We start from the raw sequence: 144,179 nt of genomic DNA on the forward strand, positions 1-144,179 counted from the left end.
TCCCCAAAGAGAAATCTGAGAATCACTTGTCCCTGCAGTGCACAGGGCTTGTTCTAAAACGTGCTTCTGGGGATTCATCCCCAGAGATTCTGATTTATTATCCCTAGGATATGTTCCAAGAATCTGCAATTTTAACCAGTTCCCCAGATGGTTTTTATGCATACTGAATTTGAGAAACACTGAAGTAGATGAACTCTGAAATTCCTTCCAGACTTAATGCTTGAGAAATCCATAGGTTAGTCAAGCATACTCATCATGAACACTGTGACCCTTTACCAGAAATATCAATCTTTGTCTGTGTCTTTCTTTATAGCTATATGTCTACATTATGTCTATCCATCTCCATCCATATCGAACGCTAAGTCTTTACATACGTCTATACCTACATATACGTCTGTACTATAACTCAAGAGAAAGAGCAGGCAAAAGCCTGCTTCAGATGAGGTTACTATTTACATCTACATCTCTGGAAGCTACCAGAGATCCCTCCACTCAAGTATATGATCAAAGGCCCCACCAACTGGCCAAGGTATAAATATGGTGAAATCCCAGCTACCATCTTCCACATCCTCTGGCCACCGAAAAGAGATGACTCTTAACAGGTGCAGGCTTCTGTTAGAGCAGGAGAGATTTCTCAGGAAGGGGGAGAAGTAGGGGAGAAGCATGGTCCTTTACTCAGCCCCTGTGGTTTGGAGAGGAGGAAAAACTGAGGCATGAGGTCAGCACAGCCCTTCAATTACCTCAGTTTCTTTGATGAAGTAGGAGGGAGAGAAATATGCTGTGAGGAGAGGAGTAGAGAAGAATTGAAGGAAATTGTGAAAGGTTGCAATTATTACCAAAGAGGTGAGAAGTCTAACCAAAGTCAGTAGGAAAGTATGAGTTGCTTGAGTCCTGACTGGGGTGAAAGCCTCTGCAATTTTATTATCACTGATCAGCTTGGTTGCCAGGCTATTCATGGCAACATTTAATTCTGTGAAAGCCAGGGAGATTGGATATGTTTTCACATCTTCTTTGGTTTTATATTTTATTCACGATGAATTATCTAGTTATATAATTTGTTCCTATATTTTACTACTTTCTTAATTTCTTTGATCATATATGTATTTATAATAATATCCCTCAGTGTATGCACTGTAAATAATGTCCTTCATTTAATGTATGTTGAAGCATTTTCACTGTGTTTAAGTTTTTATTTTATGTACCCAAATCTACTGAATTTTCTCTTCACATATTTTTCAATAATTATTAAACTTACAAAGTCTACACTGTTGAGGAGACCCAAATATTTCCAAGATTTTTCTATTATGGCTTGCAATTCTTTTATTCCCCTGATGTTTTGCTTCACCCGCTAAGACAAAGGTATCTTAATCTTTATCCTCTTCAGATGGCTAACAAATTGCATAGTCAACTTGCAGTTATTCACAAGTTGGGGAGGCCAGCAAAACACGCTTGTTTATAATACAACGAATAATTCCCCCAATGAGTATAGCAAATTGCTTTTCTTTTTTCTTCCTATAAAGCTTTCATTTCAATAAACTCTTTATCCAAAGTGTCATTTATAATGATAACATTTATCTTTGCAAAAAGATAAGCCTGGTGTTTTTTAGGTGATTCAATTTTATTGGGCCTTAGTCTCCTTACCTATAATGTAAGACATTTGTTTCAGGTGATTCTCAAAGGCTTTCTCAATGTTGAAACTGTGTTCTATGTATGAGCACCGTGATGGTCTGCCAGTGTGCTAACTGGAGATACAAACCAACCTGTATTTCTTAGAAGAGGGGTGCAACATTATAGCCCTCAGGCTATATCTGGCCAGTGACCAGTTTTTATAAGGCCCTTGAGCTAAGTATGGTTTTTGCATTTTTTAAAAGATTATTTATTTGTCAGAGAGGGAGAGAGAGAGAGAGAGAGACAGCACAAGCAGCAGGAGCAGCAGGCAGAGGGAGAAGCAGACTCCCTGCTGAGCAGGGAGCCAGAATGCAGGACTCAATTCCAGGACCCAGGGATCACGACTGGAGCTGAAGGCAGATGCTTAACCGACTGAGCCACCCATGCATCCCTGGTTTTCACATTTTTTAAAAGTTGCTAAACAACAACAAAACAATATCTGGCAGAGGCCCAGAGATCCTATAGGGTCCTCAGAGCTTCAAACAGTTCCTGCATGGTCCTCTGTAAAATCTACTGACCGACTCCTCCGTCAGTGTTGGCAGTCATGTCTTCTGTTATCACAGGCACAACTCCAAAAGTGCCATCAGAGAAGAACATGACGTGTACCATATTTCCTCTTCCTCTGAGCACAAATTCAGAACACATTTCCCAGCCTCCCTCGCAGTCAGGGCTGGCCACTCACTGAGGATTGCAGAATGGAATGTAGGTGGATATGACGCACACCACTTCTACACCTCTGCTGGATCCATCCCCTGCTGGACGTCCCAGTTCAGTAGCTCTCTGTGCACACTCTCCTGTGTACACTAGTTGAATGCAGAGAATTTGGTGGAAGACACTGGCACTTTAGATGGGGGAGCCATGAAGTGGAGGGAACCTGAGTCTCTGACTGACCTGCTGATAGGCTATCCACTAAGAAAGAACAACACACTGAACTTCATCTGAGGAAAACATAAACTTGTGTTGGCAAAGACAGGAGATGCAGGAGTTCATTTCAGCTGTTACTATTCGTCCCAACGAATGCCGTACTTCTCCCACCACAGCTCAGCTAGCACGTTGCTTCTGTCTGCTCTGAGCCAGAAAACCAGAGCACTGATATTGCTAAAAACAAAATCATTATGCTGAGGACTTGTTAGGTTCTCAGTGAAAGGAAAATTCTATGACATCAATTTAAGACAAAGATTTGGGTAGAGCAGAGGCCTTTGTCCACTGGCTGGTTAGGTTAGTTCTTATATTTTCTGAGACACAACTGTTTTTTGTTTGTTTGTTTGTTTGTTTGTTTTTTCTGAGAGAGGAGTTCTCCTCAAGGGAATGGAGTGTCAGACCATCAGCATTAACTGCATTAAGGCTCTGCTTTTCCCACCCAAGTGCTGGGGCTGGATCAGAACGGAATGGCTTCACATGGGCATAAATGAATTTCAACTAACTAATCATTAAGTTGAGTTCTGAAGATATAGGAAGAAGAATTACACTCTTTGGATATTCCTACTGCCTGGGAAAAATCATAGAAATAATCCTAAGAAGTTTCTAAAAGAGAGACCCTCCATGATGACCATTCAGAAAACACTATCTCCAGAATATTTGTATATAACAACAACAAAATTAATGAGTAGACGTCACTCTGAAGACAACTCTCCTGGGGTGGGAGGGGGCAGTTAAGAGCATGACTGAATTTGGGAACCCTGAGTCTGAATTCTTGCTGTGCTCCTTACTTCCTGTATAACCTCTTACAACCTCAATCTCTCTGTTCTGCCATTTCCTCCTTTGTAATAGTTGACAGCACCTGTTTCTTAGAACTGTAGTAAAACTTAAGCGAATGACTCTTTTTAACCTAAAACAGTGCTGGCACTCAGTATGTATTCATTCATTCTAATTCTAACATGATTCAAAATAAAGGCACTAACCCAATATGCAAAATTTTCCATGTCCCTTCTCCTCAGTCATGCACTTCCATAAACACCTTGCTCGTATTTCACTGTTGCCGGTTCTTCCTTTCCAGCCAAATATTGAGAAAAGGGTTAAGTTATAGATACAGTTGCAACAAGGGGACAGGACGTGAAGGGCATTGCGCTTGGATGTAAGGACAGGGAAAAGAGAGGTAAGGTAGGCACAAGGCGAGTGTGGTGAGATTAAGGCTGGCGGCTCTCATCTCTGCACAGCAGCACTTTTCGGAGAGCAGAGCTCTGTGGTTCTAAGAGCGAGACTTAAAGACCAAAAGCAGCTTCCTGTCTTTTTTAGAGGAAAGAAGAAGCTGTCCTTTCTTTTAAAACCACTGTCAACTCGAGATATGTATAAGTCCTCTCTTCTGACTTGGAGAAAAAGAAGCAAAAAAATTCATGATCAGAAGGCAAAGTTCCTTTTGGAGAAAATCTTCAGTTGCTAATACCTATAAAATACATATATACGTATATTTTGCTTCCAAATGATTAAACCCTGCAGTTTAGATTATCTGGAGAATCTGAATATTTGCACATTTTATTTTTTTATCAGTATGCTTGGTTTCCCTTTGTTAAAATTTATAGTTTCTCAGAGCAAAGCATAAAGAACAAGATTCTTATTGAGTGCATTCTGAAAAGCTTGTTTTGTTTTTTTCGAGGAGGAGGAGATACTTCTGTCATAAAGCTTGTAGTCACCTTGTTTGCAATCTCTTAAACAAGTGATAATTTATCATGGAGGAAAATAAATTCACATACCATATGCAATACGAACACACTAGTTTCTGTTATTAATTCAGATTTCTTAGTCCATCCTGCATGTTTTATAGCCTAACATAGTGATATGAAAGGAATTTTATATATTTTAGTTCTGTCCCTCTGCTGGCAGTGGAAGTAAATCCCAAAGTATTTCAGCAGGTGCTATTAATATGCAAATAACAGAGAATACACTATTTCTAATAGACCTCCCAACTGCATGGGAGGCATCGCTGTTGGAGCAAATTAGCTTTCTGTAATTTGCATGCTTTTCACAACCTCCTGGGATTATATTTTAGATCAGAGACAATAAAAGCATATGCAGTTAGCTTAAAATGTAACTAATTTTAGACTTTGAAACAATTTTAACCTAACTTCTTTGTGGTGTTAAACAGCTATTTGCAAAGAAACTTTTATAACAGTCTATAATTTTCATTGCATTGATTTGCCATTAATGGCTCCATCTCTCCATAGTAGGAAAACAAATGTGGAACAGACCAGGTGTATGGGTTTCCCAATTGACTGAAAAGACATGAGAGGGTGGTGAAGGGGAGGCCTGGGAGTATGCATTGTGTGGGCAGTTACAAAGAATAGCATGGATCAAGAGAAAACATGAAATTGGCCCAAATGGCATGATTGGCCAAAATGTTTCCTGTTCTGGCCAGAACAACCGCCAGAAAGATAAAGTCAAATTATTTAGAGTACCATGTAAGTCTCACAATATTTAAATAACTAACTAAATAAAACATAATCTAAAAAAACTAATAAATAATATTGGATTAACTTGATTTTAACTTGATTTTAACTATTCCAATTTATATCTTACAAATAATGTGGTTTTAGAACTATTATCCTATGTCATAGAAATTAGGAAAGTTCCTTGAAAAATATTAATCCAGTCTGGCAACATAAGTGACTGGGAATTTAACATAATTTAGCAGGACTGTTTTCTTGCGGCTCTACCAAAGAGAAGAAAAGAATTGCATCAGCCTGTACATATTTTATTGAGGAAATAAATTATTTTGATCCCTTCCTGGACTGATAAGCCAAGTTTTTAAAATAAAAGTAGTTAGAGGAGTTTTCAGCTTTTTGTTGTCTTAATTCCACACATGAAAATTAAACTGAAGAAATGAAATAATTAGATGTTTAAAGCTAAATGTCGCCTTTGAGTATGTGGTTTTGATTTGGAGCCCAAATTGTCTAATGACTAAATTATTCTGCATTTCCTTTTGTTTCTATAGACACGGCTGCATCGTGGGTTTAAAATATAAATATGTCGTATGAGAAAATGTCATACATGAGAGTTATTGAAGATTTACTGTCTAAATATGTTTCTTAATCACTAGTTGAGTAGTCAATAGCTGACCAGAGATAAAACAATGACTTGAGGAACAGAAGAAACATAAAAGATAACTTTGCCATGCAGAAAGAGTATGATTATGAAATGCTCATTCTAATACTTTTGGTTCCATCACACACAGATTCATAGCTAGTGATATCTTCCTCATGATTCTCGCTGCAATGTGTGAATCAACTTATAATAAATAATCTTGCCATTTGACAGACTGGATCCATCAAGTAAAAAACAATTAATTTACATATGATAAATTCAGCTAAGTCAATAATCAGGCATATGAACATACATACATATGGAGGGAGTAGCAGTTTTGTTTATCCGTGCATTCAGGTTTTAAAGATATTAATTTTTACTCAATGGTCATATTTTGAAAATTAATCTTATATGTCAAATGGAAAGAGAATCCATGTATGGTACACACAAGTAAAGCTAGAAACTAGGGGAAAAAACTTCTTTAAACATGAAAAATGATATTGAGAGCAATGATAATTTTGTAACAAAATTAAGATCATCAAATTCCAAGTAAATATAAAAGATATAAAATTAGTATAAATAATTTTGTATGTGTCACAAATTTATATAATTACTCTGAATTTATCGCACAGCTTATATTTGTATACCGTTTCTTCTTCGATATCTTTACTTCTATACCATTACCCCCTTAGGACGTTGTCCTCGGTATGTCTTATTTCTCTTTTTTCTTTAATAATAGAACCCAATGCATGGTTTTCTTTTTATTTCTCTGTTGACAATTCCCAAGCAATGTCTTCAGTTTTTAAGATTCTGTTTTCCTCTTAAACTGACTTCAGTCCATCCTACACATCCTTCAAAGTCCAGTTCAAATACAGGCTCTACCATGAAGTCTTCAGTGATGCTGCTGGCTCCAACCCACTTCACTTTTCTCAGAAGCCCCACTGTCCTCAAATGAGTCTCATCTTAAAAATACGGCGCTTCCTCAGTTTTTAGATTACGTGGGAAATGCCTTATTTTCTCTGCCTAAACCATATGCTTGCTGAGAGAGAGGTTTGTTATTGCCCACTGAAACCAAGTCCTTAAGTACAGCAGGGGCTCTAGAAATAGTTAATGCTTATTAATAAAATTTCTACGAGCATTCATTTATTCTCTTATATACTCTTAGACATGGGAAAAACTGTACCTTTTATACCTCCCTGTCCCCACACTTTTTAAAACAGATATTTACTCTTTTTGGAGTAATGAACTCTGATGAACCCAGACCACATTTTCAGACTAAACCAGTTTTGACTACTTTTATGTGACCTCAGGTACATCATTTATCTCTGGTGGGTCTGCCTCTCTATTTGTAAAATATCAAAAGCCTGCTTTCTCAACTGCTCTGAGCTTCTGTGAGGATTACCCAATGCAACGTGCTCTGCAGGAACATGTTCTGGGGTCAGGTTTTTATAAACAAAGACTGGCAGTTCTCGATCTTCTAGTTCTTGCCAGCGTGGCTTCGAGCCTTGCAGTATCTGAGCATTGTGCAGGGCCCTGGCTCCTCTCCACCGGGACAACATCTAAATGTCCTCATCCTTAGTTATGGCTGGCACCTCCATGAAAAAGCCCTTTATCATCCCTCCTTTTCTCATGGAAGGGGTGTTTGGGCATGATCTCCTTACCAGCTGACTTCAAGTCAAGGAGAACTTTTTTTGGCAGCTGATGTGAAACAAATTCTGCTTGAATGTATTTAGGGCCTCAAGTCACAGACCTGTGTTTATTTTTATTGAAAGAGCACAGAGCAGGGAGACTTGGCCCCACAGCCTTTGAGTGGTACACAATAGCTCTGGGTCCAGCAGCAGATAGAAAGTTGTTCCAAGTATTACAACCAGAGAACACGAGAAGATTATTAGTTTTGATTCTGGACAACGAAAGGTTGCTCTTCTAGGTATACCACACAAATATAAGACAGAGATTTCTTTTCCAAAAGAATGCTATATTTGTTATTCATAAAGGTATCCTGAGCACTCCCCAGCTTAAATAATCAAAACAGTTTTGCCCTTCTCTAGAAATCATGGACTCTATCACAACCCTTCCATGCACCACCCTTTAATACCAGAACTTCTCTCTGGTGGATGACATCTTGAGCAATGGTACTGCTGAATAAAGGTTTTGTTAGCAAATTCCCCATATCACATTTTTAAATAGATAGTATTTTTATCAAGATACTGCTCCATACCATTATAATCTTATGGTCAAGGCTTTTCTTTTCTTTTCTTTGCCTTTCTTTTCTCTTTTTTAAGTATTTTTTTTAATTTTTAATTTTAATTCCAGTATAGTTAACTTACATTGCTATAATAGTTTCAGGTGTACAAATGGTGATTCAACAACTCTATATATAATTACTCAGTGTTCATCATGAGAAGCCTAGTCTTCAATCCTCACCACCTATTTCATCCATCGCCCCCATCCACCTCCTCTCGGGGAACCATCAGTTTGTTCTCCATGGTTAAGAGTCTGTTTCTTGGTTTCTCTCTCTCTTTTTCCTTTGTCCATTTGTTTTCTTTCTTAAATTCCACATATGAGTGAAGTCATATGGTATTTTTCTTTCTCTGACTGACTCCATCTATGTCATTGCAGATGGCAAGATTTCGTTCTCTTTTACAGCTGAATAATATTCTCTTGTGTATATATACCATCTCTTCTTTATCCACTTGGGTTGCTTCCATAATTTGGATATTGTAAATAATGCTGCAATAGACACAGGGGTGCATATATCCTTTCAAATTAGTGTTTTGTATTTTTTTGCACCCAGTAGTATGATTACCAGATCATAGGATAGTTCTTTTTAATTTTTTGAGAAACCTCCATAATGTTTTCCACAGTGGCTGCACCAGTTTGCATTCCCATCAACAGTGCATGAGGGTTCCTTTATCTTCATATCCTTGCCAACACCTGTTGTTTCTTGTGTTGTTGATTTTAGCCATTCTGACAGGTGTGAGGTGATATCCCACTGTGGTTTTGATTTGCATTTTCCTGATGATGAGTGATGTTGGGCATCTTTTCATGTGTCTGTTGGCCATCTGTATGTCTTCTTTGGAGAAATGTCTGTTCATGTCTTCTGCCCATCTTTAATTGGATTAATTGGTTGTTTTTTGTTTATTTGTTTTGAGTTTGTCGTTTTGTTTTGATGTTGAGTTGCATAAGATTTTTTATATATTTTGGATACTAACCTTAAATTGGATATGTCATTTGAAATAGTCTCCCATTCAGTAGCTTGTCTTTTAGTTTTATTGATTGTTCCTTTCACTTTGTAGAAGATTTTTATTTTGATTTAGTCCCAATAGTTTACTTTTGCTTTCATTTTCCTTACCTTAGGAGACATACCTAGAAAAATGTTGCTGATCCAATGTCAGAGTAATTACTGCCTGTGATCTCTTCAAAGATTTTTAGGGTTTTAGGTCTCACATTTAGGTCTTTAATCCATTTTGCGTTTATTTTTGTGTATGGTGTAAGAAAGTGGTTCAGTTTTGTTCTTTGGCATGTAGCTGTCCAGTTTCCCCAAAATCATTTGTTGAAGAGACTTTTTCCCATTTAACATTCTTACCTTTTTTGTCAAAGATCAACTGACAACATAATTGTGGGTTTGTTTTTGAGCTTTCTATCCTGTTCTATTGATCTATGTGTCCATTTTTGTGTTAATCCCATACTGTTTTGAATACTACAGCTTTGAGTATAACTTGAAATCTGGATTGTGATACCTTCAGCTTTGCTTTTCTCTTTCAAGATTGTTTTTGCTATTCAGGGTCTTCTGTAGTTCTATACAGATTTTAGGATTATTTGTTCTAGTTCTAGAGCAAACAGTTTTCTCATTCTAGTCAAAATTGTTGTTGGGATTTTGATAGGGATGCCATTAAATTGGTTGATTGCTTTGGGTTATATGCAAATTTCAATATTTGTTCTTCCCTTTCATGAGGGAATTTCTTCCCATTTGTCTTGTCTTCAATCTCATTCATCAACGTTTTATAGTTTACAGAGTACAAGTCTTTCAACTCCTTGGTTAAGTTTATTCCTAGGTATTTTATTATTTTTAGTATAATTGTAAATGGGATCGCTTTCTTAATTTCTCTTTCTGTTGCTTCACTATTAGTGTATAGGAATGCAATGGATTTCCATACATGGATTTCCCCATACCTTTTTTCCTCATGTATCTTCATGGTCTAAATTTGACACCTCTGATTAATATTAGAAACCCTTTTGTCACAAGAAATGAGTCCTCATACATTAACTTTCCTCAAATCCTGTCCATGAATGGATCATTTTTTATTTTCCATGAAAAGGACTACAATTTGCATGTGTTGAACATCATTTGTGAGGCAGCCAGTATGCTAGCAGCCTTACACTGTCTCCCTTAATCTTCACAACTGTCCATAAAGGTAAATAACATTATGCTCACTTTAAGGATGAGAAAACTGAGTCTCCAATGCACCCAAAGTAAAACTGCTAGATGGTGGAAGAGCCATTATTTATATTCAAGGCAGGGTGATTGCAGTTTCCGCATTCTTTCCCTTGCACAACCAAAAAAGAAAACTTCAGTACACATAAATAAACATAACGACACACACATATGTATACCTACACACACAAAATACTTGTTGCTGAGGCTTCATTACACCTAAAGCATTTTTTAGTGATTAGACAAAAATCAGTCATTTTAGTAATGGGTAGATGAACTAGGTACTACCCAAACAGTACATTTGTTACATTGTTAAGTAGTATTTTAAAATGCCATATGCACAGATTCATATATAGACATATTTACAAGTCTTGCATGTATACAAGAAGACTTGATAAGCTAGAATAACTCTTTCTTCAAGGTAGTCTGATGATTTAACCTAACTCTTTTAGAACTGCAAATGACACTGACCCAACAACAGCATATGTTGCTTGGAGGACACAATGACAAATGCTCAACGGGCATCCCGTGTTTTAGCTAGAAGAGGGTTGAGCAGATATTTAGAATGGAGGTGGATGAGAGGCAGTTACCATCCACAAAAGAAGGTGAAGACCCAGATTCTGGATATGGGGACTTGGTCTAGAGCAGGACTAGCAGCCATTTTGATCTGAAGCTCAGCCTCTGACGGACTGTCCCAGGGGACCCAATTAGCTCTAAACACAGCAGGTGTTTCCACAGTCTGCAATAGGACCTAGCCTATAGATGGTCAAATGCTCACAGTTTCAAAGATTAGAGGGCTTAAGAGGCAAGGAGCTACCCAAGACACCCCAATCCCCCTTTCTCCTAACTGTTTCTCAATCTTCTTTTTAAGCTTTTGGGAGCATGATTACTCTTCAGCAGACCATGGTAAATGTGCCTGGGAAAAAAATGAAATTAAACTAGTGCTTCAGGAATTCTCTCATAATGCAATCTGAACCAGTCCTTATTAATGAGGCCAAAGTATTTCCCATCCAACTGAAGTCCTGCAATTATTTAAATGTGTAAGTGAAACCATTCCTTATACCTTCATTCACAGTCCATTTAAGTCAGAAACTGGGTTTACTTGGTTTACTAACTGGGCATTAAGCACTACTTGAGCAGTTTAAGAACTATCAACAGTTGCAATGGCCCATAATAAATATATGTACAATTATTTCTGTACAGATTGTCCTTCATATTTGAAAATGACATTGCCAATACAGTTACCAATCACATGCCTACTCTTCCTGCACAGCTAGTATTTTAGTGCATATTTGCATGAGGATTTTCCATTTATAGGGCACTCACATTATCTCACTTATTTATCAATATAATCTAATATATTATTATTATGAATATATTCTTAAGGAAATAGAATTCAATGATGTTGGATAACCCAAGAGGGATAAAAACAGGAATTGAAAGACCAAAGTCCTTAGCATACTGTGTCCCTATAGATCATAAATAAGCATGATTTTTCTTTCACAGTTGCTATAAAAAATTCTGTGTTGCCTGTCATACTTGCATACTGGTCACATGAAATACAAAGCCCATTTATGAGGAAGAATAGTTAGTTAGTCAAAACAGATAGCTATATCTTATCTTCTATCAGTAATTCCTTCATTTGGGGTATTTAAATTATTTACTTGGGGCATTCAAATTAGTTATAGTTTGGAAATAGAATTTTACAACAAAGTATCTCAAAATAATATTCTCCAAGACTCAGATTTTATTTAGAATTTTTAGTTACAAATGCAATCATAAATTTAATTTTTAAATATACATCATCCAGTAGACATATATTGACAGATTTTTTTTCACTTCTCTCTATATTAGAAATAGGCAGTTTCATGTAAGTATCTTCTTAAAGGTTGAGAAGAAGGTTGGAAACTACAATATAATTTCATACTTTGAAGCCTATGTATTCAAAGTCTTGTTTTGTAGATTTTCACTGTATGAGATAAAGCTCATGAAAATTACTTCGTTATGTCATTTTGGACAGAGAAGGAAAAAGGTTTTTATTGATTTCATTCTTTTTAAATCACTCTGCCTTGAAAATATCCCTTGAAGGATTTCTCAGAATAATTAATATGGACAAGGAGTAGTATCTGACTAGATGTTCCTAATGCATCCTCTCCCTAAATCACAACAAAGTATCCATAAAGGTCCACAAAAAGATGAAAATTTCACAAAAACTTCAATGACAGTGACAATGAAGCTACTGCCAAAAATTGGAAAAATGTCATATGTTCTACAGAATCTATGTAATTGAATAAAATGGCACAATGAGTGGTTATGCATATGTTAGTAAAACAAGATATCCTACTGGCCTGAAAGAAAGGAAATACTTTCTTTCTCCATCATTGCCTGGCTTTGAACCACTGATGTTTCATATCCCTGCCTCAGGAAAACTTTGCTGCATGGATGTTACGGACTAAAGGTTTGTTGCCCCCCACCCCCACCCCACCCATCCATATGTTGAAACTGTATGCCCGGATGTGATGGTGTTAGGAGATGGAGACTTTGGGAGTAATTGTAATCAGGCATTGAAAGTGGAACCATTATAAATGGGATTAATGCCTTTATCGGAAGAGACAAAAGGGAAATAATCTCTTTCTTGGCCATGTGATGACACAGTGAGAAGGTGGCCATCTACAAACCAGGAAGAAGAGTCTCACCAGAATGCAACCACATTGACTCTCTTGGACTTTCAGTCTTCAAGGCTGTGAGAAATAAACATTTGTTGTTAAGCCACCCAGTCTATGGTATTTATTATGCAGACTAAGCGAAACAGAGAGAGAGAACGCACAGGCAGGGAGAGTGACAGAGGGAGAGGGAAAAGCAGGCTCCTGCTGAGCGGGTTATCAGACACAGGGCTCTACCCCAGGACCCTGGGATCATGACCAGAGCTGAAGGGAGATGCTTAACTGACTGAACCTCCCAGGCACCCCTAGATATTTTACTTTAACACTTAAATTACTTAAATTACTGTTTAAATACTTAAATTACTGTTTCTCTTCTTCCATCTTAACTTTCCTCTTATCATTCAGACACTGAAATCCCCAGAAAATACAAGGTTAGGAAATATGCCGATGCTAATGGGAATGTACTTCATCTTTGATATATAACCACAATAAATTTAATGCTGAGGAAGGGAGCACTGACAGGAGGATAGCTATTGGTGGGACATGCTGATAATTGTAGGTTGTTTGAACTTAACTGGTTCAGTGTCAGTGAATCATGCAGAAAATGCTGGAGATAATCTTAACTCAATCCAGAAGAGATGTGCTTAAAAATCTGCTGAGCAGAACTGAATTGAGAATAGAATCTTAATGATACTTCAAATATATACTTAGTGATACTAAGTATAAGTGGTGCCCAAGCAAGCCATACATAACAACTTGCTAGAAAAATACTGAGTGTGCCAATATTACTTTCAATTCAGAATCAGTGGAAAATGTTAGAATAGTATTTGGCATTCAAATAGTATGCAAAAAATATGTGATTCGTGTCAATTAGGCAAACAAAGGGTCATAAAAAAATCATGCTGAGTTATAAAGAAAACATGTTAGTTACAACATGAAATGGGCAATGTAGGGAAGATAAGTAAACTAAAATTAACAATAGTAAAAGTAAAGTCTGAACTGTGGAAAATAAAGAGCAAACTGAATTAGTATGTAAGCATGAAGGGATGAAGAGGACAAACTTTAAAAGTTCTTCAAAAATAATAAAGAAATAAAAAATCATGAGAGAAGTTTGGAAAAAAAGACATCAGAAATGTGGAAAATAGTATTTTAAGATGGACTAGGAAAAAATATGACAGATATAATATCTGAGATATAAAAGGAAAAATATTATAACTAAAGTTAGAAATAGAACTTAAAAACATCTGCAAACGTCCAATCAAAAAAAAAAAAAAAACAAGTCACTACAGGTAAACACAATTAAATCTGGCCTGAGAATTCTTCACATCAGTGAATAACAACATCAGACCATATAATATTCTATAGAAATCTTTGGGGAAACATTTATGAATGAAATGTGGACACTTAAAGTTTACATTAATTTGTGAATAAAAGAGTCATTCTCTGATATGTTTGGAAGGATAAATTTAGCATCCATTTTCTTCTTGAAAGAAAAATTAAAGACTTATTGGAGACCTATTCCAGGAAACTGAAAGATAAATCAAAATTATAAAGGGAAATAGGATATTGGATAATATTTTTTAGATGTTATGATTCTGAATACTAAAGTCAGGGTTGCAATCAATATGTGCTAAAAATTATTTTGTATTACCAAACACAAGATATAATGCAGAAGCCAGAAATATTTTTGAGAGACAAAAATATAATGTAAAAGGTATCAATTGACATTAATCTGGATCTAAAATTTTCAAAAAAACATAAATTCTAAGAGAGAATTAAAAGTAAATTGTACTAATTTCCTCAGGTTATTGGTAGTGTCACAAGACACTGCTTTAATCTTTTTAAATCACTTATTTAACTACCAAAATACATTCTCACTGAGAAAAATACATAAAAAATAGGAAACTGTTTGTAACTCAAGTCACAAATTCCCCACTTAAACACTCTGTCACCAAAAAATGTATCCCAAAAAATGGTTTGGTTTCTATCTTTTCAGAACTGTATATAAGAACATGCATACATATACAAACACACATACAAATACATGTATATATGTATACACAGAGCATGTATAGACTATATATATGTATGTATATGTAAAGCATGTATATCTATAATTATGTCATTATCTTATATAGTACTTTTATTTTACATATAAAGTAGATAATTATTTTGTATATTATTTTTATAGAGTCCTATCTTAATATACTGCTTTGCAAGTTGTTGCTTTTTTTCACTTGAAAAATTGTGATGGGCATTATTCTTCTAAACTATTGAGATGACACCAAAATAAAAAGCTTTTGCACACTGAAGGAAACCATCAACAATACAAAAGGCAACCTACTGAATGGAAGAAGATATCTGCAAATGATATGTCCAAGAAGTAGTTAATATCCAAAAAATATAAAGAAAATATATATACAGCTGAACACCAAAAATATTAAAATGGGCAGAAGACATGAACAGACATTTCTCCAAAGAAGACATACAGATGGCCAATAGACACATGAAAAGATGCTCAACATCATTAATCATCAGGGAAATGCAAATCAAGACCACAATAAGGTATTGCCTCATACCTGTTAGAATGGCAAAACTCAAAAAGACAAGAAATAACAAGTGTTGGCAAAGACCTGGAGTAAAAGGAACCCTTGTACAGTCTTGGTGGGAATGTAAATTGGTGAAGCCACTACAGAAAACAGTATGAAGGCATCTCAAAGTTAAAAATAGAAAACCCTATAATCCAGTAATTCCACTACTGAGAATACCCAAAGCAAATGAAACCACTACTGTGAAGATATATACACCCCTCTGTTTACCGCAGCTTTATTTACAATAGCCAAGATATGGAAGCAATGCAAGTATACACTGAATAAAGAAGATATGGAGTATATATATTCCACTGTATTCATTTTATAATAATAGTGTGATAAATATTTCTAAGCATACATCCTTGCATACCTGTTTTAATATTTTTGGAAAATACGCTTCTACAAGTACAATATTTGTTTTAGTGAATCTGCACATTTTCCATTTTAAACAACATTCATCCCTTTCTTGAAGAATCTAGGCTTTAGTCTCAAAACAAAGAGTATCCCATCTGGTAACCTGCTTCTGCTGCCTGAACAAGGAACTTCTAAAGCCACAAGGCGCGCATCCCGATGCATTTTTACCCACATATGTATCATGTCTTGGGAGCTTTTAATGAAATTTTGTATTCACGAGTCTGAGAGAGTAAATATTTAGTTTTGTTGAGGAAGTCACTGCTATTGCCAGTAGTGATCACTTTAGCACTTTAGATATTTATTTATAAACATCAACAAAATAGACAAGAACAACTGTACTTTGGGGAAAATAAAAATAAAATAAATTAAAAAAAAAACAAGAAACACTAGAATTAAGACTCTGAATCATGAGAGGAGAAAATATCCTAAGAAAACAGATGTAATGTAGGAAATAGAAGACAATTTTAAATTAGTTAAATTTGTATCTCCAGAAAGATTCAGTGATTTATCACAAACAGAAAGCAACTATATACTGATAGGAATAAAAAAGGCAAGACAACCCAAGTGCTTAGAAATTAAAAACAGTTACTAACCTTAAAAATAATGACTGTGGTAACTGAACAGTTGAACTAATAGTACTTAAAAGTGAAATAATAATGTGGATTTGGACTGCAAGGAACAATAACAGACAGATAAATCAATACAAGTTATAGTTAACTCTAAATAGTATTTGATGTCAGAGTTGTCAAATGCTAGTTTAAAGTAAACAAAGGCACAACATGAAATCAGTTTCATGACCTTCGAGGAAAAGATCTTTTAAGTAATTTTCACAGACGTGGGTGAAGATGAGAGTGAAAGCAGGGGAAGGGCTTCCCAATTAGTATTGTCTTCGTTGAGTAAAAAAGGATAGAAAAGTTCAATAAAATCTGCCAAGAGCTTAAAAGAGAGGGTGGTCTAATTTTGTCTTTGTCAGTTAAGGGATGAATACATAAAGTGTGCCCATTTTAAGTGTAAATTTTTTCCAAAAATTGAGAACTATGAACACCTGTGAAACCACCACCACCATTACGATAAAGAGTATTTCTCTCACCAAAATATGCTCCTTTTGCCCCTTCCCAGTCAATCTCACGCACCTAGCACACTCAACTACTGGCCTACTTTCTGTCATTAGAAATTAGGTATCTTTTTTTTTTTTTTAAAGATTTTTATTATTTATTTGACAGAGAGAGATCACAAGTAGGCAGAGAGGCAGGCAGAGAGAGAGGAAGGGAAGCAGGCTCCCTCCTGAGTAGAGACCCCAATGCGGGGCTTGATCCCAGGACCCTAAGATCATGACCTGAGCCGAAGGCAGAGGCTTTAACCCACTGAGCCACCCAGGTGCCCCAGGTATCTTTTCTATAGTTCCTTATACATGGAATCAGGAATCATAGAGCATGTACTCTTTCATGTCTGGCTTCTTTTGCTAAATGTATATTTTTAATTCATCCATGTTGTTGCATCTATCAGTAATGTGTTCTTACTTATTTCTGACTTGTACTCCAATGCACAGACAGATCACAGTTTGTTAATCCATTCTCTGTTGATGGACATTTGAGGTGATTTCTATCTAGGGCTATGAGTGTAACTGCTGGATTATGTATCAGATGTATGTTTCCCAGTCATTGTTTGCCTGGCCTCATACTATACATGTGCAGATGAGTCTTCAGCCAAGGACTTAAAGGAACCCCAAGCCATGTTGAGACTCTCCCACTTATTTTGTTGCATAGTTCCCTTCTTTCCAGTTCTTTTCCTCTCACATTCTAGCTAACTTCATCTTCCTGAATGCCAATCTGTCTCCTCAAGTAAATGAGACCCCTGGGCACTGTCAGGAATTTCCTTCCCTGTGCCCCACTGGGAATTGGCTCTGGGCAGAAAGCTGGGGCAACCTTCAGGCTGAACTCATTTGTTTATCTTCTCCCTGGGATCACAGTCCCACTCTGCTCATTTGCCAGTATCTGAAAACAGTGACTTCACATGCTTTGTCAAGTTTTTTGTTTACTAGAGGAAGTTAAACTTGGACTTTATTAATTTCCTAAGGCAGGAAATCAGAAGTTGATATTGATTAACTTTTAGTTGAATAGAGAATGTAACTGTTCATAAATTTAGAAAAATAATTTTAATATAGAATATTTCCATAGAATACAGAAATATAGAAAATAGAAACATAGAAAGTAGAACCTAGAAAAAATAAAAGAAAAAAGAAACAGTATAAAAATTACAAATGCAACAAACAAAATACATAATACAAAAGTAGCAATCACAATAAATGTGGAATGAATTTAAATTATCTGGGACAAGATATAATACTTAAATTGTCTTTAAAAAAACAACTGCATGTTCTTTATAAGATATGATAGATATAATTAAAATATTAATTATAATGTTTTATTTATTTTATATATGCATATATGTGAATATAATTAAAATAGTAGTTAAATATTTGGGAATAAATAGTGAGATGGCTCACATTTTATTTTGCTACATAGACAATATAGTTCAATGTTATTTAAAAAATTAACATTCAATTGAATAATAGTCAAGGTAAAACTGAATAATACTGGAAAAGATAAAAAGAAAACAAAACACAACTCTCATAGGAAAATAAGTAAAGGAAAAATACTTATTAAATTAAAAAATATTAAAAACTACAGGAAGAATATCAGACATCCCAATTATCATAATAAATGTAAATGGATAAAACTCAAAACATCTCTGACACTAATAAAAGGCCATGATATATACTACCTACTTCTAAAAAAGTCACCGTAATTAGAAAGTATAAAATGATTATTGGATAAAGATGTATCAGGCAAATTTGAAATTTTATTTATTTTTCTATTTTTAGAAGAGTTTATATATTTGACAGAGAGCACAGGCAAGAAAGAGCTTAAGCAAGAGAGAGCATGAGCAAGGGGAGGAGCAAAGGGAGAGGGAGAAAGCAGGGAGTCTGATTCAGGGCTCCATCCCAGGACCCTGAGATCATGACCTGAGCAGAAGGCAAACACTTAACCAACTGAGCCACCCAGGTGCCCCTATCTAGTAATTTTAAATGGCAGTATTAATATCAGAAATATAAAATTATGGAAAAAATCAGGACGATCATGATGATTTGTGTTGAGAAAAGACATTCAGTGTCATGTTGAAGGTCAATTCACAAGAATCCATCATACCCTTTTCTTCTCAACGTCACATTCATGATGTCACATATGTAACTTGAAATTGGCTATGATAGCTTAGAATCTGGCTAATATTTCAAGTCAGACCTCACCTGCCTGCCTTCCCACAGAGACTTGGCTGTTAAACATTTACTAGTACACGACTGAACATAATCCAAAGTGAAAATATAACAGTAATGGCTCTGTAAGGCCCAATAGCATAACTTAGAAATGTAGAGCACAAACTTATTAGAAATTCAAAGAGAAAATGACAGAAACTCAATATTTGTGGGAGAGATTAATATATCTCCGTCAGCCTTTGATGACTCAAGTAAGCACACATAAAGTACAATGAAATAGGTGATTTGGGTTATAGAATTAATAAATCACTTATTTCATCATATTGATGTGGATTATAAATAGCAAAGAATACATTTTTCTTTGTTGCATATACAAAACATTTTAAAAGTATAGAAAGTCAGACAAAATCTCAGAAATTGCCAAACACTTAAATAATGATATACACAGTCCTGGGCCTCAACACAACCAATTAGAAATAACAGAAAGTTAACTACTGAGATTGCCCAATGAAATCTCTTCCATCTCCCAAATACACAAACCATTTTAAATAACTAAGGTAAATTTGGAATCAGTAATTTAATTGAACATAATTTCAAAAATAACAAAAATATGACCATTGCCTTAAAAGTATTAAAACTATAAATTCATATCTTCTGACTCAGTCATAAGCTAGTCAGAAAAAGGCAAAATGATACATTGCAAAAATCAACAAATTATCTAATTTCTATACTATATATTTCTAAGTTATTAATATGAGGAGATAACTTTTTTTGACTGGGAGAGCCACATGAAATCAAAATACATAACATACAGTATGTAACTTCTGGTAAATTTATGAATTTATGAATTTTATAAATTCTGATAAATTTATAAAAATGAGAATAAAAATTAGACATATGATAAAAGGGATACTTCCAGCTAACAGGTCTCTTAAGTAGGAAAGCACTATTCATATTGATCTCCAATAAATATGGTGATTTTAGAAATAGTTAATGACAGCTAACATATTTTGAGTGCTTATCTAGTGCCAGACAGTGTGCTAAGACCTTTAAATCTATTAAACTGTTGAATTCTTGACAAAAGTATATGCTAAGGAGGGTAGTTCATCCATAAGGAAACTCAGACACTGAAATGTTAAGTAATTCACCTGAGGTGAAACAGCTGGTAGTGGCAGCTCTGGAACTAGAAGAGAAACCTGGCCCCACAGTCCCTACTGTTAAACTCCCAAGGCACTACCCCCAAGAAGATTTTAGGGGAACCTAAGCTAAACAGGAAGTAGGAGAAAAAAGCCAATTGCCTAGAAAAATGTGAAATCATTATGTATTACCTGTGAGAAAGATTTTTTAAATCACACAAAGTTTACAAATGATATTTTCTCAAACTTTCAAGACACCACTATCATATGATCAGGAATTAAACCAGCAACCAGAGGGAAAAAAACGGTACTATATTAGGAGTATTAGGGAGAGAGGAGACAGGGAGGAAGGGAAGAAGGAAAAGAGGGAGGTAGAGAGGAAGAAGAAGATAAGATCTGTTCTCCCAAAAAACAATAATTTCACTAGAACAAAAGACAAATGTAACCAAAATCAGGATTTTCTCATTGGTGCTTATGTTTTATAACTATATAGTTATAATTATACAACTATTATTAATTATCCTTCAGGGTAGAAAACATGAATTTAAATTTGAAAATTGCTTAACTAGTAACTACTTTCTAATTAAGTAATTATTTTAATAACTGAATTTATAAATTGTTATTTTCCTTAGGAAGGCAACTGGTATTATAGCAAAAAGGAGTACATACAGCTTTAACACAAGTAAGAATATCTACCTGAAACATAGTACTTGTGAGTAAATTCCAAGAAGGATCATCAAAAAGTTTAGTTAGAAAAAAAAAAAAAAGTCTTGACCACTACTGCTATTATTATATAGGCTTTCTGAACATTATAGGCAATGCAAAAGGATTAGAAACAGGAATTAGAAGTGTAATCAATGGTAGGAAACAAAATTATGTTTCTGTTATTCACGGATGTCATTTTATGACATAGAAAAACAAATAAAACCAACTGAAAATTTATTATGTAAGCAAACAGCAAGATAAAAGATACACATAGGAAGGTCCTCTCCCTCCCCATAATACCAATAATCACTTGGAAGAGATGGTAAGAATTTTTTTTCCACAGAGACAAATATGTTTGTATGTATGTATGCATTTAAATGTGTGTGTATGTATGTTTGTCTGTGTATCCAGAAATAATACTTCTACAAAATTCTTTTTCCCACGCCTTTTAGACACTTACTTTGTTTTTCTTTAGAGTTCCTAATATATTACATGATTATAAGACACATAATCTCCCCTCCCCCGACAGAATAAAAGACTGCTAAGAGCTGGGTACTGCTTTTCCACTGCTGATCTTAGTGGCTGCAGATAATGAACAGTCAATAAATAATTGTGATGGTAGTTGTTGTAGGAAGGGGAAACCCTGACAGATGAAAAGGGAATTGTTCATCATCATCCTAGCTGAATATTGCAAAGATGTCAATCTAGTATATTTAAAGAAAAATTTATTTGAGTCCTAATGGATATGTAGTTTTATGAACCAATAAAAAATATTTTACACCACAATTAGAAAAAGAAACAGAAAGGAATCCCTAAGAATATTCTGGAAGAGAGAGATCTGAGACTTGCCCTAGAAGATTTTAAGGTAATGTTTTCATTTGTGCCAAAATTAGCAGATGATCAATGGAACCTAACAACCAGCTCTAAAACTGATCCTAGTTAAAAGGAAGAGTTTGACCAATGAAGGGAAACAACACAGAAAAGTAAGTGAAAAATTGCTCATTAGATATATGGGATTAGGAAAAAAATGTATATTAGCAAAAATACGTATATTAAAATATATCTATGTATACTGAATAATTAAACATAATAAGGATTACCACACAACATAAGAAGAAAAGCTGAAAGACTAGAGCACTTAACTACTTGTAGAGTAGGAGAGTGCTTTCCACACATTCAAAAAGGCAGAAACATTGTACCAAAAATACATAAAAATTTTAAAAAGATTTTATTTATTTATGTGAGGGAGAGAATGCACACACATAAGTAGGGGAGGGACAGAGGAAGAAGCAGACCCCACACATGAGCGGGGAGCCCGCTGGGGCTGGATCCCAGGACTCTGGAATCAGGACCTGAGCTGAAGGCAGATGTTTAACCAACTGAGCCATCCAGGTGCCCCCCAAAATACATAAATATTAAGTAATTTTTAAAGTAATTTATTTTTATTTTATTATTTATTTATTTGTTTATTTATGGTAATTTATTTTCACCAAATATTAAAGAAGAGTTACTATGCTCAATATTTTAAAAACTCTTTCCAATTAATAAAATAAGAATTATAACTTCAATAGAAATATGAACCAACAATAAAAGTAAATAACTCGCACACATAAAAAATTCAAATATCCAATAAATACATGGAAAAATGCTCAGCAATGACATGCTACTTTTCATCTTCCAAGAAGTAAATGATTTTTAGAATTACTGATACTCAGTGAAGACAAGGATGTGGTGTGCAGGAAGTGGACAGTAGTGTGCTTATAAAGGTTTTACAACTAGCTCTCTTAATGAAGTTTTTACATAAAAACTGGTTGATATTTACATTTAATATTAATAAGTAAAGCAAAAGTAAAAAAAAGAAAAAGGACAAAAAGTCTAAATGCCACTTATTTTTCAATAAAATAATTTCTTTGCTATATAAGGTAATTGATTTCTTGAGTAACAGAAGAATTATTTTCTCAATGTTTAACACTATTCATTACATAAACACTACAGACATGACATATTTTTAAAGTAAACCTGTATTATTCATATTTTCTCTAATGCTTCAGTCAGTCTTGAAAAGCAACAGAACAGTAATTCAGGCCCTGGTTTGCAATGTTTGTTGCATATAGGTGGTGAAATAACCAGTTTGATATCAATCTTTGAATGTGGAGCTGCCAAAATAGACAGGAGCACATCAATACCCATAGTATTTCCACCAAACAGATACAATACATACAAATATTGGAAAGGTGATGAGCTCTTACCATATTAAGGGGAAAACTATACATTATATATAAATTTGAGAAAATTATATATGGTTTGATCTGAATTTTGTAAAATCTGTTGCATGTATGAGTGCATGCATTTGTTTATGCGTATTTTCAGGTATGTGTAAATGTTCACATTTGTTTTATCTAGGTAGTACACTATAGATGAATTGTATTACGTTATTTCTATTTTTCCATTATTTTCCAAATTTTCTACAATTAGCACATATTTTTCTTTCTTTAATTAAAGTATAATAATGAATAGCAGAAAAGGAAACTAGGAAAATAGTCTAATTTACAACTGTAACAAAAATAATGAAATATCTAGGAATAAGCTTAACCAAGGAGGTGAAAGACCTGTACTCTGAAAACTGTAAAGTACTGATGAAAGAAACAAAATGACACAAACCAGGGAAAGATAGATAGTCTATGCTCACAGGTTGGAAGAACCAATATTGTTAAATTGTCCATACTAACTAAATCAATCTACAGTTTTAATGCAATCCCTATCAAAATACCCATAGCATTTTTCACAGAACAAGAAGAGATAATCCCAACTTTATATGGAACCACAAAACAGATCCCCAATAGTGAAAACAATCTTGAGAAAGAAGAACAAAGTTGGAGGTCTCACAATCCCAGACCTCAAGTACTACAAAGCCATAGTGATCAAAAGAGTATGGTACTAGCATAAATACAGATGCACTAGGCTAGAGATCCCCAAAGCAAACCCACACTTTTATGGCCAATTCATCAGTGACAAATGACTCAAGAACTGACAGTGGGGAAAAGATAGCTAAATGGTACTGGAAAAACTGGACAGCTACCTGAAACAGAATTACTTTCTTTTATCATACACAAAAATAAACTCAAAGTGGATGAAAGACCTAAATGTGAAACCTGAAGCCACAAAACCCATAGAAGAAAACATATGCAGCAATTTCTTTGACACGGGCTGTAGAAACATTTTTCTAGATACATCTCTGTAGGCCAGGAAGACAAAAGCAAAAATAAACTAATGGGACTACACTATAATTAGCACATACTCTTCAATCATATATTTTTTGCAGCTCTTCCAGTGGAATCAAAAAAGAACTTGTTCTCATTAGAAAATATTCTGCTTCACATCTTCCAGGATTTTAGAAAGAGGGGCAAAAGGAAGGTACAAAAAAGTAAGATGTTGCTCAGAAGACCAATTCCTCTGGAATTTGTACCCTGTAACTTAATTTTACACGCCCTAAACAGATTACAAGTTCAATTTTAATAGCATTCCATGTCCAGCAGAGGCTCTAAATTCTTCAAGCCATGTTCTTAGACCCCCTATCAAATTAGAAATGTTCTCAAACTGCCAAATTGAGGTTCTTTCTTCAATAAACCAAAGACTGCCTACCACATCATTATCCCCAGGAATGATGCAGTATGTATTTGAAATGTGTATTTCTACATACGTTTTCCACAGGCTCATTGTTAAGAATCTAGTGAGCTCCATTTTGATTCATTAAAAGTGCAGTAAAAGAGATGTTCAGAATTATTCCACATAATCCACAGCACTTAAGAAAGCATATATTTTCTTAATACTTTAAATCTAATGCTTACAGTAGTAACTCAAGCCTATCAAGATGTGTTTGCCATAGCACTGTCATTTTGAAATCGTGGTGGTGCTGCTCCTTCATTGTAACTGGCCAACATGGAACTGATTGAGAATAATATTTTTATCGAGTACCTAATATAAAATCTTGTGGTTGTTTGCAGTGCCATAGTGTAGCAGAGCTATTGGTACTTTTATATAAGGTAGAGCTTGAAGTGTGTTTCTTTTTTTTTTTTTTTTTAATTATGTTTTTAAGCTACAAACCAGTCAACCTAGAAAGAAATCACATAAACCTGTAGATGTTTGCATGTGTCTGTTTTTCATATACATAATTATTACATTGTTCATTTTACCAAATGGCAGAACATGGGTTTTGCTATGCTTTTTTTTAAGTGAGAGTAGACTTAAGTATTTTTAAAATAGGTAACTACTTCATTTCTCCACATGCACTTAAATTTCTAGACTTATTATTATTATTATACTAGTATACTTTCAAAATTGTTGGAAACAGGGGTGCATGGGTGGCTCAGTGGGTTAAAGCCTCTGCCTTTGGCTCAGGTCATGATCCCAGGGTCCTGGGACAGAGCCCTGCATCAGGCTCTCTGCTCAGCAGGGAGCCTGCTTCCTCCTCTCTCTCTTTCTCTGCCTGCCTCTCTGCCTACTTGTGATCTTGTCTGTCAAATGAATAAATAAAATCTTTTTTTAAAAATGTTGGAAACACATGATCTTCAAATTCATTTTTACTGACAACTAATTAGTTCCTCTAATATCTGATAATAATTAGGAAGTTGTTAAATATATTGCTGGCATACTTGTTCCTTGTGGGGGGGTCTTATTACAATCAGAATTGTTCATTTTGGAATCACAAGCCAACATCCATTATATTATATTACATTTTCTTTAAAAAAAGCTTATTTTACCAGAGTTGTTCTCTTCTTTCAAAATTCAAATCTACTGAAAACTATCTAAAACTCTTCAGTTATCTGTTTGATCAATATATGTTTTATTTTAATGTTCTCTTCTAAAGATCAGTATATCAGAAAGATTTAGTCAGGAATAACCTACTCTATATTTTTATATTTTAAATTAACTCTGCAAAGATCAGATGATAACAGAATTACGACAGATGAGATTCTATGAAATGATAACTGTGGGGTCAATGTCCCAAGCAGATTAAATTAGGCAAGATCACAAAGGTATAGTAATCAAAACAATATGGTGCTGGCACAAAAAGTAGACACACAGATCAATGGAACAGGATAGAGAACCCAAAAATAAACCCATGGTTATATGATCAATTAATCTATGATATCAAAGGCAAGAGTATACAATGGGGAAAATGACAGTCTTTTAAGTAAATGGTGTTGGGAAATATGGACAGCTACATGCAAAAGAATAAAACTGAACCACTTTCTTATACTATATATAAAAATAAACTCAAAATAGATTAAAGACCTAAGTGTGAGATGAAAACCATAAACTCCTAGAAGAAAACAGAGGCAGTAATTTCTTTGACATCAGCCATAGAAACATTTTTCTAGATGTTTTCTCAGGCAATCTACTGAATGGGGGAAGATATCTGAAAATGGTATATCCACTAAGGTGTTAATAATCTAAAATGTATAAAGAACTTAACAACTTAACACCCCAAAAAATCCAATCTGATTTAAAAGTGGGCAGAGGACTCAAATAGAAAATTTTCTAACGAAGACATACAGATGGCAAATAGTCACATGACAAGACGCTCAACATCACTAATCACCAGGAATATGCAAATCAAAACTATAGTGAATATAACACTATATGTTAACTATACTGGAATTAAAATTAAAAACTAATTTTAAAAAACACACACATTGGGATATCACTTTAAAACAGTCAGAATGTCTACTATCAAAGTACCAAAAAGACAAGAAATTATCTTTTTGTGTGGGTGAAGATGTGGAGTAAAGGGAACCCTTGTATACTACTAATGGGAATATAAATTGGTACATCCACTGTGGATGGAGTTCTTGAAAAAATTAAAAATAGAAATAACATATGATCCAGTTATTCCACTACTGGATATTTACCCAAGGGAAAAAAAAGAACACTAATTTAAAAAGATTATGCAGCTATGTTTATTGCAGCTTACTTACAATAGCCAAGATATGGAAGCTATCTATGTGTCCATCAATAAATGAATAAAGAAGATGTGAGATAGATATAAATATATATATCTATCTAGATATAAACATATATATCTATCTCAAATCTTCTTTATTCATATATATATATTTATATATATAAATATGTATATTCCACTTATATGTGGAATCTAAAAAAACAAACAAAAACTGAACAGATTCTTAAATATGGAGAGCAAACTGGTGGTTGCTAGAGAGGAGGTGGGTGGGAGGATGAGTAAAACAGATAAAGGGGATTAAGAGGTAGAAACTTCCAATTATAGACGGTAACAGAAGGGAGGAGGGCAAGGGGATAGGGTAGCTGGGTGTTGGGCATTAAGGACGGCACATGATATGATTAGCACTGGATGTTATACACAACTACAGTGAACACTGAACACTACATGATGTACTACATGTTGGCTAACTGAACATAATAAAAGTAAATAAATAAATAAACTAGGATAAAAAACCTTCCAGTTATAAAATAAGTAAGTCACAGAGATGAAAATTACAGGTCGGAAATATAATCAGTAATACTGTAATGATGTTGTATGGTCAGAGAGTGACTACACTTATGGTGGTGAGCACCAAGAAAGGTCTAGAACTATCAAACCACTATGTTGCACATCAGCAACTAATATAATGTTGTATGTCAACTACATGTCAATAATAAATTTTTTAAAAAATTAGTCAAGATCATTCTGGTGATGTCTTTCTCCACTAAGGCTCTGATATCCTGTGATGTTAGAGAAAGGCTCTGCCTACTTAAAAAACTAAGTTAATTTTGTCGAAGTTAATAGATTTTTTTTTTTTTAGTCAAGCTTGGTTATTTGGAACTAAATAAGTAAAATAGAATAAAATAGACAAAATGCAAGACTGTGGCCAGAACTAATAGTTATCTTGAAAGTTTAACATTCCCAATGAAAACTATATATACCCAAGCAGCTCTAGAGCTGAATCATCCTGTTAATTCCATACCAATTATTTATTTCATAGCACTTTATAGCGATGAAATGTGTTGACCACTAAATGTATGACCAAAAGTTAATTAAGTAAGTTTTCAAGTTAACAGATGACATAAGAGCCAAAATAAACTGAAAAGGCAGAAAGTTTAATTTAGTTCTGGTCATTTAATTGAGTAACGTCTACGGGCAAGAAATTTGTTTTTTATGGATATTCATTTTTAAACTCCCGGTAAACAGAGAGACATCTAATTTACAAAATGTGAAGTCATCACATTTTAGCTTATACCGTTTTTTGAAGCAGCAGCCTGATTTATTCCATTACTGGCTCAACCAGGTCTGAGATAAAGAAAAAGGTGCGGTATGAAGAGTCTGTGAAACGACCCATATCCCAAGTTTCATGCTGTACCAGACAAGAATGGAAACAAAACAAAGAAAGATTTAGAGAGAAGATGGGGAGTTTGACCAAACATTAAGTCCATGTTTAAGTAAAGGCAAGGAACAAAAAGGAGTAAAAGAAAGTTGTTGTTGTTTTTTTTTTTTAATTTTAAAAAATATTTTTAGAGAGGAGTCAAGATGGTGAAGTAGCAGGCTGAGACGACCTCAGGTAGCAGGAGATCAGCTAGGTAGCTTATCTAAAGATTGCAAACACCCACAAATCCAACAAGAGATCAAAGAGAAGAAGAACAGCAATTCTAGAAACAGAAAATCAACTGCTTTCTGAAAGGTAGGGCTGGTGGAGAAGTGAATTCAAAGCGATGGGAAGATAGACTGCGGGGGGAGGGGCCGGCTCCTGGCAAGCGGCAGAGCAACAGAGCACAAAATCAAGACTTTTAAAAGTCTGTTCCGCTGAGGGACATCACTCCAAAGGCTAAACCAGGGTGAAGCCTATGCGGGGTCAGCGTGGCCTAGGCTGGGGTGAAGCCCACGAGGGGTCAGCGTGGCCCCAGGTCCCACAGGGTCACAGAAGGATCGGGGGTGTCTGAGTGTTGCAGAGCTTGCAGGAATTAGAAGGGGGAAGCTGGCTACAAGACAGAGCTGAGGAGGGAGCTCTCAGCTCAGGGTTACCTTGAACCGGTCGCAGGCTTGGTGAGCTCCGAGCATGGCCAGAGGCCAGGGAGACAGGAGTAATTGGGCACTATTCTCTGAAGGCTGAAAGGAGTGGGGCTCCAAGCTCTTGACTCCACTGGGCCAGAGACTGGGAAGCAGCCATTTTCATTCCCATCCTCCTGAACTCTACAGAAAGCGCTCAGGGAACAAAAGCTCCTGAAAGTGAACCCAAGCTGATTATTCAGCCCGGTCCCTGGTAAAGGCAGTGCAATTCCACCTGGGGCAAAAACACTTGAGAATCACTACAACAGGCCCCTCTCCCAGAAGATAAAAAAGAAATCCAGCCAGGACCAAGTTCACCTATCAAGAAGTGCAGGTCCAATATGAAGGAGAGAGGCAGAATTACAGAGGAGGAGAAAGCAAAGGACGGAACTCATGGCTTTCTCCCCATGATTCTTTAGTCTTGCAGTTAATTTTTTTTTCTTTTTCTTTTCAAATTTTTTTTCTCCTTCTGCTAAATTTTTTTTAACTTTTACCCTTTTCTTTTTTAATGTTTTTTAACTAGTTTATTTAATATATATATATATTTTTTTTCTTTTTTATATTTTTTCTTTATTCTTTTTTTTCATTCTTTTTTTTTTTTGAACCTCTTTCTATCCCCTTTCTCCCCTACCCCCACGATTTAGGATCTCTTCTGATTTGCTTAAAGTGTATTTTCCTTGGGTCCTTGCAACGCTTTTAGTATGTTACTTGCTCCTTCATATACCCTTACCTGGACAAAACGACAAGGGGGAAAATTTACCACAAAAAAAAAGAACAAGAGACAGCACTGAAGCCTAGGGACCTAATCAATACAGACATTGGTGATATGAGATATCTTGAGTTCAGAATGACAATTCTCGAGGTTCTAGCTGGGCTCAAAAAAGGCATGGAAGATATTAGAGAAACCCTCTTGGGAGATATAAAAGCCCCTTCTGGAGAAATAAAAGAACTAAAATCTAACCAAGTTGATATCAAAAAAGATATTAATGAGGTACAATAAAAAATGAAGGCTCTCACTGCTAGGATAAATGAGGCAGAAGAAAGAATTAGCGATATAGAAGACCAAATGACAGAGAATAAAGAAGCTGAGAAAAAGAGGGACAAACAGCTATTGGACCAGGAGAGGAGAATTTGAGAGATAAGTGACACGATAAGACAAAACAACATTAGAATAATTGGGATTCCAGAAGAAGAAGAAAGATGTGCTCGCTTCGGCAGCACATATACTAAAATCAGAAGAAGAAGAAAGAGAGAGGGGAGCAAAAGGTATACTGGAGAGAATTATTGGGGAGAATTTCCCCAATATGGCAAAGGGAACAAGCATCAAAATTCAGGAGGTTCAGAGAATGCCCCTCAAAATCAATAAGAATAGGCCCACACCTCGTCACCTAATAGTAAAATTTACAAGTCTTAGTGACAAAGAGAAAATCCTGAAAGCAGCCCGGGAAAAGAAGTCTGTAACATACAATGGTAAAAATATTAGATTGGCAGCAGACTTATCCACAGAGACCTGGCAGGCCAGAAAGAGCTGGCATGATATATTCAGAGCACTAAACTAGAAAAACATGCAGCCAAGAATACTATATCCAGCTAGGCTATCATTGAAAATAGAAGGAGAGATTAAAAGCTTCCAGGACAAACAAAAACTGAAAGAATTTGCAAACACCAAACCAGCTCTACAGGAAATATTGAAAGGGGTCTTCTAAGCAAAGAGAGAGCCTACAAGTGGTAGATCAGAAAGGAACAGAGACAATATACAGTAACAGTCACCTTACAGACAATACAATGGCACTAAATTCATATCTCTCAATAGTTACCCTGAATGTTAATGGGCTAAATGCCCCAATCAAAAGACACAGGGTATCAAAAAGGATAAAAAAACAAAACCCATCTATATGTTGCCTCAAGAAACTCGTTTTAAGCCCCAAAACACCTCCAGATTTAACGTGAGGGGATGGAAAAGAATTTACCATGCTAATGGACATCAGAAGAAAGCAAGGGTGGCAATCCTTATATCAGATCAATTAGATTTTAAGCCAAAGACTCCTATAAGAGATGAGGAAGGACACTATATCATACTCAAAGGATCTGTCCAACAGGAAGATCTAACAATTTTAAATATCTATGCCCCTAATGTGGGAGCAGCCAACTATATAAACCAATTAATAACAAAATCAAAGAAACACATCAACAATAATACAATAATAGTAGGGGACTTTAACACTCCCTTCACTGAAATGGACAGATCATCCAAGGAAAAGATCAACAAGGAAATAAAGGCCTTATATGACACACTGGACCAGATGACATCACAGATTCACTCAGAACATTCCTTCACAAAGCAACAGAATACACATTCTTCTCTAGTGCACATGGAATATTCTCCAGAATAGATCACATCCTCAGTCCTAAGTCAGGTCTCAACCAGTATCAAAAGATTAGGATCATTCCCTGCATATTTTCAGACCACAAGGCTCTGAAGCTAGAACTCAATCACAAGAGGAAATTTGAAAAACCCAAATACGTAGCAACTAAACAGCACCCTTCTAAAGAATGAATGGGTCAATTTGACCAGGAAATTAAAGAAGAATTGAAAAAATTCATGGAAACAAATGATAATGAAAACGTAACAGTTCAAAATCTGTGAGACACAACAAGGCAGTCCTGAGAGGAAACTATATAGTGGTACAAGCCTTTCTCAAGAAACAAGAAAGGTCTCAAGTACACAACCTAACCCTACACTTAAAGGAGATGGAGAAAGAACAAGAAAGAAACCCTAAGCCCAGCAGGAGAAGAGAAATCATAAATATCAGAGCAGAAATCAATGAAATAGAAACCAAAAAAAACAATAGAACAAATCAATGAAACTAGGAGCTGGTTCTTTGAAAGAATTAATAAAATTGATAAACCCCTGGCCAGACTGATCAAAAAGAAAAGAGAAAGGACCCAAATTAATAAAATCATGAATGAAAGAGGAGAGATCACAACTAACACCAAAGAAATACAAATTATTATAAGAACATACTATGAGCAACTCTACGCCAACAAATTTGACAATCTGGAAGAAATGGATGCATTCCTAGAAACATATAAAATACTACAACTGAACCAGGAAGAAATAGAAAGCCTGAATAGACCCATAACCAGTAAGGAGATTGAAACAGTCATCAAGAATCTCCAAACAAACAAAAGCCCAAGGCCAGATGGCTTCCCGGGGGAATTCTACCAAACATTTAAAGAAGAACTAATTCCTATTCTCCTGAAACTGTTCCAAAAAATAGAAATGGAAGGAAAACTTCCAAACTCATTTTATGAGGCCAGCATCACCTTGATCCCAAAACCAGACAAGGATCCCATCAAAAAAGAGAACTACAGACCAACATCCTTGATGAACACAGATGCGAAAATTCTCACCAAAATACTAGCCAATAGGATTCAACAGTACATTAAAAGGATTATTCACCACGAGCAAGTGGAATTTATTCCAGGGCTGCAAGGTTGGTTCAACATCCACAAATCAATCAATGTGACACAATACATTAATAAAAGAATGGACAAGAACCATATGATCCTCTCAATAGATGCTGAAAAAGCATTTGACAAAGTACAGCATCCCTTCCTGATCAAAACTCTTCAAAGTGTAGGGATAGAGGGCACATACCTCAATATTATCAAAGCCATCTATGGAAAACACACTGCAAATATCATTCTCAATGGAGAAAAACTGAAAGCTTTGCCACTAAGGTCTGGAACACGGCAGGGATGTCCATTACCACCACTGCTATTCAACATAGTACTAGAAATTCTAGCCTCACCAATCAGACAACAAAAGGAAATTAAAGGTATCCAAATTAGCAAAGAAGAAGTCAAATTATCACTCTTCACAGATGATATGATACTATATGTGGAAAACCAAAAAGACTCCACTCCAAAACTGCTAGAACTTGTACAGGAATTCAGTAGAGTGTCAGGATATAAAATCAATGCACAGAAATCAGTTGCATTGCTCTACACCAACAACAAGACAGAAGAAAGAGAAATTAAGAAGTCAATCCCATTTACAATTGCACCCAAAACTATAAAATACCTAGGAATAAACCTAACCAAAGAGGCACAGAATCTATACTCAGAAAACTATAAAGTACTCATGAAAGAAATTGAGGAAGACACAAAGAAATGGAAAAATGTTCCATGCTCCTGGATTGGAAGAATAAATATTGTGAAAATGTCTATGCTACCTAAAGCAATCTACACATTTAATGCAATTCCTATCAAAGTACCATCCATATTTTTCAAAGAAATAGAACAAATAATCCTAAAATTTATATGGAACCAGAAAAGACCTCGAATAGCCAAAGGGATATTGAAAAAGAAAGTCTAAGTTGGTGGCATCACCATTCCAGACTTCAAGCTCTATTACAAAGCTGTCATCATCAAGACAGCATGGTACTGGCAAAAAAACAGACATATAGATCAGTGGAACAGAATAGAGAGCTCAGAAATAGACCCTCAACTCTATGGTCAACTAATCTTCGACAAAGCAGGAAAGAATGTCCAATGGAAAAAAGACAGCCTCTTCAATAAATGGTGTTGGGAAAATTGGACAGCCACACGCAGAAAAATGAAATTGGACCATTTCCTTACACCACACACAAAAATAGACTCAAAATGGATGAAGAACCTCAATGTGTGAAAGGAATCCGTCAAAATCCTTGAGGAGAACACAGGCAGCAACCTCTTCGACCTCAGCCACAGCAACATCTTCCTAGGAACATCGCCAAAAGCAAGGGAAGCAAGGGCAAAAATGAACTATTGGGATTTCATCAAGATCAAAAGCTTTTGCACAGCAAAGGAAACAGTTAACAAAATCAAAAGACAACTGACAGAATGGGAGAAGATATTTGCAAATAACATATCAGATAAAGGACTAGTGTCCAAAATCTATAAAGAACTTAGCAAACTCAACACCCAAAGAACAAATAATCCAATCAAGAAATGGGCAGAGGACATGAACAGACATTTCTGCAAAGAAGACATCCAGATGGCCAACAGACACATGAAAAAGTGCTCCATATCAGTCAGCATCAGGGAAATACAAATCAAAACCACAATGAGATATCACTTCACACCAGTCAGAATGGCTAAAATTAACAAGTCAGGAAATGACAGATGCTGGAGAGGATGTGGAGAAAGGGGAACCCTCCTACACTGTTGGTGGGAATGCAAGCTGGTGCAGCCACTCTGGAAATCAGCATGGAGGTTCCTCAAAATTTGAAAATAGAGCTACCCTCTGACCCAGCAATTGCACTACTGGGTATTTACCCTAAAGATACAAACATAGTGATCCAAAGAGGGCAGGTGCACCCGAATGTTTATAGCAGCAATGTCTACAATAGCCAAACTATGGAAAGAACCTAGATGTCCATAAACAGATGAATGGATAACGAAGAAGTCATATATATACACAATGGAATACTATGCAGCCATCAAAAGAAATGAAATCTTGCCATTTGCAACAACGTGGATGGAACTAGAAGGTATCATGCTTAGCAAAATAAGTCAAGCAGAGAAAGACAACTATCATATGATCTCCCTGATATGAGGAAGTAGAGATGCAACATGGGGGCTTAAGTGGGTAGGAGAAGAATAAATGAAACAAGATGGGATTAGGAGGGAGACAAACCAATAGTGACTCATAATCTCACAAAACAAACTGAGGGTTGCTGGGGGGAGGGGTGTTGGCAGAGGAGGGTGGGGTTATGGTCATTGGGGAGGGTATGTGCTAAGGTGAGTCTGAAGTGTGTAAACCTGCTGATTCACAGACCTGTACCCCTGGGGATAAAAATATATATGTTTATAAAAAATAAAAATTAAAAAATATATATTTTTATGTTAAAAAAATGAGAGAAGAGGCACAGGTTTGAAAATGGAAAAGGCAAAGGAAAATTCCACAATTGACAAATTTGGAGTGCTGATGGAATACTGAAGTAGCAATGTCTAGAATATGGTTGAAAATTTGAGAGAGAAACGGGCAGATTCTAGAGTGTAAGATATAATTAAGGGATGAATCCACATAATAGAGATAAGTTAAAGCCTATAGCTTTGAGAGTATAACTAGGGCTTATAGAAGGAGAAAAAAAGAGAGCCATTGTCCCAGCCATTCCACTCCCAAGAAGTTACAGGCTCACTGCTACAGGTCTAAAATGCCACATGCTTTATAGCAATATTTGCAATAGCAATAGATTGGAAACAAAGTGTTCATTAGTAGGGGAATGGTTACATTAACCAGGGTATATCAACAAAATGAAATATTAAGTAGCTACTGAAAAGCTGTATAGCGTGTAAAAATCACCAGGATATAAGGTTAAGTAATAGAAATATGTTGCAGAATGGAGTATAAAGCATGTCACGTTTTGTGTAAAAAATCTGGAAAAATAGAATATATATTTTATTTACTTGTATGCATAAAAAGAGAAACACTAGAACACACAAAACTAATAAAGGTAGTCCTTTTTGGTGCCAAGGGAAAATAATTAAAGTAGAAAGGAACCTTGTCAACATAAACTTGTCATATTGTTTTGATCTTTGAACCATGAGAATCTATAAACGATTCAAAACAAAATTTTTCCTTTAACTTACTAAAACAAAGATAGACATGGAGAGTGCAAGCATAATTCTACTTGGATATAAATAAAAAGATGAAAAAGAAAAGAACATGAAGATGAGATGAAGACCACACAAAGCTGAGAGAAGGAAAGGACCAAGAGAATGTAATGTCAACAAGGTAGGTAGAGAATGACAAGGGAGAAGAGGTGGTCAACTTCTTGAAATGCTGTCCAAAGGATGAAGATGGTGAGACATAAATAGAGCATGCAAAAGGCACCCAATGACAACCATTTGTTTCCCTGTGGGTGACAGTGCTGGTGCTCTACCCCAGCTCATCTCAGTCTCTATGTCACCTGAACTGTGTAATTACTGAAGACGTAACAGTAAGGCTTCATTAGAACTGGTCACCAGATCTCCCCCTTTTAATTAAAAATACCCCATTTCAAAGCTATAAAATCAAAGAATAAACATGACAGATTGGAAAATTATCCTTGTAAATATTAAGATCCAGCATTCATTTTAACTTTAAAAAAAAAAAAATACAAGACGTGTGCTTGGTTAAAGAAAAAAAAAATGTTTCAAATGGATTTTTCCCCTGAAAAGAGGGAAGGTTTTTTAGGAATAAAAGAAATAAACATTTGGGTGGAGTATTGAGGTCTGAAAGTTGAAATAGTAATTTTAAGATGGAATTACCCTTGGAAAAGTGAATTGTTATGTTGGCATAGTGGTTTAAACAGAAGAGAAAAATTGCTGGAGATTTGAGGAAGCTCTGGATTTTTAAATGGGGTGGTAAATTAAGGAAAGTGGGTCAGTGAATCACACTTGTTTTACTTTTATTTTTCTGAAAATTTCCAGGCAAATGCAGGCCTCCAAAAGTTAAGGTTATTATGATTCCTCAACTGAATGATGCATGGGTTTTGTTTTGTTTTTGTTTTTGTTTTTAGTTATACTGATTTTTTTGAACTTTCATTCTTTAATACTTCTTCAAGTTTTCTTGTGGCCATTTTTCTTTTGGAACTGCAAATCTCCCCGAATGTGTGCCCTCTCTTGAGCATGTTTGTAAGTGGTGAAAGCATTCCTTAACTAGAAAAGGTAGCACATAAAGGATTTCTTAATTAAGTACAGTTTTCTGTGTAATTTTCCTTTTATATCAAAGTGGAATAGGATTATTCGAAACTCTACCTCCAAAGGTAGAGAGTTAAGAAACCAGGAAAGTATTTATATAATATTTATCTTTATATTATTGTTGTTTTAATAGTATTTTCAAACTCGAGTTAGTCTATTCATTTGTATTCCCTGAGCAATGTAATTCCTGAATTTAAAAAAAAAAAAAATGACCTGGGGTGCCTGGGTGGCTCAGTTGGTTAAGCATCTGGCTTTGGCTCAGGTCATGATCCTGGGGTCCTACGATCAAGCCCCAAGCCCCAAGCCCCAAGAGTTCCCTCTTCCCCTTCCTCCTCCTGCCCTGGTCATGCTCTTTCTCTCTCTTGAGTAAATAAATAAAATTTTTTTTAAAATGACTTGTTAGCTAGGCCTGTTCCCCACATAGATCACTCAGTTCACACTATTTATCAGGGCTGGGTAGGGCTTGAAAATTCCAGGTATATCAATAAGTCTGGTTTGTTGTTTCTGCCATTCTTTAAGTGTCTCCTTCTTCATATATTGATCATTTATTCATTCAACAAGTAGATAGTAGATGTGCTGTGGAAATATATGAACATTCTCTTGTAGTTTCTCAGTGAAATTAGATGTACTGTTATCAGCTGAAAATGAGAGGGTACTTCCATAGATTTACAAAGAGAGATCTGAAGCAGGCATCTAGACAGTAGAAAAATGAATAGTCTAAAGAAATATAGTAGCAGGAAGAGCCCATTGAGGTTAGTGACAAACACAGAGACCTTCTCCATTCCCTTTCCAATCTCTACACCTCACCTTCAAATGATCAGGGTCCTTGCATTTGTTCCAAGTGCCCCAGAGTTCTTCTCATGGAGGCCTCCATTCCTCTTTCCAAAGGAATTGTGTAATTCCTTTGTTCCAGGTTCTCCTACAGAGCAAATTAACTGGTCAATAAGATAGTCCTCAGATATGAGTAGATCTTACTATACCTGGTACCGATTACCTTTTCCAGAGTAACTAATACATGGTTTATATGACGGAAAAGAAAAACGTTTAACTCAATGTTTGGAAGATTTGGGAATTATATAAGATGCTGAGTGGGAGATACCGTCCTTCGAAATGGGCTTTAATATGCATTGTGGAAAGTCATGCTTACCTGTAGACCTTGGGAAGATACTAAAGCAGCATCTGGCAGAAGGGCTTCAGCTCCAGGAAAATAGTCATATTTTCCCTTATTCTTCCTATTAAGTATAGTTAAAAACCCAGACAATATATAAAAAATAAATATAAGACTCCTTGAGAAGAAGGCAGACAGAATAAACCATGGCTCCACCTTACTCATGCCAGCAAAGGCTAAGTTGGGAGCTCAGACTTTCATCCCTGCTGGGTAGTAAGAAACCCCTTTCTTCCAAAGTAGTATCAGTAAAGACCACATGGCCTAGAATTCGACATCCGCTTGAAAATAAGGAGAATTCCGACCACTCTTCATTTACTCAATGAGAGGGCTCAGAGCCAAAACGGGAGAATGTTATGACTTTCATCCAGAAGTCATGACTCTCTTCCCACAACCCACTCTGTGTCAGTGGAGACCACTAAAGCAGTAAAGAGACACCCCAACCCTTCTCAGTCAGGAAGGTATCAGTGGAGGTCAGCCGGCAGTAATAAGGAATACTGTTCACCTTGAGTGTCAAAGAAAGGTGAGTGGGGAGCCTGGATTTCTATAGGAACCTGGCTATAATGAGGTGACATTCCTATCCGCCTGCTGGAGCAGTGCCAGAGGAAGTCAGCTAAAAGAGAATATTTATCTAGTAAATAAATAAGAAATACTTAATTATTTAAATAAAATGCAGACTCTCAGAATATGGTAACTAAAATGCCAAAGATTCAATGAAAATCACTTATGTTAAGAATCAGATACATCCAACTGAATGAAAAGACAACTAATGGATGTCAACACAGAGCTGAGAGATTTTAGGATTATTTGGCAAGAATTAAAAGCCATCATCAAAAAATGTTTTAATGAGTGATTACAAACACACATGAAATAATGAAAAAATAAAGACAGTGAAGAAACAAAGATTTTTCAAAAAGAATGGAAAATGAAGAACCAGAGGAAAACTTCAAAATGAAAACAATATAATAACAAATCGAAAACTCAAATATGGACTCAACAACAAAATGGAAAAAACAGAAGAATGATTAGCTGGAAGATAATGCAATACAAATGACCCAGTGTGAACAAAGAGAAAGTAAACTGAAATTCTAAAATGAAAAGGATCTAAGGGACCTGGAGGGCTATAAAAAAAAAAAAAATCTAATACTCATGTCATCAGAGTTCCAGAAGAAAAAAGAATGACTGTGGATTTTGTAAATTTGACAAAAGCTATATATCTATAGATTTAAAAAGACAGACAAACTCCACGTGGGATAAGCCTGAGGAAATTCATACCAAAACACATGGTAATGCAACTTTAGAAAACTAAACACAAAGGAAAAAATCTTGAAAGTATCAAGAGAGAAATGGCACCTTCTCTACGTAGGAAAAAATACTCAAATGACAGGATTTACCATGAGAAACCATAGAGGTCAGAAGGAACTTGAAAAGCTAAAACAATTAAAAAAAAAAGAATATTATAGAAGAAATTATTCTACCTCATTCCCAGACTTATTATATAGCTACTACAGTAATCAAGACTTATGATACTGGCAAAGGATAGACAAATAGACCAATGGGCCACATGGATAACCAAGAAATAGAGCTACACAAATATACCCAACCAATCTTCCAGGCTTATTTACTTTTTAAATTAGTAAACTATTTCCTAGAGCAGTTTTAGCTTTACAGAAAAAATGAGTGGAAATTACAGAGTTCCCAATACCACCATCTCTACATACGCCTAACCTCCCCCAATATCAATAACCTTGAGAATGCCCTCAGTGTGCTAGAAAAGAATGTGTATTCTGTTGCCATTGGATGGGATGTATATGCCAATTCATTACATTTGGTCTAAAGTATGGTTCAAATCCAAAATTGCCTTGTTGATTATCTATCCAGTGTTGAAAGTGGGGTACTGATACCCCTTACTATTATGGCATTGTCTATCTCTCCCTTCAGATTGGTTAGTGTTTGCTTATATATTTAGATTCTCCAAGTTGAGTGCATATATATTTATGATTATTATAACTTCTTGATGAATTGACGCACTTATATAATGGGTATCTTTGTCTTCTTTTAACATTTTTGGCTTCAAATCATTTTGTTTGACATAAACATGGCTACCTCTGTTATCTTTTGGTTTCCATTTGCATGGAATATTTTTTATCATCTCTTCACTTGAAGCCTATGTGTATTTTGAAAGCTAAAGTGAGTCTCTTTTAGGCAGCATATAGTTGGGTCTTGTTTTTTGTTGTTGTTGTTGTTGTTTTAAATCCATTCAGCTACTTCATGCCTTTTGATTGGAAAATCCAATCCATGAACACTTAGCATTATTACTGATAGGTAAGATTTACTAATGCCATCTTACTGTTTTCTGTTTTGTAGTTACATTTTTCTTTTCTTCCTTTCTTGCTGCCTTCCTTTGTTGTTGTTGTTGTTGTTGTTTGTTTTGTTTTGTTTTTGTTTTTTAAGTAGACTCCATTCCCAGCATGGAGTCCAATGCAGGGCTTGAACTCAGGACCTTAAGATCAATACCTGAGCTGAGATCAAGAGATCAGATGCCTAACCCAGGTGCCCAATTGCTGCCTTCTTTTGTAAACTGATTATTTTCCATAGCGATGTGCTTTAATTTCCTTCTATTTATCTTTTCTTGTAGATATTTGCTTTGTGAAAAATTGTGTAGATTTTTTAATTTGTGCTTTGACTTGTAAGGCTTACATAAAATATCATTTCTATATGAAATTATATATATATATATATATATGAATAAAGTAACAATCTTTTTTATGCTGGTAACAATTTAACTTCAATGATGTATAAAAACTTTGTTCTTTTATTCCCTCTTCTGTTTTTGATGTCAACATTTGCATTTTTATATTGTGTATTCATTAACAAACAGTTAAAGCTATAGGTATTTTTTAATACTTTTGTCCTTTAAACTTTACACTAGAATCAAGTAGTTATATCACCATATTGTAGTATTAATGAATTCAGCAATTATTCTCATTTTTTTGTTCCATGGTAATGTTAAAACTTCCTAAGTGGACTCCGGAGGTTTCCCAGAACTGTTTTTGCTCATGCAGAGAATGCTCTATTGAATGATTGATCTTTGTGGGAGGAAAAGGAAGCTGGGTTCTCCTACCTTCCATTTCCCCTACAATCTGGAATTTCCTCTTATATCTTTAAGCTCAGATTCTTTTCTCAACCACGCCCAGTCTGCTAATGAGGCTATCAAAGGTGTTTTTCATTTCTGTTACAGTGCTTTTTTATCTACAGCATTTCCTTTTTATTCCTTCTTAGATTTCCCATCTCTGCTTATGTGATCCATCTGTTCTTACATGTTGTCTATGTTTTCCATTAAATTCCTTAGCATACTAATTATAGTTTTTAAATTTCCTAGTCTGACAATTCCAACATTTCTATCATTTCTGGTTCTGATCCTTGTTCAGTCTTTTTATGCTATGTTTTTTGACATTTAGTGTACACTTGCAATTTTTTATCGAAAGGTGGATATGATGTGTTGGACGGAAATGCAGTGAATAAGTCCTAAGCAATGTAGGGGTGAGACATTGGGAGAAGTGTTCTATAATCCTATGATTTGGTATCAGTCTCCTGGTGAGCCTGTGCCCCTGGACTGTGAATCTCACTGGTGCTTTCCATTTTTTTCACTCCTTACATGACATAGGTACAGGATGGCTAAGGGGAGTGGATTCACTATCTCTTTCCCCTCAGATAGAAAGCCAGAAAGAGGTAGGGTGGGATTTTCCCCTGGTCGGGAAGATTCAGATAAAACCTTAGTACTATCTGGTAAAATAGTTTCTCCTGAGGTCAGGTTTGTTGAAGAGAAGGGAATGCTTGGGTATATTTCAAAGTGGTTCCTTTCCTCCTTCCCCTTCTGGAAGCTTCAGAGGATTTTTCGCCAATTTTTCGCCTAGAGCCCTTGGAGGTAAGCCTCACAAATGTGTTCGTACCTTACTCCCTGGCCCCCATTACTGGATCTCCCTGGAGTGGTTAACTCTCAGAGTTGTCCACACTGAGCTTCCAGCAATTTGTGGATTATAGTTTAGGTGTTCCTACCCTGGCATTGGTTCCTGCAGAAGTTTCTGCTCAGGAGTTTCTATTCTGGAAAGTTGTGACTCTCTGCACCCATCCACCCTGCATCCAATTTGGGGGTCAGCAGTTTGCCTTGCAACCTCACATATAAGATGGATCTAAGAAGAGTTGTAGATTTTGAGTTTGTTCAGCTTTGTTAGTATGGAACAGTAACTTCCAAGCTCTTTAAAATGCTGCACCAGAAACTGGAAGTCCCAACTGACTTTTTCAAAGGTACAAAACAATTCAGTGGATGCAAGAGAACATTTCAACAAATGGTTCTGGGGCAATTAGACAATCATATTAAAAAAATGAGCCTTGGGGAAGAGTCAAGATGGCGGAGAAGTAGCAGGCTGAGACTACTTCAGCTAGCAGGAGATCAGCTAGATAGCTTATCTAAAGATTGCAAACACCTGCAAATCCATCAGCAGATCGAAGAGAAGAACAGCAATTCTAGAAACAGAAAAACAACCACTTTCTGAAAGGTAGGACTGGCGGAGAAGTGAATCCAAAGCGACGGGAAGATAGACCCCGGGGGGAGGGGCCGGCTCCCGGCAAGCAGCGGAGCAACGGAGCACAAAATCAGGACTTTTAAAAGTCTGTTCCGCTGAGGGACATCGCTCCAGAGGCTAAACCGGGGCAAAGCCCACGCGGGGTCAGCATGGCCTCAGGTCCCGCAGGGTCACAGAAGGATCGGGGGTGTCTGAGTGTCGCAGAGCTTGCGGGTATTGGAATTGGGAAGCCAGCTACAGAGACAGAGCCAACAGTGAGCATGCAGCTCGGGGTTACCTTGAACCGGTCGCAGGCTCGGTCAGCTCGGAGCGTGGCCAGAGGTCATGCAGATGGGAGTTACTGGGCGCTGTTCTCTGAGGGCGCACTGAAGAGTGGGGTCCTGGGCTCGTGGCTCCTCCGGGCCGGAGACCAGGAGGCCGCCATTTGTATTCCCGTCCTCCAGAACTCCACAGAAAGCGCTCAGAGAACAAAAGCTCCTGAAAGCAAAGCTGAGATTACTCAGCCCAGAGCCTGGTAAGGGCAGGGCATTCCGCCTGGGGCAAAGACACTTGAGAATCACTACACCCCTCATGATTCGGGATATCTTCTGATTTGGTTAAAGCATATTTTCCTGGAGTTGTTGCCACTCTTTTATATTTTACTTGCTCCTTCATATACTCTTACCTGGACAAAATGACAAGGCAGAAAAATTCACCACAAAAAAAAGAACAAGAGGCAGTACAGAAGGCTAAGGGACCTAATCAATACAGACAGATCTAGAGTTCAGAATGACAATTCTCAAGGTTCTAGCTGGGTTCCAAAAAGGCATGGAAGATATTAGAGAAACCCTCTTGGGAGATATAAAAGCCCCTTCTGGAGAAATAAAAGAACTCAAATTTAACCAAGTTGAAATCAAAAAAGCTATTAATGAGGTGCAATCAAAAATAGAGGCTCTCACTGCTAGGATAAATGAGGCAGAAGAAAGAATTAGCGATATAGAAGACCAAATGACAGAGAATAAAGAAGCTGTGAAAAAGAGGGACAAACAGCTATTGGACCGTGAGGGGAGAATTCGAGAGATAAGTGACACCATAAGACAAAACAACATTAGAATAATTGGGATTCCAGAAGAAGAAGAAAGAGAGAGGGGAGCAGAGGTATACTAGAGAGAATTATTGGGGAGAATTTCCCCAATATGGCAAAGGGAACAAGCATCAAAATTCAGGAGGTTCAGAGAATGCCCCTCAAAATCAATAAGAATAGGCCCACACCCCGTCACCTAATAGTAAAATTTACAAGTCTTAGTGACAAAGAGAAAACCCTGAAAGCAGCCCGGGAAAAGAAGTCTGTAACATACAATGGTAAAAATATTAGATTGGCAGCAGACTTATCCACAGAGACCTGGCTGGCCAGAAAGAGCTAGCATGATATATTCAGAGCACTAAACTAGAAAAACATGCAGCCAAGAATACTATATCCAGCTAGGCTATCATTGAAAATAGAAGGAGAGATTAAAAGCTTCCAGGACAAACAAAAACTGAAAGAATTTGCAAACACCAAACCAGCTCTACAGGAAATATTGAAAGGGGTCTTCTAAGCAAAGAGAGAGCCTACAAGTGGTAGATCAGAAAGGAACAGAGACAATATACAGTAACAGTCACCTTACAGACAATACAATGGCACTAAATTCATATCTCTCAATAGTTACCCTGAATGTTAATGGGCTAAATGCCCCTGTCAAAAGACACAGGGTATCAGAATGGATAAAAAAACAAAACCCATCTATATGTTGCCTCAAGAAACTCATTTTAAGCCCAAAAACACCTCCAGACTTAATGTGAGGGGGTGGAAGAATCTACCATGCTAATGGACATCAGAAGAAAGCAGGGGTGGCAATCCTTATATCAGATCAATTAGATTTTAAAGCAAAGACTCTTATAAGAGATGAGGAAGGACACTATATCATGCTCAAAGGATCTGTCCAACAGAAGATCTAACAATTTTAAATATCTATGCCCCTAATGTGGGACAGGCAACTATATAAACCATTAATAACAAAATCAAAGAAACACATCAACAATAATACAATAATAGTAGGGGACTTTAACACTCCCTTCACTGAAATCCAAGGAAAAGATCAACAAGGAAATAAAGGCCTTATATGACAACTGGACCAGATGGACATCACAGATACATTCAGAACATTTCATCCCAAAGCAACAGAAAACACTTTCTTCTCTAGTGCACATAGAACATTCTCCAGAATAGATCACATCCTCAGTCCTAAGTCAGGTCTCAACCAGTATCAAAAAATTAGGATCATTCCCTGCATATTTTCAGACCACAAGGCTTTGAAGCTAGAACTCAATCACAAGAGGAAATTTGAAAAACCCAAATACGTGGAGACTAAACAGCATCCTTCTAAAGAATGAATGGGTCAATTTGACCAGGAAATTAAAGAAGAATTGAAAAAATTCATGGGAACAAATAAAAACGAAAACGTAACAGTTCAAAAACTGAGGGACACAACAAGGCAGTCCTGAGAGGAATGTATATACTGGTACAAGCCTTTCTCAAGAAACAAGAAAGGTCTCAAGTACACAACCTAACCCTACACTTAAAGGAGCTGGAGAAAGAACAAGAAAGAAACCCTAAGCCCAGCAGGAGAAGAGAAATCATAAATATCAGAGCAGAAATCAATGAAATAGAAACCAATAAAACAATAGAACAAATCAACGAAACTAGGAGCTGGTTCTTTGAAAAAATTAATAAAATTGATAAACCCCTAGCCAGACTGATCAAAAAGAAAAGAGAAAGGACCCAAATTAATAAAATCATGAATGAAAGAGGAGAGATCACAACTAACACCAAAGAAATACAAATTATTATAAGAACATACTATGAGCAACTCTACGCCAACAAATTTGAAAATCTGGAGAAATGGATGCATTCCTAGAAACATATAAAATACCACAACTGAACCAGAAAGAAATAGAAAGCCTGAACAGACCCATAACCAGTAAGGAGATTGAAACAGTCATTAAAAATCTCCAAACAAAACAAAGCCCAGGGCCAGATGGCTTCCTGGGGGAATTCTACCAAACATTTAAAGAAGAACTAATTCCTATTCTCCTGAAACTGTTCCAAAAAATAGAAATGGAAGGAAAACATCCGAACTCTTTTATGAGGCCAGCATCACCTTGATCCCAAAACCAGACAAGGATCCCATCAAAAAAGAGAGCTATAGACCAATATCCTTGATGAACACAGATGCGAAAATTCTCACCAAAATACTAGCCAATAGGATTCAACAGTACATTAAAAGGATTATTCACCACGAGCAAGTGGGATTTATTCCAGGGCTGCAAGGTTGGTTCAACATCCGCAAATCAGTCAATGTGATACAACACATCAATAAAAGAAAGAACAACAAGCATATGATCCTCTCAATAGATGCTGAAAAAGCATTTGACAAAGTACAGCATCCCTTCCTGATCAAAACTCTTCAAAGTGTAGGGATAGAGGGCACATACCTCAAAATTAACAAAGCCATTTATGGAAAACCCACTGCAAATAACATTCTCAATGGAGAAAAACTGAAAGCTTTTCCGCTAAGGTCAGGAACATGGCAGGGATGTCTATTATCACCACTGCTCTTCAACATAGTACGAGAAGTCCTAGACTCAGCAATCAGACAACGAAAGGAAATTAAAGATCCAAATCGGCAAAGAAGAAGTCAAGCTATTACTCTTTGCAGGTGATATGATACTATATGTGGAAAACCAAAAAGACTCCACTCCAAAACTGCTATAACTTATACAGGAATTCAGTAAAGTGTCAGGATATAAAATCAATGCACAGAATTCAGTTACATTTCTCTACACCAACAAAAAGACAGAAGAAAGAGAAATTAAGGAGTCAATCCCATTTATAATTGCTCCCCAAACCATAAGATACCTAGGAATAAACCTAACCAAAGAGGCTAAGAATCTATCCTCAAAAAACTATAAAGTACTCATGAAAGTAATTGAGGAAGACACAACGAAATGGGAAAATGTTCCATGCACCTGGATTGGAATAAATATTGTGAAAATGTCTATGCTACCTAAAGCAATCTACACATTTAATGCAATTCCTATCAAAGTACCATCCATCTTTTTCAAAGAAATGGAACAAATAATTCTAAAATTTATATGGAACCAGAAAAGACCTCGAATAGCCAAAGGGATATTGAAAAAGAAAGCCAACGTTGGTGGCATCACCATTCCGGACTTCAAGCTCTATTACAAAGCTGTCATCCTCAAGACAGCATGGTACTGGCACAAAAACAGACCCATAGATCAATGGAACAGAATAGAGAGCCCAGAAATAGACCCTCAACTCTACGGTCAACTAATCTTCGACAAAGCAGGAAAGAATGTCCAATGGAAAAAAGACAGCCTCTTCAATAAATGGTGTTGGGAAAATTGGACAGCCACACGCAGAAAAATGAAATTGGACCATTTCCTTATACCACACATGAAAATAGACTCAAAATGGATGAAGGACCTCAATGTGCGAAAGGAATCCATCAAAATCCTTGAGGAGAACACAGGCAGCAACCTCTTCGACCTCAGCCGCAGCAACATCTTCCTAGGAACATCGCCAAAAGCAAGGGAAGCAAGGGCAAAAATGAACTATTGGGATTTCATCAAGATCAAAAGCTTTTGCACAGCAAAGGAAACAGTTAACAAAACCAAAAGACAACTGACAGAATGGGAGAAGATATTTGCAAATAACATATCAGATAAAGGACGAGTGTCCAAAATCTATAAAGAACTTAGCAACCTCAACACCCAAAGAACAAATAATCCAATCAAGAAATGGGTAGAAGACATGAACAGACATTTCTGCAAAGAAGACATCCAGATGGCCAACAGAGACATGAAAAAGTGCTCCATATCACTCGGCATCAGGGAAATACAAATCAAAACCACAATGAGATATCACCTCATACCAGTCAGAATGGCTAAAACCAACAAGTCAGGAAACGACAGATGTTGGCGAGGATGCCAAGAAAGGGGAACCCTCCTACACTGTGGTGGGAGTGCAAGCTGGTGCAACCACTCTGGAAAACAGCATGGAGGTTCCTCAAAATGTTGAAAATAGTACTGCCCTATCACCCAGCAACTGCACTACTGGGTATTTACCCTAAAGATACAAACGTAGTGATCCAAAGGGGCATGTGCACCCGAATGTTTATAGCAGCAATAGCCACAATAGCCAAACTATGGAAAGAACCTAGATGTCCATCAACAGATGAATGGATAAAGAAGAAGTGGTATATATACACAATGGAATACTATGCAGCCATCAAAAGAAATGAAATCTTGCCATTTGCAACAACATGGATGAATCTAGAGCGTATCATGCTTAGCGAAATAAGTCAAGTGGAGAAAGACAACTATCATATGATCTCCCTGATATGAGGAAGTGGTGATGCAACATGGGGGCTTAAGTGGGTAGGAGAAGAATAAATGAAACAAGATGGGATTGGGAGGGAGACAAACCATAAGTGACTCTTAATCTCATAAAACAAACTGAGGGTTGTTGGGGGGAGGGGTGTTAGGAGAGGGGGGGTGGGGTTATGGACACTGGATATAGTATGTGCTTTGGTGAGTGCTGTGAAGTGTATAAACCTGCTGATTCACAGACCTGTAGCCCTGGAGATAAAAATATATTATATGTTTATAAAAAATAAAAATTTAAAAATTAAAAATAATGAGCCTTACTACACAGCTATATAAAAACAGTACGGTAGTGGCACAAAAGTACATACATAGATCAATGGAACAGAATACAGTCCAGAAATAAATTGACACTCGTATGGTTAGTTAATCTTTGACAAAGCAGGTAAGAATATGCAATGGGAAAAAGACCATCTCTTCAATAAATGGTGCCTGAAAAACTGGGCAGCTATATGCAGAAGAATGAAACTAGACTACTTTTTTACACCATACACAAAAAGAAACTCAAATGGATTAAGGACCAAAATGTGAGACCTAAAACTGTAACAAAAAAAGAGAGAGAGAGAGAAAGAGAGAGAGAGAGAGCAAGCACAGACAGTAATTTTTCTGACAATTGCTACAGCAATGTTTTTCTAGATACGTCTCCCTGAAGCAAGGGAAACAAAAGCAAAACTAAACTATTAGGACTATATTAAAGTAAAGAGTTTTACATATCAAAGGAAACAATTAACAAAACTAAAAGAGAACCTACTGAATGGATGAGAGATATTTTTTTTTTTAAAGATTTTATTTATTTATTTGACAGAGAGAGTTCACAAGTAGGCAGAGAGGCAGGCAGATAGAGAGAGAGAGAGAGAGAGAGAGAGAGGAGGAAACAGGCTCCCTGCTGTGCAGAGAGCCCGACGCGGGACTCGATCCCAGGACCCTGAGATCATGACCTGAGCCGAAGGCAGCGGCTCAACCCACTGAGCCACCCAGCCGCCTGAGAGAGATATTTTCAAATGACATACCAGTAAAAGATTAGTATCCAAAATATATAAAAAACTTATGTAACTCAATACCAAGAAACAAATAATCCAATTAAAAATGGGCAGAAGACATCAACAGGCATTTCTCCAAAGAAGACATACAGATGGTAAACAGACACATGAAAAGATGCTCCACATCACTCATCATCAGGGAAATGCAAATCAAAACCACAATGAGATATCACCTCATACCCATCAGAATGGCTAAAATCAACAACACAAGAAACACCAGGTGTTGGCAAGGCTTCTGAGAAAAAGGAACCCCTGTGCACTGCTGGTGGGAATGCAAACTGGTGCAGCCATTGTGGAAGACAGTATGGACGTTCCTCAAAAAAATTAAAGCAGAACTACCATATGATTCAGTAATTGCACAATTGGGTATTTATCTACCCAAAGAAAATGAAAACACGAACTCGAAAAGATATATGCCGCTCTACATTTTCTGCAGCATTATTTATAATAGTCAAATTATGTAAGTAGACCAAGTATCCACTGACTGGATAATGCTCCACTGGGAATGGATAAAGAAAATGTGGTATAAAATATAAAATGAAACATTATTCAGCCATAAAAAATAATAAAATATTCCCATTTGCAACGACATGGACGAATGTAGAGGGTATTATGCTAAGTGAAATAAGACAGACAAATGCCTTACGATTTAATCCATATGGAATTTAAGAAACAAAACAAATGAACAAAGTGGAGAAAGAGAAAGACAAACCAAGAAACAGACTCTTAATTATAGAGGACAAGCTGATGGTTACCAGAGGGAGTAGGGGATGGGTGAAATAGGTGATGGAGATTAAAGAGAATGCTTATGATGAGCACCGAGTAATGTATAGAATTGTTGTACACCTGAAGCTCTTATAATACTGTACATTATCTATATTGGAATTTTTTAAAAGTCCAACTGACAAAAAAATTAAATTATGTTAAATTAAATTAATAAAATGAGGCTTAGCTTATGTCTTATACCTTATATAAAAAACAAATGAAAAATAGGTCATGGAATTACATGTAAAATCACAAAATTTTAGGGAAAAAAATAGAAAATCTTCAAGATCTGTGAATAAGTACATTGTTGTTGATTCTTTTTTTTTATTTGACAGCAAAATCACCATCCTTGTAGCAAAAATAAATTAATTAGACTTTATAAAACACAAAAACTTTTAATTTGCAAAATACCCAGCTAAAGAGATAAAAAGACAAGCTATAGACTGGGAAATAATATTTGGGAAATCACCTGAGAAAGGACCGATATCTAGAACGTTTAAAGAGAGCCTCAAAACTCAACATCAAGGGTGCCTGGGTGGCTCAGTGGTTAAAGCCTCTGCCTTCGGCTCGGGTCATGATCCCAGGGTCCTGGGATCCAGCCTCACATCGGGCTCTCTGCTCAGCAGGGAGCCTGCCTCCTCCTCCTCTCTCTCTCTGCCTGCCTCTCTGCCTACTTGTGAACTCTGTCAAATAAATAAAAATCTTAAATCAAAAAAATCCTATTAGAAATTGGGCAAAACAGATGAGGAGAATATACAGATGGCAATGAACACATGAAAAGATGTTCAACATCATTAGCCATTAGGAAAATGCAAATTATACCGCAACGAGATACTGCTATACAATTATCAGAGTAGCTAAAATAAAGAAATAGTGACAACATCAAATGCTGGAGAGAATGTGGAGAAACCAAATCACTCATACACTGCTGGTGGGAATGTATAATGGTACAGCAGCCATGAAAAACAGCTTGGCAGTTTTTTGCAAAATTAAACATGCAACTACCATATGACCCAGTCATTACCCTTCTTAGACATTTATCCCAGGAAAATGAAAACTTATGTTATGCAGAAATTTGTACAGAAATATGCACTGTAGAATTATTTGAACAGTCCCATACTGGACACAACTTCAATGTCCTTCATCAGGTAAGTGGTTAAACTGTGGTATAGCCATACCATGAGTACCAGTTAGCAAATATAAACTATTGGCATGTACCTAAATAAATCTCTAGAGAATTATGCTGAAGGAAAAAAACCAATCCCATGATTCCATATACACAGCATTCCTGAAATGACAGAACCAGAGAAAAACATTTGTGATTTCCAGGGGCTAAGGCAGGGTGGGGATGGGAAATCAGTGGGTGTGGCTGTAAAATTACAGTATGCAGGATCCTTGTGTTGATGGAAATATTTGTATCTTGACTATATCAATGTCAGTATCCTGGTTATCATACTCCACTGTAGATTAGTAAGCCATTGCTTTTGGAGAAACTGAGCACAGAGTACAGAAGATCTCATTATATTATTTCTTACAGCTGCACACAAATCTATAGTTATCTTAAAATAAAAAAAAAAAGAATCAAGGAAGGCATGCTAAAATCCAATCCACGCAAAATAATATGTAGTAGCAAAATTACCAAGATAGTTCTTATGAACTGCAAATTGATTCTGATTTCTATGTACAGGTCATGGAGAATCCACACTCCTGACAAGACTTTGTTTCCTTCCTTTGAGGACTGTACTAACTGTACTGCCCACTGAATCCCTGTGATGGGACTCGTTTCTGAACAGGCCAACAATTTTTCTGAATTCAAATTCTGACATGTCCTTTTAAGAGTGCAAGCAAGCTACTTGGGTTTGCTAGTCTTCCAGCATCTCCCTTGTAAAACAGCCAACACCACGGCCAAATCTATTGAGAGCATGCCCTTGTCAACCCTCTGAGTTTATTGATATTTACATTTATGATACAAACGAGTTTTTTGAGAGCCTCCTTTTCTGCTGCCTGGTGTTTGCTTTCATGGGAGAGAGAGAGAGACCAGACAATTGAGAGGGAAGGAGGCAGCACTTGTGTTGGATTTATTGGCACAGCTCACTGAAGAGCAAGCACACCACCAAATAGAGGATATTGATAAGGAGGCTAAATTCATTTGAAATCACTAAAACTCAGTTAGGGGCATATTGTATTAAGTGAAATGCCATTACTGAAGGGCCCAGGGAAAGACGTATGCCAAGTCATGAGAGCTTTTCAGCTCACTGGAAGGGAGCCATTGCACCCACGCAATACATTTGATGGTTTGGAAGTACAGATAATTTCCGCAGAGATCATAAAGGGACTCGAAAATGGCTCAGTCCCTAGGAGCACAGGCACGAGCTGAATTGTCCCCGAGTGAGAGCATTCAAGAGAGGATCCCTGTGCAGTAAAAACGCACACTAAGTGGGTACAAATCCCAACTTTCCATAAAGGCTTTCTTTCATTACGATCGTGGTATATTAGCGTGTTTTTAAAACTCTACACTAAGGACTGTCATTTGGTTCTGTGACTTTTTCTTTTTTTTTTTTTTTTTTTTTTTTTTTTTTTGCACAGCATCTTTTTCAAGAGAGGACGGCAACAGAACTCTGGTTTATGTAATATATTGTAACCATTTCTAGTTAGTTTCAGAAAGTTTCCCCCAGCTGAAGGAAGCTCTCTACTAGGTTGTAACAGCAGTTTGGGGTCTCTTCTCACCGCAGGGGAGGGCTTGCTGCCCACCACAGTCCACAAGTCAGAGTCAATTCAGAAGATCTGTTTTCTTCTAATCAGCCTGCTAGCACTTCCCCAAAGGTTGTTTGAGGTCTCCTCGCTTGATGTCGCTTGCACTGCCCTTGCACTGTTAATCCCGGCGAGCAAGGACATACTGTAAACATGAGTCCATTTCAGTGATGCGTATAAATCTTGTTCAGGTTATTCAGACTAAGGCAGCCCCTTATCTAACAAGCACCAGAGCAGACTTTTGAAAACACTTTTCACCTGTGACAACAGTGGCCCAGTTTTGTCCTCGCCGACAATGGAATAAATGCAGTATCTCATGTCAGCTAACTCCACGTCTTATTTATGCCAAATTGTTCTGGGTTTGGCATTTTAAGATGGGTTTTGCACTAGGATTTTGTTCCAGCGTGCACACTGAGAAGAGCGTAGCTCTGAAGAAAGATGTTTATTTCACGTCAACTTCTATAATGACCGGAGTAGAAACAAATTGTCTTTGCTGTGCTATTTCACCTTACCTATACTATAAGGTAAGCTGAAGAAATTATCCTTTGACCCTATGTTAAGTTTGTTGAAAACTATCAGCATTGTGCCAAAATACCACGAGATGACTCAGGTACTCAGCAAACAGAACTAATTGCTGGTTGGGCGAAGATCAAGGTTATTTACTTCCCATTGAGAGCTTCTGGCTAAAAGTAACCTTGGTTCTTTTTAAGACATGCAGGGCAGTACAAGGTTCTAATAGAATTAAAAACACACTAGAAGATGTTCATATCTCCAGCAACAAGGATACATTTCCTTCCTTGTGGCCACAAATGCACACCGTGGGCCTGTTGGCAGCATGATCCTATTGTTTTCTTTATACCTCCAAAGCACCAAATGAGCTTTATTCTATAGAACTCAGCTGCCTGTGGCAAAATAGATCAGAAATTGCAAATGTTTGTAACATTATCAGAGACATGACTCACAAGCCTAAGTTTTAGCATATCAAATTATAGCAAATCTGTCAATTTTGAAACACCCAAATCTACATTCATTAATTATAAAGCTTTAAGGAAGCACACACAAAGGAAGAAGATGGATCTCTTGGAAAAAAAAAATTTAAATGCCTCGAACATGGATGTTATTTATTCCTCTAATTTATGCTCTATGTAACATCTGAGTGGTCTTGTACCATTTAGATCCGATCCTATCACTCTCACACACTTAGCAAAACTCTTCAAAAGTGGCCCACCTCCATCAGGAGAAAAGCAAATTCCTCTGAATGGCAACACTGTTTATCTTTCAGGGTCTCATTTCTGTCTTGCTTGGCCACTCCTTTGCAGATCTTCCCTGTCACTTTCTGATGATCCAGCAAGACTGAATGACTTATTCCAGAAACATGCCATCTCCTCTTTGGCCTCTATGTTTCTGCATTAGCCTAGAAGGCCTTCCTAAAACTTCTCTTTATTCTTTAAAGCCACAGTCTACGTGTATTCCCCGTCTGGAAGTCCTCCCTGATGTTTCCAGCAGACTCTCCAGGAGTCACATGTCCCTACTGGACTTCGTGCACACATACATGGTGGTCATTGCCAATACAAATGCAAACAAAAACATCTGTTTCCCACCTAGATTATAAGCTTTCTATGGACAGAAGCCATGCATTTTCATCTTTGTTTCTTTAGCACCACTTACTAAAGTATCTGGTAAGGTCACAAAGAAGGTCCCACATTTTGTTGAATGTGTGAATGAATAAATGAATCAATTAATGACAGCTGCTATAAAGAGAATAAATCAGCAGTCTAAAACACAAAGCAGCAAAATAAAAATAGAGATAAAATGAGAGAAGACCAGTGCCTAATTTTCTGTTGTCATGGTCTGTTTAGGGAGGCATAGAGATGGAGTTCTCAGAGCGGCTGGCATGAAGACCTTCCTTGACACTGTGAACCACCTTCAAACATTCTCAGAAGTACAGTGGAAGAGTCTTCCTTCTCACCATCCCTCTTCTTTTGTTCAAGACCTGCCCACTCACTAAGACAAAGTAAAAGAAACTCTTACATATATCAGTCTGTGGTTCAAAGAATACCACTTTTTCTCAGGCCTTGAGGTCCTTATTTGACAGAAGCAAAATAAAAATGAGTCTAATGGCAGAGCCAAGAAAATATGCACGTCCAGATATGTGTTTTTGTTAGCCTTTAAAATAAACAAAGTACTATCTCAATACTATGGATTAATGTTTGAGTCTCTGGGATTATATCTTGGGAAGAGACCTATGTCTGATGGACCCCAAGTGCACTATAGAGCAAAATGATGAGAAGAGGTTAGTGCTTCCTAATCCTCTTTTTCATTCTCATAGACAGATTGTGATCCCAGTTTTAAAAGCATGTTTATTTGCATTTAATGGTAGTACTCTCAGACATAGTATTAAACACCTACCTCACAATGATATTGATAGATACCTAAGATACTATTTAGAAAGGGTATGATTTCTTTCTTAGAATGATATGTGTTAAAATTTTTAAATATTGAGTATGTGATTGAGCAAGACTATATTAGTAACTGGACTGCCCAGATAGGAGTGCTGGAAACCTGGATCTTCTAGTTAATTACACGTTGTGTTTTCCAAGACAGCACAGTGATTAGGAGTAAACTTAAGCACTAGACTCTTTGGGTTCAAAACTGGGCTTTCCCACTTCTCAACTTGGATAACTTTATTAACCTCTCTGGAACCTCAGTCTTCATTTTAAAAAGAAAATAATGAGAACATCTATCTCCAGTGCTATGAAAAATCATATTATAGCCTAAAACAAACGAGAAAATTGTGTGCCCTGCATACACTTATAAAATACCCTCCCATATTTTTACCAAGCAGAAAAAGAAAAAGTTAATAGAAGTTCTACAATCAAAAAAGTATGGTGATACTGAAAGCTCTGTCTTGTCCAAACTGTTAGCTCTTCACATCAACCCTCATAAGCCACCCAGGATGTCGCTGTGAAAATGGAATGAAATAATAAGTGGAAAGCCCTAAGGATCGTGTCTGACATAGCGCTCAGCAGTATTATTAACACTGATTTGGATAAGGTTATAATGCTTATGGGACACAGATTTTGAGCTCTTTGGTGTTAGTCCTTTTTGAGACAATCTTCTTGATATAACAGTGTTATTCCTTAATTCTCTTGAGTTCTGTTAACCAACAAGCATGAAACTGACCACATTAATTCACTCTAGGTCCTGTTATATATTCTTTAAACAGAATCATTACACAAATATCTTAATTTCTACTTTTTGTCTTTCTGAACAAACCAGCCATGTGGATTGAAGAGGCTGGTCAGTTCAGTCCAACACTCAGGCCCAGGATTTTTCACTGACTCAGTCATTTGTGTGAGTTGACTGACCTGCCGACTCAGATAACAATGGAGCCAGATGCTTGTGTAGATTTAGTGATATGGCTAAGCATTCTGAGGCTAAGTAATGGCGGGGCCCTCGGAAACGTAGCTAGCTGAAGACTGTTTGCTCCCATCACATCGCTCCTTGTGTCGTCACAAAGAGACCTCTCTGACAGTTCTACCCTGACTCGAAGGTCTGTGATTCCTATAAGCAATGCACTCTGCTGTCTTCTGAAACCTGTCTCTCTGACCAGATCATGATGTTGATTACACCTAGGAATGTGGCACATGACGTATTTCAAAAGGTGTCCCCAAGAGCGACCTTTTCAGAATATTATCTGCACTCTCATAAGAGTCACACAACTGTGTATGAACACACACAAAGTGTAGGATAAATAAGCAAATAAGTAAACGTACTCCAAAGAAAACGTAACTGATGTTATTTTAAGTCAAGTTATATTTTGGAAGGGTTAAGCTTTCCTATGACTAATATATGATTGAGAGGACTCAACTTCAGTAACTGCATGAGAATATTATAAACCAAGCCCACACGATATTAAAATAAGTTAAAATATATGCAAAATTTATGAGAGAATGTCAGGTGTAATGCTTGATAAAGTAAGCTTAATGCTTTAGAAATTTATCTTCAGGCTAAAAAAGCCAACTCTTGCAATCCGGAGTTAGAGTATAATTTTAGAAACTCTTTTCTGTAAAGTCATTCTTTTATTAATGAGATCAACGCTAGGTGAGCTGAAAGAGGTAACTTCCTAAAGCATCTGAGAGGACAAACAAGGTCCACAAAAGCACCGGGAAGTCAGCAAGCCATGTTAAAAAAACGCTGAAAGTCAGCTTCGTATTCTTCTTTCTCGGGGGAAAAAGGTGAAAAAAATCTGTCCTCAGAAAAATCTTTTGATTTGTATCCATTCAGTCCATCTTTTTCTGTTTGGGACACAGCTGAAGCTTGTGAATAAATAGAGTATTGGGGGCCAATGGAAGCTCTGCATTGGTTTAGAAGCTTCTCCTTCACTCTGGGTGTGCCAGCTCCCTACACTAAGAGATACCCTATTATCAGGCTGGACTTCAGTAACAACATACCACCAGGAAGTCCAGAGAGCAGATCTCCATTGGCTAACTGGTCACATCCTGCAGCTCCCAGCTGAAATAATCCTGTGGATTAGCAAGGCAATGAATGAAGAGGAAATCTGCATATTACACAGTCCCTCTGCCGGATGACTCAGTCTATCTCTCATTTGTAACCCAAATGTTCTTCCTTCACAAAGCAGACTGGGATGAACTCAATCAACCAGGGTAAATGATTGACAGCCAACACTGCTGAATCATCCAGCAAAGATTAGGAATGAACATCATACATGTTTAAATTTGTGAAATCACATCATTTTCAGGACTACTAGCAATTTTAAGATGACCTTAAGATCTAAGACTTTGGCACAGTACTCAAAAGCTGGATGTGGTATGTACCTCTTTCTGATGGGCCTGAGTGGTGAGAAAGTTCTAGGCGTTCTGGGCTTTCATGCACCAAGCACTTGAAAATAGTCACCTCACAAATATCCCAATTCCTGATTTTCATCTCTAATGTGCACAGCATTTCTAAACAAGTGTGGAATTCTGAAGCAAAGCTGGAGATGTAAGGAAATGTCTAAGTGATTGATTTTATATCCCTCATGTCTCTTTTCAGTCACTTCAGTTCTGCAACCAAATACCAATAACAACAATTTGAAATAATTAAAAAAAAAAAAAAAAAAACCTCACACAAAAAGACTAATGCAATGGTTTGGTTAACCTTTACTATAGTGGTTCAACTCTCCTGGCATTACTTGGTGATTGGATAAAGGATCACCATTACTGTAGAGTGGTGTTCCTGGTGACACAGCATTATGAGAGATACTCGGCATGGTAATCCTGCCTATGAAATTCAAATAGAGCCAATTAACTTGTTCATAGCTGTTCCACATCTCTTATTACCTTATGTAATTATTTTAAAAGCTATCATATCAAAGAAGAGCATCATTTGCAGACATCAGCTTCAGATTAGCTTCTCTCGCTCTGAAGTCAACCGTCCTCTCTGCCTCTCGCACTGTGCTGTTTTATGTCTCTGTCCCGCTCCTCCTTTCCCAGCCTTCTTTCACTTCCGTTCCATTTTGGAATTTTAAAAATTTTAAAAATTCCAAAAAATTTTAAAAATATGTTACGATATTATCTTGTGCTGGGGTTTAATTCTTAATTTTAATTTCTTAAAAACCATTCTAAATCCCTTTACAAGATGAAGGTAGTTGATAAACGTTTGCCAATTTAAAAAAAAAAAAGAGAGAGAGAGAAAGAGGCTCAAAATTGAAGAAAATAGCTGGGGAGGGGTGACTGCAGGCACCAGAGTTGAGATGAGTGAAGGCAAATCTCTACTTACGAAGAAAGAAATCTGTAGATGGATTTCTACGTCCCCTGGAATTAGCTGAAGCTCTTACGTTGATATTAGGTATTGAATCTGACCTTCTTTGAGCAATACTTTGTGGAATGGACAGTTGACATTACTTCAGGCCATATGGGTTATAAGGTAGCATACTTACAGCAAGCATTAAAGGCTGAGGGAGAAGAAATGGGTAGCCTCAGAGAATAACAGCTCTCAATATTCATGGCCAGAGGCCAAAATGTCAGAAAGAAAGAGATCACCTACTTTTTCCACAGAGACTGCCCCCTGATGGGGAATGGAAGGTGTCTTTGGTATTTACTATGCACACTCAAGGAGTGTGGCTGGTTCTGGGTTTTGTACTGGGGCTAGCTCTATGCACACTCATTACAAGGCTATTACTATCATTATGGTGGACAATGCAATAATATTTTAAATGGGCCAAATTTGGCTCCCAGCTATTCATGAGCTGCTCTTGCAGGCCTTAGGGAAAATGGCTTATGAGTGCAGGGAAATGGAATCTGGCTCACATCCCATTGCTTCCTCTACTACAACTCAAAGAGAGCCTCTGTGAAGAATATCCACAATACTGGTTCTCATGAGCTCTGATGATAAGATACATCCTTCACGCTTAACTATTTGGGCCTAACTGCAGAACTGGTTTGGGCACACATGATATAAAGCAAGTGAAGTTAGTTACCCAAAATCTTCAGGAATCCTTTCTAATGCATTTCTTTGACCTCCTGCCTGTCTTCCTCTGACACATTTTCTCATGCCACACTTTTCCTCTTATGAAGAAGAAAAAATTTACATGAAGGCAATATGTACCAAAGTCTGCTTCCTGGAATAGTGGTCCTTCAAACTGTCTCACCATAAAAGAATTCTGGGCAACGTCTTTCTCTCTTGGAAAGTCATAATATACATGAGTATGTTATAGGCTCTGAGTTGCTTTAGAGAGGAAGGGTACCAGTTTAACTGTGATGTGGGACCCCTATTTTGGGCATAAGATATAATACCTCTTGGAATTATTATTGTTCTAGAGAATTAAATAAAATTTCAAATTTTAGGGGTCCCACACAGAGAGTAATATTTAACTCTGAGAGTGCTGTAAGAAGTTTAGCTGTACTTCAGAACTAAATAATACCACTGAAAATGTAAATGAAATAGTCTTTCAAAACCTTGTTCCAAAAGCAGGCATTCAAAATGTAAATGTAAAAAAAAAAAAAAAAAAGAAAAAGAAAAAGAAAAAAAACACCAAAAAACTGTAAAGGTATTTATTTTTTTGAAGGCAAAATTAATAATATATGAGACACAAGGTATCTGTTAAGGGAAAACTGCCATCATTGGGTAGAATGATGTTCTAAGTCTGTTCAAGGTAGTTTTACAACTCAGCTCGTAATAATAGTTTAGTGGATGAAACATGGCAAATCTTCCCTAGCTCAGGAGATAGCTTTGCTGTCAGTTGGATGACTTCTAGAAACCACAGCTAAATTTTAGACATTATTTTTTGTTTATTCCAAATGTGAGGAATTAAGCCAATTAACTCTATTCAGGATACGTACCCCTTCAACCTCAAAATGGAAATTTCTTTTCAACTAAATTTCTGGTAACTTTCAGTCCTGATGTAATGGTTAGCCAATTGATTTTTAACCAATTTAAAAATAGGATTCCAGCAAAACACTTTGTGCATATAACCATCTGTACAAAGATGCCCCTGGCAATTATTAGTTTGGTCTCCCTCTGTAGAATTCCTGGGAAACTTGATCTGCAATCAGCTAGCCCTTTTTGTTAGTAAGCACACAGGGCCACAAAGAGAAATTTAACAGGCTACTCTACTCCAGCCATAGACTTTAGGCAGCTTGTGTGGAGGGAGTGAAGGCTCCTAGTGTTGTCTTGTCTTTCAACTTCCATTCTTCAGTCAAGGTGGCATTACTGGGGGCAAGCTTGAGGGAGCTGGGTAGGCAGAAAATGGTGCCAACCTGTATTCTATAGAAGTAATTCTTTGTCCACGTTAAGAGCCAGTTCACAGTTTTATCAGAAACAGAGGTTCTGCTGTAATCGTTATATTGGAGCATATGTGAAGAGACACAAAGCCTTATGTACATGCACCACTGGACCTTTTTGTAGTATTGATGTTCCTTGTGATAAAGATTAGACAAACTGAACATTCAGGAGTTCATTTTAGACTAGGCTTTGCAGCTATGAAGTCAAGCAAGAAACCTACATGGAATAACAAGCTTTATCTCTGATTTAAAAAAAAAAAAAAAGTTACACATAGGCTAATGCCAGGAGCACTATTTAAGATCTATCTAGGAGGTTTCTGGGAAACATATAAGCCAAGTTTTCCCTTCTATTGGGGCTGCTGAGTCATTTGGAAAGGCATGACCTAAGACCAACAAAGACAGAATTTTCAATATTTAAGATCTATGAAAGAAGCTTTGGTGGACAACAGGGCACAGAGGAGGACAAAAAGGGAGGAAATATAAGGACTAATTGAAAACGGGCAGAAAAAACCCTCAGGCTTTCCAAATGAACTGGAGCATTTTAAATGATCCCATGAATTTACTAAATGTTTAATAATACTGTATTAGAATCAAGAGCTACTCTAAGCTAGTTAAGGAAGTTTTCTTCTAGCAAGTTTGAAAGCTACAGAGTTACTTGAACAGTCGGCCTTCAGCCTAGAGAGAACTGGCTGTGAAGACAGTAGGATCAGACCACGTAGGAGAAGTAAATACACACTCTTGCTCAAGACATATTGATTCAGTATTGTTTCTCTAGGTGTAGACCCAGTTCAAGTTAGAGTAAGCGCTATATTAGATAGTAAATCATTTCCTGTAAGGTTTTCAGTGACCTTTGCCTGATTCTCACATAGAATGCTGCCTTATAATCTTGGCTGAGTCAAGCCTACTATATACCTAAAGCCTTATCACTTCAGGAAATGCACAAGTTGGCTGATTTTCCTAAACTGCCTCTTTCAGTAGGCCCTTCTGTGTCTGGAAGCCAACGGTCATTTCTGACTTCCTAACCCAGGTCAGCGCCCAGCACAGACGTGAGGTGAGCTAGTCTGCGCCACTCCAGACCAGCCATTCTCATTCTTCTCCTTGACAGCATCTCCCCACTCCCTCACACCCCTTCAGTGCCCACCTATGCCTTCTTCTGCCCTGACCCATGACACTTAAGAACTTAAAGTGCTACTATTCTACCTGCTAGAATTTGCAAGGCCCTAGAGAAGTCACTTACAACCTAAAAGACTAAGCTACAGTGGGAGGATTTCTGGTACAGGCCAGCAAGCAAAGGAAAAACGTGAGGACCACATACACATTCTAGTTTGCGTAAGGCTGATTAGTTACTGCATTTTGGTTCCCTCATTAGCAAAAAAGGGAATTATGAAAGTCCTTATGGGCTCTTAGTAGGTGTAAATGACTTAGTATTTGACAAAAGCTTAAAAAATTAATACTATGTAAGTCTTTAATCATTAAATAAAAATGGGCATCCAGATCTATCAGAATATTAGGAGACATGTTAAATTTGAACAGTAAGTTTAAATCATGAACTTCCATGATATGATTCTAATCCCCTCCATCCATATACAGTTTCTACAATATCCTCTACTACATGTCTCTCCTGCACTTGAAATACTCCCTCAGACCTCATTCTCACATAACATACACTTCTTCACTTGAACTAGTCCTGTATTGCTCTACTACACATTACATTTCACTTAATGTCTAAGGCCTAGATTCAGTTTTCTACATAAAGCAGCTCTTGCGAACTGGGGTCTACACTGGCTCCATTTTTTTCTGAACAACAATACTTACCGTGTAAAGCATAACTCTTGTGAGTGTTAGAAAGATAGAAAGTACTCAATAATTAAGCTGCAAAAGAGCTGACATTCCAAATGATGTCTTATTTCCCTGCTTGCCCAGGGGAGAACGGACCTCCTTCAGTCTCACTTCTCTAGAAGCAGAGGCCCAGGCTAAATGACAACTCAGCCTGCTTGCCCCCCTTAGTTTACCTCTACAGAAGACCATTCTCTAATTGCAGAATGGCCCCCTCTGTGTCTGACTTTATGTTTGCGATGACCAGCCCTCTTCACCCTGATATCTGTTCCAAACTACTCTCAATGTACCAAGCATGCTACCTTCTAAAAAAAGAAAAGAAAAGAAAAGTGAAAGAAAAGAAAATGAAATCCACAGGCATTACATAATTGAATGTTTCAATGATTCTAAGTAGCCACTCTCTTGCCACAAAAACAAGGAAATAGGGAACTACCTCCTTGCTCACATTTTTGTTGTGCTTTTTAGCAATCTTTACCTTTTTCTTGTTGATCTCTGGCTCATGGCTGCCATAGTATTCAACAAATATTTACTGAGCATCTATTATGCAAGGCCCTAACAAGAAGATAGGGCAAAAAAAAAAAAAAAAAGTGAGTAAGACAGCTCTAACTTCCAAGAGTCTTTTAAAAAAAAAGCAGTCTGTAGTTGTTGTAGCTCATTAAAATATAAGACTGTAAAATAATAAAAGAAATAAAAGAAAAAAGAAAAACTGCAAGATGTTTGGAAAGCCACTGCATAGAAAACCAAGAGAAATTAAAGTTTTCTGTGAATCCTAGTAATTTTCCTGGAGCAATTTTAAAGAATAAATGGAGAAATATTTAGCATTTTGTTATGATCATCCTAATTGTTCTTCTTCTTTAATTTGGGCAGAGTTGAGGTGTCTAACCTAGATGAATAGTAGTAATGCCCTCGAAAAGATAGGGAGAATTAAGGATCCTATATGATCTAGATGAATCATTAACAGCCAGCGCTAACTCCCCATAGCTATGAGAGAGAGGGCACCTGTCTCACCTTGGGCTTTAGAAGGTCTTGCTCTAGCTCTCAGCTCATGGTCCTCCCCTCAGGGGAAGGAGTTTTTTAGGCTAAGGTAACAAGACTTTTAGAGGATGGTCCACGTATCAGAATTCTTTCAGAGGGTGGTCCATGATCAGGAATCCCTCAGCTGCCTGATGTGTGCCTCCAGGCCTGAGGGTTGGCCAAAGGGGTGCTATTGGTGTGAAGTGTGGATAGAGTTAAGCTGTATGCATTGTGATGACCCCACAAGTATACTAAGGCTTTGACTAGTGCAGGATAAAGTAGGGATGAGAAAAAAAAAGGGAGCTCATCAGGGCCATGAGCTGCAGGCTGGCCCTCTCTACACCATCATTTTCTGTGGAACTCCCAGGAATCTATGAATTCTAAGTTCAGATCTGAGCTTAGGGATCATTGCGAAGGGATACACCTCAACGTCAGAACACAGAATATTTTTTATTTAATAGTTTGTTAGCTTGATTTCTGACTTTTAAGTATTAGGGGTATCATGTGTCAGTCTCTATATTTATTCTTGCCCTATCCCCATACATGTTAGGGACAAGGCTGAATACAGCCATAGGAACATATGAAATGGGGTTTGGCTCAGACTGTTGTTTCTCAAGAAATCACTCCAGGTCCTTTCCCCTTTGAGTGTCCCTGCACTTGTTTACTTCCTGGACTGTTTCCAACACAGCACTATCTCTCTGCCTAACCTAATGAGAGTGGGCTACTTGTTTGGACCATTGGTTTGGTCTCTACCCTTTTCTTCTCTCTGAATGCTATCTTACGACCTCCAGATTTTTGGGTTTCTGAAATTTGAACCCCGGTGCATTCTATCTCCTGGGTCAAAAATCTCAAATTCAAAAGGGATTTGTAGGAGAACCAGCTGCATTCTCAGGAGCTGGCATTGTGTAGTTGCCATTGCTGCAAACCTCAGTTGTTCTCTGTTACACTGTATGGTAACACTTTCCTTGGTATGGGAAAAAAAAAAAAAAAAGGAAGGAAAGTCCTCAAAAAGGAAGCCCAGTGTGTTGACAATGGATATAAAGAAGTAAAAGAAAAATACATGAAGTTTTCCATTGAAAAGTTTTGAAAGCACGAAAGCTTGGAGTGACAATATTGGGTGAAGGCTGAGATGGATGACATGTGGTATGTGCAATCACTGTGCTGTACCCCCTGTGTATATCAAGGTTTAGCATAAAGTCAATTCTGATGAGCCCCAAATATCTTGATAGACTAGTAATTGTTAAAATTAATTATTGACTGATTCATTAATTCATTCATTATACAAATATTCATTAGTTTCTACCCAACAGACTAACTGGTATGTTCCAAAACAAGCCCACCATGGCTGTTCCATATACATAGAAGCACTTCATGTCACACCTATTATGAAAATAATCAGTTCCTCTTTCTACTCTTCCACACAACTGAAGTTCTCCCTTTAAACACTAACATGTCTTACTTTAACTTTTTGGTGGAAATATTTCTAAAGTACCCTTGTTTCCTTAGAGTACACTAAATGTTCATTAATTACTCATAAATTCAATCACTGTTTTAATTAATTTTTAATTCTGTGATGTACTCAGAAAATTTTAATGTATAGATGGCAGTCTGTTTGTTTTCTTATTTGTAATGTATACTTTTGAAATCTACTCTTACTCATCAGTTCTATCCTTGTGCTTCTCTAGTACCTCTCTGTGCTCCTTTTAATGAGCCTCTCACCTTTTAACTGGGAAACCACATTTGGCAAAACTATCTCCAAAATAGTAGTGAGTGTCTGACATATTGTTTGTGATATTTAGTTCACTAATTTTTCATTATCTCCTTTGGCCACTTAAAACTAGTTTTGATTGTTTCCTATTTCTCAGCTGTATTGAGAAGAGAACTTATTGGATGAATCGTTACTAGATAAATGAGGTATTATTGAAACATTATCTAAATATATTATAAAACACATCACAAGATAACTTGACTAGTTAGGAAAATGTGATTTTCTTAAAGAGGCTAATTCAGTGAAACTGTTTTGATTTAACTGACTGATTATTAACTAGATCAATTCACTCAATTGTATATATGCCTACATCCAGTATTAAGAATTTATTTTGCCTCCTAAATACTCTGCAACTCAAACCCTGCAATATCTATAAAGATTGTAAAACAAAAATCTTAAAATGAGCTAAGAGGTCCATCTCTAGTAAGATGGTAAGATGGTAAGAGGAAAATGTCAGCCAGGACCCCATGTGAAACTGGTAAAAACTATTAAAAAAAAAAAAAATGAAAGCCTTTCGAAATTGTCCTAATGGGCGAACAGCTTATGAAGATACATCTATCGAAAAATACCTATGAAAAATTAGTAATGAAAGTAAGAGCATGTGGTATTTGAACCAAGATCACGCTCTCTCTTTTCCCCTCCAGCTCTCTGAGGTAGGGATTCCTCTCCAGACTGGTGTCACCCGGAAAATAGAGTTCCCTCTCTCCCCAGAACCCAGACAGAGGGCTTTCTTTCTGGAAGGAGCAGGATGTCAACATTTTTCATCCTGCCCCAAGTGTCTTGCTGCTGAGGCGAGGTCCCAGGTGAGTGCAACTGAGAAGAAGGGACCCCTTTCTTGTGCCCAGCCTCCAATGTATAATGGAGGCTCCACTGAGACCCGAATTACTCTTTCTCTGGCTCATGGGGCCATGGTTGAACACCAGAAGAGGCAAGCTAAGAGAACCCCAGGCTTCTGCTCCCTCCTCCCTGGAGTTCTTAGTTCCTAGAATGGAGGTGACCTTGAAGAGATACTTACTATTTCCCTACTTTCAGATCCCTGGTGCAGAGATTTTTGCTTGGGGAGAGAAGCAGGCCATAAAGCAGATAGCTCTTTCTCGGGAACTGCCTTCTTTTGCAAGCTAGAGTGAGAAATTCAAGCCTAAAGGCACTCTTAAGAACAGTACAGATTGTGGTGAAAGGCAATTGGGAGGAGACTGAAGATACAGATTAAACTGTAGGCCAACTAGTCTGCGGAAGAGAACAGGGACCAGTACAGCTGGGAAGAGCCCTCCAAGGATCAGAACAAAAATCTAACCCTGACCTCAGAAAGTATTCTTTCAAAGCAGCCAAAATCTGAATGGATTAGTTTGTAGAGCAATTTATACTCCAGGGCATTATTAAATGCAACAGAGTAATCAGCTGGCAATTAGTGGGGTTTAATAGCTAAATGTGGTCAGGGAAAGAGAGGGAGAGAGTCCTATCAATGCTACTGTCATTCTGGGCAGCTATGAACACATCCAAACCTATGCGTCCCTGAGGAACAACATCAGAGGCTGAACACTGAAGCAAAGAAAAGAGGAGATGACATTAAATTAATCTAGTCAGTTACTAAACAAATAAACAAGCAAATAACAATAACAAGCCTGTGGTTGGATAGGAGTAGGGAGACAGTACCCAGAATTGGTATAATGTGTTTTCCAACATGCCCAGTACCAAGAAAAAATTACAGGGCATGTCAAGAAATAGGAAAGTATGACCCATATATAGAAAAAAAAAAAAATTGAAGGCAACTGAAACTACCTATAAGAGAGAGTAAATATTCAATTTATGAGAAAAAAACTAAAGTAGCTATTATAAACGTGCTCACAGAATTAAGGAAAACCATAATTAAAGAATAAAGGAAGGTATGATTATAATATTGAATCAAACAGAGAATATAAATAAATATAAGACTATGTAAGAAAATATAATTTAAAAAAATCAGAGAAATGACAGACTTCACTAGAGAGGATCAATAGTGATTTGAACAGGCAGATAAAGAATAAGTGATCTCAAGATGGAGTGATAGAGATTGTGCAAGCTGAAAAATTGAGAGAAAAAAGATTAAAGAAAAAAGAAAAGCATCTCAGAGAAATGTGGAATATCATAAAACATACCAACATACAAGTAATGAGGGTATTGGAAGGAAAGGAGAGAGAAAATAAAAAAAAAATTATTAAAAGAAATAATGACTGAAAACTGGAGTGGACTGATATCAGAAAAAAAATAGACTTTAAGACAAAAAGTACTACTAGAAATAGAGACATTTTATAGTGATACAAGAGTCAATCCATCTAAAAGATATAACAACTATAAACATATATGCTAATAACAGAGTGCCAAAATTCATGAAGCATAAATTGACAGAAATAAAAAGAGAAATATTCCTACAACAATAGTTGGAGACTACAATACCCAACTTCCACTAATGGAAACAACAAATAGAAGATAAACTAGGAAGTATAAGCTGTATAACAGTGTAAACCAACTAGACCTAAAAGGCAACTATAGAACACCAAACCTAACAATAACAGAATATATGGTCTTTTTAAATACACACAGAACATTTTCCAGGATAAACCATAGCTAGGCAATAAATTATAAGGACAGAAATAACACAAAATATGTTCCTGAACTACAGAAGAATAAAACTAGATATCAATAGCAGGAAGAAATTTGGAAAACTCACAAAATATGCAAATTAAACAACACCCTGCTACATGACCAATAAGGTAAAGAAGAAATCTGAAGGGAAATTAGAAAACACTTTTAGACAAATGAAAATGAAGACACAACATAACAAAATTTATGGGATGCAGCTAAAGCAGTGTTGTGAGAAAGCCATATAGCAGTAAATGCCTATATTATGAAAGAAGAAATATCTCAAATGAATAATCTAATCTTCCCCCTTCAGATACTGAAAAAAAGAAAGGCAAATTGAATCTAAAGAAAGCAGAAGGAAGGAAATAATAAAAATTATAACAGAAATTAATGAAATAGAGACTAGGAAAAAATTGTAAAGATGAATAAAGTTTATAAACATTTAGTTAAATTGCCAAGAAAAAAGAGAGAAGTCTCAAAGTATCAGAATTATAAATAAAAGAGAAAATATTACTACTGACCCTATAGAAATGAAAAAGTGTTATAAAGAACTACTATGAACAACTGCATGCCAACAAATAAGATTAACTGGACTAATTCCTAGAAAGACACAAACTATCAAAACTGACTCAAGAAGAAATAGACTAATAGACGAGAGACCTATAACAAGTGAGAGAGTAAAACAGTAATGAAAAATTTACCAAGGAAGAAAAACTCGGACTCAGATGGCTTTACCACTGCATTCTACCAAACACTTAAAGAAAAATTAATGCCAATTTGTTATAAACTCTTCCAAAAAGTAAAGAGGAAAGAATACTTTCCAACTCATTCTATGAGGTATTACCCTGATACCAAAACCAAAATCCTCATACACAAAAAAGAAAAATACAACCAATACCCCTAATGAATATGGATGCAAAGATCTTCAACAAAAACTAGTAAACCAAATCCAGCAACATATAAAGAGAATTATACACCGTAATACAAAAAATGGTTCTGGGACTACTGGGTAGCCATATATAGAAGGATAAAGTTAAACCCTTTCCGCGCACTAACTACAAAAAAAAACCCAAAGTGGAACAAAGACCTAAATATAAGAGTTAAAAATATAACACCCCTAGAAGAAAACATAGAGGCAAATCTTCATGACCTTGGATTTGGCAAAGAATTCTTAGATACAACACCAAACATGTAAACAGTAAAAGAAAGAAAGTAGATAAACTGGACTTGATCTAAATAAAAAACTTGCATGTAAAAGACACAATGACACCCCAAAGCATGAGAAGGAATATTTGACAAGCATATATCTGACAAGGGATTTGTATTCAGAATTTATAAAGAACTCTTACAACTCAATAATAAATAGACTACCTAATTTTTAAAGTGGGAAAGGGTCTGAATAGATATTTATCCAAGGAAGACTTTAAAATGGTCAAAATCACATGAAAAGACATTCAACATTATTATCAGGGAAATGCATATAAAATAGCTAGAATTAAAACAAGAACTGGTATGCAGTCAAATGTTCTACCCCCAAGCTATATCCCCAGTAAGAACTGGTATGGATGCAGAGAAATCAGAGCCCTCGTACACTAGCGGAAAATAAAATGCTGTAGCCACTTTGGAAGGCAGTCTGATAGTTTCTCAGACCATCAAACAGAGGTTCCAAATGACCCAGAAATTCCATTCCTACAGATATATCCAACAGAAATAAAAAACATTTCCATATAGAGATTTATACATGAATGTTTACAGCAGTGCTTTTCGTAACAGCCAAAATGTGTAAACAACTCAAATGTCCATCAATGGATAAATGAACAAAATTAAGTAGATCCATATAATGAAACATTACTCAACAATAAAAAGGAGAGGAATAATTAAATGTGCTATAATGCAGATGAATCTTGAAAACATTCATGCTTAGTGAAAGAAGCCAGTCACAAAAAACACATATCGAAGTCCTATACAGTGAAATCTATAGACATGAAAACTATATTAGTAGTTTCTTAGTGATAGGGGATTAAGGCATAGGGAGATGAAAGATAAATGGTATAGGTTTCTTTTTAAGATAACAGAAGTATTCTGAAATTGACTGTGGTGGTGGTTGCATGTGTTTGTGACTATACTAAATAAAATCCATTGAATTATATGTACCATAATAAAAACAACTGATGAATTTGACCACATATAATTTTTGAATGTCTGTATTATCACAGAAACCAAATACAAAGTTGAAAGCAATTGAACTGAATAAAAGACATTTTAAAAATTTAACAGAAATAAAAGTGTAGCATTGATAATCTATAAATAACTTCTGTAATTAAGAAAAGCAACAAATGGAGAATTGAGATGGCATCTTACAGAAGAGAAACAGTGAGTAAAATCAAATGAAAAGAATTTCAGCCTCAACAAGTACTCATGAAATATAAATATTAAATAATGAGACAATCTCATTATTAAAATTAATAAAAATATAAATTATATATAATAAATATATATATAATATAAGTTATATATATATAATATAAATAATATAAATTAATAAAAATATAAGGTCTAAGAACACCAATGTTGGCCAGGAAGTGGAGAAGCAGAAACTCCACAGTCAGTCTAATGTTAGGCCTACAACCTGGCATAGCCAATCTGGAAAATGACTTAATCAAATGTCATAACCTATGTCCTAGTAATCTGATTGCTAGTTATAAGTTAAGCACATGAACTGAAGGAGACATATGTAAGAATGGTCACAGTAGCACTATTTCTTAATGCAAAAATCTAGAAACAACACAAATGTCCAAGAGCAGGAGATTCATGGTGTATTTACCATGAGGCACTAGACAGAAGTTAAAATGAGAAGCCAAGGGCATATATGACAATGGAAATAGATCTTAAAAACCATGTTGAGGGGCGCCTGGGTGGCCCAGTTGTTTAAGCCTCTGCCTTCGTCTCGGGTCATGGTCTCAGAGTCCTGGGATCGGGCCCCGCATCAGGCTCTCTGCTCTGCAGGGAGCTTGCCTCCCCCCCTCTCTCTGCCTATCTCTCTGCCTACTTGTGATCTCTGTCAAATAAATAAAATCTTAAAAAAAAAAAAAATGTTGAGTAAAATTAAGGTAACTGCCAAATGATGCCCAGTTAAATAAAATTTAAATCTTTGAAAAATACTAGTCCACAAATGCACACACAAAAATAAATACAAGTGCACAAGTAAAAGCACAAACACATGTGGGATTGATAAACACTGAATTACTAGTAATCCTCATCTCACTGAGAGAGTCTGTGGAATGGAACTAGAAAGCTGTTTACAGAGGGAATGTTATTTTTAAGAGTCTACAGCAAATGTGTCTTAATGGTAGGATTTAATGGAAAGGCAAAGCAAAAAGACAGTATAGGATGAGAATTAGGTGCACAGGTCCTGAACCAGAATGCTTTGTTTCAAATTTGTCCTCTGCCACCTGCGATCTGTGTGACTTTATGCAAAGTACTTAACTCCATGCTCACTCAGAAAATCAGGATGATAATAATAGTACCACATAATAGGGTTGTTCTGGGAATTTAATGAGTCAATATGTGTAAAAATTCAAATGAATGTTTGGCATGTAGTGTTTAATATTTTTATTTGTAAGCTGCATATTTATGCCTCAATATTTATTTTTCTATTCTAGTTTCTCTGTTTGAAATATCACACAATAACAATAGTATTATTTTTTAAATTATACCAGACTTTACATGGGAAAAAAAGGCAGAGAGGGGCTATCCACAGGGACACATTTGAAAGCTGATCAGTCCTTGCTTTATAACCCAAATATACAAATTTCTAAGAAACACAAGTTAATTACAGGGTAAATAGTCTAACAATTAAGGAAGTGACTACACCAGGTAGCAACTTACTGAGTTTAAAAGTATTTGTTAAGATGTCTTTTGCTTGTCTAGCTTTTCCTTATGCAGTAGGCAAGTTTTAAAAAATAATCAAGCAATAGTCTATAGATTCCCCTGCCCTTATTAGCACATTAACAGAGTGTGTTCATAAAGAAAATAACCAGAGAACAAGGTAAAGAATTATATGAATGCCATATTTATGACCCCGTGTACTGGAGGAATGCAATGATGAGAGAGGATTGTTTGGCAGGAATAATAGGGAAGGCTGATGGGCTGGTTGGATTGGGTGTTTGTTTGTTTGTTTGTTTTTTTGTTTGAGTAAACAGAAATCAGGAAGACAGGAAATAGTACAAGAAGCAAGAATGAACATATCCTGAAAAGGGACTATCTGTTTGCTAGGAATAGAGGCTTTACTCCCTGGAGGGGTGTGGGGGACAGGAGAGATTAGCGGGTTAGATAAGCAAGGTGGGTGCCATTAATATCAAAACTATACTTGATGACAGTTAAAGGGGAATTCTTTAAGTGTGACTTCTGGTGGAGCTGATTCTGAGAACCCTTTTACTAGGAAGTAGTTTTGCTTGAATCTTCCAAAAAAAGAACTCTGTATTTCATATCCTTGTCAAGTGAGATGAGAAGCTATACCTTGAAGCTACAGATGAAGTAGAAGACATTTGGAAGGATTTTCAACATGACAGAGTCTCCTTTAGAGCAAATACTCACGTATATAACTAAACATTTAGTTTTAAAACAATGGCATATATTTTAGGAGAGGAAAAGCAACTAGCTGTGAAACCTCTCACCACATCTTTTCTGGAACTCATGGAAAGAGCCCTACAGCCATCTTTACAACCACCCAACAAGCTCTTGGAAATAAGCTTTTTCTGTGATTTAATAACACCATTTACGGGAAACAAAACTTAACTTTTTTTAATACCCACTAACAGAATGAAGGCAGAGGGATAAGGCAGTAGCCAGTGAACAATTCATTATCTTTGTGAAAACAAACACGTAAATAATCCTTTACTTAATTTCATGGATGTGGAGTGGGTAGGATAGAAAGTAAATCCTTTTAAGATACTATGCTGGTGGCTGTAAACACCCTCTCACCCTACCCTGTGGTCCCACTGACATGCTGGTGCTAAAGTGAAAATATTCTACCAATTCTAATAGACTGAAAATAAAAATAAACAGCTTAATTACATGGTGGGTGTTTCTGAATGGCTTTCTGAATTTTAAAGTGCTCATCATATGTCTCTATTATTTCCACACTCCACAAGACTTCCTCGCTTGTAGTACTCAATGAAGTGAGATGGATGCCACAAACAGCCAGGAAGCATCACGTTTCCAACCCTAGTATCTCTGTTCATTTCATCATTGAGGAGGGCAGTGAAATGATAAGCATTGTGGCAACCTTGCTGCCCACGTCTCCACTTGAATATCATGCCTCGCTCAAAACTTTTATTTCAAATCAGGAGGGCAAGAACCACTGGTTGAGAAATATTTGATGAGATTTTTTTGGTCAACTGAGATGTAGATTTCTAGATTTCAGGATATGTTGTAAATTTTCAGAAGACAGAACCAAATCTATCAAACTTAGTAGTGCTGCAAAGGAAAGCTTACATAAAAGCTTCATGAAAACAGAGAAAATACTGTCATGTTACTAAAGAAAATTATTTTGAAAACTTCGTTTCCCTAAAAGTCAATTAGCAGACTATGCGATCCATAAGGCAACCACTTTTCTGAACTTTTTGATGCTGGAATTATGAGCAAAGGAGAGGATGTGAAGGAGAAGAGAGATATACATAAAGCTAGAGATACAGAGACAGAGACAGAGCAGGAGAAGGAAGAGAAGAAAGAGAAGGTAAAAGAGAAAAGAGGGAGCAAATGATGAAAAGGAAGGAAGTAATGGAGGAAGGAAAGAAGAAATGAAGTACAAAATTTTCACAACTAAAGAAATATGATTTTCAAAAGCTTTCAGGAGTTTATAGATATATTTGATTAAGTTGATAACTGGAAATCTCTTTGGAAAGTGTCAATATATTTCTCATAAAAGAAATGCAGCAGATGCAGTTTTATAATGTTTTATAATAACAAATACGTGTTTTCTACCGTATTCATGGATTCTTTCTTGTGAATTACACTTGTTTCCCCTAAAAGTCAACCTAGGCTGGTCTTTTCAAGGGAGATGATATACATATGTGGGAGATACAAAAAAATGGAAGTCTTGCCATGTGTGCTAAAAAGAAAAACAGTGGGTCTATTGAGAGAGAAGAACAAGGCTAAAGCCTAGAGACAGAGACATGTGGGTGAGGGGACAGTCACTCCTGAAATTCTGACAGTTCTCCATTTCCTGAAGTCTCTTGAGTTCTAAGAGACACATTTGTAGTTCTCATTTTGTTTTATCTCTAGTGCAGAAGGTTTGATTAATCATATTTCTTGGTTCATGGCACTCCCTTGTAAGTTGATACAGGGCTCCTTGTTTTACAAATGCATGTGTCTATGTATGTATGTAAGAATGTAGGTGAAATATGCATTCATTTTTACTCTCATTCTCCATTCCCATTTTTCTTACTCTCATAACCACCACTCCAATATAATTAACATATATGCTTGAAATTGAATTTAACATTGAAAGCATATATGGTATTTTGTGTATGGATATTTTTTTTTTTATTACATGAGTGACATTGTGCTATAGCCTCAATTTTACTTACAATTTTCCTTCATCTGTGTGCTTTAGAGATCTATCCATGTTCCTGTGTATCTGTCCACATAGCTGTTTCTAATTGCTGCATAGAATTCCACATGAATCTACTACATTTTGCGTATCTACCTCCTTGATATATAACTAGTGTTCCATTTTACACTACGATACTAAATCTAGAAAAAACATCACAGTACGTGTCCCAGGATGGAATTTCACTGTGTTGTACTGCTGGATCATAAGCCTGTAAATACTGTATGACAAACACTGCTGAATGTATCTCTGGGACATTACAACAGTTTCACCACTCAAGAGTACAAGAAGCCTTTTTATCTCCAACTCCTCTGATTTTTGTTAATCTCATGGGTATTAAAAGACATCTCTTTCTTATTTTGACTTTTAATTGTTTAATTATTCATGAATTTGAACATCTTATTCTTTAGTTGCTACCATTCACTTTTACCCTTCTGAAAATTGTGTGTTCATATTCATTCCTTTTTTTCACAATTGGGAGATCTTTCTTATCATCAATTTGCATAAGTCCTTTAAACAGTCAAAATATTTGTTCCATTTTACAGTATCTTCCTTATCTTTAAACTCTTACTTCACTCTGTGGTATATCTTATTGAGCAGATATTTATAATTTTGGGGTAACCATATTTAGTTGTTCTGTAGAACTACTTTCAAGAAATACATTATTTTCCTTTTAAAATGCTATTTCAGAAGACAGGAAAAAAGAGAAATCCAAACAACTCATAAAATTAGAAAAATTTTAATTTAAAGAATCAAGTAAGATCATTACAAAAGATATATTCCACTTGACTTGTACACATAGGTGATAAATTACATAATACTAATCAATTTAATACTAATAAATTACTAATAGCAGATTAACTTTCTCTAATAGTGGATTAAAATAAAGTGATTAATGGTTTATTAAAAGAATTCAAGGATAGTTCAATATCATCTATTATTCAATTACACCTATAGACGGAGAAATATAACAAGATTTTAAATAACAAAATTCAACAGGAAACACATATTTAAAGGAAAAGATTTAAATGGATTCACTTTAAGGTTAGGGAAAAAAAGGTATTCCCATTATCTATTGTATAATATAGAACTGTGGGTCATTAGCAATTCCATAGGCAATAAAAGAACTATGAGGTATAAGATTAGGAGAAAAGCCAAAAATTCGTTATTCTTCCGAGAGTATTAAAAATAAGGCAGATTATTAAAACTAGAGGGAAAATTCAACCAGATTGTCCAACAGAAGATAATTTCCCGCAAAACTAATACCATTCCTTGATGATATAAAAATTAATTAGAGACAAATCTGAGAAAAAAAAAGATTCCATTGACAATGCAAAAAAAAAAAAACAACAACACCACATTAAACCTATTAATTATCTGGATATTAAATTGGCAAAGAATACACCAGAACTCTTTGGAGAGAATTTTAAAAGTAAATTTAGTAACATGAAAGAACCTATTTAAGAATAGCCCAACATCATTGGTGAAATGGCCTAACTTTATAAGTTATTAATTCTGATCAAACTATCTTATAATTTCAAAACAATCCTTATCAAAGCATCAGTTGGATTTTTTAAAAAGAAACTTGACAAATACTATAAAATCAAATATAAAAATGAATAACTTTGAAAAACAAAAGTCAAAACTGGGAACTTGTCCACTAGATATTAGGACTTTAAAGTCATTGTAATAAAAACAGTTTTATAGCTCTAAATGGATAAATATAATCACAGAACAAGCTAAAGAGAGAGGTCAGGGTTGAGTGTCCCCAGGCTTCCTTGGCCTTCGGGGAGGATAGCAATTGGCCCCTAGATGTCTGCAAAATTAGAATCCTGACCCTCAGGTAGCAGCTTCTAAATTATGCAAAGAGGCTTCTTTCAGGAAAGACTGAGAGATGGCCATTTCTCTTTGACTTCTGTGCTGAGTCCTGGCAGGGATAGCTGGTTAGGAACTGTTTCTTTATTTGGGTTGCTAAGTTTTATTATATCATTGCCAAAAGAGACAAAGTTTTCTTTTTCTTTTCTGCAGGCTCCAGAATGACATCTTTTTATTTGGAGACAGTAAGTCAAGTTTCTTGGGAAATTATTTCAATGTTAAGGCAGCTAGTTCCATACACAGAGAACTATGGACTGTGGAACTGAAAGGGACTCTTGAGTTGACCACTCTGGACAGTTAACCAAGAGGGGGGAAGGAACTGCTTAGTTTGGAGGTCCTGGATGCAGAGACTGTGTAATCACTCAATGTTTTTATCTTTCAAGGTCTAGTTGTTCGCTCCTGTATCACCTTGAAAATTTCTAGTGGCAAAAAGTTTATGTATTCCATCTTGCAGGTGGCAATTTTATTGTGAAACTCCAGGTACACATAATTTTCCTCTATGTTTAATGAAATTTTCCTTCCTCCTTTACATTACTTACTCACTCATTCAAAATTTTCTGTCAGTAATGGTATATTCACTACCCACTTAGAGCCATTGTTTCATATTCTGATTTCCAGAACAGCAAAAATGAAGCTCTCCTAATGTCATGTAGAACTTAAAATACTGGCGTGATTTTGGATTTCAATTCTTTCAACCATGACCTGGTGTTCAGGCTTTCTCCATCTTGGTTTCCTTCCTCTGGATTAAGTGTCCCCATTAAAATATGGCACCCAGAACTGAACAAAATATGCCGGATGTGGCCTGAGCTACAGAGTGTAGGAAAACGATTACTGGTTGTAATTTAGAAAAAGGGCTTCTACTAATGCAACCTACGAATGGGACTTTTTAAAGGCATCTGCCTTAGACTGATGGGTCTTATTAAAGTTGTGGTCGGCTAAATCCTCCAGATCTTTTTCACATGAATTCCTGCCAAACCAAGTTTCTCCATCCTGTACTTGTACAATTAATATTTGAACTTTTATACAGGACATTGCATTTATTGCTATTAAATTTCATCTTATTGGAATTTGCTCAGAATTCCAGCCTGTCAGAACATTTTTGACTGTTGATTGTTGTATTTATTATCCTTTCCAACTCTGTGCCTTTCAGATTTCATAAACTTCCTTTCCATATTGTCATCAAAATCACTGGTAAACAGGCCTAATGAGGCTGGGCCAGAGAGGGAATGAGTGGCTGTCCACTGGCAAATGGAGACTAAAATAAATTATTTGGGGCTGATTGCTGACTTCAGTTAACCCACTTTTACTCAGCTTGAATTTCATCCTGACATTAATTTTAGAGGAAATACTACTGGACATTTTATTTAAATCAAGTGTTTCTGCAGATTTATTATGGTTGGCCAACTTTATTGTATTATTTGGAGAAAAAAAGAAGTTCATTCATTCGTTAGCGCCTACTACATGCCAGGCAACATTATATGCTAGGGAAGTAGTATAAGCCATTATAAGGGATTTTAATTGTAATTGTAATGACAAACCACTGGAGAGTTTATTAGGCATAGAAAAATGATAGGAGTTCAAGGGTTGAAGGGTTAAAAGATCACTTTGATATTAGGTATAGAATAGATTATAGATATAGAAGCGCAGGAAGGTAAGCAGGGAGACCAGTTAAGGAGATTAATTGAAAAAACACCTACTTCTGCGACAGAAGATCTAGCTTCGACTCTTAGCTCTGTCACTGATGACAAAAGTTGGGGAGAGATGTTTCAGCCAAAAACAGGGGTTCCCTTATCTGTGAAATAAATAAGGTGCTTTGTGAAACAACCTCTACAACACTTATCAGCTCTAATATCCTGTATATCTGGAGTTTAATCAACACTAGTTGATTTGTTTTCTGTCAACCCCAGAACGTTTCAGGCTCTATGACGATGTCACCTTTCCTTGGTGTCCCTTATTTCAAACTGAGATTTCCTCTGTTGTATGTGATGCTTCAAAAACTGTGAGGGTTGGACCTTCGGAACAACATCTGCTAATTCTGTATGTGGGCCCATAATGTCGAACTTCCTTCAAGTAGCTAATTACATACCATAAATAATCCCTTACCTGGATGACATTCTTCATTTTATACCCTTTAACTGTCTGCTCTCTGAAGACCTTCCTCCTTGTTTGGCAGGCTGTAGCAAACTTAGACCTGAATAGTTCCTCCTTCTTGTTATTGACTATACAGTTGGATGTTGTTATACATGTATGTCATCACAGATGCATTGGCCGCTGCCACAGCTATCACAGAGCACACACCAAATGGTTGTATTTTGGCAAGAGGCAGTTAAAGAGACCTTCGTGTTGCATAGGCTTACCATAGACTGGGAGTAGTCTCTCCATCTTCGGGAAGAAGTTCATCTTCTGCTGGGTTGTATCATCATCACCTGCATCAGCAGCAACATATTGTCCCTGAAATACATTAAATGTGTAGTATATGTCTGCTATGGAGCTAAAAGATTTATGTGCATTATCTCACTTTATAGGGCAATTTATTCAGACATCCACTCATTCATTTGATTACTATTTATGGTACACCTCTGATGTACCAGATACTGAGCAAGCACTAGGATGTGGGGGGTAATACAAGCAGTTGATTTCCTGCTTCATGTCATATGTAACCTAGAGGGAAAAGATGAGCACTAAACAGGTGATCATAATGAAGTAGATACTATTTTTTGGAAAAATGCAAGGTGTATGGATGCTTGTTAAGAGATGGACCCACTAGGTAACTCCACCTTCTGCTATTTTCTGAATATACCAAGCACTCTTCTACTTGAGGATTATTGATTTCCTGCTCCCATTATCTAAGGTTCTCTTCTAGAAATCCATATGGCTTATTCCCACATTTTATTCATTCAAATTACAAGTTATTATATTGGTGGAGCCTTTTCCTACCACTCTACTTAATGATGCAACTTCTCTCCTCACAATTGTCTATCCCTTTACCCACCTGATCTTTCTTCACATAATTCATCAACACCTGAAAGGATATGTATGTCTCCCTTCAACCTACTACTCTAATAAGTAACTTGCATGAGACCAGAGACTGTTTTATTCACTGCCGCTTTCTGAGTGCAAGAACAAGAATTGACATGGACTAGGTTCTTGCTCAATAAATATCAGCTAAATGGTCGACTGACTGAATGACTAAATGACTGGACGAATGCTCTGTGAGAGCTGGGGCAAAAGCTTCAATTTCATCATGCTGTGCCACAGATCAGGGCCTTGTGTTTTGCCTGACACTGAATAAAAGAGAGACAAGCATCTCTGGCTTAAAGAATGGTCATTCCATATTTGTGTTGGAGGATGGCTATGTTAATCTAAAATTCCTGCACAGAGAGAAGAAATAATCTTGAGCGATTTTGTAAAAGAGACAACTCAGAGGTATAGTACTTGCTACAGACAAGTGTTGAGTTGATGAATGAATGCATATACATGTGTGAGTGAATGAGTGCCTGTCTTGGTTTGTTCGCTTGTATAAGATTATGTACAGTGTTTCCATTTCCCTGTGTTCTGTGAACCCCTTACCCCTTCTTGGCCCAGTCTGTTCCTCTTCTCTTTTTCCTAGCCCTCTTTCTACATATATCTGGCCCAGATTCTGTCCTCTGGTGTTAAAGGTAGAGGACTATAAAAAGAAGGCAAGATTCAAAGTCAAATAGCAACGAGGGTCACAGAAACACAAAGAAAATGAGCTGAATAAGAAGCAGTATGTGGCCTTTGGGAAGCAGCCGAGAGCAGTCTCTTGTCCTAGGCACACACTGACTAGAAAGCAAACCAACTTGATGGGGAGATATTACCTCTAGAGGTGGAAAGGGCAGAAGAAGGGATGCGATTGATGAGAAAAAGCTGGTCTTCAAATGGGAAGGCATACCTGGCTTTAGGAAATCAGAAGACACAGAGATCAAGAGCGTCCTAGTAAAATTTGCAGGAAGACCAGCAGACCACCAAGGATTGTTCTTAAATGACCCAGCAATGAGGAGGGAGAGAAGACCAAGGACTGGAGTTGGGTCACGGAGTGGGGGGTGGGGGGGTAGGGGAGGTGGTTTGGGGAATTGAGAGCATCCCAGAAGAAAGAGCAGAGCCTGTGTGAGTTCACAGTCACTCCTTCATTGGAACAGACCCTGTTTTCTTCCCTTTGCATAATAACAATCTCCTCATGTCATTCTGTTTTCCATAAGAGGCAAGGTGAGATGCCTTGGCAGCAGCAATGCTCCTAGGCATCACCAAACAACTGACTAAAAAACACTCAGACTCACTTATGGGCCTCATGAAATTAAAAAAAAAAAAAAAAAGACTTTTTTTTTTTTTTTCTTACAAAAATCTCCCAGGAGTTCAGTTATTCCAGTATTTGTTTGTGGACAGGGCTTCAACTTGCAGCTTCACTGACCTAAGCTGAAGCAAAGGGATAGTGGGAAATTATCCTGAAGGACTGTTTTTAAATGTAAATTTACAAATGGGTCTGTCTGGAGAGTCAGCCGAGTTAAGATGTCTTGGCAGGTAAATATCAACATGAGGCCCTCTAAGTCCATTCCTTGTTTCTTCCTTTAAGAAATAAGAGATAATGTTCAGTGAATCACCAGATGGAGAATTTGTTCAGGCAAAATGGCTTTGCAAGTTCCCTTGTAAATCGCCTCTGGCTTCTAAAAAACAGTAGCAAATGTGCCAAAGACTGAATTAGCTAGAACAGAAGTTTCACTTTTTCACTACAAGAATTATCTGGGCCTGAGCAAAAACCTGGACTTCCAGAGTTGGAAGGGATGTGAAGAGACTGTCAACCAGGCCTCTGGTTTTAGTCAGGAAGGTTTAACAAGTTAATGAAACAGGGTGAGGTCCCCTTCAGACTTGAAAGAAATCTATTCCCTTCATAAACTTGAATCTAAAAGGAATTGGCTACCCATAGGATGTGGATACTGAGGGAACAACATTGACCTCTACATGATACATATTGTGAAGCCCTTGTATAGGTTGGCAAATGGCCTGGGGTTGCCCGAAGATGACAGCCATTTTAAAGTTGACAGCAAGAGATGAGACTCTTTCAGAAAGCCCGAGGTTGGAACTTTGTCTCAAATCTTCCAGAAGATAAGATTCAACCCGAGAGCCTTCAGCTGAATTGAGCAAAGGACACTATCTACATTGAGAGATACAGACCACCATATAGCTTTGAGGCCTGCGTCTTGAGCATATTCAGTGTTCTGAAGTGTTTTTAGAAAACAAATGCCTTTCTAGAACATTATCTTAGAGGTACCCCCCACCACCACCATTCCCAGGACTCTGTAGGGCTTTCCTCTCATAAGACTCCACAAATGGGGGTTTCTGCTGAGTGAGACTCTGCTGAGGAAAAGACTTCCACCTTCACCTTCACTCCTCCTGAAGTAGAAAGAGGAATTGAGGAAGTCATTCGACAGGGTGGAAAAATAGCAGTTGGCTATTTTTAAGCTGTACCTTTCAGCAGCTTGGGTGAAAATTGGGGCATTGAGTCAAAATCATAGAGCCACCTACCCAAAATTTACTGGGCTTTTACATGTGTTTCTTTTCTTGGAACTAAAGTTTGCACTTGAGAGGAGGAAAGCCTGAGAGGATTATGGACTGTGTGCAATTTAAATTCTTTTGCATTTAGTGACTTATTCTGGTTAGGGAAGGATTCAGGTATTTGGATAATTTCATAAACCATTGACTTTTTAAAGAGGAATATGAAGAAACATATGCCAATTGAGTTAGAAGCTGGGCATAACTGTGAGATGGATATTAGTCCCTTTTACCAAAATGTGGTTTATGAGGCTTTTAATAGAGATTAAATTGGTGGAAACCAGGTTTTACCTTATTATGGATTTGATAGTTTCTACATTTATCTCTCCAACATAATACTGAACTGTTGGACCCAACGTAGAGTCTTATACTCTGTGTAGATCACCTAGTTCCACTTTACAAATAAGAAATGACAAATTTTGATATACAAATCAAAACAATTCATTGGCAATTATCTATTTCTTTCTATACAAAACCCTCCAGCTGTCCCTGTTTCTGTTAATGGCCCTAAGAACCCTGGTGTGTAACTTGGGATCACTTTGATGTCCATACCCATTTCCATCCTGGGATGTTCTTCACTTGCTAAAATTCTACCCATTCAATGAATATTATTGAGTTATTGTCACTGCTAAAACTCTTTAGACAATGATATGTACTATGAAGAAAAACAAGACTAAGGGGAAGCCGAATGACAGGTTTGGAAAGATGCAAGTTTTTAAGCGGTAGTCAGGAAGACCTGTCTGTCTGGGAAGGTGAGAAGACTGAAAAATTTAAAAGCAAAGTGGGCAGAAGCAGGTACATTCATGAATAGCAAGGGGCCTACTGGCTGGAGGGAGTGAGGGGAAGAGTAGAGGGTGACAAGGTCAGAGAGGCAGGCAGGGGCCACACATGTGGGGTTGGAGTTTATTTCAAGTGTGAGAGCAGTGGATGGCTGTGACAATGACAGTGATGAGGGTGACAGAGTGCCACTCCTCATGGAGCTTCCACTCCAGTAGGAAAAGAAAGGTGAACGAGTACACCAGAGGTTAGTTGGTTCCTGCTTTAAAAAGACAGCATCGAATGGACATTTACAAAGTCATGAATCCATAGGGCTCCAAACTGCTGAGTTTACCCCAGTCTGCAGAGAGACATTATCCACCTTGAACTTTCCTCTACTTGAGGGTCATATGTCAGCTTTTCATCACTTTGCAACAAGGATTTAATGCTCAGGATGGTATACATATTTTCTAACCTAGTGTTGGGTAGAAAATAAGATTTTATGTTTTCAGGACCCTCATTAAATCATTTTAGAAAACAGATTCTAAGACTCCCTTTTCCAAAAATAAATGCTTAGTGTATGTTTGCTTTTCAATACTGGTTCTTAAGATTGATGAAGTTATGACTTCGGCTACCCAATGGGAAATCTTGATGACATCCTATCTAAAAGATTAGGGGCATGTGTGTGTGCGCATGCGTGTGCTCTGTCTCCCATCATCTATGTGAATTCTACGTGAATGAATGAAGGAGGACATGAGAAGAAATGAGCTGGGGTTGCTGTTTCTGAACTTAATTTTCTTTTATCCTCTATGTCTTGGTTCACTTAATATAATTAAGACAAAGGTATGGATGAAGTAACCCCTCCTTCCTCCAGCTCATGTGTCATGAATCCCCACAGTGGTGACCATGGAAGATCCGAGCCCCTTGTTCTCCCACACTGGACCCCTCAGTCCCTTTACAGAAGAAAGGATGGCACTAGCCTACTGGCTAATTTCTAATATCAGTCTGGAACCTTCTACATAATTTGACCCTTTTTCCTTCTATCTAGATAAAGAGGTGAAAATCAGTGCCTCTCAAAATAAAAGCAGATTTACGTTCCCATTACTCTCCAAACCATAGAGAAGGAATTGGGTCAGACCACTTGGCCTGAAGCTGCTACTTCTGTATAAAAGCTTCAAAGGACTACCCTGAGGGCCCATGGCTCCCCAGGGGCCTTGTAGCAGTGCTGATGTTTACAGACAGAAAATGGAAGGACTCTGGTGTGGAGGCAGGAGGATGGAGCTGGGAGGAGGGGCAACGGGTGAAGACAATTCTGCAAAGGAATCAACCCTTTTACCTACGGCCTTTTCCCCCCTGCACAGGTCCATTACTTTCTTTCCATTCAGTTACACTCCTATTGAGCTAGGAGGAACCAAAGAACCAAGAGCCTTCTTTGAACAAAGAACCCAGAAGGGTGGGGCCTGGACGGGTTGTGATAAAGGCCATCATTTCAAAGAGACGTGATAAGTAACAGAAATGCTAGCTTCTTGCTTCAGTATGAAAACGCTTATGTGGCTTTCTTTAAAATTTTTTGGGGGGGTGGGTGTTGCAAGGGGAAGCGGAATGAGGAAGAGGAGCAGGAAGCCAAGGCCCCACTTTATCCAAAGCCCAGGGGATTAGAGGGCCTGAGCAGTGCCAATTCTGTTCAGTTCACCTGAATGAGGGCTAAATAATAAAATCACATTATACAATGTGGAAGTCAAGCCAGAGCAATGAATACAGAACAAAGGTACTTTGGAATATGCCATCCTAATATTCCTGTCTGCACAGTTTAGGGTTCTTAAATGTGTTTTATGTTTAATGAAAGAAACAATGACTTTCAGTGGAGGGAAAAAATAGATCTTTAAAGATAATCAAGGCCTTAACTACCTACCTTAGGTAGCTGAGAAAAAGCTACTGTACTCTTTATTTTTTAACACTCCAGATATGTAATTTAATGCAGGTCTAATGACGGTCTCAAACATGGGGCTTTAATCGAAATTGTTCAAGCTCAGTACTGTGACAGGAACTCACAAGCCCCCAACAGTGCTGTCCATTTTCTCAGGTTCTGTAAGAAAAAAGGAAAGAAGAAAAAAACCTCTTGAACTTATGTTGCTATTGATGTGTAATATACAATAAAAAAACAGTTAAATTTCAATTACCCACAGGTAATTATAATTTTATTGTTTGACTGTACTACAGGGATTTTTGTAATTCCCAAGACTAATAATTTTCTATAATTTTACAGGTTGTCAAATAAACTATTAAAGATTATCTTTGAAAAGGCGTCTGCAATTGTAGGGACATATCATACTGTTCATGTACTGTATTAGTAATTAGAGATCCCTGGATAGTGAAATATCTGTGCTGGGAGCTCACCACTGGTAGCACATTTCCTCACCGCCGCCTCTAATCTCCCACGAAAGCTTTCAAACTTCTCAGGTATTCTGTTCACTGCTGTAGGACTTGTGTTCAAATTTTATTCATATTCCCCCCAGCAATTCCAAACGGTTTGTCAAGATAAATCTCTACCTCCTGGTGGGAAGAAGTTAAAACCAGGGGGATGGGCCCCACCTACGGTTAACAGAAAAATCTCAGGACCAAATGCAAACGAAGAGGCGAGGGAGTGGAAGGCTGGAAGGATTGGTGGAAGGTGCCTGTGCGTGCTCGCGCCTGTGCGCATGTGCGCACATGTGTTGGGTAGAACAGAAAGGTTTGGGGGCAAAGATAGTTATACGGTTGTTTCTACCAATAACTATTAGAATCAATGATAGGAAATTAGCCCCCATAGCAAGATTCTTTCTGAAATTTCCTTTTGCAAGGCAATTTCCTTCTGCCACGGCCATGTGTACATAGTGGAGTGGAGACTGAGGAGCCTAAGGAGATAAAGTCTGTGCTTTTTGACCAGGCATCACTACTCCTGTCTATGAAACCGACACCAGTGACAGATCAAGGAGCTGCAGAGATGACTCCTTCCCAGATCTTCTTCTCCAAATGCACCAGGCCTGTCTCACCTTCCTGCTTTTAAGCAGTCTGTCTTCCTCCCCTTTCCTCCCAACTCCAACTCACCCTTTAAGACCAAAGTGTACATCCTTGATGAAGATGCTATTAAGTCTTTTTACTTGTATTAAATATTTTTTCTTCTGGCTTCTCAGAGTATTTTCCCCCCTTTTTTATTATCGGGGCAAGAGGCACCATGTCAGAGAAACCCAAAGAAACCTGGGACTAAATAAGCAGCCGGAGAACGCCTTGAGGTGTCTGAGGGATATGAAGAGCCAGTAATGACTTTCAGGTCCAAACTGGAGATAAAGACTACACTCTAGGTGTTGGGGGAAACAGGATACCAGAGCAGTGGTAGTGACTTAACAGGACAAGAGACTGAGAGGTGAAAGGGAAAGCAGAAGAGAGGAAAGCCAAAGCTGCCTGCTCTGATTGGATATTTGGACAGAAACCATCTGAGAAGGGTTGAAAGGTACTATGGGGTCTGTTGGTTTGTGCCAACACCACCTCACCGGGCTCTACTGGAGCCTACCAGTCAAAGCATTGCACTGTCCTGCAAATCTATGCTTTCAAGCATCTCTACCACTGGCCTGCGAATTCCTAATGGGTGGATACTGTTGCATTCAGCTCTGTGCCCCAGCACCTTGCCGAGTAGGTAGTCATCTAATACATGTCTGCTGTCTGGAGTTTGACATGCACAGACGATCTGAGCTCCTTTCCTGTTCTTTACACAGTCTGCCTCATAACCTGTACGAGATGGAGGCTCAGATGTTCCAAATTGTATTATACACCCATTTCCTTTTAAAAGTCTGGAGGGAGAGTAGAAATCATTCTTTACTAGCACCCTAAAATCTCTCCCTCTTGGATACATGTTTCTTGAATTCCAAAATAGGAGAGTCAGATCTTAACTCCGCAACCAGAAATAAGTGCAGATGCAACAAGGGGCGGCAACCAGTTAGTTCTTTCTCACTACGGGCTAAATAGCTGGTTGGAGATCTTGTGTGAGAACGTCGTTTGATGAGAGTAAGAATCTACTGGTATGACAAAGTGTTTCGTGGGTGTGAGTGAAGAGGTGCAGAGGGAGGAAGTAGTCATGCAATAGAAAAAGGAACCAGAAAGAAGGTCTTTGGAACTCCAAAGACATTATTTTATCATCGTTACATTTTGCCCAGAGTTTTCCTTGGTAAGAAGAATTGATCACAGTTTGATTTTTAGGTAAAAAGTAGGACAAATAAAGGTCATATTAAGAAGTAAGGTAACAATTATATCAACCTTATAAGATAATAAAGTTTTAAGGAATGTAAAGATGATCATAAAAAAAATTCTCCAAGGTCACATTGGACAACCACATAGTAAGGACCAAGAATGACATCACTTGTTTTTAATCCAGTGCTTTTTCTGCAATTTTCTGTTCAGAAAGATGCTCAGAAAGATACCCTGCAACACACAGAAGAGATATTTCACAATCAAATAATTATGTTAAAATGGAAATGATGTACAGAATAGTAACAATATTAGTGTTTAAACAAAGATGATTTCCTTTACCAGTTCATAATCTCAGCACAGATTTCATTCTCATACAATGTCTTCTCCTTTTTGGTCACTGCAAAGCTAGTATTTGTCCTGATGATGTAAGCATTCTGGGAGCTTAACATTCAAAATGTAGAATTACTAAATACATAGTCCTTATTGCAGCGTGTCTTATTTCTTGATAAGTCATTTGGTAACAGCTTTGTGCCCTGAGCTGAAGCAATGTCAAGGTCAATTATTTCTTTCAAGGCCCCTAATTAAGACTACTTTTTTGAGGTCAGGAAAATGCCTTACTTCACTTAAATAGAGAGGAGATCAAAGTTCTACCTTAAATTTTCCCGATGCAAAGTAATGCTGCTTTAACCTAGGTTATATTAACAAGGGGGGAAATGGCTTACTTATTTTGGTTCCCCCTCACCCCCAAGCCCTCCATCCCAAAGAAGTGTTCAGATCAATAGAAATGAAGTTTATCTGTTGATAGAGACAGGCTCAAGTTCTGCTCTCATTGCATATGCATAATCATTTTCTTTTGTCTATTTGTTTCTTTTGTTTGTTTGTTTTCAGCTCTAGAAGAACCTTGGTTTCTATGGAATAAGCTTGCATTAGCAAAACCAGTTTGTCCAGAAATGGAAAAATGAGCCTCTTTGTATACTTCTGAGATCCTGGGTTCTCAAAGTCCCAGTGCTGATTTCGCTGCTCCTGTTGGAGCAGAGACTATGTGTGGGGGAGATGGAAACCTCCAGTTGTACTTCATGGGGCCCAAACAAATGCAGCTTATACAGTGTTTAAAAATCAAGATATTCTCCATAAAATCTGAATCTCTGGATTCTCAAGGAGAGAATCCAAAGATCTAACAGTGTTCAGCCCAGACTGTGAACTGGTAACAACTGGCTAGAGGTGAGGAATGGCTGCCTCTTCCAGGCAAAGATATGTGTTCAAATTTGTCACCGTCCTGAGTCGCGCATGCTCATTGTTGCAAGGGTTACAGGCCGGCCAACACCGCAACCCGGTCAACATATTTTGTTTGGTCAGCAAAGCCTCTAAATTATTTCTAGAATGTATTTTTTAAAGCTCTAATGCTTTCAGGCAGTTTTGTAAACTGGGCAGTTCCACAGGCTCAGTATTCCCATGGCTCTCTACCTGAGCAGATTCAGATATTTATATTGCCAGCTTGGCATGGGGAGCAACCCTGCCCCACGTCCTGCCCCCTTTCCCCTCAGCCCACTGTTATTTCCCTGAGGCCGACAAAGATGGTTTCCAGCAGACACACATCTGTCTACCCCAAAAGCCTGCATCTCTCTCTGTTTCTTTCGTCACCTGTGCATTTTCCCGGCACCTCTATGCTGATTCTGCACCAAGGCACAAAGAGGAAGTAAGTGCCGGGCATCGATGCTCCCTGCTGCAGCCCTCTACCCGTGGAGGGGTGAGTGGCAGCAGACACGCACCTCAGCCTCCTCAACACCAGGTGGAATGATTCTAGGTGTGTCTCACGTGGTTCTTCTCAGAGGTCACCGGTGCAAAGGAGCCCCAGTGCCCATTAACTCATCCTTTGTGGCTTTCCTCCCTTCGAGAGACTGGAGGCCAATCTTCTTAACTTGAGCTTCCTGGGCTTGCCTCCCCAGTCAGCCATGTGCACCAGGCTTTGAACCCCGCTTGCTACCCAGGAAACTACCCTAAGACAATATTTAAATGCATTCTCCTGTGAGGGCATCCTGACAGTTACACACTGTGAGAATGCTTCTCAGGGTCGGGAGCGTTCCAGGATCTGTGTCACGGAAGGAAAGCTTGCAGGAACTGTGCAGAGAAGACTTAAAATAAGTCTGATAACTACAGTCACATTTGGGGAAAATGTCCTCTGAAAAGAGATAAAATGGACAGGTTAGCTCCAGAGGGCAAGATTAAGACTAGGAAATCTGACCCAGGCAGATGTAGGTTTAATATAAAGACACATTTTTAATCTTTAGAGCACGCTAAAATGGAATGGACTGCTTTGAACAGAGATTCACGCTTCCTTTCAGAGATTCAAAGCAACGAAATTCCCTTACTTGACAAAGACCCTTATAATCCGTGTTGCCCACACACATTTATTTAATATCACAAACATGGGACATACAAGGGAATCTTACCGTTTATAGGATTGAGTGGCTTGTCAGATGTTTCTTTTGAGGCTGGGGAAAGGGAAAAGAAAGAGATAAAGCTGGCATTCGGTGATGGAAGTAGTTCCCCCACCATTATAGGGATATAATTTAGCACCCCTATAAAACCTAGGAATGCCTCAAATCAAAATGCATTTTTCTCTTCACACTGAGAATCTCTTAAGTGCACAGGAACGCATGAGATCAGGTGAATTATCTATTATCGGAAAGATATTTACGATGCCTAAGGTGGAAGGGCACGATTCATATCTGGTCCTCACAGGAACTCAGACACGATAGTAAGCCAGCAGGGAGGAAATAACTGAAATATTTGGAAGAACAGACCCTCCCTGCCAGAGGTTACTATGAATTCAAGTGTTTTCCACTTCTGCCCTTCTTCAAAGCGACAAAGCAATGAGGTAGTCAAATTAATGAAGTATTGTAATAGAAATGGAAAGATTAGAGTGTGCCGAAGAGTGGAATACAGTTTTGTTCTTAAGAGGCATGAGAGATAGGAGAGAAGCACTTTGATGTAAGAGGCTGGCTGGAGGGGCTATTCAGCTTCAGTGTCACCAAAAAAAAAAAAAAAAACCAGAATGGATTAGCATGATTTTGTTATCATTACAGATAGATAATGCATGAGAAAATAGACATTAGCAGGTTGTAATTCAACAGAGAGTTTTAGATAAATGTAAGCCATAAGAGCTAGGATCTAGCCAGTATACATTTTATCAGAACCTCCTGTGGGTTGAATTTACAGCTCCCATAATGGCCAGAAGTCCTCCCATTTATATTTATGGATTCCAGTTCTCCCCACAAAAGTAAACATAAATGGAAATTCATTATCCAAGTATACCAATGGCCTGAGTGAGGGAACCCCCAAAGTGATGGTGTTCGACTTTCAGCGAAGTGTCAACCCCAAATGCTCGTAAGCCAGTGTCCCATGGTGCAATTTATGCACATTTGCGAGAAGCTTAGTCCTACTTGTGGACATGAAGGCCTTTAAACCTGAGAATGAGAGTGTTGGATCTTTGAGCACAGATACAATAAACTGTAAAGTCCACTTGTCACTCCTCAGACTCTAAGGCTCCTGACAATGACACAAGCTCTAGGACAATCAGACCTGGAGTCATCTCACCTATCTCCCAGGCCTATCCTGGGGACCTCTCTAGCAGAGGCTGCTGGCTTCAGTCCCTGCATTCCTGTGCTCCTGTGGGTGGGCCACAACAGGTGTCCTTTTCAATGACACACTTGTTCCTGTTCTTCTGCTTGTGCAAGTTGATTTCGTTGGGATTTTCTTTTGATGATACTAATTCCGCCAAAGATAATTAGGGAACAAGGAAGTCTGCTTTTACATTTGTGCCTTGGGATGTACAGATTTAGCATCTGAAGGAAAATGAACTTCACTGAATGAGAGGAGAGAGGAAACTCTATTTTCAAAGAGAAATGGGTGCTTCTTCAGTTTTGGATGCAACTTAAAGAATTAAACCTTTTCTTATGACCCTTCTGGTGATACAGTCATCATTTTGTTCAGTGTTTTTTGCACAGAAATGGCCAGCCAATGAAATGGGCTGGTATTTGTAAGAAGGAACTTATTTTTCAATCAAAAACTCTCCAGGCTGGTTGTGTTGGTATTGATGGGTGTCACTCTGTTATTAATGTTGAAATACTTCACATTTAACATATTTCCTGAAGAAAAAGATTAAAAAATAATAATAATTCAAAAGCCCACCCTGTTTTTTTGGATGATGCCTTGCATTAAACTTTTTGATTAGAGCCAAATGTGTCTGGTGGTTGAAGACATTCCATTTGGTAAGACTGATAGTTCGTTTTAAAGATTTTAGAATAAGACAAGTGGCAATAAAATGTCACAAAACTGCAATATTTTAGTGGGGGGAGGAGATCACAACCCACCCGAACATCATCACTGTGTCTTATCAATATGTGATTACACTGAAAATTCCTTAAAAACAGTTACTGTGCCTCTTCTGTGTATGTGCTGTGGTCCCACAACTACACTGAGAACGGAGCAGGCCACTAATACAGATTTTTAGGACTTAAACTCTTAAAAAAATTACCCATAAGAGATGGAAAATATGCTCCCTTAGCTGTTAGAGATTTTGCTGTAAGTATTTTAACGTAGCTCAGAGTTTATAGCAACACTTAACCTTCAGTGGGGAATGGACTTGTAAAATAGGTAAGAATTCACACAGTACTGGGAGGTAGTTTCTCAGTGCGGATTGCTACAGAATTGGGATAACATAAACAAATTCTGCCCAACAGACCAGATATGATGATATTTGACAAACTTATTGATATTGCAGCTCGTTTAAATTCACACAGCTAATACCAATGAGTTCCAGTGAGTATGCGGGTCTGAGAGAGGAGATGAAATTAATATGTAGACTGAGAGACTTCAGAGCAAAGTCAATTATCTTTTCGGTGACTAGGGTACTTTGCATACACAAATTAAATATTATAAGTAACCGAGAATTAATTTTATACTGGAATCAATTCTGAATATTGTACTCTAATACACCTGTTATATTAGTGGGGTATTTTTCATAACAAAAATATAATGAAATTGACTATGTCCCGAATTTTAAAGTTTATAAAGAATCAAGTTATATGAGAAGAAGAAAAATGCAAAAATGTGAAGGAGAGGAAAAAGAAAGTAATTGCGATTTTAAAAAAATTGAAGGCTACATACTTGCATATGAGAGAAAAGCAGTTTTTCAAAAGTAATTAGTTATTTTTTCCTTTTATATAATATTTGCCCCTTAAAACAATATCATATTATCTATAAACAAGTTTAAAACATAACAATAAAAGAAACATTTGTAAACTCATTCCCTGACCTAAATACTAGAACATCAACAGTTTCATTGTTTCTACATTCTTCATCTTATTTTTCAGTCTTACCACTGTCCTGAATTTTATGTTCACTATTCCCTTGTTTTTTTTTTAAAGTCTTAATCCCTATGCAGAAAGCCCTAAATACTGCACTATTATCTCTTCTTTTTAAGCCTTATAAAAATGGTATAGTGTTGAATATAATCTTTTAGGATCTGATTTTATCAGTAAGTATGTTTTTTAAGAGTCATCCCCTTGTGGGATGTAGCTGTTGTGTATTCATTTTTATTGCTATATAATGCTCCATTGTGTGTATATATCACAAATGTTTCATACATTGTATTAGTTTGTTGCCATAACAAAATATTACAGATTGTGTGGCTTAAATAACAGAAATTTATTTTCTCACAGTCCTGAAGGCTAGAAGCCCAAGATCAAGGTGCTAGCAGGGTTGGTTTCTAGTGAGATCTTTCTAGCAAGACCTTTCTAGCTTGCAGACAGCTGCCTTTTCACTGTGTCTTCACGTGGCATTTCTAGTGTGTGTGTGTGTGTGTGTGTGTGTGTATGTACACTTCCTTTTTTTATAGGAACACCAGTCCTATGAGATTAGGGCTCCATCCTTATGACCTCATTTAATCTTAAGAACTTCTTTAAAGGCCCTGTCTCCAAATGTAGTCATACTGAAGCTTAAGCTTTCAACATACGTATTTGGGAGGGTGGGCACAATTCAGTCTATACTATATATTATCCTGTTGAAGGACGCTGAGGTGGTTCCCAGGTTTTTGCTCTTATAATCATTCCTTCATGAACATTCTTATACATAACTCCTAGAGCTCATGAGTAAGAGTTTCTCTAAAGCACATAAATAGAAGTGGAATTGCTGGCCCATAAGGCATGCAAATGTTCAAATTCACAAACTGGCACCAAATCATTTCCCAACATGGTTGTATCGAGTTTTATTCCACCGGAAGTGTCTATGTATTCCCAAGGGTCTACATCCCTACCACCAGTGGTTATTATCAAACATCTTCATTTTTACCAATCTAGTGAGCATAAATGTCATTTTATTGAAGGTTTTAACATTATTTCCTTAATTACAAAACTTTTTATTTTTTTTCATTGATTTGCAATTTGTAGCCTATTTTCTATAAAATTTCTATTTCATCCTATTCTCCATGTTTTATAAGCTTTTTTTTTTAATCTATTGGTAGATATTTTCGTGCATTTTAGATACAAGATCTTTGCTGACAATGTGTTGCTGTACTTCCTAAAGTCCTTTATTTTAACCCTACTATTTAAAAAAAAAAAAAAAAGAAGTCTTGCTTTTAGACTTTATAAAATCCCTCACCATTTTGTGTCCTAAACTGTTTTAACATGATGTGTATAAATTGTTTTTGATAATAAATTTTTTGACCCATTTTATTAACAGCCATTCCATGCAAAGGCGCTGAAGGCAATACTATGCAAATTGGTTATGGTCCTTGTTCTCAAGATGCTGAAAGTCTAACCCAGAAAAACAACTGAGTAGAAACATAATAACAGAGCATGTTATTAGGGTTATAATAAAAGGGTCCTGGGATCCCAAAAGTCCTTTAAAATAATTTAAAGCTAAAATTGATTGAATTCTTACTATAGGCAAAGATAATCTCACTTATTCCTCTGAAAGTTCCATGAGAGTATTGCTCTACTGCTGTATTTTAAAATACTGGCAAAACTATCTAAGGTCTGAAAAGCTCTTCTCAGTTGTCTGAAGGCCCATGGCCAAAAAGGGCTATAGTGGAATATGATCTCAGGCAGTCTGACCCACAGCTCTTCTACAATATTGTCCATCCTCTTCCTCACTGAGGAGGGAATACAGCCGCAAGGTCGTAAGAGAGGAATTAACTTAGGCCGTGGTGTTGGATGTAGGCCTGAAATGATGGGAAGATTTCAGAAGTCAGAGAGCAGGGCCCTCAGCATGGATAAAGTCACAGAAGTGGTAAGGTGCAGGCTCTATTCTGAAGATAGCAAGCAGAACCTTGTGACAGATGACTCCCTTTTCAAGAAGGCTGAAAACATGTGCATGAGTGAAAGCAAAAGGAACTGTATTCTCAAGAAACTGCCATGGTCTAGAGGCCTGTCAAGTCTCTCTTTTCTCAACACTCTCCCCTGACTTCAGTCATCATGGCTTCCCTGCTGCCCTGGACAGGCTCAGCACTGCCCTGCTTCAAGCACCTGGCACTTGCTTTTCTGTTTTTCATGAATGCTCTTCTCCCCACCCCCCACCTTCCCCAACCCCTGCCCAGGACCTAGAGTGCATCCTCTTACCTACTGTTTGGGTCTACACAGAAATGTTACTAATTGCAGAGGCCTTTCCTAATTATTTTGTCTAAAACTCTAAGTCCGTGCCCTCTCTCTTCTTTACTCTGCTTTGTCTTTCCTCATAGTGCTTACCACTACCTGAGATTATGTCATATCACTGTTTTCTTACTTGCCACCCAATGGCCAAGAACTCCGGATGGTTTTTATCTTTGCATTCACCCTGATACCTAGACTGTGTTTGCTACACAATGTATGGTCAGCAGGTATTTGTCAAATAAATGAAATAAAGGAATGAATGATTGAATGAGTCAATCACGGGCATGAGGGTTCCATCAGAGGGTTTTGCAGGTGGTGACATGAACCTGTATTTCCATAAATAGCCCATGGCAGAAACAGTAAAGAAGAAATGGGAGAGACAAAATAAAACAAAATAAAAGAAGACAGGTGAAGAACTGTCAAGTTGTACAAGAGCAGTGCAGAGACCTGTAGCTCAGACCTTTACTTCTGGGATCAGATTATCAGAGTTCAAAACCCAACAGTGAAACCTCCTCACTGAGTAACTTTGGGCAAGTCACTGAGACTTTCTGCCTTATTTTGTCTGTAAAATGGGGATGCTATTAACATTTGACTCTTGAGACTGTTGGAAGGCTTAAATGAGATAATGCATTGATTAAGTGACTGGTAAGACATAATGGTCATTAGCAGTAATAAGCACTTGAACTAGGGCATCATCAGTGGGATTGGAAGGAGGAAATGAGTTAAGAGACATTGACTAGGTAGGATGAGAAGGCTTTGGGATAATATAAAAGGGAAATACCTGGAAAAGCCTCATATTTTCTGTTCTGTCTGATTAGATAATGGCAATAACTTTAGATAAGGTCCAGCACCCAGATAAGGGATTTGATTTTGAGAAAGTCAGAAGGTGGGGAAGAGGAAGTAGCGAGAATGGCAAACTTTGTTTTGCAATGTTTGAAGGCTACCCAGGAATTTTTCATGGAGATATCTAACAAAGATTAAAAATATACAAGAAGGGGGAATGACAAAGTTTAGAAGGTATGTATTTATTCTTCAAGCATATCTACAACAGAATTTTCTTAAACAGTTCCCTTCCCTTTGTATTTAAAACATGGTTTACTAGGGGCACCTGGGTGGCTCAGTTAAGCATCTGCCATTGGCTGGGGTCATGATCCCAGGATCCTGGGATCGAGCCCGGATTGGGCTCCCTGCTCCACAGAAAGCCTGCTTCTCCCTCTCCCACTTCCCCTGCTTATGCTCCCTCTCTCACTGTATCTCTCTGTCCAAAAAAATACATAAAATCTTTAAAAAAATATGGCTTACTTAACCTAAATTTTGTTATTTTTTCTAAGCCTTATTACTCTAACAAGTACTTTGCAAATTTTCCTGCATTCCATGAGTAAGCCCACAGTTTAGTTGATCAAAATAATGACCCAGTCCCCACTCCTAATCCCACCTTCATGTCTGTCCCTGGTTGTTAACTGCATTGAGGAACTAAGAAGGGAGTCTCAAGCTCCATGTGGATCCTGAAGACTTGATTCAAATGTACTGTGAGGCAGAATAAAATGGCTGTTAAGGGACCCCCCAATGGGTGATGACCAACCCTCCAATTTGCAAACCAGAAAGCTCTTGTTTACCATGCTCAATTTTAACCACACACATTCCTACTCAGAGGAAACAGCATGCTCAGAGCCAGTCAAAGAGCAAAAAGGGGTAGTTAGAAATCTGTAATAAATGTATGTAAGTGAGACAGAAAATTAGAAAATGGCCACCTGCCAGCAGCCACATAAATTTTGGAGGAAATGCATTTTCTACTGGGATGCTTTATCATAGGAATTGCAAATATTTATTAAAAGTATTAAAATAGTCAGAATGTTAAATGTTTCTTCCAGTGGTGAAATTTCACATTGCTGCATTAGAAGATGGGATATTCTGATACAGTGTTTATTAAAATGACTTCATTTTATTAGACTGTCATCCACAATAAATGGGCAGGTACCTTTAAAACAAGATCTATTGAAGATAAAAGCGATTTGGGGGAGGGGTAGCATCTCATTGTATGAATGTGGCTTTGAGGACACAAGTACATAAATCCTGCAACCATTTCCAAATGATGCCAATGAGATTTTGCTGTTGTTTTGATATGAAGTTTGTTGGTTTCTGTCATCCCATGAAAGCCAAAAGTAACATCGGCCACTAACTGCCACGCTCTCTCATGCAAGTGACACCTGCTAACTATCTGGATGGCCAGCCCTTCGTGGGTTCTCAGATGCAACTAACAAGCACACCGGAGCGCAGATGATAAACTGGACTCCAAGTGAAAGGACGATGGAAGGAGGTGGTCACTTTACTGCGGCAGGATAATAGAGATGACAGCTAGAGCACATCATTACTGAGTGGCACTAAGTTGAAGACTGACAGGATGAGCTGGACAGATTACCTCCCTAAGAGGCTTGTGGTTCGCGTGAGGCACTGACCTAATAAAGATCTTATGCCATTGCCCAGCAAAGATAGAAAGAGCCTTTTCCCATCTTAAGGTACTCTTTTGTGTGAGTCAGAACAGCTTCCTGAATTCATGCCATGAAAAATGCTGACAGTACTGAAGGGAACGTAGTCCGGCTAAAATACGAGGAGGGGTGAGGTGAAGGGAAAGAGAGGCAAGACCCGTCTGGATGCCAAGCACTTCCTGGACAGAATAATTAAAAAGTCATTAGCCTTCGGTAGGTGGGTGGAGGGGCCCTCTTTCTTATTAGAATGCAAACATTCTGTTTAAAGTATTAGTTTCAGAAAGAGGAGAGATCACAACTAACACCAAAGAAATACAAACTATTATAAGAACATACTATGAGCAACTCTACGCCAATAAATTTGACAATCTGGAAGAAATGGATGCATTCCTAGAAACATATAAACTACCACAACTGAACCAGGAAGAAATAGAAAGCCTGAACAGACCCATAACCAGTAAGGAGATTGAAACAGTCATTAAAAATCTCCAAACAAACAAAAGCCCAGGGCCAGACGGCTTCCCGGGGGAATTCTACCAAACATTTAAAGAAGAACTAATTCCTATTCTCCTGAAACTGTTCCAAAAAATAGAAATGGAAGGAAAACTTCCAAACTCATTTTATGAGGCCAGCATCACCTTGATCCCAAAACCAGACAAGGATCCCATCAAAAAAGAGAGCTATAGACCAATATCCTTGATGAACACAGATGCGAAAATACTCAACAAAATACTAGCCAATAGGATTCAACAGTACATTAAAAGGATTATTCACCACGACCAAGTGGGATTTATTCCAGGGCTGCAAGGTTGGTTCAACATCCGCAAATCAGTCAATGTGATACAACACATCAATAAAAGAAAGAACAATAACCATATGATCCTCTCAATAGATGCTGAAAAAGCATTTGACAAAGTACAGCATCCCTTCCTGATCAAAACTCTTCAAAGTGTAGGGATAGAGGACACGTACCTCAATATCATCAAAGCCATCTATGAAAAACCCACCGCAAATATCATTCTCAATGGAGAAAAACTGAAAGCTTTTCCGCTAAGGTCAGGAACACGGCAGGGATGGCCATTATCAACACTGCTATTCAACATAGTACAAGAGGTCCTAGCCTCAGCAATCAGACAACAAAAGAAAATTAAAGGCATCCAAATCGGCAAAGAAGAAGTCAAATTATCACTCTTCGCAGATGATATGATACTATATGTGGAAAACCCAAAAGACTCCACTCCAAAACTGCTATAACTTATACAGGAATTCAGTAAAGTGTCAGGATATAAAATCAATGCACAGAAATCAGTTACATTTCTCTACACCAACAGCAAGACAGAAGAAAGAGAAATTTAGGAGTCAATCCCATTTACAACTGCACCCAAAACCATAAGATACCTAGGAATAAACCTAACCAAAGAGGCACAGAATCTATACTCAGAGAACTATAAAGTACTCATGAAAGAAATTGAGGAAGACACAAAGAAATGGAAAAATGTTCCATGCTCCTGGATTGGAAGAATAAATATTGTGAAAATGTCTATGCTACCTAAAGCAATCTACACATTTAATGCAATTCCTATCAAAGTACCATCCATCTTTTTCAAAGAAATGGAACAAATAATTCTAAAATTTATATGGAACCAGAAAAGACCTCGAATAGCCAAAGGGATATTGAAAAAGAAAGCCAACGTTGGTGGCATCACCATTCCGGACTTCAAGCTCTATTACAAAGCTGTCATCATCAAGACAGCATGGTACTGGCACAAAAACAGACCCATAGATCAATGGAACAGAATAGAGAGCCCAGAAATAGACCCTCAACTCTATGGTCAACTAATCTTCGACAAAGCAGGAAAGAATGTCCAATGGAAAAAAGACAGCCTCTTCAATAAATGGTGCTGGGAAAATTGGACAGCCACATGCAGAAAAATGAAATTGGACCATTTCCTTACACCACACACAAAAATAGACTCAAAATGGATGAAGGACCTCAATGTGCGAAAGGAATCCATCAAAATCCTTGAGGAGAACACAGGCAGCAACCTCTTCGGCCTCAGCGGCAGCAACATCTTCCTAGGAACAACGCCAAAGGCAAGGGAAGCAAGGGCAAAAATGAACTATTGGGATTTCATCAAGATCAAAAGCTTTTGCACAGCAAAGAAAACAGTTAACAAAACCAAAAGACAACTGACAGAATGGGAGAAGATATTTGCAAACGACATATCAGATAAAGGACTAGTGTCCGAAATCTATAAAGAACTTAGCAAACTCAACACCCAAAGAACAAATAATCCAATCAAGAAATGGGCAGAGGACATGAACAGACATTTCTGCAAAGAAGACATCCAGATGGCCAACAGACACATGAAAAAGTGCTCCATATCACTCGGCATCAGGGAAATACAAATCAAAACCACAATGAGATATCACCTCACACCAGTCAGAATGGCTAAAACCAACAAGTCAGGAAATGACAGATGCTGGCGAGGATGCGGAGAAAGGGGAATCCTCCTACACTGTTGGTGGGAATGCAAGCTGGTGCAGCCACTCTGGAAAACAGCATGGGGGTTCCTCAAAATGTTGAAAATAGAACTGCCCTATGACCCAGCAATTGCACTATTGGGTATTTCCCCTAAAGACACAAACGTAGTGATCCAAAGGGGCACGTGCACCCGAATGTTTATAGCAGCAATGTCCACAATAGCCAAACTATGGAAAGAACCTAGATGTCCATCAACAGATGAATGGATCAAGAAGATGTGGTATATATACACAATGGAATACTATGCAGCCATCAAAAGAAATGAAATCTTGCCATTTGCGACAACATGGATGGAACTAGAGCGTATCATGCTTAGTGAAATAAGTCAAGCAGAGAAAGACAACTATCATATGATCTCCCTGATATGAGGAAGTGGTGATGCAACATGGGGGCTTAAGTGGGAAGGAGAAGAATAAATGAAACAAGATGGGATTGCGAGGGAGACAAGCCATAAGTGACTCTTAATCTCACAAAACAAACTGAGGGTTGCTGGGGGGAGGGGGTTTGGGAGAAGGGGGTGGGTTTATGGACATTGGGGAGGGTATGTGCTTTGGTGAGTACTGTGAAGTGTGTAAACCTGGTGATTCACAGACCTGTACCCATGGGGATAAAAATATATGTTTATAAAAAATAAAAAAATTTAAAAAAAAGTATTAGTTTCAGAGGGTTTGGGGTTGCGGTTGGGGGTGAGCCTGCCACAGGGTATTGTGGAGGGCACATATTGCATGGAGCACTGGGTATGGTGCACAAACAATGAATTTTAGAGCACTGAAATAAATTAAATTAAATTAAAAATATATAGAAAAAAATAAAAAATATAAATAAAGTATTAGTTTCATTTAGTCAATGGACTTTGGGGGGCATCTCTGAAAAGGTGACAAATCTGGGTGCTGGGAATCAGAGGTGGATAACAGAGACTCAAGTCCTGCCTCAGAGATCTGACATCCCGGTGGGGAGGAGATAGCTGCAAGTTTACAAATGAATATACAGTATTTCCCGAGGTGATGATGACTCTGAAGAAAAAACAAAATAGGGTTACAGGGTGAGAAGTAGTAAAGGAGGTCAGGGAGTTTGTTGAATGAGGTGACGTTTGAGCAGGTGTCTGAATGCAGTTGGGCAATTTGTCCCGTTCCTGTGGGATTTGAAGGAACAGCATTCATGGCAGAGGGAACTGCAAAGGCAAAGGCCCCCTAGTGTGAGCTCAATGTTGGGCTGTTGCTGTTTTTTCCAGCCTCCAGCCAGCCTTCCAGAAAGAAACACTAAAGGTCTGTGAGAATGTCAGAGCTGCTTGGTCACGGCTAATTTAGGTATCTCTTTTGGTTTAGTTTCTGACATGGTTTCCGGTTCCCTTGATCTCCTCCAAAGAGGGATAAAAATATCCAATGGCAAAAACACTCTCCAGCTACTTGCAAGGGTTCCTGGGTCTGAAAACTCGTGTGCTGTGAGAGCACCCGATGGTTCGGGGGACTAAAGTTCCAAATTTTGTTGAAATCTTAAGATGATACTGCAATGATCATAATGAGGTATTAAACTGTGAGAGAACTTACGTGTTGTCTCTCCAGAAAGCCATTCATTCATTCTTATCCTCCTTACTCCTCCCCCCGTCATTCCTCCTTCAAGTATTATCTATCTCCAAGGGTAATGCTGTTGACACTAGGTGCTCTGGGAGATACGAAGCAGTGGGCAGCAGACTAGTGGGATGCACGTGGACCGAATGTTTAGACTGCACTGGCTTGAAATCAGTGCTCTAATTTTCCACAGGCTCTGGATGGCCTAGAGATTACTAACCATATCACAGTGGAGTGATAGAACCTGCCTCACTGGACTTTTGCGGGGGCTAAATGAGATTACTTTAATGGCTTAATAGAATGCCTAATACAAAAGAAGTGATTTTATAAATGTTAGTGCAGAGTCATCAGAACTCCTTAAGTGTTCCTGAACTTTTATCTGTTCCTATAATATCGGATCCACTATTCAGAATTGATACTAAATTTTAAAATCACTCATTTCTACAATTTATTAAAACACTTTATAGGTATGAGAAGGGGCACCTGAGTGGCTCAGTTGGATAAGTGTACAACTCAGGATTTCAGCTTAGGTCATGATCTCAGGGTCATGAGATCAAGCCCCATGTCAGTCTTGGCACTCAGCGCGAAGTCTGCTTGAGATTCTCTCTGTCTACCTCTGCCCCCCTCTCACTTGCTCTAAATAATAAACAAATAAATAAATAAAACCTTTTAAAAAGAACTTTACAGGTATGAAAAGAGAATTAAGAATGAATTGGTCCAGGGGTGCCTGGGTGGCTCAGTGGGTTAAGCCTCTGCCTTCAGCTCAGGTCATGATCTCAGGGTCCTAGGATCGAGCCCCACATCGGGCTCTCTGCTCAGCGGGGAGCCTGCTTCCTCCTCTCTCTCTGCCTGCCTCTCTGCCTACTTGTGATCTCTGTCAAATAAATAAATAAAATCTTTAAAAAAAAAAAAAAGAATGAATTGGTCCATATGTTGCAAATATCAAAACATGGCACTTCCTTCTCAATAATTTATCTGTTCATTTATTCCACAAAAAGGTATTCCATGGCTGTGCAGAGCTGCGGCTCTCATGGGAAACAGTAAAGGAATTCAGGACTTGAAGATAGTAAGAGGATGACTTAGGAAGGAAGAGATATCGATAAAATCATGATTAGAAAGCTTGTATTTCTTACTGTAGGAGACAGACATTCTGCATTTGAAAGAACAGTGAGGTAACTAGCTCAACAGAGCTTGGGACCATTGAAAAGAAGAACTCATCACTTCCTTCCTCTCATGCCTGGATTGCAAGGAATTCTGGGAGAAACTGCGGCCATCACCAGAATGTTATTTAGTCACAGTACCAGTCCTAGATGATCTGTCACTGCACCTCTTGTTCTATGATCCTGATGAACCCCCTTTTATTTGGTTAAGATGGTGCAGCTAAGATTCTATGTAACCCTCATTAAGGCCAGGATCTGCTATTTTCCAGATATTATTCTAAGGACTAAGGATTGTGCAGTTATATTTCCATGTGGGTCAATCTGTTATTTACATTTGTTTTCATTTTCTAACTATAAAATATAGGAAATAATACCCTCTGATAGTCCAATAAAGTAAGGGCTTTGACCTGGGTTAAGATTCTCAGAATACTGAAAAACCTGTGTTAAATGCCCCCTGTGACCTCTACCTGATATGCAATGATAACCTCTACCTGAATACGTGTATAGGTTCTGGTGCCCCACGGATCCCTTAGGGCCATGTGCTTAGCATAAAGGGATGGAGAGGAGAACAGCCTCATCCAGGAATGCCTCAAAAGGATTCTATCATGTAATTCTTAGTTAAGGATAATTAAGAGACGACAGAAATTTCGGCTGAGAAAGAAGTGAATAGAAGTAAATATGTTCATCAAGATAGTTCACTGCAAACCTTTTGAAAAGTCAGGAATAGAAGTAGTGTGTGTGTGTGTGTGTGTGTGTGTGCGTGTGTATGCATGTTTTGAGAGAATACTGAGGCCAGTGCAGAAAGAATCCTTAGGCTTTTCCCCAAACCTAGTGCAGAGGGACAGAAGGGAGGCAGGAAAAGAAGGGAAGGAAGGACCACCCCCCTCCAAAAAAGAAGTGAGGAAGGAAGGATAAAAGAAAGGGAGGCGGGAGAAATTAGGAGGGGAGGGCATGACCAGAGCAAAGGGACAGTGAGAAAGCAAGGAATGCATACTGAATGCCTGCTATGGGAGACAAATTCTTCCCTAGCCCTCTTACATTATGTCCTCACCTCTGCTCTAAAGAAGTAGATGCTTTCATCTCTCTGCTGAGGTTAAGGAAGCAGGTTTAAGAAAGGGAATCAACTTGCTCATGGTCTCATGGTTGCTAAGTGGCCCACATAGGATCCAAAGCCCAGGAATTCTACAAATCTCTGTGCTTTATACAATCTCTGTAAGGGTATGAGCCAAGAATCCCTGAAAAGGGGTTAGTTTATTAAATGAATATTTATTGAGAACCTACAACATGCCCTGGAGACACACCAGCGGGAGAGCTTAAATCTAGAAAGGGGGAATAACTTAATAGCTATGATGATGTTAATAGCTGTGGAGAAAATTTAAGCAGAGGACAGGATATAGGATATAAGATGTGCAGGTTTGGGGTGAGGGTTATTCTTGATACAGGGAGATTGTGAAGAGCTCAATGACAAGGGGGAACTTGAACAGAAATCTAATATAAATAAAGAAAGTGAGCTATGAGGCCATCCTGGGAAGAACGTTCGAGGGATTCCAAGGATGTACCACAACAAGAGCAAAAGCCCTTTGGGTTTTAACAGCTCAAGACAACAGGGTAACAGGAAAGCAAAAACCTAAAATACCTACATGTAACAGTAACTTATATTCAGGTATAGGCAGCTCAATTACAGCTCATCAGTGGTGGAAGCATTATCCAGGAAATACTACAAAATGTATAAAGTATATAAAATGCTTCAAGAACAACTGAGTTGGAAAGAGACCAGATCAGAGATGGTATCATAAAAGGTATTTGCATGAGTCTTAAAAAAATAGCTGTCAGTGAACCAGGGTCTTTTGTCTCTAGAAAACCACAAGGAGCAAATAGCAAACAGAATGAGCCACTAAAATTTGAGGCAGGAAAAAAGCTCTCTGGTATTGGGTCAGGTCATATTTTGTGTTTTAATTCCATTTCCTGCTTGAAGGGTTTCCATATTGTGGTGAATCTGTGTGTGGCTGTAATGGGGGTTTCCATCTGTGATCCTGGAAGAGACAGGTCCCAGAGCATAAGCCTGGTCATTCCCTGTCTTGGGAGGAAACTCAATTCAGACCTTAGGCAGAAGGACATCCATATAGCACAACAGATAATCTCCTCAAGACCAGCTGCTCCTTGCTTTTTGGGCAGAGAATAGGACCCAAATTACAGAATCTGGGACCAGCTCTGTCCTGGGTGCCACATCCTGTTTTCCTTCCTGGCAAGAACCATTGGTATAGCCTTTTCTGTAAGATGTGTGCCAACGTGACACAACAGAAGAAGCAGCCCGTCAAATGTGAACCAGGCATTCTGGTGACTACAGAAAGGCCCTTGCCAAAATGAACTCTTGTGACTTGGAACCGGATTCCAAAGACGTACCCTCTTCTTTTCATGCACTTCCTGTTTTCCCTGGGCCGCTTTCTCCCTGACACCTGACCACCAGAGACCACTTCCTGGAAGTGAGTCCCTCGAAACAACCAACCACACCTGCTTCTTCTCTGCCTCCGCACAGCTTTGGAGAAAGTTGGGCAGGAACACATCACAGGTCCTCAGTATGCTTACAGAAGAGAACTGAAACATGTCTTGAGGGTCAAATCAGCCTGAGTTTGTCTGGTTTGGTTAAAAGATGAATGGCAGACCTTTCACAGGGCCCCAAGTTCTATCTTTAATTCTTTTGAAATTAAAAAAATATAAAGAGAAAGAAAAACGTTATGGCCATTTTGGGGAGAATTCAAAGGATATGCTTCTAGGATGAGAACTTTATAATTTAAGGGGTGATTCAAATGAAGAGCATATAAGGGTGCAAATGACATCGCTGACTCTGAAGAAGGGTTCCAGCACAATGGAAGAACATGGCCAGACAGGTCACTTTCCATTGCCAAGGGAGTGACTGCTACAGAAGGTCAGAAAGGGAAGAGATTTTTGTCTTCTTGGATGGTCAGAGAAAGATCCAGGCATTTGGGATGGAGAGAAGTACTTGACCTAACTCTTGAAGGAATAAGTAAGATGTCTCTAGTTGAAGAAAAGAGTAGAATAGAATTGGCTAAAGCCAAAGTACAGAGGAGAGGCTTTCCTCCGCAGGAGCTGGACTAGAGAACAAGGCAGCAGTTAGAGCAGAGTGGCGGCGCACAGAGGATTGGTGGCAGAGAAGAGGGGAAAACAGAGGTGGGAACTGCATTGTTCCGGAACTCAAGGAGCAATTGGAAACAGTTTCCTAAAACAAACTTTGACAAGGCCGTAGGTCTTTGTCTTGACACTGAAAGAAATAAAAAAAGTAATGCACGCATGACATGATTTCACTTGCAGCCTGATTTAGCAACATCTTTTCTGCTTTGCCTCTGCTGTTGCTTTCCCTAATTTCCTCACTGCACAAAGAAAATAAATAAATAAGTGTACTATAGTCTTATTTATCCTTCTTTGGACATTTCTTTACCAGGCAGATGGTCAATTAAGAGCACTAAACAATGACACTGTTTTCTCTGTAAACATTTTTTTCTAATAGCCTAACAAATGTAAGCCTGTGCTGCCATGCTGCTGAATACCATCTTGACTTTCTAATTACAAAGAACTGTGTCTTGATAGTTACAATTACAGCTGTAACAATGATGCCGGCCCTGAACAATACCGTTAGAGGCAAAGTGCTTATCCGAATATTCACAAATAAAGGCTTAAATTTATGCCAGAGATGTAGATGGAGGTTAAACAATTGGGAGAAAGAAAAAAAAAAAAAAGGTTGAAAACACTAGTTTAATGCCACAGATGTGAATTTGAATCCAATTACTCTTAAAAAAAAAAAAAAAACTTGAAAAGGTGCTGTTTTCTTCTGTTTTAGTAATCAATATGTTAAGGGGTGGTTTAACTTAGCATGCTAATACCTCTAATTTTGATATTTGGCTACACTCTAGCATTTTCAAAGCATACTATCTTTTTAACTAAGTGGGGTTTTGTAAGGTGCAAATGAGTATCTCTCCATGTTTAAAGGTAACCATTCTTCAATCAGTTAGCACATAAGTGAAATCATACAACCCCCGCCCTTTCCCAAAGTAGCGTTTCTTTGAAACCTTTTGTAGGCCAAAATGGTGTAAAGGAAAGCAGCGATTACCATGAATTTCTATGGAAAGATTTCTGAGCAGTCCCAGACCCAAAACCTGACCTCTCTCAGGCTTCTCTGATATCTTAAGACACAACATCTTGCTAGCGATGCACAAAAGGAATGGAGCTAGAACACAGATGTTCACAAACACAGCTCAAAGCTGCCGTGGCTGGGTCCTGAGATGCTGAGTGTGGGGTGAGGTGGGGGCGCGGAGCCAGGCAGGCCCCCCCTTGTGGTGCAGGGGCTGCTGCCGCCTCTATAATCTCTCGCTGCAAAACAAACACTGAAGGCTCTTTTTGCTTTTTCCGCCTTGTTTTGTAAAAGTGAAAAACCCTCTTTGAATTTCTTTCAGTTAGTGAACAGATACAAAGGTAGGCCTTTCGTAAAAGTTAAGAGGCATAACTCACTTTCCAAAAGCAGGGAATACCTCTATATGATTTTTGAGCAACTAGTAGGTAGATGTATAATATCCAGTACTCTTTTAAGAAGTCACTGTAAAGTGATGAAGCTCCTTAAGGCTTCGAAGTCAGATGGCTAGGCATCAAAAACAAAACAAAACAAAACCCACAACCCCCCTCCTGCAAATTTTGCTCTGCCTCAGTTTCCTCATCTGGAAAATGGGAATAATAATGGCACTACCTATATAACTATTATCAACAGACTGTAGTGAGATTTAAGTGAGTAGATATAAAGCAAGCAATATAGCAACTGCTACGGTATTTTTAAAAGGGCAGGAAGTATTGTTATTAGTGGAAAGTAGGCTTCAGAATGACCTTTTCAAGCCCGGAAATAGAAAAGCAAAGGCAAATGTCTAGGAAGACGGCATCTACTTCCAGGACACCAGGGTCATTCAGTATCTCTGGGTGCGACCACAGTATCTCCATAGCTCTTGGTCAAAGAGCATGATTATTTCACTTAATGACATGATTTGACCAACCCTGAATTGCACTTTGCCATTAACAGCATTTTACATTTTCATTTGGGAATTTCTTTTCTAGCTCAAGGCTGAGAGTTAACACTGGGATTTAGCGTACTAATTAAGTCTTTTTTCTTCTCCTTCTTCTTCTTCAAACTATCCCCAATCTACTATAGTACTAAGACACCAAGTGCCCCAATAAATATAAGGACAGCCATGTTCCCAGCTCTGGTTGGAGTTAAACCTGTGCTTATAGGTCAGCTTCATTGTTTAGTTAAAATAATATTCACAATTACTTCTACCTAATGGTGCACTGTACACATGAGATGGCTAAGTCTGTTACATGGGAAAACCTATTTAGTCCTTCCAGAAACTTTATAAGAGAAGTAATATTTTATTTTCTTCATGTTACAGGTGAAACCATCCGACCAGACAGATTAGGTAACTTAATCAACATCAAATCATAAAATAAATGGCAGCAGAATTTGAAATCTTATAAGCACACTAATCATGTGAAAACCTATAAAGGCCCAAAAGCAAACAGACAAAGACGAAGGCCCATGACATGTGTTAAAATGCTGAATGCTCTGTTCCAGGTTCGATTACACTCAGTCACATTATGAAGACGTCTGTCTCCCCAACCCCCCCACCACTAATCATGTCCAGTTCACCTGCACACAGCTGTCACCACGATCTGCAGAAGGGCCCATCTAATTACATGATGGTTTCTGTTAAAGCCCTGGCTGGCTCCCCCATTTGCATAAGATAAAGGCCAAGTCCCTTAGCTTGGCACACCGATCCCTGTGACCTAATCCTCATCTCACCTCTGAACATGCCTCCTTTACGGTCGACTTTCAAGCTGAGAATCGCAGTTCCATGAATAGGCCCTGCTGCTTCACACTTTCTAGCCTTTGTCCCTGCTTTCCTGCTGCGTGGAACAGAGGCCACACATCGTTTTCCTTACAGACCTGCCTTGAGCCCGCCAGGTGGCACAGTCCACACCACCAATGCGTGTCCCCCATCTTCACTCAGTGCATCTGAGCCCTGGCATTGCGCCATTTATTTTCTTGGTTTTCTCCCTTGATTATAGACTTTTAAACTCCTATAGAATAGAGAATCTATCTTAATGATGGTTTAATCTCTAGCATCCAAGTCCTTGCAAATAAGTACTTGGTGACTGCTGAGTGAGCATAAAGGAGGAGAAAGAAAAATCTTTATAAGTATCCAGGAAAACTGAGAAAACCCCACCCAACCTCACTGACTTTGATGGTCTGAAAAACGTTAACGGAGCCATCACACTTTCCCTGTTTTTCTAGAATGAGCATTTAAACCTCTTCTCTGGCCCTGCTTTTCTCCCAGTGAATTAGAGATCTGAAGATGGGCCCTCTAGGGATCTATGGTTTAGAATTTGATGGGCTTACGAGTGGAAAACAACCATTATCTTTGAGGTATTTCCCTCTCAGAGAAATTATATCGAGTTAGAAGACTCTTGACTTGTCTTGCCATTCCTTGAATCAGCAGGACCTACATCAATGTCTTCAGGTATTAATTGCGAACTCCATGAGAGCAAGATCTGTGCGAATCCATTGGGGTCTAAATCCACCATGTGCGCCATGCCCAACAGCTCTCTGTCAAATGCATGGGGTATGTTAGGGAACCCATTATTGAGAAGAGAGAGAAAGTAACCTGTAAGGTGGGTGTGATACTTCAGATTCTCTTTACACAAAGAATACTCTTTTGACTCCTCACTTTCTACATTCAGAACAAAAATGGGCTTCCATGGGAAGAAAAACTAGCTCTGGGGTTTTCATCCTGAAAACTGAAGGTAGGTGGTTGTGGTTGTATTTTCCAAGATGGAAAAGAGGAGAAAAGAGGTTTGGGTTCAGTTCAGTTTGGCTATATTCATTTTGAGACTAGACTTTCAAAGGAAGATACTGAGTGGACGGAGGAATATAGGACTCTGGGAGTTTGGGGAGATGTCAAGGTTAAAGATGTAAACCATGCAGCTATGGGCCTGAATGGGATGATTTGGGAACAGCATGAAGGCAGAGGAGACCAGAGAGAATGAGAACAGGACACTCTAAAATTTCGAGGTCAAGAAGAAGAGAAAGATCCAGAAGAGATATCTAAGAAGTATCATCCAGTAAGGCAGGAGAGAGTGCTATTCAGGAAGCCAAGGGTGGCAAGTGCCAAGGAGGGATCCACTGTGTTAAACACTATCAAACTGTTAAGTGAGATAAGGCCCACGAATTAAATGCTGGATTGAGTAACATGGAAAAATCCCGAAATTTAGATGACTGTGGTTTACTTCTTACAGATCACATAGTGCTTGACTGTTGCTGTTGTTGCTCCATTTGATTAGTCATGCTATGCTTTTGTGCTTGCTTCCCTGGGCACCGGCCTTGCAGGCTGAGCAGTGAGGAGACTTCCCCATGTTTCTGGTGGGAAGTTAAACCTCAAGGAACTGAAGTAAGGGTCACACATCATTAAGGAAAGGTCAGTTCCCAGGCAGGAATTGGTATTTTCTTTTCTCCCATTTCCATATTGCAAAGATGCCTCAGGCTTCCTGGAGTTTCTATTAAGAATTCCAAATCTCTCAGCAATGATTTTTAAATACTAGTTTTCCCTAGGACAGTTCTCTTTAGCTCGGCTCACCCCCACAATACAGTGAGGCCCTTCAATCACTGTAAAAGTCTTTTATCGCTCTGACTCCACTCCCTCCTGTACATCATCTCTAGATTAACCTCTCCAGAACAGTGCATTCCGTAACGATAATAGCTCTAATTAATCGGCCCCACATTATCTTCCTCAGTCCTGTGCACACAGTAGGTGCTCAACAAATATTTGTTGTGTGGTTTGAAAATCAGTAATTTTTCTAAGTGTCTTAAATGTCTTCCTTCCTTTTGATTAGCAAGATTCATTTTGTTTTTGTTCTCCTCTGCCTAGCTATTTTTAAATATAATGAGAGAACACTATCTCCAGATAGTGTGTGAAAGCATTTTAATATTTTAATAATTCCATATAATTCCAAATGATCTTTTCCCTCCCATACTTTACAGTAAATAATAAGTATACAGATGAAAAATATGTGTTTTGTATCCAAGGGAAGAGCTATTAAGTATTACCAAAAGATGGAGAACATTTTTATCTTAAGTCAGCCACATAAATACCCATTAATTTTTTAAATGATTTTATTTGGTTGATGGAGTATTACATCTCCAAATTACATAGTTTAGATTTCCCATTACACGCTCCTTATGGATCATATGCATATTCACAAAGTTATACAGAAGATTCTACGATGGGAAGGAGCCAATTTTCATTTTCTCTGTTCTTGTTTGAAGAACCAAAACTGTTAAAGGGATAAAGCACTCAGAAGTGCCTGTTCCAGGTTAATTGTCTCAAATTGCTCATTTAAAGCACCATTATAGCACAGCAAAGCCAGTTAATCTACTCTGAAGCTTCCTTTTTTATGACCGTCGCTACATTTGGTGAAATGGCACCTTTGGCAAATGCCCAAATTGGATAAAATTGCCATTTTTCTTGGAACCTAGAAAGAATAACACATGTTTTGAAATCACTTTATATCATGTGGCTCTAAATGGTAAACTGCATGTTAGTCTTGCTCTGGAATTCACTCTCTTTGGCATTTTCTGATTTGACCCTCAATTTCCTTCGCTTTACTGAAGTGAGTAAATGATGTGTTTTTGTGCACAATGCATAGGTAAGAGTTGGGGGAAGGGTGCAGAGGGAACAGGCGAGAGGAATCATGGCAATATTTTTAAACATCACAACCGTGTAAGAAAATGATGTGTCCCTGCGCTGACACCTGTGCACAACTTTCAGCTGATGGTACCTTTATTATTGGAAACACTGTAGTTTGAGAGCCTCTTCAATGTCGACGTAACTAGCAGGTGCCGCGATCATAATAGTAAAAACATTCACTTATTAATCAGCACACATAATTCCTCTCTAATGCTGTCAATTTAAGATGGCAGCCTGATATATATATGCATGTATGTATAGATATGTATGTATTTTTTTGGAGTGGGGAGGAGGGTCAACAATTTAATGAATCTCGTCTGCATTTCAATTCCAACCTAATAATCTGCCTCTGGCTCTTTCTCTCCCTCACTCTGAGAATGCTTCTCTGAATCCTGCTATTAAGCGCGATGGGGTATTTCCCTTCCTACCTCACTTACGCATTAGGATAGGGGAAACAGATGGATAGCCAGACCCTCCAACCTAAGCAGAACTGATGTTAACCTGTCACCAACCCTCCCTGGCATCCTCCTCCAATTCCCTTCTCTCTGTTTGTTCATATAGAATCTCCTCCTTCCCTGATTCTGACACTGTAGTGCTTTGCAGGTTTCTTTTATTAAACACCACTGGGACCCAGACTCCGAAATGTGCAGTATGTTGACATAGTTAAAATAAATAAATACAACCCATTGCCAGAAATATTAAAAAATTCATCTAAATGTGCTCCTGTCAGAGATGATTTGTTTTCATCCAAACACGGAAGACTGATGGCTTCAGGATGGACTGGGTAAAGAGACTCCATCTACTCATTCACTCTTTCATTCATTCATGCCTTCATTCATTTCCTTATAAAAAAGCAACCCACCACTCCTTGCTCGCCATGTCAAATGTAAACAGAATAGACTTTGTTATTAGGAGAGATGTGACTCCAAGTGTCGGAGCTGCAGAGTGACAGCCGACTCCTCTCTGAATTTCAGGCAGCCTCTGTCACTTGCCTTGACAATGAAGGAAGTTAATATATTCATGACATTACCACACATGCATTCGCAATTCACAGCATATTGTATTGTTTACCCCTGTTCTTTTGTACTACTGCATGTAGTAATTTGCCTTCTAGCAACAGAAAAATTCCTCAACTTAAAATTTTACCCTCATTTTATTTACCCTTAATAGAAAAACCACCGCTTCCTGGCCCATCCGTGGCTGGCAAGACCACCTTTCCGCAGCATTGCAAACAGATAAATGTCAGATTTTACATTTTGATCAGATGTGTCTACACTCATTTCCTATACATATTCCTCATCTTCTGCCTCCCACGCCTTCCTTCGGCAGTCATTGCTGCCCTTCCTGTGTATTCTCAGTGCATTTTTGCACTAGGTGGCCAGCTCTTCCGGGGGAAGGTGGGAGAAGTGTGGCGTGGATCAGGTAGTGCAGTCTAATAATAGGGGCGATGCCAGTGAAAATGAGGAGGATCGGGAAGTTCCACTCTTTTACCACCTTTGTTCGATATGCCCACAGTGCTCACGGCTGTTACACACAGTAGCACCTCCTTCGGTTTATTCACCACTCCCACTGGACTGGATACATTCCCCGACATGTGTGGACCCCCACCGTTCATTTAAAACCTGTCTATGGGACATCGATTACTCAGCCTCCTCAGTCTAACTTATTTATTCCGAAGGGGTGCAAACTTGTAATAATGTCGAATGCTCAGACAGATGGTTTTGCCATGATGAGTACGGGGTGGAGTTGTTATTCTCAGACATCGCACTCTCGTTCTTCAGAATTTTGTTGTTGAGGACCAGAATTGAAACACACTTTGATGGCTTAAGGGCAACTTTATAGAGCTGGCTGGAGGAGGCAAGTGGTCTGGGTGAGCAAGACACAATGGCTGTTTCATTTTCCTGACTGTGATGAGCTGTCTGCATTCCAATGCATGTCACAAAATTCCCGGGCTGAGGGAGGCCGTGAGAGGTCACTCAGTCCAATGCCCTGCCTTTGAGTAGAATCATTTTAAAAAATACCTTATGTTAAGAGTCTTCAAGACAACCTATGCCTCTCAGTCTAACTGAACATTGAAACACTTTCTTAGACTAGACATAATCTTGTCTGCAATTTAAAAGCATCTCCTGTTCTGTTAGAGAGAAAGCATTTGGTTGTTCTTTATATTCAAACCCTTTTCACACTTAAGAATTATAATTGAGTTACATTCTCTCAAATTCTGCAGCTCTCGTAGTGGGCTATATAATTCAGTGTTTACTTGTGTAACCTCCTGGTTCCTTTGTACTAGTTATTTATTGTTTCATCCGTGGATGTTTATCCAATTAACTTGTAAGCTCACACTTGGCAGGAACTGTCTTTTATAAACTCTTATAAATGATAAAATAGAAGCTCTAGAGTAGAGATTCTCAGCCCTGGCTGCCTATCCGGATCACCTGGAAAGATATTGTAAAATACTGATGCCTGGGTTGTATCCCCAGAGGCTCTGGGTTAAATGGTCTAGGACAAGAGAGGCAGTGGTAATTTGCTAAAAGCCACCTAGGTGATTCTAATGTGTAACCAGGGTTGAGAGTATGATCTTGGGCAGATTGCTTAGCATCAATAAGTCTTGATTTCATCATGTAAGAAATGGGGATAAAATAGTAGCCACCCTTTTACTGGAGGATTAAAAAGTTCATGTATGTAAAAGCCTTAAGCACAATGCCTGGATCACAGCATATTACCAATAAATGTTAGTTGGCGTTACTATTGTTCAGGTTATTATTATTATTATTTGGCCCAAAGTACCTAACATGTTATTAGAAAACTAGCAACCACATAATAAATGCATATTGACTAATAGCTTCAGGTTATTTTGCCAATTAATCCCCACCTACGAGAAAAAAAGCTAAATAATTAAGGTAAATATTCAAGTAATTCAAGTCAAAATATAGTTTCACCGTATATATCAAAATGCTTGAAGGATATGTGTTTTGGCATTTGATCTAGGTACTCTTAAGTTTCCCAATTTCCTTGTACCAGAGAATTACTGATTGACTGTGAATTGGAAAATGTATAGTGGACAAATAAAATGGTCATAATATCAGAAGAATAAGTCAAAATATGAAGAATTATAAAATGCTTATGACAACCAGATGTTCCCAATTAAGGATATTACAGCATTATAAGGTGATAAGATCATCAGGATAATAATAACATTTCATACACAATATCATATTTCATTATAATAAGTAAGCCTTACAAGTTATTTGAGAAATCTAGCTATGCTACCTCTTCATTTTACAGATGAGTAAGCTAAGTCTATGAAAGGTAAAATGATTTGGCTACAAAAAGCTATAATGCAAAATACAATAAATTAAGATAGAATCAAACCAAGAAACTTAGAAACAGAGAAAGAAGAAATTACTTGTGATGTAGATAATCAATGAAAGCTTCATAGAGGTGGTGACATATAATCTATGAGTAGAAAGAAAGATATAATTTAAACAGGCAGAAAAAAAGTACAGACCATGCAAGACAAAGGGAACCAACAGAATAAGCAAAACAATGGATCTGGTTGACCCAAGTATAATATACATTAAAAGGGCAATAGATGTTAAGATTGGAATAGAAGTTTGGGGTCAAACATTGAAAGGTCTTGAGTGGTAAGTATAGCATGGATCTCAGAAAAGCCAGGCTAGGCTAACATTATAGTAAACATTTCTTTAGGTTGGTCATAATAGAACTGAAAATCATATTTTCAAGGAATGAAGCTGATAAAAACGTAACTTAAATAAGCATCAAAAAAAGAAAGAATTCAATATTAATTTAAGGAAGACAAACAACAAAATCTATCCCCTAAAAACATAACAATAGCTATTCTCAGCATTCAATCAAAGCTCACTAAACATGTGAAGAAGCAGGAGATATGACCCACAGTCAGGAGGACAATCAATTAATATAAACAGATCCCAAAATTACAAAATTGATGGCATTTTCAGATAAGAATTTCAAAACAGTTCTCTGAATATACTTGAATATTTGAAGGAATATATGAACAGACAGAAAAAAATGGAAGTTATAAAAAGGACCAAGTAAGATTTCTAGACCTGTAATATATAATATTTGAGATTAAAAATTCAGTAGATTAGTTTAAGAGCACATTTATCATCACAATGATCAGTGAACTAGATCCCACAACTGTAGAAGGAAAAGTAGCCGAAGAAAACACAAAGTACAATTAGTGATCTGTGGGTCATTTTAAAGTGTTCTTATGTTAAGTGGTATTAGAGTTCCAAAAGGAAGATCAGAAAAATATTAAAGAAATAGTGACAGAAAATTGTCCAAAACTGATGATGTAAACAAAATAAACTCAAAGATGTAGGAAGCTCAATGAACATCAAGAAAGATAAACACAAATAAAATCGGATGTATAGTTATAAGGCAATGAAAAAGGGAAATCTTAAAAAAAAAAAAAACTTGAATAAAAATACCATTTAAATACATTTCAGCAGGGGTGCCTGGATGGCTCAGTGGGGTAAAGCCTCTGCCTTCGGCTCAGGGTCCTGAGTCCCACAGTGGGCTTTCTGCTCAGCGAGGAGCCTGCTTGCCTTCCTCTCTCTCTCTGCCTACCTCTCTGCCTACTTGTGATCTCTTTCTGTCAAATAAATAAATAAAATTTAAAAATAAATAAATACATTTTAACAAAGATAAAATTGAGGGATACTCTTCATTAGAAGAAATGAGAAATAGAAACAATAGGTGAACATTTTAAGTAAAAAAAGAGAAAAAACTCTCAATTTAAACTCTATAGCTAATAAAAATATCCTTAAAAATTAAGGTTAAATAAATATTTTTCAGTTAAAAGAAAGGACAAAATTCATCACCATCAAACTTATAGCACAAGTATGTTAAAGGAAATTCTTCAGATAGAAGAAAAAATAATACCAGACAGAAATTCAAATCCACACAAAGGAATGAAAAAGATTGGAATGAAAATATGAAAGTAATTTTGAAAGACTTTTCTCTCATTTTTTATTTATTTAAAACATAATTTACTGGTTAATGCCAAAACAATAGAGGATTTTAACAATCCTCTATTGTTTAATAGATTTAAATGTATAGAGGTAAACTTTATGACAATAAGGCAAAACTTCACAAGGAGAATAGGAAAATATTGTTGTAATTTTTAAAAATTGTACTTAAATGAGTATATTATTTGAATGCCAACTATGGTAAGTTAAAAAAGGTATACTGTACACGACATAACACCCAATAATTTAAAACAAATGAAGCAAGGGATGTCCTTAAGTTGTCACAAGCTAGACTCCAAGACCTGACCTTTATTGTCCACCTGCTTGTACCTTAACCTCTTTTACCCAGCTTCTTTCCAGCCTATCTCTTAATTCGGGCAAATGGAAAGCAAAACCATCTCTCTAGCAGTAGCAACTGCCCTGACAAGACCTCCAACCTTCCAAGACCACTCACACCAGTTTGAGCTTTGAGCCTGACTCACACCTATGCACATGGACCATGGAGTGACCTCTAGAATGACTGATGATTACCTTTGCCTCATTATAATACTAAAATCTCTGCTCAAGGAGGAGTCCAAGCCTCATTTACATACTATACAATGTATGTATAGTATGTCTCCTCGAGACACGTGCAACCCTATACCTGCACCATGCTTACACCATGACAAGGCTTCCCTATTTAAACATTCAACCTAACCCTAAATAAGAGGAATTCATTTACCCTTGCTCAAGGAATCATGGCTTTGGGAGCCATTTTCTGTGACCTTTTTTGCTTGCTGCAAGTAAAGATTTCTTTGTGAGTCTACTCAACCCAGTGCAGTTTCCGACTCACTAAGAACTCAACTCATATTGGTTTGGTTACAAAGGGACAACACCAAGATGATAATATAAGTTGTTTCTGACTTCCTGTCATCATAAGAAAAACAACTAACATCTACTCAAGAACAATACATCACTGGGAGAATTTGGGGGAGAGGTTCAAGTACCATCCTGCACCAAAAGATCAAGACAGACTGCACTGATAGGGTAGAAGTGACTACAAATGGCTGCACTGCCCCTCCACCAGGTCAGCACAGTCTTCCCTGAGCCTCTGGTTCCTCCAGTGAGAAAAGAGAATCTAGGGAGGACAACTGGCACCCATGCTAGCACTGTGGGTCACTATGCTGAACCCCCTTTTCTGATCTCACACCATGCGGAGCATCAGAGAATCAGTGTGGCTCAACTACTGGGCATATGACTGTGTCAGAGAAGGGGGCAGAGGCTTGCAATAACCAACACATTGATCTTCACAGACCAAGTACATACCTGAAGTGCCCAACCAGTGGTTTAGCCCATTCACAGAACCAAGCTGGTAGTGCACTTTGACCAGGAAACTTGGTGGGGTACAGATCTACCCAATTTAGATCCTCAAGTAAAAAGTTTTGCTGGCCCTAGAGCCCAATTTGCCTATGCCCAGGGAAGGAGCTGAATCAGAGCCCCAACTGCTGTAAAGAGTACCTTCTGGTCCCATCTAACCAGAAGGGATGACCCAGTGGTGTTTTAGAAGACAGGTGGGTGGACAAAACTGATCCCTCCATAGCAATGTCAGTTCCAGGCCCCAGATGTAGGAGCACAGGTAGAAGTATCAATTCACAGCTAAGGCTGGGGATAGCTCCTGGCCCCTCCCAACCTGAGAGCCTATATGGGAAATGGAGAATAGCCTGGAGCAGCCTTTCCCAGTTCAACCCAGGCAAAAGCTGCATAGCCCTTTCAGCAGTGACACTTGAACAGATGGCAGTGTGTGGCTTCCCCCATCTGCAGAGCAAAATTGATAGCCTCACCTGACCAGGGAATTTAGGACACACTGGACTGATTTGGGTCACCAAACAATGAGCTGTACAGGCTCTGGGTCCCATCCTGTTGTCCTGCCAGGGCAGCAAAGCTAAATCATGGCTTTACCTACTACTGAATATAGTATCCATCTGGTAAGTCAGACTAGAGAATCCCAGGAAAAAACACAGAGTTCATCCTATAGCTCACTTGGGTAGGAAACCAAATTAGCAGTCTTATCTAACTTTTCTTGATCAGTGGCACAACCCCTACTCCCATCCTAAGATAGTTGCCTATCCCCAAAATAGACTAAAAGAGAAGGACTCACTTGTCCAAGGACATTACCAGCAGAAACACAAATACAGCTGACTGGTAAAAACTATCTCTGCCAAAGCAAACCTGTAAAGTCTAGAAGAGGAGCTTGATTACTCAAAGTGTAAACATATCAAAGTAAGTAATCAAGAATCATAAAATATCAGGTAATTATAAAACCAAAATAATTACGTTCAATAAATGACCCTAAAGAAATGGAGATTGGTGAATTATCAGACAAAAAAATTCAGAGTAATGTTCTTAAGGAAGTTTAACAAACTAAGAAAACACAGACGTAACATATAACAAAAGAAAATCAGGGAAACAATACATGAACAAAATGAAAAGTTTGACATGAAAATAGTAACTATCAAAAAAACAAAAAAACAGAAACCTTACAGTTGAAAAAATACAATAACTGAATTGAAAAGGAGAGTTTCAGGGTACCTGGGTGGTTCATTGTTAAGCGTCTGCCTTCAGTGCTGGTCATGATCCCAGGGTTCTGGGATCAAGCCCTGCATTGGGCTCCCTGTTTGGTGTGAAGCCTGCTTCTCCCTCTCCCTCTGCCTCTGCTTGTTCTCTTTCTTGCTGTGTCTCTCTCTGTCAAATAAATAAATAAAATCTTACAAAAAAAATGAAAAAGTGAAGTTTCTTTTCTTTTTTCTTTTAAAGATTTTATGTATTTATTTCACAGAGGGAGACCACAAGTAGGCAGAGAGGCAGGCAGAGAGAGAGAGAGGAGGAAACAGGCTCCCTGAGAGCCTGATGCAGGACTCGATCCCAGGACCCCGGGACCATGACCTGAGCCGAAGGCAGGGGCTTAACCTACTGAGCCCCCCAGGTACCCGAAAAAGTGAAGTTTCAAAAGTAGAGTTGACTATGCAGAAGAAGGAATCAGCAACCTGGAGGATATAACACTGAAAATTCAACAGTAAGAGAAATAAAACAAAACAAAAAAAGAATGAAAAGAGTGAAAAAAGCCATGGGATATATGGAGCACAATGAAATGAAGAGAAACAGTATTTGCATTACGGGAATTCCAGAAGGAGAAGAGAAAGAGAAGGAAACAGAAAATATATTTAAAACAATGCCAGAAAATGTCCCAAACCTGAGGAGAGAAATGGATATCCAGATCCATGAGGTCCAAAGGACCCCCCCAAAAATCAAACCTGAATCCAGGGCTACACTGAGACACACTATAATTAAATTTTCTAAAGTCCAAAAAAAAAAAAGAAAAAGAAAAGAAAGAATTTTAAGAACATCAGGAGAAAAAGATGAGTTACATACGAGAGAATTTCCATAAGACTACTGAAGGATTTCTCAACAGGAAATTTTTGGCCAGGAGAGAATGGGTTGATATATTCAAAACACTGAAAGAAGATAATGGTCAACCACAAATTCTATACCCAGCAAAGCTGTTCTTTATAAAAGAGTATGGGTAAAAACTTTCTTAAACCAGCAAACACTGAAGAAGTTCATTACCATTAGACCTGCCTTACAAAAAAATGCTAAAGGAAGTTCTTTGAGTGGAAGTAAAGGAATGCTAATTAGTATCATAAAAACATGAGAAGGTAATGTAAATCTTACTGGTAATGATAAATACATAGTCATATTTAGATTCTGCAATATGGTAATAACAGTGGTGTGTAATTCCCTTAAAACTCTAGTTTAAAGGTTAAAAAAAAGAATGTGGTAAAAATAATCATACAACCATAACTAATAATTTGTTAATAGTTGTACAATATTTTAAAAGCATGTTAACTATAATAGCACTAACCTAAAATCTGAGGGAAAGAAGTAAAAATGTAAAGCTTATGAGTTCTATTGAAGTTAAGCTGTTATTAGTTTAAAATAAGGTGTTTTAAGTTCAATATAGTTTATGTAAACCTTACAGTAACCACAAGGGAAAGTCCTGTAGTAATTACACAAAAAACACAATAAAGAAGTCAAAGCATGCTATACCTAAGCTGTCAAACACATTAAAAAACAAACAAACAAACAAAAGAAATATAAAGAAAAATGGATCTATAGAACAACCAGAAAACAAATAATAAAATGCCATAGTAAGTCCTTACCTATTAATAATTTCTTTAAATGTAAACAGATTAAATTCTCCAAATATGAAACATAAGATGGCTGAATGGATAAAAAAGCTAGGTCCAACAATACACTGCCTACAAGATACTCACTTTAGCCTCAGAGACACACACAGACTGAGAGTGAAGGGATGGAAAAAAACATTTCAAACAAATGGTAACAAACAAAAAAACAGACTTTATTATAAAGTGATCAGTACATTAATAAGATAAAACAATTATAAATATTCATGCATCTAATATTGGAGCACCTAAATATATAAAATAAAAACTAACAGAACTAGGGGAAATAAATAGTAATACCATAATAGCTAGGGACTTTAACACCTCACTCTCAATAATGAACAGATCACCCAGACAGAAAATCAATAAGGAAAGGGCTGATCTGAACAACACAATAGACCAAATGGGTCTAAAAGACATATAGAAAATATTCTATCCAACAAGAGCAGAATACACAGTCTTCTCAAATTCACATAAAACACTTTATAGACAGATTATATATTGGGCCATAAAACAGGTTTTAGGGAATTCAAGAAATTTGAGATCATACCAAGTATCTTCTCTGGTCACTGGAGCATGAAACTAGAAATTAATAACAAGAGGAAAACTAGAAAATTCACAAATACCTTTGAATTAAACAAGACTGTCTTGAGCACCAATGGATCAAAGAAGAAATTTAAGGGGAAATAAAAAAAATTTATTGGGACAAACATGGAAACACAACATAACAGAACATGTGGAATGCAGCCAAAGCAGCAGTTCTAAGAGGAATGTTCATACCAATAAGCACCTATATTAAAAAGCAAGAGAAATCCCAAATAAATAGCATAGCTCTGTGCTCTAAGAAACTAGAAAATGAAGCACAAACTGAGGTCAAAAATAGTAGAAGAAAGAAAATAATAAAGTTTAGGACAGAAACAGATGAAATCCAATCAAGAAATGGACATATGACATGAACAAACATCTCTCCAAAGAATAAATTTACAAATGGCCAACGGACACATGAAGAAATCATCCAGCATCAGGGACATATAAATCAAAAACACCTCGCACCAGTCAGAAAGACTAAAATTAACAAGTCAGAAAATGACTGATATTGGTGAGGATGAAGAGAAAGGGGAACCCTTTTACATTGTAGATGGGAATGCAAGCTAATGCAGCCACTCTGGAAAACAGGATGGATGTTCCTCAAAAAGCTGAAAAGAAAGCCATCCTATGACTAATTGCACTACTATGTATCTACCCCAAAGATACAAATGTAGTGATTCAAAGGGGTACCTGTACCCTAATGTTTATAGCAGCAATGTCCACAATAGCCAAAATATGGAAAGAGCTCAGATGCCCAACAACAAATGAATAGATAAAGAATATGGTGTGTGTGTGTGTGTGTGTGTGTGTGTGTGTGTGTGTATAAAACAGAATCCTACTCAGCCATAAAAAATGAAATTTTGCCATTTGCAATGACTGGATGCAACTAGAAGCTATTATGCTAAGCGAAATAAGTCAATCAGAGAAAGATAATTTTCATATGATTTCATTAATTTGTGGAATTTAAGAAACAAAACAAAGGAGCAGAGGGGAAGAGAGGGAAAAATAAAACAAGATGAGATCAGAGAGGGAGACAAACCATAAGAGACTCTTAGTCACAGGAAACAAACTGAAGGTTGCTGGAGGAGAGGAGGTTGGGGAATGGGGTAACTGGGTGATGAACATTAAGGAGGGCATGTGATATATCGAGCACTGGGTTTTATACAAGATTGGTGAATCACTGAACTCTACCTCTGAAACAAGAATACACCTTATGTTAATTAACTGAATTTAAAAAAAAAGAAATGAAATAGAAGACAAAAAAACAAAAGAAAAGATTAATCAAATTAAGAGTTGATTCTTTGAAAATATAAGCAAAATTGACAAACCTTTAGCTGAATTAACCAAGGAAAAAAGAAAGGACCCAAAACAACAAAATTACAAATGAAAAAAGACATTACAATTGTAACACAAAAACTTAAAAGACCGTAAGAGATATTTGTGAATAACTACATGCCAACAAACAGAACAACTTAGAAGAAATGGAAAAATTCTTAGAAACATACAATCTACCAACACAGTAAGAGGAAGAAGTAGAAAATCTGAATCAGCCAATTACTAGCAAGGATATTGAATAAGTAATCAAAAATCTCCCAACACAGATAAGCCCAGGACCAGATGACTTCACTGGTGAATTTTACCAAATATTTAAAGAAAGATTTACATCAACCCTTCTTAAATCTTTCCCAAAAATCAGAAGAGAGAATACTCCCAAACTCATTTTATGAAGCCAACATTATCTTGATACCAAAACCAAGAAGACACTACTGAAAAAGAAAACTTTGGTCCAATATCTGTGAAGAAAATAGATGCAGTATTTCTCAATAAAATACTAGCAAATCAAATTCAGTAGCATATTAAAAATATCATTCACCATGATCAAGTGTGATTTATCCTCGAGAAGCAAGCATGGCTCAAAATATACTAATCAATGTGATATATCACATTAATAAAATGAAAGAACATAATCATATAATTATTTTAACAGATGCAAAAAAAAAAAAGTATTTGATAAAACTGAACATCAATTCATGAAAAACCTCTTAACAAGGGGATCCTGGGTGACTCAGTTGGTTAAGCATCTGCCTTCAGCTCAGGTCATGATCCTGGGGTCCTGGGATAGAAACTTAAATCAGGCCTCTGCTCAGCAGGGAGCCTGCTTCTCCCCCTCCCTCTGCCTACCATTCTGCCTGCTTGGGCTCACTCTCTTTCCTCTCTCTATCAAATAAATGCTTAAAAAAAAAAAAAAACAAACAAACAAATAAAAAAAACCTCTTAACAATTCAGGTATAGAAGGGAACATATTGCCACATGGTAAAGGCTATATATGACAAGCCCACAGCTACCATCATACTCATTGCTTGTGAAAGGTTGAAAGCTTTCTCTCTAAGATCAGGAACAAGAAAAGCATATGCGCTCTCACCACTTCCATTCGACATAGTGCTAGAAGTCCTAGCTAGAGCAGTGAGGTAAGAAAAAGATATAAAAAGTATCACAGTTGAAAAGGAAGAAGTAAAATCATCTCTATTTGCAGATGACATGCTTTTATGGATAGAAAATCCTAAAGACTCAACTAGAATACTGTTATGCCTAATTAATGAAATCAGTAAAATTGCAAGATATAAAAGTAACATACAAAAAATCAGTAGCATTTCTATATACCAACAATGAATTTTCTCAGAAATAAAGAAATCAATCCCATTTACAATAGTACTGAAAACAATAAAGTAGGAATATATAACTTAAGAGCTGAAAAAGTTCTACTTTGAAAACTATAGGACACCGATGAAAGAAATCAAATAAGACTCAAATAAATGGGAAGATGTCCCATGTTCATGGATTGGACAAATTAATATTGTAAAAATTTCAGTACTACCAAAAATTATCTATAGATTCAATGTAATCCTTATCAAAATTCCAATGGCATTTTTTCAGAAGTAGAAACAGAGAGTCAATAAGACAGTGAGTCATATGGTTTCATTTACTTGTGGAGCATAAGGAATAACATGGAGGACATTGGGAGATGGAGAGGAGTAGTGAGTTGGGGGAAATCCCTATCAAAATTCCAATGGCATTTTTTCAGAAGTAGAAACAGAGAGAGTCAATATGACAGAGAGTCACATGGTTTCACTTACTTGTGGAGTGTAAGGAATAACACAGAGGACATTGGGAGACAGAGAGGAGTAGTGAGCTGGGGGAAAATGGAGGGGGAGACAGACCACGAGAGACTGTGGATTCTGAGAAACAAACTGAGGGTTTTGGAGGGGAGAGGGATGGGGGGTTGAGTGAGGCTGGTATTATAGAGGGTACATATTGCATGGAGCACTGGGTGTGGTGCATAAACAATGAATTTTGGAATTTTGGAATTAAATTAAATTAAATTAAATTTTAAAAAAAGAAGTAGAGTAAACAATCCTAAAATTTATATGGAAACACAAAAGATTCCAAATAACCAATAACCAAAGAATCCTGAGAAAGAGAAACAAAGAAGGAGGCATCACACTTCCTGATTTCAAGCTGTACTATCTAAAGCTACCATCAAAACAGTATAGTATTAGATTGGCATAAAAAAGACAAATAGAGCAATGGAACAAAATTAAGAGTTCAGAAATAAATCTAAGCATATACAGTCAACTAATATTTGACAAGAAAGCCAAGATACTCAGTGAAGAAAAGACAGTTTCTTCAATAACTGGATATTTACATGTAAAAGAAAAAAACTGGATCTATATATTACACCATTCACAAAAATTAACTCAAGATGGATTGAAGACTTAAATGTAAGACCTAAAGCCATTAAGTTCCATGCCAAGACCCTGTCTTGGCAATGTCTTTGTTATGAAACCTAAAGCACAAGCAACAAGCTAAAGAATAAACAAATGGGACTACATAAAAAAAAAAAAAAATAGCTTCAGCATACCGAAAGAAACCATCAACAAAATGAAAAGATAACCTACAGAGTAAAAAAAATTGCAAACTGTGTTATCTCTGAAGGGATTAATATCCAAAACCTATAAAGAACTCATATAATTCAAACAGACCAATTAAAAATGGGCAAAGGATCTGCAAGATATTTCTCCAAAGAGGATCTATGAAAGGCAACAGGTACAGGAAAGATGCTCAACATTACCAGCATTAGCTAGCACTAGCATTAGGGCAATGCAAATTAGAAGCACAAGAAGATATCATCTCATGCGTATTAGAATGGTCATCATCAGAAAGACAAGAGAAAAGAAATGCTAGTAGGAATGAGGAGAAAAGAAAACCTTTGTGCACTGCTGGGATTGTAATTTGGTTCAGCTACTATGAAAAACAGCATGGAGGATCCTTAAGAAACTTAAAAATAGGGGCGCCTGGGTGGCTCAGTGGGTTAAGCCACTGCCTTCGGCTCAGGTCATGATCCCGGGGTCCTGGGATCAAGTCCCGCGTGGGGCTCTCTGCTCAGCAGGGGGCCTGCTTCCCTTCATCTCTCTCTGCCTGCCTCTCTGACTGCTTGTGATCTCTCTGTCAAATAAATAAATAAAATCTTAAAAAAAAAAAAAAGAAACTTAAAAATATATAACTACCATATGATCCAGCAGTTCAACTGTGGGAATATAACCAGAGGAAATAAAAACACTAGGTCAAAAAGATGTCAGCATCCCCATATTCATAACAGCATTACTTACAATGGCCAAGACATGGAAACAACCTAAAGTGTCCATCAACACATGAACATATCAAGAAGTTGTGGTATATAGATATACACACACATACAATAGAGTACTGTTCAGCCATAAACAATGAAGAAATCCTACCACTTGAAACAACATGGATGGACCCTGAAGGTATTTTTCTAAGTGAAATAAATCAGAGAAAGAAAATACTGTATTATCTCATTTACATGTGGAATCTAAAAACAAAACAAAATCAAACAAAACTCATAAAGGGTCAGACTTGTAATTACCAGAGGCAGGGGATGAGGACAGGGGGAATTGGAGGAAGGTGTCAAAAGGTACAAACTTAACATTTATAAGGTAAGTAAGTACTAAGGATACAATGTAAAACATGATGACTATAGATAATATTGCTGTATAATACATAGGAACGTTGATGAGAGTAAATCCTAAGAATTCTCATCACAGGGAAAAATTATTCCTTTTTTCCCTCTCTTTCTTTCTTGCTTTCTTTCTTTCTTTCCTTTGGTACCTATATGAGAAGATGGGGGTTAGCTGAACCTGTTGAGATAATCCTTTCACATTACATGTAAATCAAACAATCATGCTATACATCTTAAGTTTATACAGTGGTGTATGTCTATTATTTCTCAATAAAATTTGAAAACAAAGATGAAAAGAGATAAAATGGAATGCTTAGAACATTTTTACATATGACAAAAGAAGGCAGAAAAAGAGAGCAAAGTAACAGAAAACAGATGGACAAAATGCACAAAAAGCAAAATAGTAGATTCAAACCCAACTATATCAATAATTACATTAAATATTAATGTCTTGGCACTATTATTTAAATGCAAAGATTGACAGATTAGATAGCTAAAGCTAAATCAAACTACATGCTATGTACAAGAAATAGACATTCACTATAAAAACAGAAATAGCATAAAATTTAAAAGATGGAAAAGGTGGGGGTATCTGGGTGGCTCAGTTGATTGGGCCTCTGCCTTTGGCTTGGGTCATAATCTCGGCGTCCTGGGGCTGAGCCCTATGTGAGGTTCCGTGCTCAGCTGGGGAGATTGCTTCTCCCTTTGCCCCACCCCTGACTCCTATCAAATAAGTAAATAAAATCTTTTAAAAAAATAAATAAAGGAGGAAAAGGTATACCATGCAATTACTACTCTAAACTCTCTATAGCAATAGTAGAGAAAATTGACTCTGGTCAAAGAAGAGTCAAGAGATAAAGAAGTTTCTCAAAATAAGTGGCCAATTTGTTTAGAAGATGTAAGAAACCTAATTAATTAAGAACATATAACATGTTCTTGAGTACACATTTATAATGTGTACATAAATGTGTACACAGTTATAACACAGTTTCAAAATGTATAAAACAAAGTCACAGAACTACATGAGATAGACAAACACAATTATCAGAAGTTTCAAAACTTCTCTCAGTTTAACAGAAGCAGACAGTAAATCTAGCAACCAATATGAACTAAATGACATTTATGCAGCATGACACAGAGCAACAGCAAAATACACATTCTTTTCGAACATACATGGATTATTCACTCTAATGCACAATATATTGTGCCATATAAGAAGAGTTAATAAATGTAACAGGGTACATACTATGTTAGCTTGCTATAAAGAGAATTAAAATCGGATTCAATTTTTTTAAAAACCCGCAAAATTCACACTTACTGGGATAAAACTGTACTCTTAAATAATACAGCTTAAGAAGAAATCAAGATGGAAGTCAGAAAATATTTTGAACTGAGCAAAATACAACATATCAAAATGTATCAGCTGTAGCTAAAATAGTATGTTGGGAATTTTTTAATTTAAAATGATTGTATTAGAAAACATGAAAGATAAAAAAAATCTAGGCTATCGCAGTAATAAACAAAACATTCCAAACTTTTAAAAAAGAGCAAATCAAACCCAAATTAAGTAGAAGGAAGGAAATAAAAAAAGTTTAGAGTAAAAATCAAGGAAATGGAAAACAGGTAAACAGGAAATTAATAAAAATGCTGGTTAACTAAACTAAAAAGATAAATGCTTTGGGGGCACCTAGGTGGCTCAGTGGGTTAAGCCTCTGCCTTCAGCTCAGGTCATGATCTCAGGGTTCTGCGATCTAGCCCCACATCGGGCTTTCTGCTCGGCAGGGGCCTGCTTCCTCCTCTCTCTCTACCTGCCTCTCTACCTACTTGTGATCTCTATCTGTCAAATAAATAAATAAAATCTTAAAAAAAAAAAAGATAAACGCTTTGATACATTTGATAAATTCTTAGCTAGAGCTATCAAGTAAAAAAGAGAGAAGACATATTTGCTAGCTTCAAGAATGAAAGAGGAGACAGTTCTAGAGATCCCATATTAATAAGACATCAAGAGGAAATTACAAAAGACTTAGGTCATAAGCTCAACAAATTAAATGAAAATAACACATTAATCAAAACAAATTACCAAAACAAACATAAGACAATAGAACAGCTATAAGGTCATATATATTTGTAATTTCAACCTCCTCTCAAAGAAAATTCCAAAGTTCATTTAGCTTCACTGGTAATTTCTATGAAATAACTTAAGGAACAAATAATACCAATGCTCCAGGAACTCTTTTAGACAATAGAATAGGATGGCAAACTTCCTAAACCATTTTATGAGGTCAGCATCACTCTGATAATAATATTGAGTATGATTATAATATGATTAGAAAAAGAAAACCAGGGGCGCCTGGGTGGCTCAGTGGGTTAAGCCGCTGCCTTTGGCTCAGGTCATGATCCCAGGGTCCTGGGATCGAGTCCCGCATAGGGCTCTCTGCTGAGCTGAGAGCCTGCTTTCCTCTCTCTCTCTCTCTCTCTCTCTGCCTGCCTCTCTGCCTACTTGTGATCTCTCTCTGTCAAATAAATAAATAAAATCTTTAAAAAAAAAAAAAAGAAAGAAAAAGAAAACCATAGACCAGTATCTCTGACGAATATAAATATATAAATATCTAACACAATTATAGTAAATAAAACCCAGAAGTATTTCAAAGAAGTTTTATCTCAAGTTTGCAAAATTAGTTTAACATTTGAATGTCAGTTGTGTATTTCACTTTAGCAGGAAAATAAAGGGGATAAAATATATGCTTATTCTAATAGATGAAGGGGAGAATTCAGTAATTTTTTAACACTCATTTGTGATAAAAACTCTCAGCAAAGTTAGAACTTTCTTACCCTCACAAAGAGTATATATATATAAGACCTAGAGCAATCGTCTTATTTACTCATGAAAAACTGAGTATTTCCTGTAGATATTTGGGTAAGGCAAGTTTATCTGATCACCACTGCTACTGTTTACTACTAAAAGTCTTAATGAAATGAGCTAACAAAATGAAACGAAAGGCACAAAAATTGGATATAAAGAAATAAAGCTATATTCACAGATGACATCATTGTGCACATAGAACATCTTGGAGAATCTACAGAAAAGTCTCTAGAAGTAATAATTGGATTCAGCAATGTCACAACATATAATACTAGTATATCAAAATTAATTGCACTTTCAGATACTAGAAATGAACAGTTTGAAATTTTAAAAATTTCCTTTATTATAATAAAGGAAATTAATAAAATTATTAGGGAAAATTTAATAAAATATGTGTCATATCTACATACTAAAGATTTAGAAAGCATTATTGGTAGAAATTAAGACATCTAAATACATGAAGAGATTTGAAACATCCATGAATTGGAAGGAAGACAATTCTTTTATGATACTAATTCTCTCTAAATTGGTCTACAAATTCTATACAATCCCAGTTAGAATCTAGAAAAATTCCACTAGGCTGTTTGCTAGAAACTGACAAGCTAATTCTAAAATTTATATGAGAAGTTTATGTGGAAATGCAAAGAATGTAGACTCACCAAAACAATATAGAAGAAAGAACACATACTACTTGGTTCTTGGCTAAAGTCTTATTTGAATTAAATATTGTACTTAATTGTAATTAACCTCAGCCTTTGCCTTATACCATACACAGAAATTAACTCTAGATGGATGGGACCTAAAATAAAAGAAAAATCTTTTTAGAAGGGTTCACAGAGAAAATCCCTGCAATCTTGGGGTTAAGACTTCTTCAACAGGACACACACACACACACACACACACCCCAAACCATAAAAGAATTTTAAAAAATCAATTAGATTTCTTATAAATGTAAAGTCTGTTATTTGAGGAGCATCCTTAATAAAATGAACAAGCAAAAAACAGACTGGAAAAATAATAATTGCAATGTAGGTGTCTGACAAATTATTTTCTGTCAACAATGTATAAGGTAATCTTTCAACTCAATTATAAGAAGTCAAACAACTTGATGTAAAAATGGGCAAAAAATTTGATCAGGTACTTCACAAAAGATGTGCAAATGGCCAATAAGTACATGAAATTGGTCATCATTAGTCGCCAAGGAAATGTAAATTAAAACTATAGTCACTTCTATGTACCTACTGTAATGGCTAAATCAAAAAGGTTGACAATACCAATGTTGATGAGGATATGCAATACTAGACTGGGAACTGTCACTTTACTAGTGTAGTGTAAAATGGTGTAACCACACTATGGAAAGTGATTTGATAGTTTCTTATAAAATTAATTATACTTAACCTATGATCACACAGTTCTCTTAAAATTGTTTATCTAAGAGAAATAAAACATATTTCTACCAAAGAACTTGTAGTTAAATTATCACAGCAACTTTCTTCATGATACTTCAAAACTGACACAATCTGAATGTCAATCCTCATATGAATGTATAGACTATTGTAGTATATCCATACAAGGGAGTAGTACTATACAGCAATAAGAAGAGTATACTCAACACTGTTATGCTGCATGCAAGAAGCAAGAAATAAAGTCTCACATGCTATAGAATTCCTTTTATGTGAAATTCTAAAGAAATCTTATATAGTAACTGAGGCAGATTAGTGGTTTCCTGGGAACTAGATATGCTGGTGGGGTAAGGACAGTTATTGACTGCAAATAGCGTTAAGGGATCTTACTGAGGTGACAAGGGTGTCCTATATCTTGATTGTGAGGGAGATTACACAAATACACAGAGCAAAATTTATCAAACTGTTCACTAAAAGTGGGTGTATTTTATTATATATAAATTATACACCAGTTGACCAGATCCTGCTAAATTCAAAGATTTGGAAGCATTTAGCAATCAGGGTTAGGGAATATACTTTTGCCTAGAAGAAGCAAACTTTTTAGGAAGCTCGAAGAAAAGAGGCTACTGTAAAGATACACTGGGACAGGAATCTGATTCAGAACTTATCTTATAATCTCTTTATAAAAGGCAGCTCTTAGCAAAGGAGGAAAATTTAAAATGAGGGAAGCATGGGGAAAGCAGGAAGGCAATCAAACTCAAGCTCACTGTGTAGTCTTACTGTGTTTCATGCTAAGGGCATTTCATATATAATCTTGCATGCTTATCAAAGCAATATGTGATAAGCACTACTAAATCTTCTAAATAACATGCTCAAGTAACAAAACTAGAAGTAGAGGTGTTGAGATGTGAACCTAAACCTGTTGTTTCCAAGATACAGCTTTTTTTCACTTAGGTAAGAAAAAGTAATTGATGAGGCAGTGTTATTAAAAATGCAAGGATGGGTTGTTTTGTCTATAAATAGGATGACAGATTGGTCTTTATTTTTTTTTTCAGATTTGTCTTTAAAAGAGAATGAGAACTTTTAACTCTGAGAGAGATGTCAGAAGTTGTACATGAAAAATGTACTTAACTTTTTGAAATAGAAGGAACTTGATACTTATATTTCATAGTTAACTTGACCTGATTTCCAATTTCTGAACTAAGAGACTTCAGGAAGCCTCTTAAAATTTCCCCAGTAACTAAATAAATTAGTGTGGCAGGATGATACTCCTACATTAGTAGCTTTTTAAAATAACCTGTCTAAGATTATGTTCCTTATGAGAATCATTATTTTGGTTGGGTGTCCCCAGTGGTACTAAGCAAGAAATTGGATTGATCTACATTTTTATAAATCCTTCAAATCCAGTCTTATAAAGGTATAGCAATATTATTTTTCCCTTTGAAAATGATATAAAGTTATAGGGAAAAGGTAAAAGAACTTAAAAATTACAAATTCTGAAGAGAGAAAAAATGGGGAGATTTAAACAAAAATATAACCTAGTACTAAATATGGAGTCTTGTATGTAAACTGGAAATCTCAAAGGCACACTAAGGCATAAAGGTACCTGGCTTCTCTGAAGTCCATTTGAAGGAGACTGTATAGAACTGTATGAAATAGAAGCAAAACATGGACCACTGTATAAAGAACTAACAAAATCTTCAAAATGTGTTAAAGAAAGTTTCCAGAATGTCCTAGTCCAATCAGATTGAGTGTAGAATGCTGTGTTCAATCTAATTTTTTTTAATAATTTATTCATTTATTTGATAGACAGAGATCACAAGTAGGCAGAGAGGCAGGCAGAGAGGGGGAAGCAGGCTTCGGGAGGAGCAGAGAGTTGGATGCAGGGCTAGATCCCAGGACCCTGAGATCATGACCTGAGCCGAAGGCAAAGGCTTTATCCCACTGAGCCACCCAGGTGCCCAAATCTAAAATTTTTAAGTAGTCACATTTTTAAAATTATTTTTTTAAGTAGGCCCCATTCCCAGCATGGAGACCAACACAGGGCTTGAACTCACAACCTTGAGTGAAAGCCCTGAGATCAAGTCAGATGCTTAACTAACTGAACAACCTAGGTGCCCCCTAGTAGCCACAATTTAAATTGGACTGGATAAACTGCAGTTCATTTAGAGAAGGAAATCAAAATAATAAGATATTCAGAAAACACACTGTAGGAAGAACATGTGAAGAGGTTGAAATGAAAAGGTTTTGTGACAACGGTCTGATGGATAAAAACTGACTTTGCATTTTTCAGTGGGAACAATCAGTACATGAAGAAGAATGTCTAGCACACATACCTTTCCACGAATGAGATGGGCTGCTTCCCAGAGGGACAAATCGCCTACCATTCAAACTACTGGAGAAGATGATAAGTGATTATCTTTTAAGAAGAGTCTATAGTTGGGATTCTAAGTTTCTTAGCCTTCATTGCTATCAGATACTTTACACGTTACAGATCAAAATGATTTGGCCACAGTTTGGTTGAGAAGGATGAAGAAAAAGAAAGAATTTAATGGTAGTATCATAGATTTTTTTAAAAAATGATTTATTTATTTGACACAGAGATAGAGTGTGCAAGCATGGGGAGTGGTAGAGGGAGAAGCAGGCTCCCTGTTGAGCAGGGAGCCCGGAGCCTGACATGGGGCTTGATCCCAGGACCGTGGGATCATGATATGAACCAAAGGCATATGCTTAACTAACAGCCACCCAGGTGGCCCCATAGATTCTTGAGTAAGGAGTAAGTTGACAGAAAGGTAAGAAGAGCAGATGTTTGGGGAAAGTCTAATAAAATCCATTTTATAGTAGATTTTAAATTTATACTGAAATGCCAACGTTATAACCAGGTATAAATATTTGATATTATTTGCAAATGTGGAACTGTGTTTCATGGAAAAAAATATAAGGAGTTGTAGATCTAGAACTTATTTGCCTGGAAATAGTTGCTGAAGATGAGGGTGTGAATGACGTCTCAAGGGAAAGGAATATAGAAAGAGGAAAGGAATATAGAAAGAGGAAAGGATAAGAATAGAATAGAATCTTAAGGGATTAGGAGAAAAATAAGATGTTTATAGAAGCCAAGGAAGAAGAGAATACCAAGAAGTCAGGAGCCTTTGAATATACTTAAAATACTGCAAGGAGGGTTAAAGAAGACTCAGAAAACTCCATTTAATTTGACCATCAGGATTTGGACATGGGAGATAATTTTCTGTAAATTAATGGATACAAATGTTAGCAAATAGAAGTAGAGAGTATACTTTTTTTTCAATGAATTTAGTGGCAATGTGAAGAACAGTGAGATAGCATGTTGATTGTTAAACAAGATAAAAGCAAGTTTGTTTAGAAAATTAGATGTTTTTGTGTATGTTTATGTGAGCAAAAACAATTAGAGAAAAAGACCAACAATGACAAACAAGGAAGAGGTATCTCCTCCAGATCCTGGAAAAACCAAGCAGTAAAAGACCTAAAGTGCTTGATGACCTTGGGGTCATTGCTAACTCTTAAGGCTCAGCTTCCTGATACTGTGCCTGAGATACCTATTTTAAATGTCACCGAGAGGCCTACACATTAAGTGCATAACAAGTCTAGCTCAGTGCTTGATACACAGTCGTTATTATTTTTAAAAACCTAGTATTTCTTTTGGAAAGGAGATGGAAACAGCATGGCAGAGAAGGAAAGATGAAGATACCAGAGAAAGTTTCAGAGAGTGAAGCATGGTGACAGATGGAGAGGAGGAAAGATTATGGAGGTTGTACCAGATGGCCTCTGCTTTTTCAGTAAAGTAGGAAGGAAGGTCATCTGTTCAGAGTGAGGACAGCATGGTTGAGAATGAGGCATGAAAAAAATGTAGAAAAATGTTAGAATACTTTTTTTTCTCCCAAGAGAAAAGGGATATACAGTTCAGAGAGGCACAAGATACTGAGATCCCAAGGAATAAGATGCCTAGAAGTGAGGTTGGAAAACAAGAGTTTAGCAGACCCCGTGGAAGCTTTCTCATAAGTTTATTTGGTAAAGCTTGACAATTTGGGAATGAATGAGTAGGCTACAAATGGTAAGGTAACTTATTTGGGGGTATTTGGCATGATCTAGGGGTGACTCTGGTAACGAGCCATCTAGAAGTCACAGAGTCTTAGTGCCTGGGGAAGTCTCGTGAAGTTGGAGGTAGGATGAAAAACTGGGTACTTGAGATGTCATAGAGGATACAGGGGTCCTGATAAAGAAAAAAAAAAAAAAGGAATAACAGGTGGGAGAGATGGGAATGAGGATGGTTGTAGTAGATGAGAGGAGTGCTTATATATGGATTATTAAAGTTGGTCAGTCTTAAGAGAAGATGAGTTATAAAGTGGTGTTAAGTAGAAGGGTGACTGAAGTGCATTCATATCAAGACCATAAGAATTGAAGAAGTTAGATACATTTTATAAAGGGTATGGTTTTGGACATCAATGAAGATTCTCAAATTATTGGGCTGATGAAAGAGTTAAGGAACAACAATATAACAGCAGTAGAGCTTCAGTGAAAAAAGGTAGGAATAGTAGGTGACAGTTCCAAGGCTGTGAAGAGGCTTTTAAAAGGTGCCCTACCATGTCAGAACAAACATTTACCCAGGACTCAACAGATCTGAGCTTGAAACATGGTTCTGCCACCAACTAGCTATTGGGTTTCTCAGCTGAAGAGTAAGGAATTGGGACTCTGAGATTACTTCCAGTTAGATCTAATAACTGTGACCTCTAAGACTGACACAGTCTCAGTTCACTAGATGTGTACACTCAAGTTAAAGAGATAAGCTACCTGCTCATGCCAAAAGATAAATAAATAAATAAGTAAATAAATAAATAAATAAATACAGCAGAGAGGTGACCATATGAAACAATGTTTGAATGTTAAGTAGTTGGCAAGGTAATTTCTACTACAGATGTATCTCGGGACAAGAGCTCCATGTTAGGGTCACCATCTTTCCTTGTAGAGAGATGAGGAAGCCCCATGCTCTTGACTTCTGAACAAGAATGAAGACCACCTAGTCATTGCCACTGAGGCATAGTTTCCCAATCAGCTTGGTGTTTAATTGGATGTCTTGCCCAATGAAGCTCCAGGCTAGCACTAACCCCTCACTCTGAGGAAGACTCATTATAGAGAGAGGAGCACAGCAATGGCCTTCAGCAAGCCTCCCACTTCCACCCCTGGCTTTTCAACAAAGCTCTCTGGAATCTGCTTCTTCCTTGCACTCACAACCCTCCACATATAGTCTCCTTCAACAGCCATATCCACTTACCTGCTATACTTCTTACGTGTCATTTTTTTTTTTTATACTCCAATCATGTGACTATACTAGTTCAGGTAATTCATTGCTTTATTTTTTTTTTAGCTTTACTGAAGTATAATTGATAAGCAAAAATCACATGCATTTGGTGTTTATATCTTGATAAATCTGGAATCATTGCTGTCTGAAGCCGAGCCCAGGGAAACAGAAGTCCTACTGAGTGCAGCCTCTATTAGGAGACTTCTTATGACCTATAGATTGACCCATACCTGGGACAGACCCATTTCACTTCTGTAGTCCTGGCTTCACCATCGGGTATAGTGCTAGGGTCCACATGGCATTAGGGGTCCACAAAAGTGTCTTTTTTTATTTCTTTTAGAATAAGAAAACAATGAATATGATAGCATGAATATAACATAAGGAATCTAGCCTGGATTAGACTTGTTTTTACATCAAACATTCATAAAATATAATCTTTATTTATTTTTTCTGGAGGAAAAGGGCCATAGAGTCAAAAGTGCCTAGACACCATGAAGTTTATAATGCAGTCCTGGGTGTAATCATAATAGCTTTCTTTTTTTTCCCCCCTCTTAAATTCTCTCAGTTTAAATGATAAGGTTATAGGGTGACCCTACCAATGAGAGAGTAGATGAGAGATGGAAGGGAGATGTGAGATGGAAACTCTCAAACCTAAAGTAAAATACAGATGAATGCCTGTTTCAGACCAGTAGGCACGGTAAACACATGGTCATGTTTTAATGTTCTCTGTGAGTCTGTCCATCTCTGAAGTATCCCTTCCATTCTTAGAATCATCTGAAGAGAAGACAATTCACCAGCCAGGACACCAAAAAGTATACATGAGAGAAGGAGCATGGATATTGTGACTCCACCCACCAATGTGGAAAACTCCTACCCCAGTACCTCCTCTCCTTTCGTCTGTTTCCCCCCCCCTTCCCCCTCTCACTTTCTCTGTCTCCCAGGCTGCCAAGTGTTGTTAGAGTTAGTTTTGAAAACATGCCTATTGGCTCTGCCACAAATTCATGTTCTCTAACCTTTCAATGTGGCTCAGCAGTCCTTCTTTTCATCTCTTGCTAACTCTGTCACTCTTCCTCCCAGGGCTTGGCATAGAGGAGAATGAGAAACAGGTCAGTCTTTCACTCACTCAGCAACTCTTGGTTGAGGACATACCATGACACCCAGGACAACAACTCGTCCTGTCACAGATCTGACCTCAAGGTGCTCATGATGTATGAAAAGCAATGTGATTCACCATTTTTTTTTTTTACATGCCTACTATGTGGGAAGCAGGATAACAAACTAGTTGTTTTAAAAAGATGAAACTGACATAAGCTCTGCTTCCCCTGAAAAGTTCACTTCTCAAATGTATGTAAATGGATCAATACCAAGCCAAATGTTGCCTCTCTTTAATTGGGGGTCAGGAGCTGATTATGCTAAATTCACCCAAGGGCAGATTACAACTGAAAATTTGACCCAGCTTCCACAACAGGCTTCTCTCTGCTCTTAATTTGGACCTCCTCCCATCTTCAGACATTTCTACATTAAAACCAAAGTGAATACAAGCTTATTTTTAAATCATTAAAACCATGGGCCCAAACAGCTCTCTACGGCATCTTGTTCCTTAGTTAGGAGCTGTCAGAATCACTTAAAAACAAAGCTGAGCAAAGTGTTAAATAAACGTACAAGAAGGCAGAAGGGGCAGTTCAAATATCACCAGGTAATCTAAATCCACTGTGGATTTGGGGAGAGCGCATCTGCAGACTCTGAGAGACCGCAATGCTGATTAGCTTTTTAATCTTACCCCAGTAAGGATGGAAATTTTTCCTGTTACTGAGAGACACGAGGAAACCATTATTTCTTTGTAAAGACAAATATCCATTTCAGTAAGTAATTTAAAGCACGCACTGTAGAGAACATGTGTGGATATTTGGCAGAGAGCTGGAAGTACTAATAAAATAACTTCTCTTTAGCCGGTCTTTTCTAGACTAAAAGACAGAATTAATGGTGTCTTCTTTCTGGTATTTACCATATTATAGATGCTTACAGTTGATCAACTGTTAGAAATAAAGAAGTCTTATGCACATAAAATCAGGGAAGGAGGACAAGAGAAATCTATCACTATTTTCTTTTTTACTTAGAATGTCATCAGTATTTAACTAACGCTCTTGATGTCAACTTGGCTAATGACTCTGTCTTTCATTATTTAGATATGTCTACACCTACATAGCCTGGGATTGTCTCCAACACACATAGTTGGCTTTGATACCATTTGCCCCTTTAGGATGTGGTGATATATCCTAGGGAAAAAATGCACTTATATTTTAAAATAAGTCTTATTTCATGACATGTTTGTGAGGCTAAACAGAAGATGGCAGGTTGATGATATTACGGGGCACTAGGAATAATTTCACTCTAGAAACCACACATCTTGTCACCTGTCCCTCATTGTGTCATGCTGGGCGATGGCAAAATAATGGTCAGTATTCCTACACGAAGTGGGAGCAGGGGGCTGGCTATTATGGAGAGATAAACCCTACCTGTCTCTGTCATTACACTCATGAAGTTTACTATGACTTTGGGGTAGTAGACTATGAGAAAGGCCAAATACAATATTTAATTAGTGGAATAAGAGCAAAGAGTAGAAAAATTAGTGTTGTATCTCCTGACATAAATGAAGTGCCTAGCACTCTGCATCGTCCCTAGGAGGTGCTCAATAAATATTCGTTAAATGAATGAATAAATATTTTCTATACCCCAGATGATAGGTCTGAGCTATCATATCATACCATATCATATCATTGGGTCTCCAATGGCAAGTAGGAGAGTTCAAGATTTTCAGTCATTTTTTTTTCTCCTGGATAATTGTTTTTTTATATACACAATCTAACAAGTGACTATTAGAATAATCAATCTGCTGACCCTGTGTTCAGGGAGGTTTCCAAGACCGAGGACTCTACCGTGCATCAGAGGTGGGAACCCACTGATCTAGACTTTTTAATGGATCTTCATATGTCACTGTTCTGCAGAGTCCCCATCTCTCTTTAAGTCTTTGGTGTCCTTCAGGGACTCTTCATATTAGCTTTCTAATTCTCAAAAATAATGTCAAAGAATTTCCTTTTCTCTTATTGATGTCGATTGCAATGCATCATCTTCTGGATCAAGTTAAATAGTTTTTCCTTTGCATTTCTACCTTTGAAATTTTTGTGGACTGTAATTATTTCCCATCTTGGCAATAGCTTCAATGAATTACCCATTTTCTTTAATCCACCCAGATAACTGGATTGTTCTATGGGCTTAATCATCTTGCTGCTTTTGCCTGGAGTTCCTCTCATGCTGTTCATTTGTTCTGAAAGGAGATGCCTCAAACCGAACCCTGCACTCTGGTGAGATTTTTAAGGAGCAGATGTTCTCTTGGTATCCTTATGATGCAATTTTATTGCTATGCAGCTTTTCATGGCATTATCAACAATTTGTATTTTCTCCAAAACTATGCCTAAAGCTTTGGAAAACTTTACTTTCACTTATGGGCCTTCATTTTACTTGTATTTTATGAAGAGGGAGAGGGAGGGAGAGAGAGAGAGAGAGAGAGAGAGGGAGAGGGAGGGACTTGTATGCATGTGTGTGTGTATAAGATAAAATACAGAAGGACTGCCTACCGTGTTTACGTTTTCTAACTAAAGCAGTCATTTCTGTTGATCCAGTGCCTTAGGGATTACAACTATCCAACTTTAACATTTCAAAAGCTCCTATTCATTTGATGGTTTATAAAATATTATTTTATATATACATAGTTAGATACACAGATACAGATTTGTAATATTTAATCCCATGAGGCAGAATTATTCCCATTTTACAGATGATGAAAACAACTGTCTGAAACATCCACTAACTGGCCTCATGAAGCAAGGGGCAGACCTGGGACACACCCCTGGACACCCTGACTCCCAGGCCAGAGCTATTTCTGCTCCAAAACATCTGCCTCCTCCATCACAGCTGTTGTTAAGAGAAACCAATTTCAGTTTCAGATACTGCATATATAATAAAACACTACAGCAAGCTTTACACTCAGCCTCCAATACTTACGGCATACTTTGTTTTATCAGATTGCCTTGCCACAGTCAACGGAAGGGAAAAAAGAAACTAGGAAAGTGAAGTGTAGCTCCTGTTTTTCTTTGCAGAGAAGCCTGCGAAAGACCAGTGTTGGGAGTCAAGGGCAAGGTCATCATTCTGAGCTTCCTCAAGTAGAGTGAGAGAGACTCAACCCTACCATGCTCTACTGGTAATAAAACAGAACACACAACATGGAGCATACAGTGCTGATCTACTGAGCTGAGAGCCCCCAAATTATGAACAGGTCGCCTTCCAAATGTTCTCTTGAAGAAAGTTGTTTAGATTAATGAATGCATGTTCTCATGCCAAAAAAGGGCTTATAAATAAGATTAAGAGTTTAGGTCTTAGCCACAAAATCCTGGCTGTAGGTGCCTGGAGTATAGTACCAGGTGTCCTGGGGTCTCTATAGTTTTGCGGGTTTTTGTCTTTTTTTTTTTTTTTAATGTGTTTTGGGATGCCTAGGACACAAATCCAAACCACATCCCCCAACCACTGCAGTGAATCAGGATCTCTCCAGGCTCCAAATCATGAGCACCCAGGTGGGATGCTATGGCCTTGCCATGGCCTGAGGAAGGGGCCCTCGACAGGTGGTGAAAGTGAGGACCAGCAGGGGACATTTGCAGAGAGCAGGAACAGGGCAGCTGACAGCAGAAGCTGTCCTGACAGCTAGAGACTCCAGCTAGGTCAGCACTAGGAAAAGTTTCCTCCTTCTCTTTACCCTTGTCAGCCTGACACCACCTCTCTTTCCTGCTATCAAGGTTCCTTTTCACCAGAAATAATTTGAGTCAGAAGAGAGGTCTGGGGCTCCCACCTCATACTCTTGTTTTTGAAGCCAGTCCATAGTGATACCAAAGGTTGGCTGGGTTTGTACATTTTCGGGTCCCTTTGCATAAAGGTTGTACAGGAGAAACCAGATTCTTTGCCATGCTCTGGGCCCCTACCGCTCTATCAGTATCATTTGTAATTTAATAAATACTTTATTTCATATGTAAATTCACAAGATATCATTGTCCAACATCTCAGTTGCTTAGGTTATGCCTATTCAGAGAATTTATATCTGGTATCATCTAGTATAAATCACCCAAATTGATATCCTTATTCTTTTTTTTTTTTTTTAAGATTTTATTTATTTATTTATTTATTTGACAGACAGAAATCACAAGTAGGTGGAGAGGCAGGCAGAGAGAGAGAGAGGAGGAAGCAGGCTCCCCGCTGAGCAGAGAGCCCGAAGCGGGGCTCGATCCCAGGACCTTGGGATCATGACCTGGGCCAAAGGCAGAGGCTCTAACCCACTGAGCCACCCAGGAGCCCCATGATATCCTTATTCTTAATGTGACTTATTTATATCCAAATGTCTAGTGAGAATTATCAAGATTTTTCCCATGTAGTTGCGAGAATGATGGGCTCTGGAGTAGGACTGCCTGGTTTATAAACTTTCACCCTTTTTTTAGTTATTTATACAAGAGTAAAAATAATGCCTATTCCAAAGAGTTGTTGAGAGAATTAATGGCTTGGTCCTTATAATGAGCTTATCCTAGTAATCACCAGAGAATAAGCATTCGGTATTTTCTCTTATTATCATCATCGTCTCCTGTTGTCTTCTTATGGTTCAGAGTAATGTAGGTTCTAGAATTTTAATGGGATTTTAGCAGAGACTTTGGGAAGGACTCTCTGTTTCAATAGGGGTCTCTGAGATTGGAGGATGTGAGGAAAGGGGCTAGCACCTGTGAGCTCTTCCAGTGGAAGATGGGAGAGTGGGAAGAAAAAATGACTCTACTTCTCTGCTGTCACCACTACAGAGATTGGTATGCATAAGCCCAACCCCAGGATTCATGAAAATTGGAGATGGCATTAAGGCCTATGGATAGAGAAGGAGGCAGCTGAGTGTGATAGTGGTGAATATGTATTCCGAGGGGCCGACCCTCTGGGCTTGAACCCCATCTCCATCCCTTAATACCTGTATGACCTTGAGCAAGTGACAAACTCTGTGTCTCAGAGATAATGACAGTATCTACTTACAAGGTTGTTGTGAGGATTAAATGAGTTAATGTATATAAATGACATACACTAATAATACCCGACATAGTTTAAGTACTACAGAAGGAAGTGAAAAAAGTGGTGATAACCCAGATACAGGTAATAATACAAGCACTCCTTCCAGGGGCTCTTCTTATATTCCATTTGTATCCAGGATATGTTTACATATCAAGTGTGTTTACTGACCTGAGTTTATTTTTAAATAATGATTCAGCTATCTTCTCATCTTCTTTGGTTTTACTCATTTGCATTTTTTAAACCATGGTTTCTCCATGTCATCCTAACTTTATTATCAACTTAAGAAAAAGAATTCAGCCCTTCCTTGCATGAACGGACTCATAGTCTGCATCTGGAATGTATTCAGATTTGTTCCCTTTTAGCATCTAGAATGATAGGTAAGAAGCAGTCAAATCCAGGTTTGTCTCTGCAAGAGGCATGACCCAGCCCTTCTTCCTGTATAATTCTTGCTCTGAAGCAATGCTGGCCTCTTTTTTGATCAATCTCTTTATGGAAGGCTATGCAATTCCTAAAAAAAAAACAAAACAAAACAAAAAAAAAAACAGCCTGAAATGATGAGAGACAGAAGATAGAACAACAGAATATTGTCAGACGAAATTAGCTATCTGTCTCTGTAATTGTTACTTAGCCCCTCTGAACTTCAGTTTCCTTCTCTGTGAAATGGACATAATACTACGTACCATTTTGTGCAGCATTCATAGAGTAACTGAGATGATGAATTATTATTGTAATGCTCTGTTTTATTACAATAGCTGTGCTCTATTTCTTGGTTTCATCAAAATCTGGATTCATCCATGAAGTATGTTGTGTAGGTGAGTACTGTCTTTTGTGTGTGGTGAGGCAGAAAAAGACTGAAAATAGTTGATCTGAAGGACAGGATGGATTGCACGCCTCTCGGGAATTCCTCCATAGATATTGTTTTCCTCACCTAAACTTCTAGTATGTCCGGAAAGCCAGAGAGCTCACAGTTGTATGCACAGAGAAGTATACAGGATTTTGCTCTTCTGTGGTTTGGGTTTGTGCAGAAATGTTCAACCAAGCAGCCAACCCAGCTGACATAAGATTTGACATTCTCTTAAGAACATTAAGGAGGCTGACAAAGACACTTGGCCATTTTTCCTTCCTATGGAAGCACTTCGGAGCCTCTGTAGTCAGGGCCAAGCTTTTCCTGAAGTGGTTTGGGGTCACCTCTGGCACACAGACAAAAGCCCAATAAAGACCCTAGTGTCCTAGATTATAGTGCATGACTCTATTAATCTTAGTCTAGAAAAGTTTTAAAGCAGATGTAACCAAACGTCTGTCTCAGTCATAATAAAATAAGTAAATAAAGATCACAAAAAGGAAAGCAACCATAGAATATAAAAAGCTCCACTTTCAAATTTACCATGTGCCCGCCAATGATTTTCTCTTGGCATTGTATGTGTTAATTTGCTGTGTCTACTCATCCATGAGGGTCTGCAACAGCATTATGAAAAGTCAATGAGATCTACAATAATGAGGTTTTTTTTTTTTTTTTAGATTTTATTTATTTATCAGAGACAGAGAGCGTGAGCGAGCACACAAGCAGGGGAGTGGCAGGCAGAGGGAGAAGCAGGCTCCCCGCTGAGCAGGGAGCCTGATGTCGGGCTCAATCCCAGGACCCCAGGATCATGACCTGAGCCAAAGGCAGATACTTAGCTGACTGAGCCACCCAGGCATCCCGAGTTTTCTGTTTTTAATTTTATGTTTTCATATTGATTATGATTTTTAAAATATGAAAGGACAGAACATATTCTGAGTCATCTAGTAAACCACCTTAGAACCATATATTGCCCTATAATTTCAGTGCTCAGGTTTATATGTGGGTGAATAGTCGTACTGGTACCCAATGATAACATACAGTCAGAACATTTCTGGCTGGCTTTAGGTGATTGTGCCCTAATGTTAATGAGACAGCAATCGTCATGTGTCTGCTATTGTACTCTCACTCGATTTTTTTTTTACTAATTATAAAGATAAAACTTCTTTTGCAGTGATCAGCTACAATTGAAAGATATTTTCACAGGCTAGGGTTTTAGTTTCATAATTTATTTAATAAATCTAGAATGTTTTGACATCATGAAAATGACAATGTGGTGGAATAATGTTCTACATTAATTGTCACAAGCTAATGAGAAAAGAACAGAGGCAGACTTAATATATAAATGGGATTTTTGCACCAAACGAATAGTAAATGACATCAGAGCACCTGGTACAAATTTCCAAAGCTTTTATAGTTGTTGAAATAGAGAATTCTGGTTGAATAATTAAATTGTCACCAGGCAACAGTGGTATAACCATACTGAACTTAAAGAAATCCATGTAGAGTAGTAAGTACCTTCCATGTTGCTTATAGACGTTCTGTGCAGACCCATCTTTGTATGTCACAACTTGCAATAGTTCAGGAGGACTAAGTAGAAATAAATGATGAATGATTTGTCATTTTGACAGCTGTGAGGTGATATCTCATTGTAATTTTGATTTGTATTTCCCGGATGATGTGTAATGTTAAGCATCTTTTCATGTGTTTGTTAGCTATCTGTATGTCTTTTTGGGAAAAAAAAAAAAAAATCCATTCATGCTATCTGTCCATTTTTTAACTGGATTATTTGTCTTTTGGGTGTTGAGTTTTATAAGTTCTTTATAGATTTTGGATACTCTTTATCAGATAATCTAGAGGCTAAGCTAAGTGAAATAAGTCCGTCAGAAAAAGACAAATATGATATGATCTCACTCATATGTGGAATTTAAGAACCAAAACAGATGAACATGGGTGGAGGGGGGAGGCATACCAGAAAGCAGACTCTTAAA

The 144,179-nt window shown here is 37.5% G+C and overlaps 1 long non-coding RNA gene across 1 annotated transcript; it reads right to left on the reverse strand.

Moving 5' to 3' along the window:
* Window positions 1-11,962: 11,962 nt before the first annotated feature.
* On the reverse strand, window positions 11,963-84,597 carry LOC101687743. The gene is made up of 5 exons (XR_198670.3): window positions 84,236-84,597; window positions 78,357-78,450; window positions 77,697-77,791; window positions 37,504-37,615; window positions 11,963-12,861 (listed from the first exon to the last, which is right to left on the reverse strand). It is a non-coding gene; the product is annotated as an uncharacterized LOC101687743 (long non-coding RNA).
* Window positions 84,598-144,179: the final 59,582 nt, after the last annotated feature.

This window comes from Mustela putorius, unplaced genomic scaffold, assembly GCF_011764305.1.
Source record: "Mustela putorius furo isolate JIRA1106 unplaced genomic scaffold, ASM1176430v1.1 tig00000224_pilon_pilon_pilon, whole genome shotgun sequence".
Lineage (NCBI taxonomy): Eukaryota > Metazoa > Chordata > Mammalia > Carnivora > Mustelidae > Mustela > Mustela putorius.